General features: G+C 43.8%; 1 protein-coding gene across 1 annotated transcript; it reads left to right on the top strand.

The window, feature by feature from the left end:
• The first annotated feature begins 1,436 nt into the window (after positions 1-1,436).
• On the top strand, positions 1,437-63,186 carry LOC118788492 (CD276 antigen-like). The gene is made up of 8 exons (XM_036544509.1): positions 1,437-1,709; positions 8,412-8,491; positions 16,569-16,919; positions 18,284-18,580; positions 37,154-37,303; positions 43,840-43,881; positions 48,450-48,482; positions 63,115-63,186. The coding sequence occupies exons 2-7, from the start codon at positions 8,443-8,445 to the stop codon at positions 48,470-48,472; spliced, it is 912 nt and encodes a 303-aa protein (XP_036400402.1). The 5' UTR covers positions 1,437-1,709; positions 8,412-8,442; the 3' UTR covers positions 48,473-48,482; positions 63,115-63,186.
• Positions 63,187-122,712: the final 59,526 nt, after the last annotated feature.

The raw sequence follows: 122,712 nt of genomic DNA, 5'->3' as shown, positions 1-122,712 counted from the left end.
TGTTCTTCACCAGTGCATTTATATCAAGTAAAATCAATCACTTGGATTGTAAAGAAATAAAGTTTTTTGAATTTTTTGAAAAAAAAAAAAAAAAAAAAATTGCACCAGAATTGATGTCACTACTTTGATTACATGATAAATTATGATTCTGTTGTCCTTTGCCAAAATGTTTAGAGCAGTTTTTCGTGTTCAACTAATACATCCCCTCTTGACGTAAAAATAAATGAAATACTGTACTAAAATACACTACCCACAGTTCCAAGCTTCAGTCAAAATAAAAACACTCCCTGTCCACAAAACCACTGGGTGCAGCAAACTGTTTTCCTTTTAGTTACCATCCCGCTTTAGCTGATGCAAAAGAAATATCTTTGAAAACCCCATCCTGTCTGAGAGATGTAAGGAAAAACGCCCACTAAAATGTTCATTGAATGAATTTTTCTTATAGCCCTCGTATTTATTACTGAGTTGTTTTATTAGTAAGTGTCGTTATTACCCACGCACGCGATGTCTTCTTAAAATATGGGATGTGGCAAAATAATAAAACTCTTCATATAAAACAGTTTGGTGTAATAAGTGTATTTTTATTTATTTATTTTTTTAGAAAACGCTTTGCTTAAGGTCAGTTCGTCTGAGTTGATAACACTTTGGAACTTAAGTTTGGAACAGCTAATCATACATTTAAAATAGTAAACTACAATATGTGTATCTTAAAAGAACAGATGCTGATACATTGGTCCACAGAGGTTTTTAAAGAATAGTGCTGTAGGCTGTTATGAACGGTATGACTTCTTACCATCTGAATTGTTCAGATCTGTTTATGAGTTTTTTCATTTCCTGCAGTATTGCGTGTTAGCCAGTTTGGGAGGGGCAGAAGAGGAAGACTGAAAGAAGAGGGAAGGAGGAATCATCACATCCCAAAATACCGACGCTGCCTTTCCTGCTGAATGCATTAGAGTTTAAAGATCGGTGTGCTTTTTCCACAACGCATGTCAGTCGCATAATAGTGCATAGGACACCTGATGCTGGAACAGATGCGCGCCCGTGTGTGTGTAATTTGTTAATTCGTTTAAGTATACACCCAGCAATTAAATAACGAAAACACTGGACAAAACGCTTATTTGATTCATAAGACACCGTGAAATATTTATAGATGCGTGCAGCAAGTTCATGTTACATTGTCTTACGACAGTGTACAGCTTGTACACTAGGCAACCTTTGGCAAAGTAGCTCAAGATTATCTAAATAGTGACACAGCAGATTGCATGTAAGTGTATACATACTGAGATAAACATGAAGGTAGAATATGTAAGTGAATCTGTGACTTGTTGCTGACGACGAAACACACGAAATGGTTAATTTTACTCGGGGAAATGGGGTGGGGGGAGACAGAGCTGAGATCCCTACCCCGATTTGTGACATCATGCCGGACAAAGCGCCGACGCCGAATGAACGAAGAGGCTTCTCTCGCAGCCCTTAGCGAACCCACCCGACCATCAGCAACAATAATACTTTCAAACTAGTAACTATTAATGCACCGACTATAAAAGAAAACATTGTGCACTACCCGCCTGACCAGGGGAACCAAAAGAGGAATGCATATCGCAACGTGAAGCGATCTTTTGTTAGCCTAGGTGTTTCCCAGTAAACAAATCAATACAGCTGGACGGTTGCTGGTTTGCGGATAGTGTAAATCGCCTTATCCTGTCTTGGTAAGTTTTCACACTAAGTTCGTCTTTCCACAAATCGCAGATATGATGGATAATTCTAGAAGAGATGAATGTTAGCTTCCAAGAGAAGTGGCTGGTAAACAGTGCTTTATGCTAAGCGCTTTCACAGTCGTAGTAGCAGATGCGGGCAACAGCTGGAGTGAAACAAATGCACAAGCCGCATGGGCAAACGAGCTCGACTACAACAAAATGGTAGTTAAGAGTGTCTGACACGTCCGTGTGCAGGTTAATATCAGTTAAACTTTAACACAGCCTACGCTGTCGTCATAAGCAAGGTATGCCAGTCAATGTTTACTTAAGCAAACAAAACACGGGACTTTCTTCTGTTTACAAAGACGGCCAGCCCCTCTAGGGGAATGTAAACCGGGTCGTATATGGTCAAGGCAGAGCCACAACCCAAAGTACGGAGAAATAGTTGTTCTTGTAGGCTTAATTAAATGGCCCCAATGAAATGCAAAATCTTTAGCCGTTTACTAATGCCCAGATTCAGTGGCAGACGTCACATACAATCAATATCACCTCAGCAATTCTCCCAGTATATTACCTTGTGCTACGAGTAGACAGTCTCAAGATTAAGTAGTGTTTGCTTTAACTAAGATTGGAAGCAGACGCTATTTCGCTTTCAGTAAATTTTCGCTCCTTTTAAATTCTGAAACGGTTACATATCCTGTTATTAAGTTTTTTTTTCAGATCCAGATGAAAAAATAACAGCCCATTTTAGACGAGTACAATTGCTCTGTAATTTCTAATGGTTAGTAAGTAGTCTTGGATGGGAAATCTGCCAAATAAAATAGGTAACTACATAGAAATGGTAATATTGTCTGTGTTTTATGATCCAGCTTAAACTAATGGTTAAGCTGTCTTTCTGCATTTCCAGCATGTAACTACCACTTTCATCCTGCACATTATACAACAGGGGGTGGATGGGAAGGGTTTACACACATAATTAAACTAGGCCTGATAAATAGTTCCATATGTTTAGGTGCAGTTTTAGATGTAAACTGCACAGTAAGATTTTTCTCTTCAACATTTTGCCAGTGCCTGATGTTAAAACTGTCCATTCTTGCAAGAAATAGGTCTGTCTTCATCTGGAGTGCTGTGTTTCCTTCCACCGCAAAGCTGGAGTTCTGACTTAATATCAAAGACTGGAGTATTCATCCAGGAAGTCCTATCCGCCAAGGAGCACAGCAGCTGTGGATTGTCACATGACTCTGAGGCAGAGCAGGCATCATCTAGAGCTCGTTTTCCAATATTCCCAATGCAGAGAAGAGCCCAGAGCCTTTAGTCCCAATATCTCATACTTGGCAATAAGATTAAAGGACCCAATTTCAAGTTTCAAAATATAAAATCTGAGGGCAAAGAGACATAATTTTCCAGCTCTAATTGAGTAGGAGCCACTTTTTAATGCTTAAAAACAATGCTTTCCCCTCAAAACAGTGACAAAAACTGCCACAGTCATTACCGCTTGATCAAACTTGCTTTGGACCCTCAGAATTCTCTAAGCAGCCAGTGTTCTGTTACCATTTTTGTTTGATTCATGATGATTTTGGATTGTTTCAGTGCTATGTTCAGAATGTGCCACTGTTCCTTCAACATCGTTTAAGTATTTAAGTATACAATAAGGTATAAACTATATAATGACTGAAAGTACTGCTTTGGTCTGGTTATTTGTACATTTTGACAAACGAGTTAAGGTAAATTAATTTTTTGTAGTCAAAATAGTTTGACAGTTGGGTATGTGTGCCTCTCAGCTGTGCTGATACTGGCTGCAAATCTCCCTAGGACAGTGTGAGTAAGTGTTTGGCAACATGGTACATGTGGTCGCAAAGTCATATAGTGCAGGTGTTCTCATTCTGTTCTTGGATGCTACATTGGTGTTAGAGATGGAAGGAGGTCTGGTTCTGGCTGTCTTCGGAAGCATGAAGTATACAGGCATAATCTCAAATGGTTTGACCTATGCTATTATGGGCCGTCTGTTCATTATTATTGTGGGCCATGAGTAGTACATTATCAAGCTGGCGTGATTGTTTTTTAACGCCATTTAACAACAGTGTAGAAAACAAAGGTTCTGTTCACTACTCTTCTATAGCACACAACTATTTGGAGTGCTGATCACATGAAATTACACTTCTGCTATTAGGAAATGGAAATGCACACCTTAGATGTGTGCCCCATGAAAGAATGCTGACAAATGTATTATTTTTGGCCATGAGAAAACTTGTTACATTATGTAGATCAAGGGCTATCTAACTTTGTCAAAGGTTAATAGAAAGAGGGCTACATTTCATGCAAGGAAACTCCTGTATGCAAACATTGTGGAACAGATAGCTAAACACTTGTTTGCCTCTTTCCTATGCAAATGAATCAGGCACCACCTGTGGCTCACCTTTATGGTTAGGTTTTCACACCTGTGTTGGCGCACATCACAGAGGCAGTCTGAGGTATCAAACTGGGCCTGCTCTGCTATGCCAGACCAAGTCCTGCGTTCAGAATATTGATCTGGACGCACAAATCAGAGTAGACGATACACTCCTAACCTTAGCTGTCTGTCACAGATGTCACTGTGAGCTATATCTGCTTTGCTAGACAGCAATTTATGAAATGGACTGGGCTTTCAGCTGGGTTCAAACCTTTCCGCAGGCCGATTCTGAAAACAGTGAAAGTGTGTTTGTGATAGGAGCAACTGGAGAGCACCGGGGGGAAATTCGAATTTCAATAGGAATCCCGTAAACGCTGGTTTATGCACAGGTCATGTATTCTTGGTCAGTATTTGACTTTTTTGAATGGCTAGATCCATATTTTTTTTTTCCAGTAAGGAATAGAGGAGTCAAAGCACAAAGTTGAGTATTAGCAGCCGTGGCTGGCTACGATACTCAAGAAGGAGAACTTGCTGTCAGTTTGATGAAGGAAGATTTCAGGAAACTTAAGGAAAAAAAAAAAGTTTGAGGAAAAAAGTTTTTTTGGAATTTACATTAAAATGAGCGAGACCTTAAAAATACAAGCAGTAGCAACTTGAACTAAATTTGTCCTTCCTCTCTTGTCAGCGCTCTGTAACAACTGCCTACAGAAAAAAGGGGATTCTCAACAGGCCTATTATAAAGGGTTGTGGGGTAGTTGAGATTCAGACCACATCCTTGCTGCTGAATTCAGACCTAGACTTCTGGAAATAGCTTTATAAAAGCCAGGACATTAAGCTTTACACAACTTTTTATGGTAATGTTGAAATGTTGCGCTCAGCAACACATTCAGCAGAATTGCTGAGAACTGTTGCTGATTAATTTATAGTAGTCCCTTGCTTCAGAGCTCCTAAACCCGGACTTAGAAATGCAGCTTTTAGTTCTAATGGTGTGCTTGGATTGTGGCAACGCTTCTTTGTGCCCGCTCAATTTGAGATAATTGAATGTCTTTGTGGCTCTGAATGCGCAGAGGTGCTTGTGGAAAACGGAGGGCTGGGAGTGTGTTCGGTGGCATTGCCTTTTGAATGGGCGTGTAATTAGGGAGGAGTTCAGACCTCCAGACTTGCTAAGTCTTTGTGTGTGTGTGTGTGTGTGTGTTTAGCAGCCCCCTCGGAGAATGCCATTTCCTGTGGGGAATCCCCCACAGCCACGCCTGTCTGACCGCTGCATTGTCTGACTGCCCTTGGAGCCTAGCGACGGGAGGGGCGTGGCAAGGGGAGAAAAGGAGGAGAGAGAGAGAGAGAGAGAGAGAGAGAGAGAGAGAGAGAGAGAGAGAGAGAAAGAAGCTGATGCAGTGAGAATAAGGGAGAGGGCAGGGAAGGATAAGTGTGTAGATGTAGGAGAGCAGAGAATGGGGCTTCTTTTTTCTGTTCTTTTAAGAGAGTGGAAGATAAGACACACAGTTAGTGTGCACGTGTACTGCATCACAGAAAAACTTTACCACACTGATTTTTTACCTTCGATGAATTTGCTCACATCAGGCAGTTGCGACTGCACAGCAAACCATTGCTAGTGATAAAAAGTATAGTTCTGCAAGCTGATGCGTAAAAATACTGTTTTGTAGTGCACTTTGTATATAGGTCAGAGCTTTGGGAAACCTTGGTATTCTTAGAGCCATTAATATTTATCCAGCCATCCATGCCATCAAGAAGAAACATCCGTAAGATTAGAAGGAGAGTGAAGTGTTTTGGATGTGAAGGACTGTTTTACACAGCGTGTCAGTCACGGTCAGGGCTTCCTCTTCCTTCCTCTCAGAGGAATCTTGTGCAGTGTTTCACAGAAAAGGGAGCTCAGGTGGAAGAGAGGGCCTCCTCCCTCATCCCCAAAGAGGCTGTTCCCTTCCGGGCCGCTGCAGCCAGGGGACCCGGTGCTCCCTGTACATGTCCACAATCGTGTCGGGACCGGAAAACATCAGGGCCCCCTGCAGCCAGCACTGTCGAGCCAGGAAGAACTCCAGGTGTAAGCTGTAACTGAAGTGTGTGTTGTTAGCGCAGTTGTAACCCGGCGGGAGGCCTCCCCCCTGAAGTGCAGTCCCTGCTGTGACTGCACTCTATGAACCAATCAGCTCTCAGCGTCGCCAGCTGCTGATGGAGACACGCCCTATGTGCTATCTGGCCTCCCTTGTCAGCCCTCAGATGCAAATAGGGCAACAGGAAGTTGAACACTGTCAGAGTTGAAAGGGCGGTTTTATCTGTCGTTGGAGGGTGTTGCATTCGGTGTTATCCCTGCTGTGGGAGTACTCGGCCCTGCCAGAGAGAGGCTGTGCTGTTTTTAATAATGACTTGCACCTTGGACATGAGTTGGACACGTTTTGGGAATGGCCTGGCTTGTACAGGCATTGTCACACTCATCAGCTCGAACACACACACACACACAGGCACAGAAATCATTTCATGTGGCTTTTGGAAGGTTAGTGAATATTTTCATGCACCCACACTGCAGCCATAATCTGTCGTACAAAACTAATTACATAAACTACTCGCACTTCTGTAACTTGTTAAGTTGTGCATGTTTGACCGATACGCTTGGGAATCTGCTCTTTAGCCAGAAAATAAACTAGCAACATTTCCTTGACGTGGGATTAGTGCACGGGTTTCATTGTTAAATGTTTGATACAGGGAATTTGCAAGCATGGCTAATCTCATAGAAGTTGGTAGATTCAACTTTTTGTGTCCATAGTTCATGTAAGGTGACATAGTGACAGGCATGTTTTTGTATAGAGTAAGAGCATTTATTTCCTAGGCATCTCAGTATTGGAATGAGACTGTTTGATTTCATTGTTTGTTTGTCTTAAGTGCACAAAATAAAGGCAAGGTAAGGATAAACCATTTAAGCTTATGCATTTTTTAGCTCATTTCTTTTGATTATACTGATTGACTGTACTTTATGCAAGACTTCTTTCCATTGCACTTCACCATTTCTTCCTTTGGCCTCTCTTCTCATGTTTAATAGTGGTTTCACGTCAGAGAATGTGCTTTAGCGCCACCTGCAGTACTGGAACATTATATTCCCCACAAATTTAGTATGCTTTCTTAGCTTTACCCTTTTTAGTAAACCCAGCGAGTCCTTTGGTGAGTGAGTGGCCACTGCCGGGAATGTCTGTCACAATGTTTAGTATTCACACCACTCTGCCGAATGCAAACTGCAAATTGAAACTGGCTGCCACTTTGTATCCAAATCTAACAGTCGCAAAACACATTAGTTGTGACAGGACTCAGAGGCTGTTAAAACTGTGTTGGTACCACTTTCAAAATATAAAGATATGTAAAGATGATCTTTACAGGTCATGTGATGCCTGCTTCTCAGTGCCAATTGATACATAGTTCCGTATAACACATAGTTCAGTGTTCCGTGAAAATTGAAATGAACATCAATATCCACTTTTCACTGGTAAATATGTCACTTGTTGATTTCTTTTAGGTGATTATAGGTTGATTCCTTAATAGATGTCGCACAGTGCACAGCACATTTCTTTCAAAAAGGAAGACCTTAAATGACTGTTTAAAAAACACACAGTTTGCTTTACAATTAAAAAATGAAGTCTTCTCTTGCCAGTTATTACTTTAGTTGGATGATTGTTCCACTGTACCACTGACATGCTGAGACACTGAGGGCATGTTGGAGAACCCCAGGCTCCCTAGGCCCACACACACGCAGGTTCTTCTCATGTGCGTCGAGCTGAGGTTGAAGCTGGCCTGCTTTCGCTCGTATCCCTCCTCCTGTCCTGTGATCGCTCCGGCCTACTGATCTCAGAAAGCACAGTGTGTGGGGGGCTAAATTAGAAGCAGCTGAGCAGCTTTTATATGCAAACTGGCAAATCAGCACATTTGCTTGGTGAAGGCACAGGGATTTTTCTTACAAATCAAAAAAAACACTACAAGAGCACAACGGAATGTACAGGTCATGAGTTTGGCTTTTACTTGCTTTTACAGTGCACTGCTGTGTGTTATTACCACGTGGCATCTCCCTCTGACAGCAGTAAGTGGCAGACCACATCAGGAATCTTTTATCTGGGTCTCTGTGCGGGCAAGCTTCCTGTCTGTGGTGTCCTTCAGCAGACAAGTGTGTTCATTCTCCTCTTAGAGAATATGTGTGAGTGATGAAGAGTGTTGAAGCTAGTTCTTCTTTGTTTTGCTTGTGTTGGCTTTTTTAAAGCACTGCGAGCTCCACCTTTGCCCATTGTCTGTGGGTTAAATTACAAGTCATATGTCTGTCTCTGTCCCTGCAGGGCAGTGTCTGACGCAGGACATTCCAGGGCGATGATGCTGGCACTTCTGCTCCTCACCCTGACGGCCCTCGGTGCCCGCGGTGAGCACACCATCTACGTCTCTCTCTCTCTCTCTCCCTTTCTGAGAGTTTCTGTTCCTCTCTCACCTTGTTTCTTCCCTCCTTTCCTTCCTTTCCTTCACTTTATCAACCTTTCTCTGTCCCTCTTTCACCTTGTCTCTCCCCTCTCCTCTTCTCTCTCTCCTCTTCTCTCTTTCTCTCTCTCTCTCTCACCCTCTCTTTCCTGGCCCCATTCATGCCAGGATCAGAATACTAAAGACAGACAGCTCAAGCACCTATAATGCTATTGCCAGAGTGGCTCTGCCCCCCTGAGTCACTTAAGCGCAGTAACGTACAGTGGCAGACGCCCAGACGTCACCCACCTGGAGAGCTGCGTCTCTGCGGCCGTGGCGCGTTTTGACTGAAGTCGCTCTGACTCAGTGAGTCAGATGGCGTGGGTGAGCTCGCGTCTCATGTTCCCCTCATTAGGGATCCGCAGGCCAGCCAGGGCTGGAGAGCTCGCCGCGAAACCCTTTGAGGCGCCTGTGTCTTGCGGGACGGACACAAGCGATCGGCCTCAGAGCTGGGTTTGCCAGGCTTAATGTGCCATTTGTGCTGTTCATTACTGCCTAGATGGCCACAGCTTGATTTCTCTCAGGAGGGACCAATTCTTTGGAAATCTTTAAAATCTTTTTTTCTTGCAGGTGTGCACCCAGCAGTACGCTGCCTTCGTACCTTTAGTATTAGCTGCTCGAGCACAGCTGTATGTGCACAGCGTACAATACGATTTTGATCAGTTTTGGCACAGCCGTCTGCGTTCTTTCTTTATTTACACTGTACGCTGGCGCAGTTACGGATTGGCCGCCGGTTACCGCCACGCGGTGGACTTCAGCACACAGGCCGAGCCGTGGCCTTGTTAGCACCGAACGCACGCGCGTGAAAAGGAGCTTTCTCTGATCCGCCGGATCTGATGATTGTTTTGCGAGAGTTCCTCGGGCGCGGTGGCACTTCGCGGTGCGGCGGACGGGGTGACCTTGGGTACACGCCACGGCGGGGCCCGGCCAAGGATTACAGGCCCTAATCCCCCCGGCTCTCGATAGCTTCACACCTCCACTACATGATTAATAGCCATATCTCCTGGAGGGATTGCCGGCTCTTTCTTGGTGAACAATTTTCCCTTCTTGAATATCATTAACGGGGCCAAAAGGGGTCACGGGGGGAGGAGAGGAGAGGAGAGGAGAGGAGAGAAGAGGAGCTGCCTGGTGACGTCATCCCCTGCGCTCTCCAACCTGCTCTGACAGACTGAGCGTGGCACGCCTTCTGTAGTGCAGTTTTTGACACAGCACCCGTGTCGCACGCTCTGTAACATTATTTTTGACATAATATGATTGTCACCTTTTTTGTGGTAGAGTTTTTAACACAGCGGGTGTGTTTTTGAACACAGTAGGATGATTGTCATTGGAGGTGAATGCCAAGAGAAAAACCTTTTTATCTGCTGTTTAGTCCATGTTTACCGAATAATATAGGCTATAGTTTTATCACTTCCAGAGCTATGATAAAGGATTGACCATTGTATCGTTCCACTGATAAGGTTGACAGATAAACAGCCTTTTAAGGCTTGGAATTGGTCCTCGTGGGACTGATAAGCAAGTTTTACTGATGACTGGCCTGATGTTTGTTTTGCTTATCCTGTTAACAGTGTCAGTCATCACTGGGAATATTGTGATCATTATTCACAGTCTCGTCCTGATATATTCATGTATTCTGTACTTTGTTCCTTGACTTAAATTGAATTTGTTTCTTATTTATGTGTTGTAAATTGTGCTTGTTCCGTTAACCTCTGTTAGAGAACACAGTGACAATGGTCAGACCTCTAACCTCCATGTCAGTAAGGGCCTGATGATAATTATAATAATACTTTTTTAGTCCTTTCACATAATTTGGAAGCCACTGATTCGGAGGAGGTTTTATGTTATCATTTGAATGTTAGTATTATGACTTGGACTGGATTACTTCAAACCATTGCTTTCTTTAATCTGAGTTGTTTCCAAGTATCAAAAAAATTAATTTATTTGGTTAATTTCTAAATTCTGTTCTCTATAATGTGCCTATGTCAGTGGTGATTCGTAGATGTCATTTTATTCTGTTGCCAAAATATCTGAATGCAGGTTTGCAAGTATCCGTTGTTTGATGCTGGTTTAAGTGAATGAATGATTGAATCGTCTATCTATCGTTTCTCTTACCTCTAGAGATTAGGGCCTGTGCTGCTGTTTCCATTACTCCAGTGCCCTAGCCAGTCAGTGAAAGTGTCGGTTTGTGCCAAATGCTCCCAGATAGGCGTTTAGGTTTTTAATCATGCTTCGAGAGGGGAATTATGCTGAAGCTATGCAGCTACAGAAACTGCAAAGTACAAGTGTGTTCAGTGTCCAGGTCTGCAGGGAAACCCTAATGAATTACGGCGACTTTGTAAATCACAGTGGCTGCGCTGGCCAGCAGGCCAGGATCTATCATGGGAGTGCGGAGCCGTTGAAATGGCCCTGTCGCACCCGCGGGCCTCTCGTGGCCGACAGAGGTCCACTGGTGATGAACGCCGTCCCCAAGTTGTTTCCTCCTTGTCTGTGATGATTGGTCCTGCAGTGAGGGGGCAAGGTTTCCTCCTCACAGAGTTTTGTTCAATTCTTTGGTAATTACCCAGGTATCAGTGATGTTCTGGCTAATTTGATTGCAGGCCGGTGGAGTATCTTGTTTAAATAGCAGCGGAGAGCGGGGCTGGATGGAGATCCCTTTCAGTGCACCACATGCATAATGCCCATACTCCAGCGCCACCGGCCCCAACCCCCGCACCCCAGTCACTGTACCTATCGCTGTACCGTTACTGACCAAGAGCTTCATGATTATTTTAGCCCCTCCCAAAAAAAACCCACGCCCCGCAGATTGCTTTGAGAATCATAGCTGTAATGCACAAGGCACTCCGCTGGAGGTTCCCTTTATTTCCGAGGGGTTAGTGGGCCGTGGTTAAAGCGATGACTCGTCCCGGGCTCGCTCCTGGAAAGGTACGCTTTCGAGGGTGCGGAGTCTCTGTCGGGGAACCCCCTTCACTGGTTTGACTCAGTCTTACGGGGGCTGCAGGCAGCTTGAAAGATGAGCGAAGTCAGAGCCAGAGCCTTGTGCCTCAGCGTTATTCAAACCACACGCTGTCATTCTGCTGATTCCTAACATGACGTGTACCCTTTCTTGAAGTGTTGTCGCAGTGCAAGCCTGTATTCTCCAAACATGCCGGTACCTGCTGTACACAGGGAAGGGAGTGCACCATTATTCAGTAGAATTGTTTTTTTTTTATTCCTGTCATCTGCTCAGTTTTTTAGACACAGTGTCAAAAATGAGTGAAAAGCTCTTTGCAAAACAGTCCTGTACTCTCTTTCCTTTGCAAATTTCACCCAGTTCCCAGCTCCCGGTCGGTGCGTTTCGCCCAGAGTCTTCCTGCCATCCTCTCCCTCTCTCTCCCCTCTCCCTGCAGCTCGCTCCGAGTCGTTCCTCCGGTTTTGGAGTTGCCGTTGTCTTATCTGCCAGCCCCCTCAGCTCTTCGCTCCTTATCTGTCCGCTGGAGTCCATTAACGGGTTATTGACAGGATATGAGTGAGGCCTCGCTGATACGGCTCCAAAGCAGGCCTCAGACTCCTGGACAGAGAGAGGGAGAGAGAGAGAGAGAGAGAGAGAGAGAGAGAGAGAGAGAAGGGCGATAGAGGAGAGGCACATAATCTTCATTCGTCATGATAGCAAAATGAAACAACTGTCACAGCTACCAGTAGCCTCTTCCTCATTTGTGTCCTCAGTAATATGTGACTTATGGTAATGAAAGGCTGTGTCATTAGTTCTGTATATGTTATACCACTGGTCTTTTGAATGGTGTGGAGAAGGAAGTCGTTGTTGCCTTGTATTTTGGCTGCAGTATTGTGTTAGAGCCAGAAGGGGGCAGTGTTGTCACAGTGATTTCTCACTGCCTAATGCTGTGTCAGATAGAACACTAACCGTGTGCCTGTGTGTTTTGTGATTGTTTATTTTGTTAAGTCAACACTGCCATCCAGCAATATGCCCTCTAGTGTGTTTGTGCTTGAGAGCGCTTGAGTGCGTGTGCGTGCATGTATGTGTGTGTGTGCGTGCGCATGCGTGCATGTGCATGTTTATGATCCAGCATCACCCTCGGCTCAGAGTCATATCTGTATGTGTAACAGTGTGCTGCCGTGATGTGTGTGTGTGTGTGTGTGTGTGTGTTTGTGTGTGTTCCAGCTGAGGAGTGTGACTGTGTCTGGGTAGATACGCTCCAGTGCTACAGCACCTCAGGGATTTGTGAACCAGTGTGTCCTCTGTGTCATTAAGCAGGAAGGTGTCAGCGTGTGTACGCTCTGAGTCCTATTGAAGAGCGTGCGGAGAGAGGCTGTGCTCTGAGTGCTGTCGAAGGCAGCGAGAATCGCGTTCCGTGTGTTATCGATCAGGGTGGTGGGAGCGTGTGCGTTCCGTGGGTTATCGATCAGGTCCCGCGAGCGCCTGAGCGCGGCAGCACACACGCGTGTGTTCCGCGTCTCTTCGATCGGCGCGGCGCGTGTGACATTGAGCTGGGGGATGTGACCTTGCGCAGCGTGGGCGTTACGGAGAGAGCCCGCGCGAACCTGTGCGCCGTACGGCGCGCGTCTCTGAGGCAGGGCACGGAGACCCCGCACATCACACGGGGTGACATCAAAGAACTCGTCCTTCCTGTTTCCCTCCCACTGGTGGGCATGGCGCTGTGGAAGCAGCGGGACCCGGGTCCACGACACATAATAACGGCGAGCTGTTTGCACCGAGTCCGCACAGCGGCGGGGTGCCCTAACCAGATCGCCTGAGATGCCGTCAGAGGAGTTTGCTCCATGTATGGCAACCTGGCCCAGTGTCCCTCTACCCTCCACCCCACCAGATCACATAAACGATGCCCCGCCCTCCTCCAGCTCTTCCATCCAATTTGGAATGAGAATGCTAGGAGAGGACGCTAGGGTTCGAGGACTGCTGGTCTTCACGGACAGCCCTCGGGCATTGAAGAATGGGAGGTGCTTGAGGAGGGAGGGGTGAAGTGAGGGGGTGGATCGGCACGAACGTAAGTAATCGGGTCATCTTGGCAGCACGGCACAGGAGAAGGGGGCTGGCTTTCATGGGCTTCGGGGAGTTTACATTGTGTCTGACGCTCAACTCTCTAAAAAGCCGCGTTCCATATTAACACACTGCTGCAGATGCACGCTGCACTGCGTTTAAATGCCTGGAAACGGCCTTTATCCAGGGCAGCTGGCATGTCTTATAGTGCCATGTTGTCCGGTCACACAGCTGACCGTCTGCTGAAGGGTGGGTGCAGCAGCGTTTCCCTGAGCTGGGAGCGGAACCTGCAGCTTTCCAGCTCCCTGTTTCTCCACCACCTCACAGCTCCGGCTGTGTCCGCGCAGGTCTGAGATCAGCTGGAGATCAGCGGATGGCGCGGGTCCGGTTTGAGCGGCTCAGCGCGGCCAAGCCCCAGATCAGAGTAAGCCCATAAAGGGCTCAGCGGGGCTCTGCTCATTCCCCGGTGGGTTCAGCTGTGTGCTCTGTGTGATAGCCCCTCACTCTCCCATCTCACCCCCCCCCTCTGCGCTCTCGTCCCGGGGGGAGCCGACCACTGCGGCCCTGGGTGTGAAATCACCGCCCTCCTCTCCAGATTTTGAGCATCATTGCCACCTCCACAGTATAAACAAAAGCAGCGAAATGCCTGTTGTTTACAGACCAAGTCCAGCCACTTTCAAAACAGAAATGTAGAATGCGGAAGGGGTTAACGATGGGAGAAATAAAGTCTCTGAAGATGTTAGCTCTGCCCGTCCAATGAGAAGCGGGTGCACTGAAGGCTAATGCTACGTGAAGGCTATGCCTTGCTCCCTTGCTGTGCTTTGATGTTGTAGCGGGAGAGAGTCGTAGCTGTGCTCTGTGGCAGTGACAGATTATAATTCCCATCTTTTTTTTACATCAGAAATTTGGAGATCATGCCTCCCTTAAGTAGCGCCCAGACAGAGCCATTCTTAGCAGGACAGGGAGAGGGACGAGTCGACTATTTTTATTTCTCTAAGTCACCAAGCATTGTGGTCTGATTGAATTGCTCTCCTATGATTGCGTGCTGTTCCCTTCAATACTCAATGCTGTTGAACAAGAAATGACTTGCAAGTCCCATTGAAGGGACTCTTCTACTCTTGTTGACCTTGTTTTTATACAGGAAGCATCTGGGGTTTTTAAATTCTAGAACCGTCTCAGTTCAAGATGAGCTACATCGTCGCTCTACAGAGGAAATTGACAAATTGGGACCACTTGCGAAATGAATTCCCTTGTACAGAATACAGTTGGTACTGGTTACTCTGTGGAGTGGACTTTGTTACCCAGGTAGAGATGCCCTTGTGTATCACGGGCTGTGGCAGGCAGCTAATGGGTAACTGAATACTGGCTCACTGGGAAAACATTCTTTTTGAACACTATAAGATTCTCGTTGAGGAGGAGATTTTCCCGGCTTCTTTCTCGCCTGCGGTTTTCTGATCTGAAATCAGTAGGTTGATGTCTGTACGCAGCTGAACCAAACTCAGCTGAAGGCAGTGGAGAAGTAGATGGGGACACAGTCCCTGGTGAGGTTGGGCAGTGCTGTATCTGTATGTCTGTGGAAGCTGTGGAATGTGTTGCTGATGATGGAGGGAAAAAAAATGAGCTTTAGAAAGACTGATATAGACAGTTCAAACTTTGGTCTTTTTGATGTGTATTTTTTTTTTTCTTCACCAGCAGACAGGATGCAGCAGAAACCCCCCAATCAGTAAGCCCCGCTGGCAATACATTTTTAATGGTAACACTTTTTAATCAAATCCAGAGGCCTGTTTCCTCCCTAGTATACGAGGCAGGGCCGGAGCCGTGCGGAAAGTGGGGTCAAACGAGAGAACTGCCACGTTAGAGGAGGCGTGATCGGAGGCGGCCCTTGGAGGATTTGCGTGCTAAACGGGAGGCTAAAATTAAACGCCGGTGCGCTTCCACGCGGAGAGGGAACGTGAGCGGCGCCGAGCGTCAGGGATTTCACCGGCTCTCCCCCGGGGTCCCCTGTCAATGAAATCAAACGGCGCCGAGTGATCCGAAGTCCAAACACGGGCGGAGGCAATGTCACTCTGGACGTTTGCACAGCTTGAGTGGCGCCTCCGCTAAGGCTCTACACGGCTGGCTCCTCTCCGATGCGCTCCGCTCCTCCTCGCCATGCTCGGCTCCCTCCTCTACCTCACTTTTGCAAAAAAACCACCGACTGCGAAATTCCCCCACCTGAAGCGCCACCTGAAGCCCCTCCCCCATCCCTTCGACCCGCCATCGCCCCCTCGTGGGAGGGGTCACGTCACTGCCCCGCCCCTTTCCCTTTGCTCCCAGCCGTCAGGGCGGATTGCCCGTGCTTCAGAGCGCATTACCCGGGCCCCCCTCCCTCCCTCATTGGCCGAGACAGACGGAGGGGCCTGTCCATCTCCTCCGCGTTGCCAATCACGGTGGATCCTCCCAGGCTTTGGGGAGTGACAGCCCGGGGAAGCATGAAGAGACGCGCTCTCAACAGGGAGCCGCGAGCAGTCAAGGCTGCCTTCACAACTGCCGGGGAGCAGCGGAGTGACGTACAAAGCAGGCTGGTTGTAGCAGTCATGTGCAGGCCTGCACCCAGCAGCCAGTGTGTCTGTTCGGGAGCTGATAAAAAGATTTTTTTTTCCCCCCCTGTCTTGGTTTTTTGCCTCCCCCTTTCCCCATTCTGACTTCTGAGTTAAGAGCAGCCATTGGCATCATGGCATGTTCCTGTGTTTGGGCAAGTTCTGTGCCATCCCATCGACGAAGACACTGCATGTAGGTTTCAGTTATATTACACCTCGTATTAGACTAAATAATTGTGTCCTGCCTAGTCTCTCACAAGCTGTCATGAATGTGTACACTGTCCTTTGCCGCTGCAGCACATGAAAGCGCTCTGTGATCTGAAGGCAGTCCCCATCATCCTTTGCAGTCTAAGGAGCGATCCCGCTAAACCTTTGCCCTTCTCCCCACCCCCCCACCCCCCCTGTTCTCCCTCCCCCAGCTGTCTTCGAGGTGCAGGTCCCGGAGCTGCCGGTGGTGGCCCTCTACGGGCAGGACGTGGTGCTCAACTGCTCCTTCTCCCCGGCCACGCCCTTCAACCTGTCCGACCTCAGCATCTTCTGGCAGCTGACCGACACCAAGAGGAGCGTGCACAGCTTCTGGGACGGGCGCGACCAGCTGACCGACCAGGGCGAGGGCTTCGCCAACCGCACCAGCCTGTTCCCCGCCGAGCTGCGCTCGGGCAACGCCTCGCTCCTGCTGCGCCGGGTGCGCGTCGCCGACGACGGCAGCTTCACCTGCTTCGTGCGCATCGAGGGCTACAGCAGCGCCGCCCTGCTGGTGCAGGTGGCCGGTGAGTCTGCGGGGAGGGCGGGGGGGGTGCGTGGAGGGGGCACGGATCCTCGTAAAGGTCCTGGTAAGATCCTGGAAATTAGAAATCGTTCCTACCTGACTGTTAAAGGCACTGCAGTCTTGCGAAGCGTATCTGCCTCTATTTAGTAAGTTTCCAGCAAGCCTCGGTTCCCTAGTTCGTAATCGCACACTCATGAATACTTAGATTGCAGACACAACACCCCCCACACACACACACATACTGGTCTCACACATATGCAAGTCCCACCTGGATAATTGCGCAGGTGTTACCCGTGATCAATGCTTAACACAACAGAGAGATGGGTCATAAAGCACCTATTTCCATCAGGAGTGGTCAATAAAGTGTTTGGTCAATAAACCCTGATTGGAGTGTCCGTCCACAGCGGTTCTCCACAGGTCTGATGATTGGTCATTAGTGTGACTGATTGACCATTACAGACGGCTCCGAACAGACACTTTCCCGGGACTCCTCTCTCTGCACGGCCGAGTGCATTTGGCTAACTTTTATATGCAGTTACGCATATTTTAACGGTCACAAAGTATCGATCAAAGCCTTCTAGCACATCCTGTGCTGTATATGTTGTCGGACGGCTGGCTTAGACCTTTGTGACACAGAGGTGGCAGTGCGATAGAGCTTTTGAATTCCCGGGATAAGCGGATTGTCCTGTCCCCTTGATTCGATTTATACATTTATCATATCTGACTGTCATTTGCAATTAATGTCACAGACTGGCTCTGTGCTGTTCAGAGGGAAATTAAAGCCGGTTGCATCGGAAGGCATTCTTTCAGTCATACTGCTCGCAGCTTGTCCGCCAAGGGGGCGTCGGCCTTCAGCTGCAATCGCCAGCATTTCAAAACAGGCTTAAATGAACTCGTTTCACCCCGCTCTCCACCCCCCAACAGCCCTGTTTGCTGCAATGTGATTGGATGGGGAATAGGCTGGCCTTGTCCGCCGTCTCTCCGGTTACAGTGCGCGCTCGGGGGACCGGGGAGCCGTGAATCCACCCAAGGCGGACGCGCCCGGCGCCCTCACCTCAGCCAAACCTGAGCCGGCGCCGGGAGGGGCCCGCGGGGCGGGGGGGTGGGGGGGGTTGAAGCAGATTTCCCACAGGTACCAGGACTGTGTGCTCACTTCAAGCCCCATCTGGGCTGGAACACTTTATTACTTCCATCATTGGGGAGGGGAGGAGGGGTGGAGGGGTGGAGATGCTCTCCTACCTTCTGGATCCTTTTTGCATTATGCTAGGGTCCCACATTATGCTGAACTCGAATAATAATTCATTGTAAAAACCCAGATTGTGTGCATTCACCAGCCTCTTACCCCTCCGTCCCGCACCTCCCCAGCCCCTTACTCGAAGCCTCAGGTGACGTCGGAGCCGGACTCGAACCTGCGGCCGGGCGATGAGGTGTCCCTGAGCTGCGTGGCGTATGGAGGCTACCCACAGGCTCAGGTGCTGTGGCAGGACGGGGCCGGCCGCAACCTGACGGACAACGTCACCGTCTCCCAGGTGGCCAACGAGGAGGGGCTGTTCAATGTGCACAGCGTCCTGAGGGTGGTGGCCGAGCCCAACAGCATCTACAACTGCAGGCTGACCAATCCTCTGCTGGGAGATGAGGGCCACGCCTCTGCCACCATCACAGGTACCTCCCTCTCTCGGAGCACTGTCTGATCTCAATGACACCTTTAAATGTTCAGAATTGATTAGCGCATCCTGAGTATTACGTGTGTGCAATGTAGTGCAGTCATATATATATTGTAAACCACACAGTTGACAGCCCACAGTCATTTTACATTCTGTGTTGCTGTGGATGCATGTGGTAAATATTCATATTCATAATTCTGTCTGTTTCAAGGTATGAATGTATACAAATGCTTTGTAATCACTGAAAAATTATGAACATAATGGCACATCTAGCTGAACTCGTATTTGCATTTATGTTATACATTTCTTGCATCATAAAATTAGAAGAGTAGATGATTTCTGTTGGTCTGCAAAGTCTGTGCAAGATAGATTTTGTAATACTAGGAGTTCTAGATTGTGCAAGGCTGGGCATTTGACAAAAAGAACACAAAGACACACTAATGTTGTTGAACGTATTGCTGGAAACACCACTTGTCACAGGGTTATCAGGAGTGAGTCTACACTTTAACCCTCTCTCTACACGTTGGCCCTCTCACAGCAGACACACTCTCTGCATCCTCTGTCATCTGCATAGGCTGCTGCTGGCAGCGATAAGTAGGATTGCTAATGCACACATTGAAGTAAATGGCTATTTTCTCCAGAGGCCAGGTTAACAGCAGCTCTGCTGTAGCCAAGAGGCCAGCTCCGGCCTTCTCCCGGCCTCTCTGATTGGAGAGTGCCCTGGCAGCAGCCTCTAACGGGCGCAGCGCTCTGTGAAATGGCTAATAAATAAAAAAAGCAGGGGTGGCCGGGCCTGCTCACCGTGGCGGAGTGGTACATGGGGGGTCACGGGGGCCAAACTGCCCCCCCCCTCCCCCCGCCACCACCCCCTCCGTCCACGTGCTGCTCCGTTGGTCTGGGAAATGACGGCCCTTCCTGCGAGTGAGTCGCCGGGCTGTGATGTCCAGGCCTGGGCCGGAGAGGTAGTTTATCCCCTGATCTCCTGCCCTTCCCATGCATCTGAACAGCAGACCCCATGTGACTATGTGTCAGAAGGAGTCATTTGCAAACTCCTCCTACGGAAGCGCTCTGCAGTACAAGGGAGCACCTTGTGTGCATGCGAGGCTTGTTTTGGCGCGTACGCAAATGCTCCAAACAGGGGTCCGGTTCGTGAACCTTTGCGGAGTTGACCGGGGCCATTAAAACAAGAAGGCTTTGTGCAGCAGGAGAGAGTGGACAGGGAGCAAACCCGAAATACTGTATAAAAGTAATTTCCGCCGGAGAACGTTTGGACCTCCCACAACAAATGTGTTACAGAGTCCTCGCGGAGCATCAAAAACCCCTTTGTTCTCCGCAGATGGGAGTTTTTGGCCGGGTGCGAAACCCCCGCTCGGATGAAAGGTGGTCCGCCTGGCGCGTCGCGAAACAGAAGACAAGCCCGTGCTCTCTGAAGTCATCCCAGAGAAGCGCACAAAGAATAAGATGTACCCCCCCCCCATCCCCCCCGCCCAATACCCCCCTCAAAAATAAGAAACCATCCAGCGAAAAAGGGATGGAGCGAAATGAAAGCCTTAGCGGAAAAGCCATTGATTACCGCCGGAGTGGCCCTGATCTCAGCGCCCAGGGGTGGCGGCGTTAGATTTTAATATCCTCCTCCAGGCTGATGCAACGTGCTGAGGCCCCACATGTTAATAAACAAGCCCCTGTCTCGCTCCCCTCCGCTATGGGACAAGAGGGGCTTATTTGATATGGAAAAAAGCATTTACATTTGTTTACAGCATCTGCCGTACGCTTAACAACTTTTGTAATTAATTTTGACCTCGTGGAACACTTTCACTGGAATTACCGAGTGCGTGCGGCGCTGGGGTAGGTCCTGTAAATATGCTTTATAATTAAAGTGTCGCATGTCCTGGAGTGACCTCTTCAAAATCTTGTAATTGAAATGGGTGAAATCTGCTTAAGATGCCAGACGTATCCTTTCCCGAAGAGGGACAGACAGAAAAAGGCCCTTTTATATTTAACACTTTTTCCCTTTTTTTTTTTTTACTTGGATTGAAAAATGACAGAAAGGACTAGTGCGAACGTGTCGGAATGAAAATTGTTTGGCAAAGTTCCATTGGCGGTCAAAGTGGGAATCGGCGACCGAGAGAGGCTTTAACCCATAATCCACTTGTCTGGAGATGTGTGTTCCTTCCGCAGGACACCAAGGTGTCCCAAAAACCTGCGTCCAGTCCCAATGACACTGCTCCTTGATTACTCACAGACGGACCGAGAAGAGGACTGGAGGCACGTGATGCTTTGGTTGTCCCTGTGTCTGGAAAGTCCCACTCCGAGCGGCCAGACTACCGCGAAAGAGGCCACACCAGAGGCCCTGCGTGGGAGGATGTCGTGTTCGGGGAATGCATAGACACGGGGTTCGCTCTGTCGGCTGTCTGTGAAACACTGCTATCCGCACACTAACGCCTGCCGCCACGCCTGTCCCTCAGTGATCCGGCACAAACTCTCTCCGAGCTAATGAGGGCCGGCCAGAGCTTGCTGTGCAGAATGAGTTCCCGCTGCCTTTTCTCCTCCTCTGTTATGTTGTATTTATTTGGCTATTTGGCAGACACCTTTATCCAGAGCGATTTCCACAGCGTAAGAACTTACAGATGAAAAATGTATTAGGAATAACAATGGGCAAGCACAAGTACACTGTAGCTTCTGTTTTCATTGTGCTACTGCATATCCTAAAGTGACCCTACAGCCATAGTGGATATATGGAGGACGGAAACAAGGGTTCAAACATTAGATTTATCAAATAAGGCAACACCAGTTATATGATTAGCTGACCTCAGTGCCAGTTGGTTCATTCAGGTAGACGGTTCCTGTTGACCGAAGCCCCTGCGCTCCCCTGAGTTTGTGGATTCAGTGTCTGTGTGATGTGATTGTGTTGAATCAGACTGCAGGAGCTGTGTGATTGCTCTGTGCCCAGGGCTTAGGCCCAGTCCTGCCTGCTGTAGAGAGTGCTGGTGGCTTCCTGGCAACAGTGCTGGCGCAGCAGCCCTGGCCTGGAAATCAGAGAGAGGGAGAGAGAAATAGGTAGATGGATAAATAGAGATAGAGAGGGAGAGAGAGGTAGATAGAGAGAAAGAAAGAGATCTAGAGAGAGAGAGAGAGAGAGAAAGAGAGAGAGAGAGGCAAGACTGATGACAGACACAGAGATTGGGACTAGAGAAGAGAGTGTTTGCTGAGCTGAGAGAGTCTTGGAGCAGCGGTCTGGCTGCCAGGGTCTGACGGCAGAGAGATGAGGTGCTGAGAAAAAGAGAGAGAGAGAGGAAGAGAGACGGAGACAGGGGCTGAAACACAGGCTGATCAGTGAAGCTTTGCTGAGCCCAGGCAGTCTTTACCCCACATGGCTTACTGAAGGATCTCCTGACAACATCATGGGAGGCCCTGCTCGAAACATCTCATTTTAGAGCATGTACACGCAGACACACACTCACACAGAGGTGCGCGCGCGCACACACACACAGGCGTACACATACTGACAAACATGTATAAGGGGACAGGCACATACAGACACACCCCCACACACATACTGACACATACACACACACACTCACACACACAGACGTACACTCACACAGGGACATGCATAGACAAAGGCATGCGCATACAGACACATACACACATGTATGTACTGTAGAAATGGAGGTGTGCGCACACATACACATAATGACGGTACACACTGTACTACATACACACACGTCACCTGGATTCAGACTGGCAGTCCTTGGATGGCTCCCGGGCTTTGCTGTGTTTTTCTTTCCTTCGTTGCACACCCTCCATCCCGTCTCCACAGTCTTGCGAGTTAGTCTGTTTCAGCGCCCTGTCTTGTCATGTGTAATGGCCGAAATCAATACCTGTCAATGCTCACTGAGCTTCACGCCAGGAGCTGGAAGGAGGACGCCAGCAAATATGGCCGACACGGAAACCCCGCATCGCTTCATGCCCCGCGGACAACCTCCCTACGGACCTAATTTAAACACAATTAACGAATGGTGCGGGGGAGCAGAAAACCGTGCCGTAAATGAATCTGTTGTCAGTAAAGTGACCCCGGATGACACTGTGTATTAATTAGTGTCCCGGGCGCCAGCAGCCTGTCTACGGTGAATGAGCGGCACCCTTGAGTTGCCTTGCGTTTCGCATCCAGTAGTGCGTCTCGCCGCTGTATGGCACCGGCTCGTCGTCTGTGCTGCACCGCCTCTGCTTGTGGGGGCTTGCTTTTGCGCGTGCCTCTTTCATTGCGTTGCCTAGTGGAGTGCGTTTTGCACGTGGAGGCTTTTGCTCTTGTCTTTGTGGGCAGCAGTGTTGTGCAGTGGTAGGGAGCAGGACTTGTAACTGAAAGGTTGCTGGTTCTATTCCCTGCTGAGTCTCTGCTGTAATTACCTCAGTAAGTTTTCAGCTGTATAAATGGATAACATTGCAACCTATGTGAGTCGCTCTGGATCAGAGAGTCTGTGAAATGATACTAATGTAAATTTTCTCATGGTTGTAGCACTTTCAAAGCCTCTGTAGTACAGCACTGTGGTATGAGAATGTGTATGAGAACACCATTGTATGTTGTAGCTATTTCTGTTGTAAAGATTGCTGTCTAACTACAGTCTAACAGTCTGTGTCGCTGACTTCGTGAATCTGTGCTGTTGTTCATGTGGCTTTATTATATGCACTTTTGCACTTTACATTGTAAGCTGCTCTGGACAAAATATGTCTTTATAAATGTCAACACATTAGAGGTCAATGACAAGGTCTGGCCATAGAAAAGAGCATAAAGCCATAGAAGAGGATCTAACTATGGTAAACCCTCAGGTGGGATGCAAGGCCTTGTCGGTATTAATTTCACCGATTCCATGCCGTAACTACTTCTGAGCTGCACGCAAGCCTCCCCCGGAACTTTCCGGATATCTGTATGGACGCTAACCCCCGGAGCGGGAGCTCAGTGCAGTTATTCTTCATTTTCGCCGTCATGAGAGCTGAGTGGATGAGGCTGCGGAATCCGAGCGCGGAGCAGATGGAACTAAGTAATCTGAGCACTACAGTCCATGAAGCTAAGCAGTCAGAGCACATAATTACTGATACTAAGCAGCGGGTACAGAGTAGATGGAGCTAAGTAAGTGAGAACGGGGTGAACGCTGCTAAGCATTTTAAGTACACGGACGATGAAAGTAAGCAAAGAGAGCGGGGCTAGATCAAGCTAAGCAGCGTGATTAGAGCACTTAAAGGGACAAGGCCCGTCGCTCGAGGAAGCAATTAGGGATTCCTTTGAAACTGCACCGCGGGAGTGTTGCAGCAGCCGGCCCTGACCGCCCCGAATCCGAGCGATGGTGCACTGCCCCATCCCCCCCCCCGGCGCGCGTGCTTTTCAAATGTGATGTCTCTTATAAGTGACCAAACACGGTTACTGACTTCTGATCTCGCTTGCTCCAAAGCCGCTTATTTGCTGCAGCGTTCCTGGGACGCGCTTTCGGCTGACGGCTGAAGGAGCGGGGCCCGCCTCTCGAGCGGTTCGCCCTCCCAGCCCCCTGCTGAAGAGGGCGACACGTTTTATTGTGCTCCATGTGGCGTGCAGTTACTGTGAACCCATCTTTTTATGTCCCGGGCGCCATCATTACATTTCGGGAAGACGGCGTTTGCAGCGGCAGTAAAAAAAGAAATGGCCCTCTCTCGCAGTGGAACAGTTTTGTTTTTATATCCTCCCCTTCCTGCGGACTATCATGAGGCATCGAGGCCTGGAAAGCGTGAATTTGCACGAGTCACTCTTAAATCCTTCAAGAGGGATCGGTGCGAGAAGGCCCACTGTGAGCGCCCAGTGTTTGGCTCTGCAAAGTAAAATCATATTAGTGTCACCATCTGAGAAACATCAGGCGGAAAAAGAAGGATTGAGAATATTGATCGGGCACCTTCAAAGGGCGGCCGTTTAATTATTTATATTCATTTGTGTTATCCTTAAACCGTACCGAGATGGGACCCTGAATTATAGCTCCACAAAGGTTGTTTGTAACCTCTGTAAACGGCTTTTGTTCTGGCCACTAAAACTGTTGAAAGCGATGCCTGCCTGTACACAAAGGGGCATTGTCCTGCCCTGTAATGTATTTTCAATTAGAAGGCGTTCTGAGATTTGGCCTTTTCCCGGGATAGGCTGCTCGGGAGACCAGTAATTGATTGCAAAGTGTGAAATGAAAGTTAAGCGTGGACAAGCGCGCACCATCTCCCAGAGGAGACAAGTTGAACGCAGATCCAGGACTTCATTTCGGAAGAGTTATTGTATTTTTATTCCACGTTCGGCATCCCGGCACAAAGGTGTCCACGAAATCCAAAAATCCAATTTATTAAACACTTGGATTTATTGTGCGACCATTAATGCTCTTGTTCCCCCACTGCCCCTTGAGATCACTTTTTGAGTTCAACATTTTTTGGTTTTATGGGTTTAAACTCATATTTATTAGGAGTTTGTGAAATACAGCCTAGTAGCAATGCTCTCTCAAATGGTCTTTATAGGGCTGTGCTGAGAAGGCATAACTCATACAAACTGTGTACCCAGTGAGGGCTGTATGAGCACTCATACTCATACCAAACAAAATAGAAAATGGTTGGGAAAAATTATAAGTGCGTTTAAAACAAATTCAGTGTATTGGACAAGCAAAACAAAATCAATACATTGGCCAAATACTGTTGGCTCAGCTGATAGTTAACGATAGCAAAAGATGGTGGATACCAACACATGTAGAGAAACGTTTTTTAACCCAAGGGTGATTACAGTTAGAAGCGGATTTAGATTAGATACGGCATTAGAATATTAGAATATTCATGAGGCATTCGTGACCTCATTTCCTTTGCCAGATGCATACGCAAGCTTAATGCACAGCAACATGGCTACAGAAGTGATCATAATTCTATCTGAAGAACATAGTGGTGAAAACACGGTAAGCCAGTTTGGAATTGATTAAGTTTAGCAACTTTGGTAGTTAGCTGGGTTGCTAACTGGCTATTTAATAACAACGTGTTAGGCTAATTGAATGTGCAACTGCCTCCAGCTGTATAACAACAATCTGCCAGCTATACAAGGGCTAGCAGCTAGGGAGATGTTTCCACGCTAACATGAATATTCATAACCTATTCATAAGGAAGAACCCGAGATGCCGAAGCACTTATGTGCAGATGAGGTGTAAACATTCTGAAGTTTGGTCACTTTTTACATCTGTCAAGTTAATCAGCTTAAACTCCGTTTCACACTCATTCAAAAATAAGTTCCACATTTTTTTGCCGGGAGAACATAGAGGTAATTTGGGCAATGGATAACTGGCCTAATTGCATATTTAGGAGTTATGCTCTGAGAAGTCACCATATCCATAACAGGTACTTATTTTGTCATATATGCTGTCAGCCCATAGTTTGTGAAACACAATTCATTCACTTTAAGTAAGATTGCAGTGTCTTAACTGAAGTTAAGCCATAGGTGGAGTTTTAACTGAGGTCAGTACACAGTCCAACTATTGCGTGGCATGTTACACATATACGTACAATAACAGAAGACAATAGTGCCAAGCTTGCCATAAAGCCAAACAACACAGTGCATCAAATCAGTTTCTGACCAGTTTGTACTATATCACGCATAGGCTTACGTAGGGTATTTGGCTTTCACACATGTTCACACACAACTGAAGCACACAAACCATAAAGTTAAAGTCTGTTAAAAGTGAAATATCAATTTGTTTATATTATACTGTTAGGCTTTCATTTTTCCATGTACCCTTTTAAAACATTTAGTGTACACATGAACTGATTTCCTGTTAAATTGAAAACTATGAAATATGCGTACTCACTCATATCCAACGTACAGCACGCACACATGCACACAATTAGAAAAGGCTCAGCAACAGTGTCACCTGTTGTTACAGTAGGCTTGTAAAACATATATATTAAATAACCAGTTTCCTACCTAGTTTTTGCGTCCCGTGTATATGTCCACTATCTTCTCAGGTGATAGGTTTGCTGTTATGTCGTCCTTATTGTTTATTAATTTATTATAGAAAAAATAACACGTCAAAAAAATTAACACAGATTAATCGCACTCTATGATGCCCCTTGACCCCATACGTCACTGTGTATGTAGGCAATATCACATGAGAGGGAGTGCTGTTACACTAAATATCAGGACAGCTGTGATTCGGTCATAGGTACGAAGATATTCAGTATAACAGCACGATCTTGAGTATGATATTGCTTTTATACAACAGCTCTACAAACAAGGCTGTTTACCAAGTAACAATAATTTGAGACAACAAATTATGTTTTTTTGTCATTTATTGGGCTCCGCCGACAAAAATATTTCCTTCAGGATTACATTTACACGTGTTGTCAAGCAACACATAAAGTTTCTTGACTGCAGGTTAGTTAGTTAGCTAGCTACCTGCTTTTTATCATACATGAAAAGGCTAGCTATATGGTAGTGAAGCAAACCACCTTTAATCATAGCCCACTACAGGCTAGTGAGCTACTTTTTAGCGTACATGGACGGGCTAGGTATACGGTATGCTTGCTAGCTAGCTATTGTTTATCAAACCAAACTAGCTTGGAATATTTTAAAATATTTTTAAATGCTTCTCATGGCAAATATTGATATATGTGACTAATTTAGATTAATTAATCACAAAGCTTGTAATTAATTAGATTAATTTTGGACCTATCTTAGACTCAATGTAGTGACATATTTCAGCCGCTGGGGGGGGGGGGGGCATTGCCCCTCCTGCCTCCCCTCCAACTCCGCCTATGAGTTAAGATGTGATAAACATCATTGTACAGTGCATGGGAGGACATGGTGAAGACGCTGTCTGGGTTGTGAACCTGTTTTTTGAGGTCTTTTGAGGTCGAAACCTGAATATGTAAAATTCAATATGACACGTGTTTAAATCTCCTTCAGGTCAAATGAAAGTCTTCCCTATACATCTATATAATAAAATAACAATTTTTGTTTAGCTCATTATTGCCAATTTGTCAGAAGGGAAATAAACTGCCTTCCCCTTACATTATTAATTTTGTCAGCTAGGTTTAATTTCAGCCAGTCTCCTTGTAGATGTTTCCGTATAATGTGTAACTCAATCTCTAATGCAAGAAGACTCACAGGTCTATAAACACACAGGAATATTGATATTCTAAATATATGACTTACCTCAGGAGAGGGGAATCTCTTTCACCCTGCAGGGTTTGTTTATAGGTAGCCCTCGCTACCAAAAAGCAAACTCTTTGCCCTCAGGCAGTTAACAGCATCATGAAAATGATACTCCAGCATATTAACAAAACAAAGTGGAAACAACACAATGTCAAATATAAAGTGGAAATAAACCGAGCATTGATAATGAGTTTTATATGAAATTACTAAAGCATAAAGAGAATTACAAGTGGGTTTTAAATTTCAATTAAAAGTCCATTTATAGCATAACTGATACCTGATTCAAATCTCCTGAGCCAGTCCTTTGTTAAAAAAAAAACAGATTGAGGAAATTCCCTTTAAAAAGTTGAGGATCTCATAATGAGAGCTTTAGAAAAGGGCTTAGAAAGAGCCTCTTCAAGGGTTTATGGGTCCTGGGGCTGAAAACTCAAAAATGATAAGGAAATAATCATATATAACCGGGTCACAGGATTAAAACAATGGGAAAATAGGAACAAATGTGCCCAGTACATGCCTTTCCATGTGTGTGAGTCTAGTCACGTATAAGGCAGTGTCCAGTGTGGATTTGAGGGTCCCTCTGTCAACATGTATGGTGAAGTCTCCTATAGAAAAGGATACAAAGGATATTCAGGAGCCTCTTTCAAAAGACAGGCTGTTATCCAGGTGGCCTGCAAACATTTGCAGTAAAAGTGAATGGCATCTAATTGGTCGGCAGTTTACATTACAATGAAACACTAACTGAACGCTGTTCGGCATTTGTGGCTCGGCACTGAAGCCCATGTGGTGATCCTACATCAGTTTGTTCCCTGAGCAAGCCAGTTTAAAATAAGCCACTCTCGCAGTTCTCTTTGAATCTGCGCCTTTTTGCAGCACGAAAATTACTACATTTCAGTCTGTGTGGTATAATTCTGCCAGAGAGGGCATTGCTGTATTGTGTAGGGGTGAAGAGAGCAGAATGTGAATCTATTTATAAAAAGAGTGTTACAAAGCATGAGATTCCAGGGTGGTAGTTTAAACCTGCCCGCTAAAATACTGCTAGATTTACAAAAAAGAGCTCATCATTATCTTTAATGCAAGGGCTAGGCAAAGTGACAAATATCGCATTCTGAGTGGAAGTGGAGGATGACACCCCAGAGGCTGTCTACTTAAGACTGCCACAAGAGCGGCCAGGAGCACCCAGTCATATTGTCAAAGCACATGTGAATCGGCACGCAGTTACACTCGAGTGTCCTTGGGAATTTAATGTTTTTAGCCCCAGCGATGTCACAATCACCTACAATTCTACATTACTACTTCTGCGGGTTCTTAAATTTGAGGTTTGTGTCTGTTTTTGTGAAAGACGAGGATGGGGCGAATCATCCAGAAAATATTGAGCTGGTTGGGTAAAACAAGGGCCCCGCTTGTGAGGCAAGCTCCTTGAACCAAACCAGAGCGAGGCCCTCCAAAAGCTGCAACAGAAGAAAATGAGATTTATTTTTATAAAATGAGCCCCAGGCAGAGATGTTTTTTTTAAATATTCTGTCATTATGTAATCCTTAGATAGTGCCGTGCATGAGGCATTTTCAGGGCAGAACTTCTGCTGTCAACTGGAACTTTGGAGAAATCTTTTTTCTTTCAGGATATGAATATATATTTTTGATTTCCCTTTCATAAAGAGTTGAAATGTGGCTGTCAGAATCAATTGAAGAAAAGGAACCATCAAAACAGGAGCTAGTGACAAAATCATCATTTTCGCGTTTGCATTTTCTTTGCCAATACGCTCCTTGGCACTTCCTGTTGTATTCTGTGTGGCTGTGCCATTGCCTGAGCCTTTAGGGGCTTTAAAATGAATGTTGATGGTTGTTCTAAGAGTAAAATAAACCCTGAATAAAATGTTGGTTGGGCATACCAATCATGTATGAAGTCTATAAGCTCACAGCCTCGTAAGGGACATTGTTTAGGCTGTGTTCCAAACTGTCCTCTCAACCTCAGCCTCTCATTGACAGTGGACCTCGTTTTGACATGTCAGCGACATTGCACAGGGGGGTTTAGGGGCAGGGAGTTAATTAAAGTCCCAAGTTTTGGGCACACATTTACATCTTAAACCTTTCTATGGCCAGGCTTGCCTCCGCTTACAGGACACTCATAGGATAGTCCCTCGAAGCATGCAAAGTTGCTGGCTCAGTTGAAGGGGCCATTTGAGGATATAATAAGCTCCTTCCCTTTGCTGAAATTTGCGCCTAAAGGTTTGGCACACCTTCCTGGCAGATTTGTCCTGGCCCATGCAAAACTGAGGGATAGGGGCGAGGATTAGAGAGGGCTGGGAATGGCCCTTAGTGTGCGATTGGTACACAGGAATAAGCACTTCTATTTGGGTTCACATTCACATACTCAAAGACATGCACAATTAAGTTCATCCCCCATGCACGGTTGCTTTTGCCGTAGTGACATGTTTGACTCCCTTGAGAATGGCTTGGTCTACCTTTAAGACACAGACTCCTTTATTCCCCCACCCCCCACCCTCCCGCACTCTGGCTCGACACAGGACATGAACAGCCCGCCGAATTGTCGACAGGCTCCCTGATAGCTGTCACTAGCGATTGCCTCCTACACATCTTCAGTCTCTTGTAGTCCGCTCTTGTTGTAAAGCTAATTAAAAATTTAGAGAACAAGACTTTTGAACTGATTATTGCACCCAAAGTTTGCTTCGCGGCTATCACTGCCAGTATGGGGAGGGAAAAAAAAAAGGAGGGGAATGGAGGGAAAATCAATAGTCCACTCTGCCTCGGTCATCTCATGCCTGCCTCTCTGGAGAGGCGGGCGTGAAAGTGATGGAGTCTCTGTCAGCCGGGAGGCTTCGGATGAGCTTTTAATGTAGGCTCCTGCGGAATTGGCTGGAGCCGAGCAGGCCTGGGCGATGTGGTCGGGGTGGGGCAGACTGGAGCCTCCTGCCCAGCCTCCCACTCTCCATTAAATCCTCCAGCCTGCATTCCCTCTCCTGCTCCAGAGATTCGCAGCAAACGTTTAGGACAAGGCTACTAATGGCAACAGACGCCTTCGCCACCTTTGCTTTAAATAGTGTCTTTTGTTTTCTTTCCTTTTGTCTGCCCGAGAAATGAAAGCCATGTCAGCTTGGTAGATTACACTAAAATGGTTCGTAAGCGGTTATGACGGCCCCATAAATTCACTGGATAGCCAGCAACCCCCCCCCCACTCACACCCCAATGCACAACAGTACTGATTTATGCTTAGTTTTTCACGTAGGAAACCTAGTTACACGGGCAGCATTGCTGAATTGCATCCAGGCACTCCTGCTGACAAGCCCAATTTGAGTTGCATCTTTACTCGGCGGTGGGTCAGACGAGGTTACATCAGGTTGTTATTGCTCCATGGGAATTTTTCTTTTTTGTTTGAAAGTTAATTATGGCATAGCTGAACAGATCCTAGCGCTCTGACTTACGTAAGAGGGGTTTGTTTGACATCTAATTGCAGCCAGGGTGGGCCGCGCCCCGCTGCCTCTGCATTGGGAGCTTGTCCTGACCACCTCAGGGGGCTCCGTCGCTTTGGTTTTTAGTCGGACAGTGCGGAGCGCACGGCCAATCCCGGGTGGCGGGCGGTATCGGTGGCAGCAGCCGGGGGGCCCGTCTCATGCCGAGCGTCGGCGGTTGGATGCAGGCCGTGCAGCGCGCAGCGGGGCTGTTAGCGGCGCGCTCGGCCCCCTGCTGCCGCCCGGCCCCGCCCAGTCCCAGCGGACGTGAGGCACTGGGGAGAGTGGTCTCCCGCTGCAGCGCCGCAGGCGGCATCTGCTGACAGATTAATTAGCCCGGTGTCCTGAGACGAGGCGGTTGAGGAGGAAAGCAGGGGTGCAGAGTGCAGTCATCTGCATCGTTTGGGAAAGCAAGACAAAGGCTCAGCTTGCAGCCCCACGCTAACGGCGACAGCGCGCTCTGTCCAGAGAGGACCCCAGAGCCACAGGGGGGAATCCTGCAGCATGGGGTTTATTGTTTGGGATCACAGAGCAGACCGCGTGGCTGTTTCATCCTCACCGCCAGACTGCTCTTAACAGGCCGAGATTTTGTCCTCTGAGAAAAGTGACTTTTGACACTTTTAAACATTGTTTCAGGTTCTTTCATTACTTGCACACTCATTGCTCTGTGTGTGTGTATGTGTGTGTGTGTGTGTCTGAGTTTGTATATGTGCATGTGTGCATCTGTGATTGTACATTGGTGTGTGTGTGCATGTGAGTGTGCACCTGTACATGTGCGCATCTATGTATGTGCATAGGTGTGCGTGTGCATGTGTGTACGTGTGTGTGCATGTGTGCATTTATGCATGTGCACACGTGTATATGTGTGTGTGCATGTATGTGTGTATGTGCATGCACACTTTTGTGTGTGTGTGTGTGTGTGTGTGTGTGCACGTGAATGCATGCATATGTGTGTGCATGTATGTGCTGTTGTTGCTGTTTCCTACAGCCATCGAAGGAGAGTGCTAATTCCATTTTTGAAGAGACAGGATATAAATAGATGTATAAGGAAGCGTCCAGGAGAGTGGGATGGTTTCCCTCTCTGCACACCAATAAGACTCCTCTCCTGAAACTGGCTCACTAGCTATTCATTGAAAAGCAAAAAAAAGGGGGAAAAAATCTCTGCTGCACAAAAATGCTGACAGGCCCAAAAGCCTCGCCCCTCCATCTCTGTACGCCAAGTTTTTCATCTCCCAGCATGCTCCTGGGCCAGTGATGTTCAAGAAGAGACAGACTCGTGAGAGCAGACGGCAACTTCCCCGGTGCTGTGAGGAAGGAAGACGTCTTCAACACGCATTTTCGATCACCTCTTTGACCGTGATAAAAACGGGGTTAAGTCTGAAATGAATCCAAGGCAATTTACTCAATCCAAATCCTCCAAACAAAAATAATTGCTTATCCCGTCTTGTGTGTGTTTTTTTTTTTTCCTCCTGTCCCGATAATCTGTCCTCTGACATTTCTTGTCGGCAGTTTCTATTATTATTCTTACTATTTAAATACCCTCTGAGATCTCCCCGCTGGTACGCAGAGGAAACAAATAATGAGGTTTATATAATCTGGCAAATGTCAAAATGCAGCGGTGGGCATGGGAAGCAAGTTGGAAGGCTGCGTTGCTCTTTCCTAACAAGCTGTTATATGGGCCGAGGCCGTGCTCACACGCCATAGGAGAATGCTGAGTGTAGAGTGTAATGTACGTCATGGGAGACTGGCTAAGAGTGGGTACACACATCAAAGCAGGATTCTAAGAGCGTGTGCGTGTGTGCACGCTATTTGAGAAAGCTAAGAGTATGCACACATCATATGAGGATCCTAAAAGTTTATACACAGATAGAAGGAGAGCTGATAATCATGTATACACACATCAAAGGAAGATGTTTAGAGTGTGTACTCATAGGAAAAAGAGTGTGTACACACAACATGAGAATGCTGAGAGTACTCGCACACATCCTGGCAGAATGCTGTTGGAGGATGCTAAGAGAATGCATGCACAGTCATCCGAGTATTCCGATCTGACAGCATTAATATTCCAGATGAACGTTAATATCCAGCCCCACTCCTCCTCATACTTTTGAGTCTGTTGCATTTGCATTCAGTGATATTTCTTGGATGCTTTAACCCTGAGTAATGCATCTGAGCATTGAATTTTTGAATTTATTCAATTCTTACGTAATATTTTGCATTCATTTCAGCGATGGCTGAGCTCCAGAAGATGCATAAGCAAGTTAGGAAAAAAAAAAACAAAAAACATAGTGCTTGTTTAAATTAGTGTCTCAGAGTTAAGTACGAAGTGCCTCATTTTAGGTGCTCCTGTATAGATTTTCTTTGTTTCTACAGTTGAGATCCAGATTATCTGAATGTGTTCTACCAAGAGGAATAGCTGAAACATGCTAGTTGTCAGTGGCCATTTGTGGTCTAGAGCAGCGTTTCTCAATCCTATTCCTGGAGGCTGCCTGTCCTGTATATCTTCTGTCTATCCTTGCTGCTTTTGATTAAATCAGTTGTGCTCAGCTAATCAAAAAGTGCCACTGATGAGTTCAGTCAGGTAGGTAGAGCAGGGAAAGATGGAAAACGTGCAGAGCAGGGGGCTTCCAGGAGTAGGATTGAGAAACACTGGTCTACGGTCTTTAGAGTTTCTCCTGGCTTCCTATCAACCACCCTGACAGAATCACAAGCCCTCCAGCGTCTCTCTCCACTGTCAGACTGAACTAAACCACACCTCATCTCTGGCATGACTCCCGAATCAAAATTCCCCCCAGCAACAGTGTACTTATTATAGCTACAGTTGTGTTGTGTGTCCATACCAGAATTGTGCAGTGAACACCATTTTGGACGACTTGGGCTGATCCATGTGTGTGTTGTGTGTCCGTACCAGAATAATGTGGTGAGTGCAATTTTTGATCTAGCCCATGGGTCGGTCCACAATGCCAAGGCTGCTGATGGACTCCTACCCTGGCATGCAAGAGACAGCAAAGAAAGTCAAATCAAGCTGGGAGGACATGCAGCAGGGAAGAAGTCCCTCGGCACTGACTGCAGCAGTGTGGAGAACACCATTGGCTTTGAGGGAATGCAGCAGAGTTTATTTTTAAACCTGTCAGAAATCGCCTGTCGGTGTGGAAGACTCGCGCACACACAAACGCAGGACACCGCAGTCAGCCATCAACACCGTATTAACCTCAGCCTTTGAGGTCAGGTCTCTAGGATACTCGAGGAGGAGCGTTTTGATTCGGCGCCGTGATTAGTCAGGTTTTAACAATTCCAATGTGCATAATACCCCAGAGTCTAGACAGTTCCAAATGAAGTGTAATTTGCTGAAGAGACACTAATGCAGATCACGACGCACCAGCACACTGAGCACAGCAAACGGAGCAGGAAGAAATGTCACGTAGCGTGTTTATACTTCACTGGACTGACCCTCATGATCCTCACATAATGCACGCTCGCCGAGAGATTAATCGCCCCTCGGTCGCCGTCACCATAACAGTGACTGCTTTAATCTCTGTGCATCCAGGTGTGACTGGACCCCATTTGTCTGTAAATCGTATATACTTCAGAGACAGGTCGGATCCACTGCCTAGACCACCCAAGGAGAGGGGCAAACGACATGGTCAGCTTTGCGTGCCAGATGCCCCAGCTTGCTGAGAGCCCGGTAGGTTAGGCTGTTGTCGCGTGTGGGCCTCGGTTACGAAGGTTGGGTTTGCCTGAGCAAACCAGGCTGACCTGACGTGCGAGGGGAGGCTGCCTGTCGTCCACACGGTTTTGGGTCTGGGAGTCGAGACGGCAGTTTGGGAGATCACCTGCGCACCCCGGTTCCCATTTATTCTTGCTCCCTCTGAGGGGGTTCAGAGTTAGCCGTTGCTTATTTGGATTCAGCTTGGCCTGGCCTGAGCAGAATAGCGCAGGGGAATAGCGCAGGGGGATGAAAGGTGAGACTTCCTCTCGGCTTTGTGCTGGCGTAGTACAGCGCTGAGCGCATGGCGTGGCTGCGCGGACTGCAGGCCAGGGAAGCCTGTGCACCTGGCAGTCTCCCTCCGTACCTCCACTTCTGCAGAGCAAAGAGAGAGGATGGGGGGACAAGGAGAGAGAGCGAGACAAACAGACAGAGGGAGGGAAAGAACAGAGACAGAGGAAGGTAGGGGAGAGAGAGATAGTGATCGGGAGAGGATGAAAAAAGGAGCTGGGGGGGGTGAAAGAGGAAGAGAGAGATGGAGAGTGAGACAAAGGCGAGAGGCGGCGAGGAGGAGAGAGACAGAAAGGGAGGGAAAGACTGGTGGGGGTGGGGTGGGGGGGCTGAGAAAAGAAGAGGGTTGGAAAACAGCCATTAGAGACAAATCTGTTTCTGAAGAAAACAAAATCACATCATCAAACAACGGAGAAAGAAAAAATACCATCCTGCAGCCCTTGGGGGCCTCAGTGCTGAAATGAGAGCTGGAGATGGCATTTGTCTTTATCAGCCTGCCCTGAGGGAACCGCGCGAGCGAGAGAGAGCCATCTTTACTCCTTCCCAAAGTGCCTGACACATTTATTAGTTCCTCCTCTTGTTATTATTACTTGTTAAAACTTTTTTTTCTCCTTGCATTTTAACACCTCTGAATTAAAGCAGATCTTGGTCTATAATTTGGTGTTACCTGTTTTTAATTAATTACTGAGTTAATCTGTGCTTTTTTTGTGGTATTATTCACTTGAAGGCTTTGAAGAGATTTAGAACGTCAGGGAGAAAGACCACCAGCTCCTACAAATTCAGTTTGAGGAGTAAGAGACTTGTCAACAGCATGGAAGAAAAAATAGACGCCTTAACTTAGGTAGGAGAAAGCTGTTAGACACAAGCTGGCAGATAGCTGGACCTTACATCCTGTCTCTTCCGGTGTTTTGGGGGATTATGGGAGCTGTGAGCGCTCCCTTGTGTGGAGGAATGACGGCTCCTGTTAAATTCCATGTGTACTGCCCCTCTGAATGCAGTCTGTATGAATTACCAAGTCCCGCTCTCGCGTCTGCTTCCCTCCCGCATCAAATGATGTGGACGTCTTGTTCGTTTTAGGTAAGACCTGCCATTCTCCACCGAAGGAGGTAGTTGATATTGACCCCGCATGGCTCATTCTTCTAGTTTCATTTTCCTTCCTGCTTGTGTCAAGCTGTAATAGAAGCCATGTCATTTTTTCACCAGAGCCGGTCCATTTTTAGACCTTTTTTTCCTGTTGTCTTCTGAGAACCGGCTATGCAGCAGAGGCATGTTTGTATTACAGTCAGTCTTACAGCTATTTAGAGGGTCTGCTGTATGCTCTTGCTTGTTTTGTTTCTCTGCAATGCCCTGGGGAAATTTGGGGCAGTCGACAATATCCTTATGTCTCACTGACCAGTTTGTTTTGCCGGTTTCATTTTGCCGAGCCGTTGTCACCCTTGAGGTTTAATTGTCTCTGGAGTGAAACAGCCTGATAGAGCGTTATCCTCTTCGCCGTCTTTGAAAATGCTGCTGTTTCCCTCTTTTCCACTCTCAAATTAAATGAAGTGAAGCTACAAAATGTGTGCAACGAGCAGTGGGTGTAAGGAAAGTACGAAAAGAAAGAAGGAAACAAGGAAATGTGTGCAGTGGCAAACATAGAGAAATGTGGTGGTGTGATATGTGTGATATGTGTCTCCAGAAAACATTTAGAGCACAGCACAGAGAAACTGCAGGAACACAGTGGAAAGACCATGATGGTGTGGTAAGATGATAATGATAATGACAATAATGACAAACAGGATGATAAAATCATGAAAAATGATGATGATGATGATGATGATGATAACCGTTGTGGTGATGATGAAGGATGATGATGGATGGTGATGATGGTGAAGAGGGTACCTCCCCGGACCCCAGCGACTAACACTGCTGTCCCTCTCAGCTCCCTCGGTGACAGGCCTGAGCATGGTGTTCCCTCCAGTGGCACTCTGGGTGACCGTGGGCCTGGCCGTGTGTCTGCTGGGTCTGCTCATCGCCCTGGCCGTCATCTGCCGCAGGAAGATCAAGGAGAGCTGCGAGGAGGCAGACAAAGGTGAGGCCTCAGCATTTCAGACCCCTCCAGAAGTGTCTGTATGATGTCGGTGCCCTAATTTACTGTGTTGTGATGGGCAGGTAGGCCACAGATCCACAGGGAGTTCCTGTGTCCATTACAAGAGACCATTAAAGCTTGATCGATAACCCAGGTGCTCTGAATTCCAGGGCAGTTGTAATAAGTAAAGCCCAACAGAAAGGTACCGTAGTTGGAGTAGATTGTGTCTCTGAACCTCTGAAGTGCAAGATCCAGTGGGTTATAAGAGAAGGCTATCATTCGGTGAGGCTGACTGCAGACATGGCATTAACCACACTGTCAGCACTGCTCTGGGTAGCTTCGCCCCAAATTAACCTTCCAGGGGCTGACCAAAATGACTCCCGGCGAGGCCAGGCTTCTCGGGATCGTCATTAGAGCGGTGCTAAATGGAGCATTCTATCGCTTCTGATTCGTCATTAAATCGCACCCCGGGGGGAGGGGCGCCGGATCCCGCGGTGGGCGCAGCCTCCGTGATAATGATGTGCGACTCCCTCTGCGGCAAGCGCGAGGGCCCGGCGTCCCCGCGGTGCACGCGCCGAGCCGCCGCAGCTCTGTCCCCGCGGCCGGAGGCGGAGGAGGCCCTCATTAATGCTCCCCTGCAGAAAACACCCTCCTGCAAAGTTCCCCATCCCTGTCCCCAGCTCGCCCTCCCCTGCTCTCCTGGCCCCAGTGAGCCGTAGCGAGGGACCGCATTAAGGAGCGAAAACCTTGATGGGAGACTTATTAACCAGGAAGGGAAGCTACATTCAAAGTGTGATCTGTAACGCCGTCGGTTTTTATGTCCCTTCCGAATACGAGTTTAGACGAGAGCCCCACCCCCTCCCCCCCCCCCCCCGCCTCACAGCCCTGCGGCGGTCAGCAGCTGAAATGCAGGGTCACCATTACCTCCTTGCCGTGGACAGAGCGGGGTCGAGATGAAACTCGCATCCCTGATTCTGTAGCGTAGATCACGCAAGGTTCTCGGTAGGAGGCATCTCGTTGCTGCCGACGGGCTCCACAGAGCACTGGGGGTGACTCGAACGTCTGGGCGGAATTCGAAAAGCCAGACAGTCTAAATTTGAGGCGCCGGGGCCGGTTTTGCTGCAGGAAGTTCATTAAGCGAGGTTCGATAATTAGCTCGCGCCGAATAGCTGGGGACGGCGGAATGGGAGAGAGGAAACTTTTTGAAAATAGATGGATTGTAGGAAGTCACCAGCCCAGCTGTAATGAGATCTGCCCAGAGTGGAAGAGACATTTAAATAAAGGTCACAAGCTGGCTGCCGAAGGGCCCAAGGGGTTTAAAAATAAATGTGGAACTGAGAGGAACTCAGAGTAAAGTGTAAATAGATACATCTAATGTATAAAATGAAATATGAAAAAAACCTAATAAAAACCTAATAATAATAACGAACATACTCCTCCTCCTCACTGACTTGCCATTATGTGTGGGTCCTTACACCTCCTGAGCATGTAATTGCCACCCCCACCCCCCACCACCTCCTCACCCCTGCCCGGAGCCGGGCACCGGTGAGTAAGTTGTCTCACGTCAGCCCGACATCCCACCGCGGGAATGAGTTTTACTTAACGGGTCACCCGCTGCTTGATTAATGGCAGACAGTGACTCAATCACTTCCTGTCTTAAACTTGAAATGTTTTCGACAGCACTCATTTTTTTCTCCCCAGTAGCCTTTAGCTGTCCTTTTCCCTGTGTGCATGCAAAAGTACAGGAACAGGTATGGCACACTCTCTCTCTGCATCTCACAGAGACACACATACACACACACACACAAACATGCCCGTAAACGCTCACACGAGTGCCCCGCATACACAGATTGATATAAATATAGATAGTGTAAATGGGTTTGCAGAGTGCGCCGTGCGTGGTCGGGACTGTGAGAAGCCGAGGAGTGCAGCCTAATTGAGGCTGTCTTATCTTTTAATGGTGTTTATGGTTATGGCCAAATTGAAGTTGACTCTCGCCTCTCAGACACCGGGTAGTGAGGGTATAGAGGTCAGAAATAGTCTAAAGTGAAGTAACCCCCCCCCCATTCTGTCATAATCTGTGTGGCATAGTGGATGTGTATCTTAACAGGACAGAGCAGCATATAAGATTGTGCTTTGAGCTGAAAGAGATTCTGGAGAATCTAGTGACAGTGTACCTGTTGGCTCAGCTCCTGGCAGGGAACTGTGACTGCCTCAGTTCCGCCACAGGTTTGGCAGCAGCCGGACGAAAATGTTCTCTCTCTCCCTCCCTCTCTCTTGCCCTCTGCCTCCCTGATACCGTTTGCATAGCGCAAATGGCAGGGTATAGTTAGGCCAGAGCGGATAAGTGATTGCACAGTGCCGTTGTTGGGAGACCATCTCCTCAGCCACAGGCCTTGTCAGAGAATCTCATCAGCCTGAACAAAGCACTTCCCTCAAAGGTCCCCCAGTATTATTAATATCAGGAAACGTACAAGTGCAAGGAGTTTACATAACTACCCACCTAATTACATTAGTCAGCTTTGATCCTGTTCTGTCAGCCCCTGTACCAGTTTTCTCATACTCCTGTGTAAAGGTTATTAAGGTTATACATAAAATAGTGATGTCACATAGATGGCCACTCATTATAGAGCACAGTCAATTCAGTGCCTCTTGACCTTTGTCGTATTCTTGGACTGCTGGACTTAAACTGTAGGCCTGAGGGCTGTATCGAATGCCATTTTTTTTTGCCAACCTTTTTCGAACAAAACTTTGAGTGTCTGTGACGTGATGTCATCATTTTGGCCTGTTGTTTCAGCATTTTGTAAGTGACCAAATGAATGTAACAAACAGTTCTGTCTACAAAAGTTCAACCAGCATTTGCTTTAGTGTACGGAATTATTCCTGTGCGATTTTATGACACATAATTCATCCCGTAAACTGCTGACTCACGGAATGTATTGGACCAAAGCCCTTTCGCGCACATCATACCTTCAGAAATACAGCCTATGAACATAATTAATTTTGTACTTAAGCAAAACACTGATGTCTACGAAAGTTCAAGCAGCCTTTGCTTTCGTGGACGGAATGCCTTTTGTAACTGCGGAGTCACGGAATATATTGTGCTAAATCCCTTTCGTGCACATCATACTCTCAGTAATATAGCAAAACAGTTAAGTGGACAAAATGAATATTCAATGGCACGGAATAATGATAGTATAGCGCATTCTGAATTTCGTACCACAAAAGCATAAATGCTGGCCTAGGACATCTATTATGTGGACAGAATTACTTTTGTCTACAAAATGAGTTTCTTTTGTCCACAAAATGAAAAGCACAACGGTTAATTCAGTGCACGACAGGAATCATCCGTTTTGTTTTCTGTGCACGAAAGTATTGTGCTCTCTTCAATATGCCAACACGTTTGTGTTTTTCATGGACAAAGCGCGTTACGGTGTTACATGGTTACGTAATGAATTTATATGCATTTTGTAGCACAGAAGGCATTCTATCTATGAAAAAGGTCTTGGCGCCCCACAGTTTATTGACAAATTGTTTATGTTAAACGATAATAAAAAGCAGGCCACTTTAACATCTAAATTTCTTGTATTACAGTAGCAATAACCTTAAAACTGCAACTGAGCACCCATCCTATTAATCGAATGCTTAATTTCACAATCGAATGCCAATTCAATGAACGAAGCTTCAAAGCTTCGAATTTTGCAGTACAGCCCTAGTAAGCCTACTGTCGTTTGTATCCGTAGAAGCTGCTGAACTGAAGTGGTGTTTTGTACAGTGAGCAGTGTCAGTGACGCGAGAGCAAAGTAGGCCAGTTGTCATGCTCGCAGTTGAATGCTCTCCTCTCAAATTTGCCAGGCTCTTCAAACAGGCTACAGTAGGATGTCGAAGTCACAGGAGCCTATCCAGCTGTCTCTTTTACACAATGATTATGAGTTTACGTTTGGTTCACTGCACCATTATCACCTCATGATTGTTAGTTAAATTTGGATCATCATACCAAATTCCCTACCGTACACATTTGCTCATGGGTATTTTTCACAACTTTAGTGGCCGTCTTCATTTTTCACTATTAAACAGTGATTTCTGACCTCATTCAGATCATTCCCTAACCGCACCATTTCAGTAAAATGTGCACTAAATGTCACTGAGGGTGATTATATCATAACGTAAAACCCTACTAAAGTGTTAGGTCTGCCATTTCTAACACTAATAAACCAACCCATTGGCATTAAGTGTGTCTAATAAGTGAACATTTTCAGGTGAGCTTATATTTGAACATTCGTTGTCTTTTTGCAGAAGGTTTTAAATTAATTTCAAGGTGTCAGACATGGTTAATACAATAAATGTACCTAATACTGATGTAATAAAGTGACAAGTGGGGCACAGATTATTTAATTGTTATTTTCCAGAGAGTTCACTGTAAGATAACCTGTCAGAAGGATTTGTGTGTGTGTGTGTGTATGCGTGCGTGCGTATGTGCGAGCATGTGTACTGTATATGCATGTGTTGGTGTGTTCATGTGAGCGTGCATGTGTGTGTTTGTGTGTGCGTGTGTGTGGAGGGTATCTGTGCGTGTGCTAGTGTCTCTATGAGTAAATCTATATCAGTGTCCACAAGTACATTTCTGTGAAGTACTACCCCCTCAAAGCGCCCAACAAAATGTCTTGAAAGTTTACCGAAAACAGCTATAGTACAAAAGAACATTGCACTGACCCAGTCCTGTTGGACCTGTCTTAAAGGGGAAGGGTCAGGAGGGAAATCACCCTCAGTTTGCCTTTTGAACTGTTCCCTCCATAATCCAATCAGCTCTCACCTACCCTTTGCAGACACCCCTGTTTTGACATTGGAACACTGGTGTCCTCAAAAAAACTAAAAAAAAAAAAAAACATAATAAAATATATAAATAAATAAAAACTTGTGTTACTGTAGTTCTTGCTGCTCCAATGCTCTTGCCCGAGGCTCTTGCTTGCAGTGCCAGAGGCTGTTCCATCAGAATGTGAAACTCTGTGAAGGGGGGAGTGGGGGGGTGAAGAGAAACACAATGGCAGTCTACAGAGCCATTTCTCAAGGTCTTTCCCTCATCAAACGCCAGGGCGTCAGACTGCGGCACAGGTACATGCCTCCCGCGGTGCCGAGCTGTTCTTCTGAAAGGCACGGGCTCGGACGGAATCCGCGCTCCTCTGGCTTCTCTTTTTCTTTTTTCCTGTCCAAACAGTCACAACACATATTTGTTACATAAGCTTTTCAAGTTCCGTCCATTTAGCCCCATTTGATGTTTAAAAGAACGGCATTTCGAGTGACCCGGTGGCAGAAATTGAGGAAGAGCTTAAGCTTCGACCCTGTCACCTGCCGTGGAAATTCTTTGTCTGGCATACTGGTTTTGGTTTGAGCGCACTTTCCTTTGACCAGGTGTTGTCCTCGGAGTCTTTGAATAGAGAGAAAGAGGGCGTTCGCGGAGATTGCCTAAATCCAGTTTTCCTCGTTTTATTTTTTTTTATTTGTTCAAAGTTCAGTAGCTGTTCAGAATTACCACAAGAGGTGAGGAGGGGAGTCGGGCTCCGAAACGATGGCAACGGGTCCCCGCTCTTCCTGCTACCTGCTGTCCTCGAGCACCAGATGCCCTCGTTAGGCGAGAGGCAGAGCAGGGCCTGTTTTTCAGTGAAAGCTCTTCCCAGCGTCAGGTTTCAGAAGAGGGCTCTGATTAAATCTGCGACCTTTTGAAAGTGTTCCACAGAAAATCTTGCCGATGATGATTCTTTGGAGGTAGAGAAAAGCAGCAAAATGCATTATGAAAAGATTGGGGGGGGGGGCATAGCCCTCTTGAAAAGCTCAAAATTTGAATGGAACGCAATGGAAAATTATAACCTGTGGGCATATGCCATATGAGCCCGCGTTTGTAAAATGTGAATGTAAAATAGATTGGAGGGTGATTGGAAATTGAAGAGTGGGAGGTATGAATAAATGTAGACCTATATGCATATGTGCTTGAAAAGTGTACTTCAAACACGCATACATTTGTACAGCTAGTTTTGTGGAGGTTTTGCATTGTGTAATTCTCTTGTTTATGCCGGTAGAATTTTCAAGCACATGGACAAGAAATGCAATTTATTATAAGCGAGCGATGCCTAGATTGCACAGGAGCAACAAGCTGTCCAGGAATTGTTGTAAGTTCACTCAGAAATGCAATGAAGGAGCAAGCACTGACAGTGACACCATGTACATCGTGTTACTCATTAGGTCCTTTTCTCATGCTTTCGGCCTGCTTGTGGAGCGGGGGGCGTGGTCATAGTCTAGACACTGAAATTGACAGCCGTGGTGCAGCTTACTGTTTTTCATACTGTGTCGGGGTGGGGGGGCTGAGGGGGTATGAGGTACAAGCGCACACTCCCCTAACACTAAGCCATGAGGGATGAGCCTAGAGCATACAGCATCCTTTAACAAACCGCCCTCTAAAAAGACGAGGCTGTCCTACAGTCATTATTGGACATGGTGCTTATGGCTACTGTTCTCATTGTTTTCTCGTTTCCTCCTTTTCACAGCGGAAGAAGGCAAGGAGCTGGAAGAGGATGAATCTAAGACAGGTCAGTAACTGCACACCTGTAATAGTTTTTGTCAGAAGCGCGGTGTCAAGGCTGTGCCTCCACGACTGAGCGTAATCAAAACATCGCCCTGCCCTTCGCTCGCAATGTTCGGGCTCTGAACCGGACTCGCGGGGTCCTCTCTGTCAGCACCTCTGCGGCGTTTCTCATAATATATGTGCCGCTGAGCTCTGAATTAATTTTGCAATTAGCAAGCGGAGAGAGTCTCCACTTCAGTCAAGGCTGGCGTGAGCACACGCGGAATTCCAAACAGTTCTCCCCAAAGTGTTAATGTCATTAAAGTTATTCATTTGACTTCTTCTTCTTTTTTTTCGCGTCCGATTTAATTATCGAGCCTTTCCGCGAATGGCAAAGCTAATTCTGTGAGATTTTAATAAGCTGAAAAGGTGAGCGCGGGGGTCGCTCGGAGGTGAGGGAGACGATGGCTTTTTATAGCGAGCACCCCATAAATAATGCAGGCCTGGCCCCGCAGTCAGAAAGATAGGGTCAAGCGTCCGGGGCAGCGCGGCAGCCACCAGGAGCCAAACGGTTAGTATGCTCCCTGGGTTGGCTTGTCCCCCAGGGGTCTCGTGCTCGGGGCTCCGCCCCCTGTGCCGGTCACACCTGCGCAAGCGACTGCTACAGAGGGATGCTCTGCTATTCGCCGCCGTCAGCCGCGCCTCTTCAGCTCGGCAGACAGCGGCTTTGTTGCGCCATCTGGCTCAGATTGTACTTACAATGGAGGAGGCTCCTGCGCCGAACAAAGGAGGCGAAATGAACCCCACTTTAATAAATTTAGGATGATGGGGGAGACATATTTCTGTGTTATCTTAATGAGCTGGCTGGGGGAGCGCGGGCCTCCCTGTTGAAAGCCGGGCTGATTGGAACAATGCGTGGTGATTACTTGGGGACCGGGCGCGTGAATTTGGACGGGATGCTGTTTTTCTCCAGCAGCCAATTCATCAGGGAGCCAGCAGCGCTAAAGGCCTGGGTTTATAAACCAGGCGCCAAGGATCAGTTTTCGTCACAGCTGACAGTACCTACGCCCCACCCGCTCCCAAACCCTCACTACCAGGACACTACCCCCGACCACGTCAAACCCCAGGCCTCCACACCCAATCCCTGATCTTCCCTGTAATCAGTGTGAGCTGCTCTGTTCACAGCTGGAGCCACATTTTGCACTCCGGCTCTCACACACACACACGCAGATTCCAGGGCTCCAAGGAGACACGTTCTCGTGGTGCAAAGTACCCTGAATGTACATCATGACCCAGTTCTTGCACTGACAAAAACTGTGTCAGAATGAGTCCTCTGCCCATAGGAAGAGTGAATATAAACCCTTTATGTCCTCGGCGAGCTCCTCTAAGGTGTGATGCATGAGCCATTGCTATGCTTTATGGTACTCATGGAGTACATTACTTACTTTGATTTGCCAAGGCTAGTGTAGGGGTTGGATAACAATTGCTAGAATGTTATATAAGAACTTAAACAGTATACATTACGACTGTAAAATCTTCATCGAGGGCAAAGGGGCGTACTATGTTCAGGGATTGCGAAGGCATGTAATGCATGCAGAAACTGGCCAATACAAATGTAACATTATTTGCAGGTAGGATCTTTCATGGTGTACCTTCATAAAAAGTGTAATCACCTTCTGGAAAAAGGCATAGACTTTAAATACAGCAGAGGTGAAGGGAATGTAATGAAAGGAACCTCTTTGGTGGTCACTGTGTCATATTTCGGGCAGAGGGTTTTATGAACACTGTTGCTAGGCCCAGCTTGGCCCGCTCTAGCTCTCTCAGCAAAGGCACTTGAACTTGAGAGTGTTCCTCTGCTTTTATTTTTAATCACCCTGCTCTCTGAGGCTCAGATGAGGCCTTCTGTCGATGTGCCGTTCTTATTGGCCGACCACAGTGGTTAATAGGTATGCGGCGGACCATGGCCCTCTACTCACCGAAGAGGACGGGAAGAGGAGATTAAGCCCCAGCGACTACATGTTAGTGAGCGCTAATGAAATTTCCCTGTTCCCATCCCTGCGTGATTGCGCACGGCCCCGCGCATGTTCTTTGTTAATTAGGTCAGCGGAGTTCAAGACAATGTTTATGGTTGCGCTGTCAAATGATGTCCTGGGAGCCCATTCTTTTGGAGAGTGTACTTCCTGCCTGTCCTTTCCACGGCACTTGTGCTTTATGCTCTCATGCCTCCCACTTCCCCTTAAACATTAGAGTACCTTTCTTATTGATGTTATCTCCTCACATAGTAATATTAAAGACAGTTTATCAGGGAGGAGCACTGCACATATTATGCTTTCCTTCTAGAACAGTTCCTGTCACTAATTTAAAACAGTGAAATCTTTGTCGCTGTTTGCTTGAGGCTCAGGCCAGGCAGGGATGGACAGTTTTGTGTGAAGCATTAGGAGCTTTACTGTCAACTCTGTAGATTTGGTAGCAGTTTTTGTATGAGCTTCACAGAGTGCAGCTTAATCGAAATGGCTCTAGTGAGGGAAAGGTTACCAGTATCTCATTCTGTTGTTGTTTGGCTCTTAAACATACGGCAGCTACCTTAGTGGCTCAGTGTTGACCCATTAATGTTACATTTGTGTTGCATAAACTCAGTGCTTCGCTGAAGTGCTCCTAAGAAAGGTCATCAGCCAGCCCTCAAAGAGGTGAACGCCAAACCATGAAAAAGGCTTTGAGAGAGAGAAGTTTTAGAGAAAATGAGGGGTTCGCAGCACATCCTCAAGAGCAGTGAAAGCTGTGAGTGCAAGAGAAAACAGTGAAAAGGGCTCTCCACTCCATTACAAATACATCACGCTCTTTTAAGAAGTGCAGGATAGAGGTTTGAGTTCCCATTAAGAGGACTGACCAAAAGGCAGACCGCCATGTCTGTAGTGTAAAGGAGTGGTTTGAGCTTCGTTGACAGAGCAGCCTTTCGAGCTGTTGCCTTTGTACTGGAGGGTTCCTGGCTGAAAATTGTGGCGTACTTCTATAGATCCCTTGACCGATTAACCTTAACCCCTCCAGTGGCAGTGGTGGAGTGTAACAAAGTGCTGTACTGAATGCATCTGCTAAGTAAAAGAACAATCAAAATTTTGGAGCTTTGTAAACAGCAAAAACTAAAACTTCTCTGAATGTTTACATGTCTCAGTCCTCTCAATTCAATGAGCCAAAACGCTGCTGTTCAGGCATAACAAATCGAACGATCGCGCTGCGCTGCCTTGGAGCTGAAAAGAAAGGACACGTACAAGAGAGCGGAGCACTGCATCGACCTGCCGCCGTGTCGGCATTGACGTCACCGGTGCTCCTCGGCCGCCTCGGCGGCACACCGTCTCGTGTGATCCTGGGACCAGGAGCTAGGTGTCCCCATGGGGTACGGTGTCCTGTCTCCCTCCCCTGATTGGCCGCCCTCTTTGTTTTCTGGAGCGCAGCTCCACATGAGCACTCAGCCACTCTCTGTAATTACATAAACCGCTGTGCCCTCCACTCCACGTTAGCCTTGGCAAGGTTGGTGTGCAAAGACAGGGTAAACGACAGCAAGAGACAGGCGGGCTGAGGAGAGAATGTGTGTGCGTGTGTGTGGTGGGGGTACCTGCGCATTAGGCTATAATTGAAATTGTTATTCATTAAGCCCCAGGAACATTAAGCTGAATGAATAATTCAACCTGGGGTTGCTGGGAGTGCTCCGAGGTGTTGCACTTGGCCACTTCCCTGAAAACAAGGAATGTGATTTAGCGAGTTACCAGAGGATTTTAATGATGTTCTTCAGTCAGGAGCCCCCTGAAGACATACATCGGTGAGCCCACTGTGCTCAATGCTTCCTTTCAAATGTGGTTGCTGGGCTGGACAAGCAGTCAGTAATTTTCAGTTTTTGCCTAAATGGGTGCCGTGATATAAAACTATAATATCTGAATATACAACAAGTGTATTTCCTAAATTTTTCCAGAGAGAAAGTTCAGCTGTTATTTTATTGTCCTTTTTTGTTACAGTATACGAAGGTCCAATTTTTGGGTTCTTATTTTTGGGCTACTAACAGTTAAGCTATAAAATACTTAACTGGATAATATTATTTTATTATTTTAAAGCTTAACTAATCCAGAAGATAATTGGAAGCCTGTAGATTCCTCTCTGTTAGTTCAGATCTCTTCTTTATAATACAAAGAAAGGTCACAAGATGCCAATTGCCTATAATATTAAGAAAAGAATGTTGTGCAAAGCAGTGTCTCAGCACTTTGCTAATGTAATAGATTTGATACAGTAAGATATATAAAAAATAAATAAAATTTGTCACTGGCAAAGGCTTTTTTAGGTTGATAACAAGGCTGTGTACAGTAAGCTTGTCAGTGGAGCAGAGTCTCAACAAAGTGGGTAATATGGTTGCCCTGGGCAACTGGCCAGCGGTTAATGTGGTGACCTCGCTCAGCTGCGTCTGTGTTTGTCCATTACTGAGGCAAGCAAGTCCTGCCACTGTTTAGTGCCACTGGTCTCTCCCTGTTTCGTGTCCTTGTTGAGATTATTGAAGTTTACTGTAACAGTAACGTGGCATTGCTAACAACCCCTCTCCGTTTGTTTTAGCCATGACACCGCTGAAAAGCTGAGGAAGTCCAGGTAAGGATGCATTCAGATTTTTTATATATAGTGCTTATAATTCAGTTTATATTTTTTCTACAACAGGTTCTACCTCTGTGTCAAAGTTTGCAGTCATTGCATCTGTCCAACATGTATATCATGTTATATACTGATGTAATAGCACTTTCATCCTGAAGCTGAATCACAGCCAGTAGCTCCTGGCTTGGGCTTCCAACAGTGACTTCTTGGATGACATGGGGCTGCGTTAGTTCTGTAAAGGACAATCAAGTAGTTTTGGAAGTCTTGACATTTTAATTTTGGAAATGGGGATTTCACGCCTGTCTTTAAATTTCATTTTGAAAGTCACCAGTGTTGCACTGAATAACTTTTAATCATCGTTAAGTTGCCAAGACCAGGTGTTAAAATGTAAACCTGAAACAAGAAGAAAGGAAGAGAAAAACAGTCCAGTTCCTTGGTGCAAAGCTTTGGGAGAGGTGCAAGACCTCCCTTCCATGCAGAGCCAGATGTTGACTCTGTCATTTTGGTAGAGTCTTCATATCTGGTTTGTTTCCATTTTAGTGTAAAAAGGAGAATCTCTACATACCCTCTCTGTCCTCGTAGTCACAGGTGCACTGAGAACACTTTGGTGGCATCTGACAAATCTTTCAGAGATTCCCTAGACCTCCCATCGCCCCTGAACAGACAGTGTTATACATTAGCACTTTGTCTCAGTGTCAGTTTCACTGTCTTTTAATTGACTCGGCCAGAGGCGCTAGTTAGAGGAGAAGAGTATCGTCTAGAGATAGTGGGTACTATAAAGAACAGCAGATTACCATTACATGGAGAAAAAGTAGTTTCTTCTCGTAGGTAATATTAGAACAATGTATCAAGAAAGAAAAACCCCAGAGGCCTTGCAGGTTGAATTGCTTAGGAATTCTAACTATGGTCAAGAGGGTATTTAAGGAAATGTGACTTGCGTGCATTGAATGTCACATCACACTATGTGTATGCAGGGGGTGAAATGAACAAGTGCCCTTCTGCCAATGGAATATAGCCCTGGACAATACCAAATTGGAGCCTTGTCAGATAGTACTGTGAAAATGTAAACAAAAATGTGACCATATTGACCATGACTGGGCATGGCAAGAAATTACCTGCTGACAAGAAGTGCTCTTGTCTCCATAGAGCATACCTGATAAGTGAACTAAATGTGATAACTAAGTGAATGCTATTGAAACTGTGATGTGATAACAAGTGAATGCTTTTGAAACTCGGGAAACCATGTTTGGCAGCCATAGTGTCAGTGACTCATGTCCCAATGTGACAGAATGTATTTTACACACATCCAGACACCATGGAACATGAGGCGACTCTATGGGAGCCAAAGCCCTCATTTTCCATTATATCTGTCAGAATGAGAAATGCCAGAAATAACTCCACAGTCTTTGAATGGTAGACACAGTGCATCCACTGAAACAAAGAAGGTCTTGCCGTTTAAGCTGAATTGACTGAGTAACATATTTGAAAGCCCTATAACAATGTCCAGGTAAAGGTGCTAGAATGTCCAATTTTTGCAAAAGCAGTGTGCAGCATCAGCCATTATCTTGAGAGTGAACAGCAATCAGGTCACTGTTTACTTTATTTGGTATAATTTTCATATATTGTTTCAAATGACTTACTATCTTGAAACTGCAGTCTGTAACGAGTCATATCTGTTTGAATTATATTATCAATATTTCTCTTTCTGGTGAAGACCACCAAGTGTTGCTGAATGGTACATTATTGTTCACACTGGTAATATATTCATTCCACCATGCTGTGTCTGTAAAATTCCGTTGTGCTTGGGGTTCCTTTGTTTAGCCTGAGCCATTCAGCAGCCATATGATCAGCCCACATTGGCTCGGAGTCCACAGCGGCAGAATAGATTGGCTTTACTCCACTGGTGCTGGGGTGGGTATGTCAGCAGGGCCTCCTCATCTCACTGCTCTCAGGCACCTACCACTTGCTCAGATGGCATCAGTGGGGATTTACCCACTCTGCAATCACCCTCTGATCCGTTGTGGTGCATTGTGGAAAAAACAGCCATTGACTACTTGCGGGTGCACTGGTGGATCACATTTGCCTCACTTCAGAAGTTCTCGCGGTGAGACAAGGGAAAAAGCAGAGAATCTTTTATGCCATTCTTACTGTAAAATATTATGCAGTTTCATACTTCATACTTCATACAGAACAAAAACAATGGCTTTCAGCCATTCAGGTACAGTTAGGTTTCATCAGTATTATTTGTTCAGCTGGATGTTCATGTTAGAGGTGTGATGCAACACTACAGAGTAAACAGCCCGAGTCCTTGAGTACCTTTAGATTTGCATGCATGAAAGAGAAATCCAAGGTACCAGTCTTGGAAAATAAGTCAGGTGGCAGACTGCAGTGACTGGCAGAGAGACGTGGGGTGCTTATTAAGTGCTGGACAGCATATGTTTTTAGCGAGTTGGAAGTGCATCAAAGTCCGCTTAAAGTACACTCGCCAAACAGGAAGGGGGGGGGGGGCACATTAGGGAGGAGCCAGCGTGTGACCAGGAGCAGGTGACCTGTGGAGGAAAGAGAGAAGTTACCTCACAGCTTAATGATACAAAATCTGATGCCTCCTTTTTTATCCCCCCCTGCCCCCAGCACTCTGCAGTACAGCTTTAATGGGGAATCTACCTTAATACCACACTGCCAACATGCCTCTGTCTCATTGTGTGTGTCCCGTTGTTATATTTTATCTTACCTATCCTTAAACTGTGCGCTACAAAGAATGAAATTAACATTATGTAGGATGTGATTCCCAGAAATACAAAGCAATTAGCAGTAAAGACAGCAGTATGTCAGTAACTATATGATGATTTTTTTGATTTTTTGCTGTAAGATTCTGACCTTCAGTTAAAGTGCAAACATTTGCAAAATATGCTGTATACCTGACTGTATACCTGACTCCTCTGCTGAATCATGGAGGATCGATGCTTTGGGTATTTGTATGGCAGTTTATTGATCGATTACTGACTCTTTGCAGTGTGGAGCACATTACCTTTCATAGTGAAAGTTTTTTTTTTCTCAGTTATTGGCCATATTTGTTTTCTCCAGCCTTGTTTTTTTTAATATTTGCCTTCTGCCTATTGAAATGCATCTTGGATTGTTCTGTGGCAAAACCAAGGAGAGTTTGGCTAGATAGATTGGGCACATAAAGTGAGGGCTGTTTACTGGGTGTTCTGTTCATACACCTAGCTAAACAACTTTTCAAGCACCAGTGGCTTCTTAGAGAAAGTTATATTTCATTATAAGTTCCTTTCAAATATGTGTTCAATGATGAAATGATAAATCTTTGTTTTTTAAAGAATAGCAGAAGTTATTTAAATGATTTTTCTGCTGTCCTCAGTATGTCAGCTGTGGTATTTTATATACAGCATTGGATTTCCCCTTTTCTTAAATCTGAAGCTTAATTACAAGCTTTAGCATAACACTATTTACAAATCTCTTTGGAATTATGTAGTCATATTGGCTAGTCTGTTCTGTTGCCTTTAACACGTAAACAAACACAAGTATGATAAAATGAAAAGACTAGTACACGTCTCTCATGAGAAAGCATTTTAGTTAGGATGATCCTGTGGAGGAAAAAAAAAACAACCAATTAGACCCTAGGCTATCCTGGGAGGTATTAATGACGGTTTTATGTCTCATAAGCCCAAAGTGCCCACTGTGGTGCTTTAATTACCTTGCATTGAAGGAGAATACAGGAAATAAGTCTATGCGCTGTATTAAATCATATTAGAATAACAAAGCAAATTGAGATATGATTGTAAGGAATACCTGGCACGACCTTGGCGGAGCCCAAAGCAACTGGTGCGGTGAGTAATTACCCTGCTGCCCCTCCTGAAAAACTGAAAGGAGGGTGATCCACCCCCCGCCCTGTTCCATAATTTTCTGTCAGATAACAGTAAACGAAAGGTTGCTGGTTCAGTTCCCTGCTGGAGCCCTGCTATTGTACCCTTGGGCAGGGTACTTTGCCCACAATTGCCTCAGCATATACTCAGCTGCATAAATGGATAAAATTGTAAGTCGCTCTGGATAAGAACATCTGATAAATGACAATATTATAATGTAATGTAATGTAATGTAAGTGTGTGGGGAATGAACTGCCCTCCTCGGGGGTAGAGGGAAAAGCAGAGATCAGACACACTGGCTCATGTTGTAGATTCCAGACGTCATTCCCAAGTTCTGGCACTCTCATTGTCCTGACCCTCACCTGGAGATATGTTAGACTATGAATGGTGGCACGACAGATACATGCATAACAATACCAAACAAATTCCAGGTTAATTGTGGTGTTATAACATACTGCCACAATAATACTACAGTACATTATAATAGTGTAATTGAATTGTGTAACCCTTACTGAAAGGGTTGTGAGAGTTACTGTATATCCAAATACAGAGTAATTTACATGCCACTTTAATTGATCAGTGACAAATTTCAGTCATGAAAGCTCTGGTACTTAATCAGATTACTTCAAGGACATTTTTTTGGCAATATGTATGGCTTCATATGCTTGAGCGAATACCTACTGTATGTTCAAATGCCACAATGATATATAAGTTGATAATGCGGGAAGTGTAAGATGAAGAGGCCATTACATTTTATCCAGCACAGTATAGCTCTGTATAGATGCTGCAAACCTGCTAGGTGTCAGGCTGTTAACCTCACACAGTTGTAGTCCTCCTCACTCTCTCATTTCCTTGTAAGCATCATCCATTTCGGCAAATAGTCTTACTAGATTAATTTCTTCTGATCTTAATCATGAGTTATTATAAGACTTGCAAACAGAATATATCAGTTTCTTTATCTCAGGATTTTTATCAGATAAACTATTCATTTAAGAAAAATATGTAGTTGTCCAGAAATCCGCTTGGATCCTGCCTTAACGGGTAACCATGGAAGCTGAAAATACGCTCTGCACTGATACACAACAACAGAATGCAGCTGGTTTGGTTGGCAGTGTGGAAGTCAACAAGCTTATGACCATTAACAGGAAGTCTGCAGGCTCTCACCATGCAGTGAACCAGAAATGTAATTTACAGCACCTGTGTGCTAAACATCCACTGTTCAATGCACAATGTGTCAACAGGCTCATGGCTATCAAAGCTGCAAATCCAATAGGAAGCTGGCGAACCTGAAATGCTTTGCAACGTGTCATTCACTACTTGAACAAGGGAGCCATTTCTGCACAGTCAATCTGATGAAGTAAAGTTCAAAACCTATTGCTCATTAAATCCAGATATACAAAACAGGATATTCATTTAAAATCTCCAGCCAATAAATCTTTTTGCTGATTCCATTTTAATGCAGTATCTTTGCATATGATACAGAGGGCTTTGTACACGATAACCAGCTGATACCATTTTGCTGCCTGTCTTGTGGTAACTCCTGTCAGCAGGTAGTAGGACTTCTGTCACCGGGTAGATTCCAGGGTGGGCTTCTGCTGTGTTCTGCCTTATAAAAGGGGTAAGGTGTTCAGTAAAGATTTCAGGGCAGCACTGTTGCGTGGTGAGGAGCAGCACTCGTAACTGAAAGGTTGCTGGTTTGATTCCCTGCTAGGGCACTGCTACCGCACCCTTGGGCAAAGTGCCTAACCCAGAACTGCCTCAGTAAATATCAAGCTGTATTAATGGATAACATGTAAAATTGTAACATATGCAAGTTGCTCTAGATAAGGGCGTCTGCTGAATGACATTAATGTAATGTAATTACAGATTAGCTAGCTAGCAGCTGGATCCAGCTAAGTTTACAAGTAGGTTTTTAACACGAGTCAGGTGAAAGGTTACGGGGCATAATAACCTGAATGCAGCAAGAATGAATGCTGGGCATTTTAAAAGTCTAGCCTGTTAAGGGGGTGGGGTACTTAAACCTGAAATACTAATGCATGTAAAAGGAGATTTTCATTCATACATTGTCTATTTTCCCAATTACTTAGCAGTAAAAACAAAACAAAGCTCTGTAAAAGTTAGTAATCTGACTACTCATGTTACACATTTAAATACAACAGAATACAGTTACTGTATGAATACATGAAACTCCATTACATGTGTTTTTCTACTTCCCAGCCCTAATGTCTGAATAGCCTGGAATTAAACTTTTTGTCTTTCCTCACAAAGACAGTCTCTCGCCCACTTCCCTCTTAAATGTAAATGTCTGAAACACACAGCGAAAAGAACGAAAGAAACCCTCAACAACGACCAAAAAGTAGCAGTGGAGTCTAGAAGTGAGCTTCTAGGTTAATTTCTTTTCCATTGAGAGTGTGCGCATTAATACGGCTCAACAGACAGGCCCTGTAGGTACAATTAGTGGCAGATGACACCCCCCCTCCATTTCTCCTGAACAGAGCCCTCAAATATTTATTTAATCTCTCTCCTCCCACTCGTAGCATAACTCGGCGCTGTCACGCTCGCCGTATGGCTCCCTCCTCGCTGATTCATTTGCTTCTTTATTTTGGCTGAGGGCCCCGTGTTGTTGTTTGCGAGGGAATGGAGATAACGGGTCACTTAGGAGACATCGGAACGATGGAAGGGGAAGAAAAGGAGGCAGGAGAGGCAGCGGAAGCCAAGGCAGGGAAGCCAAGGCCGGATCGAGACGAGCGTCTCTCCTGGAGGAATCCGTGGTGGAAACGCCGCGTCTCCTCCGCGGGGGTTTGACCTTTGGTTCCAGGGGACACAAGGCTGATGCAGGATCGCGGCCGTGCAGGAAGTATCCCAGCAGACCGCTCGGATGGCGTTCTGTCCGGTGGGTTAGGCAACGGGGCCGACCTGCCTGACACTGATGCGGGCCGACAGAACGATAATGGCAGCACACCGCCCCAGGGGAAGGAGTTGGGCTCGCTCTCCTCTCGCTCTCTCTCTCTTTCTCTGCTTTCCTGTATTGCTTTATTTATTCATTTTCATATGCTTAGCCCAGGCAGTGCTGATTTCAGAAAGTGGAAAATAACTGACTGATGACTCCCAGAAGCGAAACTGGCTAACTGTTAGCACAACATAGTGAGATACAGGACAGATGGTTAAATCCAGACCTAAAATTTACCTGATGAAGAACCATGTGGATTTTACAATAAAAGATGAGGAGGCACAATGGTACAACAAGCTTTCTACATCATGGAACTCATTATCAGAGATTTCTGCCCTGGTAGCAGGCGTAAGGGGACACAGTCACAGATCCGATGTGATCCGCTGCTGATGAGCATATGGTTATCCCTCGCCATTAGCGTTTTAGCATAGAAGGTCCTCTCCATGGAATAGTCCACATGCCAAGTGTGCATAGATTTCCTGTCTTCTGTGTGCTTTTTTTCTTAAAAGAAGGATACTCTAAACCGTATAGAAACTGACCGCCTCAGGACTCAATTATCCAGCGTGAATTAGTCAGACCGCAGATGAGCGCGTATCAGCGCAGTCCACAGCGCGAGTTCCTCCCAGCCCCGTGGCTCTGGCAGTGCTTCGCATCTCAGGTGACGCACGAGTCCCAGAGGCTGTTTTATCGGCCTCTCGTTTCGATAGGGGGCTCCGTCCGCATGCGGCCGCCGGCGCACCCCGTCAACACTGCTTAACGCTCACCTCCCGGGGTCCCAGCGCGGGCGTCCTCGCGTCCCCGCGCCCCTCAATCACACAGGCGGAGGCCCGATCTTCCCACAGATTACTTTCCCCATTACCTCGGGCCGCGCGGGACGCTCGGCCGGCCCTCTTATCAGCCGCGTAACGCCTGACTCTCCCAGCGGGAGCCAGCGCGTCGGCATCGCTCCTGAAGGCACCGAACCCCGGATTGGAAGCACAAACACGGTTTAAGAGTTGCATCTTGGTAGAGGAATCCACGGCTTTTGCGAATATTTACCCGACCTCGTAAATACAGAGCTGCATCGATGCCACTCTAATCCAAAGCAGTGCTAATTCGCTCTGCGTTGCCAAGGTGTTTTCAACATAGGAAGCTAATCAAAGGACTATGTCGGGAACATCAAGGGGTTTATAGAATTCAGGCGTGTAAACACAGGGTTTGGCTTTTCTCAAATGGGAATATTACACTATTCCAGCAACATACGGTGTGAGGCTCTTTAATGTGTACCTTTCAGAAGTGTGTTTGCTTCTACTACAGATGTTAGAACATACGCCGTGTGAGAACATACGCCACTGAAATGAAAGGAAGAAAGGGCTTTAAGATGTTCATGTTTGTACACTGACAGACTGGGCCAAGAGATAAACTGCACATTGCAGGGAAACAAGATTCCATAAGTGATAAGAAAACTCAACAGAGCTTTATATAAAAAAAAAAAGTCACGAGGTTATTGCTTGTGAACTCTTCCGATGCAATATTGTGAGTATTAGAGTAAAGGAGGTGAAGGGGAGAAGAGTGGACAATGATGTTTCTTCCCCAAAGACCCACAGACCAGTAAGAGAGTCCTGTAGTTTTTTTTTTTTTTTTACCCACAATGCATCACTTTTAATTTCAACGGAACATGGTATTGTCAAGGTCAACACTGCTACCTTTCATTTTATCCTTACTGTAGCAGTGGGGGGCTTTCACAGGGAGGCAACGAGCTTAACCACCAGAGTGGAGAACCAGACCAAGTCTCCCTCTCCACAACACAGTGACATTAACACATTCCCTGTCTACGCTGTTATTATTGTAGTTGTTGTTGTGAAGCGAAAAAATGCATTACTTCGTTTATACGAAAAGACGTTGCTCACATTGCTTATTCCTTTGAAAATTTTCATCATAACGGACCACACCTTTCTTTTGTGAATTAGCAATTCATCCGATAATGAGTGTCCTTCAGGGTAGAGAGATGGGTTTGTGTGTGTGTGTGTGTGTGTGTGAGTGTGTGTGTGTGTGTGTGCGCGCATGCGTGTGCACAGATAGAGTGCTGATTGGATCCAGGGCCTTCATGTAAGCTGTTCCTTCCAGACACTTGTCAGCCTGCAGAAAAGCATGTACCGAAAGTGCACACTGACATGCCCGTTGTCGGAGCTATGCTTACGTACCTGTAACCAACGGCCTTCCATCCCCTGCCACTCTGTCATCATAACCCGAAGCCTTTTTATTTTTCCATGTAGTTGCCCACATCGCAACAGCTTTAAAAGGAGCTTATCTTGGTGTCCTTTAAAGCTCTAGTCTGTGCCATTTTCCCTCCCGGTTTTTCACTCTGTCTTTATTGGAAATACGGTAAGCCGTGTTTGTGGGGTGGGAGTGGAGGTTGTCGCCCACTCAGGAAATGAAAATTCATATTTGCACATCTACTGCAGTGGGCAGCTAATTATTTTCTGGCCAAGGTGAAGGGACTGACAACCGTTGAACTCCCCTCCGGCATAACCACTTCAGAGAACCGTGCATATTACAAATGTCAAATTAGTATTTTTATTATTTTATGAGTATTAGTAGTAGTGAAGAAACTTTTTTCATCTTAATGGATTTTTCAGTGTCCTTTTTGCATTTTTTTACACATAATTCTGGAACGGCCAGCTGTACGCTAGGCTCAACTCTTTGCGCTCCCACAACGTTTGCACAAGATCACTGAAGCAGGACAAGCGCAATCCTCCAGTGCACTTGGATGCAAGCCAATGGCGATGTTTTCACACTGCCAGTCCTACTGCACCACAACAGGGCACATGGAGTAGGGGTGGGTCCTCACTGACTTCACTGAGAGACTTTGTAGGTGCCTCACGAACCAGCAGAGGGCGCTGCAGCAGAGAGGCGAGGGACCCCTGCTGACATACCCACCCCCACCCCAAGAGGAACGAAGGCGATTTGTTCTGCTGCCATGGGCTCCGGGTCATTGTCAGCTGATTACATGCCTGGGATCGAACCAGCCTGTGCCCACATTAGCTGGCTGAGCCACTCGGGAGACCCCATCCGAATGGATTTTTAACATCAATTTCACTCATGAATGAAGGTAAAAACAAAGGCGCTGCCCTTCTAGGTATGTGTAGAAGGGCAGTACTATATGCAAAGAAAATGTTTATTTAAAAAACATTTTAACAATTAAGACATTACATTTTAAATTTTGAAGTTAAAAAAGTTTAGTAAATAACCCCAACCCCCACTACCTGGAAGACCCACAGGCATCTCTGGTGAAAATTGACATGTCAGGTTTCCTGCATGCTATGGCAGGGAAGCTTTTCTGCTACCTTGCACATACTCATGTAAAGAAATGGAAATCTCTACTTCAACCTCCGCCTCATACCCATGTGACGGGGGGCAGAAGTGATCGTAAGGTAACCTTTTCAAGTAAACTCTTGTCAAAAGTAAACACGCTATACCTGGCTTGTTTTACAATCTCATTCTTTCCATTTTATTTACTTTGCAATGACGAACCAAGGACGCCGCCGAGCGGCTGTCCCTGCCTGTTTTGTGGTGTCTCTCTCTCCCTCTCCGCACAAACAGTGCGGGATTTTGTTTGAGCTCTGTTCGATTGAGGTAGACTATTCACATGAATCCTGTTCTTTGACCTCGAAATGCGCTTGCGAGCGCGCGCACTCAAGTTGTCTTCCATGAGGCCTTATGAGAGTTGCTGCAACAACCGAGTGATCACAAACACAACAAGCAAGAACAATGGAAATCCTTCAGGGCGCAGCAAGGCAAAGACAAACTTTCAGCTGAGAACACGGCAGCCACGGCCATCTGTCAGCCAGGTTTTGGGCTTGTGTATCTGTGACCTTTAACCTCCGACAAGATCAAATAAATAAACACACTGAACAAAGGAGGCAGCCAGTGTAAGCTCCTATTGTTGTCATATTGCATCTGGAAAATGAATCGGGCGGACAGACGAAATTGTTGACGTGGACAAATGAATCGGATGCCATCTGAGGTGCCCGGGCTCCCAGAGAAAATGGAGTGATCGCAGTCTGCACTGGACTTTTGGGCCTTTTTTATTTTCTTTTTTTTTCTCCCCTTCCCGCTCTTCTTCCTCTTTTCTGCCGATGAATCACTCCACCTTTGGGGTTTGCCACGAGAGTCTCTTCAAACACGGCTTTGTGCCAGAGCCGAGAATCAAGATTAATGCACTTTCACAGTTCACTCCTGCTCCGGGGAAGGAGTAGCCGTAATTAACACCGCGGGGCCTTGAGGTGGGGTGGGAATGATGCAAAATAAAGAAACGCGATTGCACATGAGAACCTTTGTGGTGTGTTGCAGCGGGGTCGTATGCAAGAGCAGCTTGTGACATTTGTGTGAAGGCATGACAGAGCAGCTTCGCACAGATGTGTGGCATCAGCCTCCCACTTTGTAATTTTAAAGGTCTTAGTTATTCCGTTGTATTACATATATACATATACATATATATTTGTATGTAATTACATTATATGTACATGTATGTACTTTATATGTATGTACACTGAAACTGTTCACCTCCTTTAAGGCACCCAGGCATATGGGCATATATTAACACAAAAAAAGTTAAAATGTAAACTTGCAGATGATCAGCAGCAGAGGTCTTGTCAGCATATATTGTGCATAAATCTTCTCACTGACAGGTTAACTTAAACTAAATAAGCCTTCTGCTTTCTACATATTTTCATCTCCCAGGTTCAGGTGTTTCTGAAGCTCATTCATTACTGAGGTTGTTTGTGTCAGTTTGCAATGGTGAAGTGCTACGTTGTGTAATATGTAACTTGTATCGATTACAGAATTCCCCGAAAAGTTTTTCTTTTAATGCGAGTGTCATCAAAATGTCTGACTAGTAGCTAGCTTTTTGTACAGTGCAGTGCAGGTATTAAAAAAGAGAAGCTAATCAAATGAAATATGGCACTTCAATTTCAATGCAAATGAGGGGAAAAAATGAATGCAGTGTGCATTTATTCATTACAGTAAGCTTGCTCTGCAGCTGCTTTTTAGGCGCACAATCTCCTGTAGCCCGTGTAAATTAGTGCAGTGTCTCCTGCATTCTACATAAATGAAGCTGTCCGTCAGTTTCCTGCCTCACTGCTAATGTTGTCTTCTGTGTTGTTGCCGCATTTCTTGAATGGAGGAAAGTTGTTTGGGAGAGGGAAGCAAACTGGGATTGCACATATGCTCCATGGCAGGGTGTACCCTAGATTTATGCAGCAACCTACATACAGTACATAACCACAGTAACCCTGAGTTCCCGTGCCTTCTGTGACACATGCCCTCATTTAAATGTACAAAATTTGGGTAGTCTCATATGGCCGCGCAAAAAAAAAACACCCAAACTTGGATCGTTTTGGTTTTATTCCTTATTTGCTACTTCTCCATCTTAATTTTCCCACCACATTACATCACTGAAAATGTTTGAGTACCCCATATTATTTTATCTCAGAATTGGTCTCTGCTCATATTCAACAAATTCCCATGTCTGTTATAGCCATTTGTGGACATTCTTTGGTGTTATCAGAAAACAGATGACAGCAATCTTGGTTGTACTGTATATGAATGCTAGCTAGCTAAATAAAATCCTAACGAAATATTAATACAAAAGCTAATACAGCAATATAACTGCTACAGACCACAGAGCAATGAAATTCCTATCATTTCCAGTGTAAGTCCATTCAGTTCTAGCAAAATTCACCCTTCGGTAAGTTGGCATGTCATGTGAAATCTAGCTGTTAGACCACTGTCTAAGCTCCTACCTGACAGATTTCTTCTTCTTACCCACACTGCACCCTCAAAAAGAGCTCTGCAAGCAGAAAAAGAAAAGAAAAAATTAACAGAAACTTTTGGGAGGTTGAAGATGATGCAAAATATGTGTTCATTTGAGTGATGCATCACTCAAGACTCTCTCCAAATCTCAGAGAATGCGAGAAGGATCTACACTCTGTCTCTAAATGGAGTGCTGCTCTTTCAGTTGTGCCAACAAATTTGGCTGATTCACACATCTTTCTGGGAAACTGTTGGGTGTGTTTTCTTCTGGCTAAGACGTAACTGAAGCCTGGATCTGATTTAGCAGTTAGGCTGACTTCATCTGGTCCCTGATGGACACATGGTTACAAAATATATATATGTATGTGTGTGTGTGTGTGTGTGTGTGTGTGTGTATATATATATATATATATATATATATATATATATATATATATGACACACATGCACAGACACACACACCCCTCTGTTTCTTTTCAAATTTTGTTTCGATAAATTGAATCAGAGAAATAGCATTAATAGCATTAAGTTATGAAAAGCTTTTGAGGATAACAAAAGCCAGCAGAATCCATTGAGATTTGCCTCATAAGAGCTCTGGAGACTCTTCATGGCCCCTTAGCTATCGCATGAAAGGATTTATGGAGTGGTTAGAACTCTCTCCTCCAGGCAGAAAAGGGGATTGCATATTAGTATTTATCCCAAAATCTTATGGCCACTTTCCATTTTTATGTGCATTTTTTAAAGTACATTCACGCTGAAGCCATAGAATAAAAGGTAGCTGGAGTTAAAAGATCAGCACAAGCAAGTGAAATTGGGAGGAAGCCACATCAATATTCATAGAATGGCAAAAAAATAATGAGACAAGTGAAGAATGACACCAACACTTTTCATCTTATGCAGCCGAGTATAACATCTGCACAGTGTCTGCAACTCCAGCCATTTAAATCACATCAGACTCCAAATGAGCTTTATTGGTTTGACAGGTTAAAACAAGCATTGCCAAAATATTTACAGCACTATGTCTAAAACAAAGAGGAAAACAATCTTCCCCTCGTATTACAGCACATTTATACACATGTGCAGTCATACCTACGCATGCATACATGCTCTCTCTGCAATAAAAAGAGTGGGGAAAAAAACCCTTCAAATTAAATACAATTTGAGTATTTTTGTCATTTTATTGCCAGTCTAGACTAATTCCCAGGTGTATAGGATTAACCCATACTCAGCAATATCAGGGATGTCAAATATTAAACAGTCTCGGCTTCCATGGCAGTATAAGTTCTCTAACAATGAGGATAAGTTAGAGTGAGTCTAACGCAATAGTCTCTTTCACATTGCACTGAAAAGCAGTCTTTCTGCTGTTGGAAGTCACATGGGAATACTCTGGGGACCTGAAGGTTATGTAGAGACAGTTACCTGTGGTAATGGAGAGAGCAAAATGGAAAGGAATTGGAATGGAGAGGCTTAATTGATGGCTTCTTAACAGCGGTCCGTGACTGCATTTTTAAAACAGCGACAGAGCGGAGTGCACTTAGTACAATGGAGCGACCGCTGCAAATAGGCTAGCCTGACCCCTGCGCCTTCGTCTGAGGCTTGGTTGCGAATGCAGGCCCACGCTTTCAGGTCTCATCGTACCAATTAGCGCTGCAATAACCCGGAGCGGTTGGAGATGTAGCTGGCATCGGTGCCCGGTCCCTCGGTTCTCTCTCAGGAGCGCCTGGGGGCGAGAGTGTGACACCAGCCGCAGAGGGAGTACAGGAGCAGCAGCGATGTCCACTCCAGCCGGAGCGGCGTTTAAATCAGACCGCGTAATATCTGCTCAACAAAGGAAGACGGGGGCTAATATCAGCAAATATCTTCCACCTTCCCCCTCAGTGTCAGCTTGCAACTGCAAACATGGTGGAGGATTGTCTGTTTATAATCATGTGCCATGGTAAGGCGAGTCTTCTGGCTTGTATCATTATTGTTCTGTATGCCTCATATTTCTGTTCTGTTTCCCCTCCAGGTGTGAGGAGTGAGTGGTGAACACTGTGGACAGTGAGGAGAAACACCCTGGCTTTCATTTCAGTATCACCACAGTGTGCTGAGCTGGGACTACAGAAGAAAATCTGGCAGTGTCTGCTTCATGCCAGCTTCAGTCCCCACTCAGAGCAAAAGGACTGTACTGGACTCATTTTAATGTTTTTAGCATTGAATTTTCCTTCTGTAGATGTAGATAATACTTTCACCTTTTCATTTGTTTTAAAGAAAAGGCCTTGTCACATCTCTTGATTTCTGCCGCCATGTTCCATTGAGTGGCTATCTAGCATATTTAGGAATGAGACCAAAGGGATCAGCAAAAGTGCAAACCGTTTATAATTTCTGCCGCCTGTGAACGAACAGGCTTAATACACCAAAGAGGCAACTTTGACCCCCGCTGTTCTGAATCTGGAAAAAGACTGGCCAACTGGGTTTCACAACCCTGTGGTTCATTCAGCTCAATAAATACATTAGGATCACTATGCTAATAAACGCCAAGGTAAAAAGGACCCAAAAAAAAAGAGGTCCGAATCGGTGCCTGCAAACAGAATGGGTCTCCAGCACCCTCATCACCTGTGGATTTGCTAATTAGCAGTCATTTGTGAAGAAGCATGTTCTTGTCTCTATCTGTCTGCACTGCTATATTCAGTAACTTTGGGGGGAGTTTGGATCTGAATGTCAGCTAAGCTTGAACAAAGTTCAGATTGTGCATGGGATAAACCCCAGGCTGCTTGCTGCTTTGACAACCTCAACGTTAAGAAAAAATGATGTTTTGCAGCAACACTGCAAGAGGGATAGTTAGCTCTTACAGTTGTAGTGTTTTCCATGTGTTTTATACTGCCACCTCATTATATGTTCTGGTCACTTTTTGTACGGATGCATAGGAGAAAAATACGGTTCCCTGTCAGGTCCTGTTTGAATGTGTCTAGTCTGAAAATTCCTTGTGCCAAAATGTCAGTGCCATGCCCTTCATGGGAAAAAAATCTGCTAGTTATTTACATTAAATGTCATTCAGAAACCCTCTGGCTAACTGTGATTGTCCTGCTCATTCCCACAGCTCTCCTATGTGTCCATGCATAACTGAGCAGAATTGTTTTATCTGTCTTCTTACCCAGAGTGTGAGCAATGTTCAGATTCATAATTCATGCGCAGACGCCTCCATTTGGATTTATCTACAAGCCAGGCTTACTGTAATATGTGATAAACATAAATAACGATAATAGTAATACAAAAAAACACATGAAGGTTTTGTTTTTGAGAGGCTCACATCTGCTGATTACATTTTAAATTAAAGTGTTTGCATTTTTTTTTTTTTTTTTGTCTCCAGTCCTCGGGTGTTTGAAAAATGAATCATCGTTCAGAACTTGCTGGATAACTGTGTTATTGTTGTGGGAGAAAGCTGCGTGATTTCTGGCAGGCATTTTTCAAAGAGAGAGACGCGGCCCAAGCCGTCCTTGGCCGTTCTCCATTCGGTTTGGTCAGATGCAAGTTTGCACTTACGGTATGAACGTGTGTCTCTGCAGCGGCCCCTGCTGCCCTGTCATGAGGCACACGCACTGGCTGGAGACGGCCTACTAATTACCCCAGGGTATATTTAAGGGCACCAGGTAAAGTTCTGTGAGAAAATAAAATCAGGGGAGAGCAATCGGTTGCATGTACTGAGTGTTTGCACGTCTGTGTTGTTAAAGCCATGAAATGACATTTGGTTTTTCCTCTAAGGGTTGGATATTGAGTATGTGTGTGTGTGTGTGTGTGTGCGTGTGTGTGTATGTGTGTGTATGTGTGTGTGTGTGTGTGTGAGAGAGACTGCGTGTGACATATACATAAGTCATGTATATATATGTAAATTATTCATGGATATTCTTCCTTCATCAATTAGAGGGCCAACAAGTCATGTACTCATTGGAGGAAAGAATATTGCCATGGGTTCGCAAAATCAAAAGTCCATCTTTGGCAGTCAGCCACTGGTTATACAGTAAATTGTCTTAGAGGATTTTCTCAAAAGAGCTGCCTAATCAATTTAAATGAGCCACAGAGGGCTGAGATGGAGCCGTAGCCCACAGACCCCACGGCTCCTCTCGTTCTCCGCTGTGTAGCAGACACTGTTGCCTGAGACAGCGCCCGAAAATTGAAAAATCAATCTACCAAGACAAGAGGATCAAATAGTGAACCCCCTTTAATTGGGAGAGCTGTCAGATATAGTGCTGTCATTTCAAATCTTTCTCTGTCCTGGAGTGCAGATACAATGATTTGCAGCAATCCAAATGTCTTGTTAACCTTATAACAGATCAGTGGTCAATTCGCACCTTAAGAATTACATATGTTCAGCCAGTATGTTACACAGACGGGTCTCAGCCCCCCTTCACTGTGTGGAATTTCATGACAAAATGCACCTAGAGAGATTCAATAGGGAAATAAAACCAAGGGAAAGTTTTTGGTTGGACATACCAAGCATTTATACACTGATGAGCCAAAACATTATGACCACTCACAGGTGAACCGAATAACGTTGATCATCTCCAAACAAGGGCACATGATCAAGGTCTGGGCAGATGAGATGGTAATTGAACAATCAGTTCTCGTAGTCAACGTGTTGGATGCAGGAGAAATGGGCAGTAAAGCCCTGAGCCACTTTGACAAGGGACAAGTTGTTATGGCCCGATGACTGAGTCAGAGAATCTCTGAAACGGCAAGGCTTGTGGGGTGCTCCCAGTCAGCAGTGGTGGGTACCTACCGACAGTGGTCTGAGGAGGGACAAACCGACAGGGTGTTGGGCACCCAAGGCTCATCGATGTATGAGGGCAACGAAAGCTTTCCCATCTGGTCCGAACCAACAGAAGGTCTATTGTGGCACAAGTCACAGAAAATTTTAATGATGGTTACGGGAGGAATGAGTCACAATACACACAGTGCATTGCACCCTGCTGCATATGGGGCTGCGTAGCCACAGACCGGTCAGAGTGCCAACGATGACCCCTGTCCACCGTTGAAAGTGCCTATAAAGGGCACGTGAGCGTCGGAACTGGACCTTGGAGCAGTGGAAGAAGGTCGCCTGGTCCAATGACTCCTGTTTTCTTTTAGATCACGTGGATGGCAGTGTACATGTGCACCATTTACCTGGGGAATTGATGGCACCAGGATGCACTGTGGGAAGACGACAAGCCGGTGGAGGGAGTGTGATGCTCTGGGCAATGTTCTGCTGGGAAACCCTGGGTCCGGCCATTCATGCGAACATCAGTTTGAGATGTGCCACTTAACTAAACATCGTTGCAGACCAGGTACACCCCTTCATGGCAATGGTATTCCCTGATGGCAGTGGCCTCTTTCAGCAGGATACTGTGCTAAGTCCGATCCACACCGGCTCCACCTTGCAATTTACAGGACTTGAAGGATCTGCTGCTAATGTTTTGGTGCCAGATACCACAGGACACCTTCATGGGTTTTGTATAGTCCATGCCTTGGCAGATTGGCACTGTTTTAGCTGCACATGGAGGACCAACAGCATATTAGGCAGGTAGTCATAATGTTTCGGCTCATCAGTGTAAGTCTTCCATACATGGGCCATTACCTTGGTGTACAGTCCATACAAATAAACAACCACAGAGTCCATTCCCAGACACCAGTTGGCCTCAGACCATTAAAGTGAATTTCACGCTCTAAAGAGATACATGTTACTTGATAATTGTTGGATAAACCTCTGAAATTTGTTTGAAATTTGAAAGTCAAAAGGTGCCAACAGACATTCTTTAGGCATCTTTTAACATCCAACAATGACTTTGAATAGGTTTTAGAATAAATTTCTTTGAGCCAGTAAGAACATAATTCTTGTGATAGCCCAGGCTCGATATGTGGTACAAATTATGCAATGCATATTTTGCAATGCATATTTTCTAATACAAATGCAATATTATAAAATACAAATGTTAGAATATACTTAACAAAATGTAAATGCTAAAAGAGTAAATACAAGTGATGGATTTCAATCCAAAAGACATCAGGGTCATATTTATTCGCATTTTTGAAGTACACTTTTAGTACTCTGAAGTACTTCAGGTAATTGGTTATTGACCTCCTCAAGTTGGAAGATGGCTACAAAGGAATGCACTTTTCACTTCCACTTTCCACTGTAGTGTCTGTTGTTCAGGCATTTCTGTTGTTCAGGCATTTGCTGCTGAAGTGGATTACCCTGCCAGGAAGTGGACACATATCATACTTTGCCGTCATCAACGGTGAAGCGCATAATTCGGGAGACGACCATAAATCCAAAGGTAGCACTTGGAGATACCCTGAGCAAACTGGCATCTCGGTGTTACAAAGTCAAAAATAATCACTCAAAGTTAATTGCATGAATGTTGCATTCATGGTGGAGTTTCAGGGAGGAAGCCTTTTTTGATGGCAGGCCACAAAAAGAGTCAGCTTAAATTTGCCAAACTATGTAAGACCAACACTTGCAAGCACGTTTCTTGGTCAAGGGGTTTTAGCTTGTTATGGGGGTTGTTTTGCATCTATGGGTCCTTGTTTAGAGTTTAGAGTGATAGAGTTCATAACTTTCTATCAGGACATTATTGCCAAAAACATGATTTTCTCTGTCCAGAAGCTGGCTGAAAATCGACATCTTCATATGACAGTAAAAACATCATAACTTATAAAGAAATGGTAATCTGAGCACAAAATAAATGTCCTGAACTGCTCGTCTACAATCTCCAGTCCTTAATCCAGTGGAGCATTTACATTTACATTTATATATCTAGCAGATGCTTTTATCCAAAGCGATGTACAAAAGTGCATACAGTAAGTATAGCGACAGTACGGGGAGAGGATGTATACAGTTCCACAATGAGACAGTTCTCAGCTGAGAGCAAGGTCTGTTTGAGGACACAGTACTATCTGATTTGTACAACTACTGGGTATAGGGCAACTAACAAGATCCAAATTCAAAAATAGTGCAATGAGTGCCAAAGTAAAGACAATAACAAGAAACAAAAAACACAAAAAGCACACAGCATTTGTGGTTCAAATGCAAGAAGGTCACAAAAGAAAATCAAAAGCTTGGAAGAATACAGAGCAATTCTGCCAAGGGGAGTGGTTAAAAATGCCACTCCAAAGTACCAGAACTTGATAAAAAAAAAAAAAAAAAAAAACACAAAAAAACACACACACACACACAACAAGAGCAATCTAGTCAGTGTAATCCATAACAGAAGAGGATTTACAAAATATTAATTACAGGATGTGAATAAATGTGACCTTTGTGTTCTTTGGGATAACATCCATTTTCGTGATCTGAATATGACTTTCCTCTGTGTGACACTATTAAAATTAAAGTATAGAATGTTTTTAAATTATCCAATATCTACATTTTATCTTTAAAAGCATACTTTTGCTCTTATTTAGTCATGAATAAATATAGAAGGCACTGTAGACCATGGTTTAGATGCCTAACCTGTGTCCTGTTGAAATAATATGGACAGAGTTTTCAGTAGCATCACTTTCAGGAACACTTTCTTCTCCCATGGGGCTGAAATGTGTGTTTTGTATGAAGAGAGCAAGCCATCAATAGAGCAAGCAATCAATAAAACAAGGCTCCATCACCAAAGGAAGAAGGATGTGTCTATAAAAATATATCGCATGGTTTTAAAAAAGTGATTCATTCAATGAAAGATAGGGAATTGCTGGCTGTAGATTTGCAATGGTGTTTACCCAGCTATCAGGGGGAAAAAAGAAACCTCAAGAAAGTAACAGCGTTGTGGAAAAGGCGTGGCTAGACTGGAGGATACATTTTGTCAAATATATGAAATGCATTTCATTTTCTGTAATGCATGTAATGATGTGATGTAATGGTCCACCATTCTGACTAATTTGATTGGTTTACCATTGCAAAAACATAGAAGAGCAGAGGTAGCATCTCTCTTGATACGCAGCATTAGTTTCTGTGTCCTGCAATGGGTGAGGAGAGATATATGGTGGTGAGAGACCTGGTACAGCAGATCACATGCTGTGAGGTTGGTGACATTAGTACATCAAGAGCTCAGTCCAGGAGGCGTGTCATAGAGAACTCTGGGCACTGAGTCTACGTCATTGTGATATTGAATGTCCAGAGTGCTTCAGCAACAACAGCAATAAAAACAACAATTCACTAATTGGTGTGCAATTCCGAAGAAAACAAAACATGAATAGTATTACTTCTCATTTCTGATTACAGGATGCTGGATAATTCCCCTTTCTTTCCCCTGAGAGAAGCAATAACAGGTATTAGATGGCCAGTTTTAGGGTGCAAACATATTGTTTTAGATTCCTCAAATCTGATTAAATATACTGGACCATTCATCAAACATTAACATTGTTTGGAAGTGGGCCTAAAATTCAAAGAAGCTTCAGATTCTTCTCATCTTGTAATATTGAGTGTACTAGCTTACTTTAGATGTATTTTTTTGATTGGTAAAAAGCTGTCAGTTCATGCAAAAAGGAAATTCTTTCCACAGCTTTTTATTAAATACTGTCAATTCTGAGTCTCCAATTTCTCTCTTAAAGTGCATTACTCCTGAGCAGGGGTGTCCGAATGGACAAAACTGTTTCGGTAGATTCCGACAGCCTTTGAGAATATTAAATCATGTTTAAAAATGTAACCAAACCCTCACCCCCCCCCAAATAAATAAATAAATAAATAAACCAGCACATTTCATTCCTTTTTTTGGTCCCTTTGTTCACGTAGAGTGTTTCACTGTTCGTATGAACATAGCAGTTTAGAATTTACGCACATGCTCACACTTCTTAGAGAAGGGGGCAGCGGGGGATGTGTGGACCATTATTGACTCTGTTCCTAATTTGAAAGTGAGAGCAGATAAACTCACCCTTCAACTCTTCAGGGGAGTGCTGACAAAGAACGGCAGGACATCAACAACGTGAGCAGAGCTATGAAGACAAATGGAGGTCATTGAAATGGTAGCAATTAACACCTGGTCTTAAATGAGAAGAGGAGGGAATTGATGAGGTAATGGAGAATAGTGAACAGCTTGCTTGCTGGAGTATCCCCCTGGTGGAGCTGAGGCAGATACTGCCTGCTAAGCACTGATTGGCCGTTGCCAGGTGAACCTTCCTCAGAGGCCTGTCGTTCTAGTGCAGTGATGTGAATGGTGGGGTCTGTGAAGACCTTGTCAGAGCCCTGCCCTCTCCTCAATGCCTCGAAGCATCGCACAGGTCTCTTAGCAACCGAGGTGAGTCAGAGCTCCAGGGCTTCTGGAATTAAATTAAAACTGACCTGTCTCATTATTGCAAACTGCAAACTTGATTTATATATTTTTTTCCCACACACAGAAAAAATGTACACATATCCCAGCATAAACTCAGCATAGTCCCACTTGAGCCAAAAATATGCAGGATTGATGTTCTAAGTGTTACAAAGAGTTGAAAATGAATAAAATAATCCAAAAGGACATGTCAGTAATGATTCCCTTCCTTTAGGGCAATATATGTAAAATGTGAAAGGATGTCAGGAAATGTCAAAGGATAATGAAGGAAGTTAACGCCTGTGGCTTCAAACACTTCTAAAGTAGTTCGCTCAGTGCTTCTTGGTCGCACAGTGGAAGCAGGTGCAGTCTGGCCTAGTGAATAGGGACTTGTAACCAGGGGGTTTGATTCCTGTTCTTCCTCTATGAGAAGTATCCAAGAGAGCCTGAAATGCTTGCCTAAACTTCCTGCTGCATAAATGGAGAATATTAAACATTGCTGCACTGTACATCAGTTCTCTGATGGATGTCTTTGCTCTGAAGTACTGACTGGGGATTTGTAGGGAGGCTAGAGTGGAAAAAAACCATGCTCATTCATTATAAGTCATGACACTCTCATTCCAACTGGTGTTGTATATTTTGGGAGGCCAAATGTTAATTGTAGCCTATTTTTAACTTAATTATCAATAGCAGGAGGAGGCAAGATTTGAATCTAGCCCTAAGTTTGCTGTTATAGCAGTCAAGGACATGAAAGACTGCAGCCATTGCAACTCAAGCATTAAACCAGACAAGGGTGGGTTTTGTGCTTCAAATATATATTACGTTTTGTTAAATGGCAATTTTCTTAGATTCATGTGTGTTCAAGAACAATTCATTTTTACAGGGGCTGGGGGCTCGCTAGTGTGAAAATTGAACAATGAGTGTAATTTGATGTGCTTTAATGTAGGCAAAAACCAGAACGTCCATTTGATGAAGAATGCACACCATGGAGTTGCTTATCCACCAAATTATGCCCACGACGGAGCCCTTACAGAAAAGTGAGGAATTCTAATGTGTGGCCATTGTCATTTATTTGCAGCTGCATTTGTGGTTTAATGGGATTGCTTTGTCGCGCACTCCTCTGAGTATTCGGCTGAACTCATTCCATATGTCAAGCATGTTGCTTTGCTGTGCAGGCACCTCTCACGCCCTTAAAAGCATTCCATCATTCTGCACGTCTCCAAGTGGCTTAAACGAAATGTCCTACACACAGAACGAACCACGGAAGGTACTTTCTCATGTATGACTGATTTTTTTTTTTTTTTCTGCGTCTCGCAACCTTTGCATTAATTTTGGATTTTTTATTTAATTAACGTACGTGAACTGGAAAGTACGTGCATATCTAGCACATGAGAAAAATAAGAGCTTATTTGTGTTTAACTTATTCATCACCCCCAATAGCTATATGACAATGTCAACCTAGGGCACGTACAATACAAGCATCCTACGTATTTTAACTTTCTTATTTTTATTGTGGGCGCATAAAGGTCGCCCTCAGCATCGTGCATCCTGTTTTGGCACGTAAAGGTCAGCATCAAGCTTCGCATCAGGCAAGGGACCACATTTTAAGCCACGTCCGTGCCAATGGTCGCCCTCGTCCACCTTACTCTTGGACATCTTAAAAACTGAAATGCTTTTGCATCTGGGGAAGACTGCATGCTCATAAAAGCGCTGTTAAATTCATCATGCCATGCTCAGAGCTGCCATCTGATGAAATTCCGCGGTACTTTTGTGCGCAAGAAGGGATAATTACCATTTGCCGTCCGCGTCCTGGGGCAATGCTGTTCAAACAGAGGGATGATTTTACGTGGTGCTTTCCACAGCTTCGCTCAGTCCACAAGACTGGCAAGATCAAAAGCGGAGCGGGAAGTTTTTTGTTTGGCTGCCTTTATTTCCCTGTCACTGTGTAACTATAGCTTCATCAGTCTCCCTGCGCCCCAGATCAGACATGGCATACGTGCATGCTTAAGTTGTCAGGGAGATGTTGAAGTGTGTTTTTCTTGAAAAAAAAAAAAAAACATGGTTACAATGCTGTTTATGAGGCTCTGTTAGCCGCCTACTTTCAAAGACAGTCCCTGCAATGTAATAGAATCAAGGACTACACAAGGCTGTGGGCATTGAACTGCCATTGGCTTTACCTGTGCTCAGTTGCATGTATATGTGTGTGTGTGTGTGTGTGTATATCTTTACTATATTTGGACCTTAAATAGCATCATGTATAAATCTGAAAATATATCAGTCATTGAATTGTCACTTTTATATATATATGTATATATAAAGGTTTATGAATGTACGTATATGTATATACCCTGCATGTAGAGCTAAGTTTCCAATGACTAACTGAAGAGAAGTAATATCAGCATCTGATAGTGCCAAGTTTCAAGTATGCAAAATGACCATGTTCAGTTAATGACACCTTATACATGTAGGCCTCTTCTGCAATGGGAGTCTTATTACCTGGCAGCAGTAGACAAAAGGATCATCAATTTCACCCATAAAAGATTTATGGGAATGGTGAGGCTGCCTTCAACAAAATAATGAAGAAATGTCAGTTTAGCAAGTCTAATTTAAGACAATAGACAGCTATTTTTATTATTTATTTATTAAGAAATTATTATTTATATAAAATTTGCTTTTATTTCTTGTCTCCTTCAGAAGTTGTTGTACAGTCTTCCCCTAATTAAACTGTTCCACTCCACAGCACCCCAGACTGGTCCATAGGAAGCTGAAACTGTCTCATTTTCCACCATCTGACACACACACATGCACGCACACACACACACACACACACACACACACACACACACACATACGCACACACAGACACACATCTACTGTAATTGCTTTTGTTTACAGTGCAAGAAGCTGCACAAGTCTGATTAAAACTTATTGAGGAGATAACTCATGCCTAATTTGGAAGGGCTCCTCACTCTCTCCCCCAAATGCAGATGAATTGTTTCTTATACACCAAGCAGGGGGATGGGAGGGGGGGAAGTGTATGGAAAATGACACAGACAAATTGCCTCAGTGCCGTCAAACCTCAGGACCGCTTGCTTCAAGAGCCGTCTGCATCTTTCTCGCCCATTTCAGGTTTGTTTTTCAGCAAGCAGTAACACAGTCTTTCATGTCCAGAGGGGGGAAGGCAAAGCCAGTCTTCTAAACAGCGCAATTAGTGCGTCTCTCTCTCTCTCGCTCGCTCTCTCTCTCATTCTTTTCTCTCTTTTTTTTACGTGTTTTTTATGGATTGGACACTGGCACAATAAAACCCACCAAGGCTCAATCCTCAATCTTTGGGCATCCTCATTATTGCCATACATAAATCGCAGTCAGGACTGCAGTCACGGTTCCGTTTCAGTGGCCGCTCCTTAGATCATGATGTGGTTTCTGATGCACTGAAGAGAGATGGGCGATGTGCCATTGAGACGTGCTTTGTGGGAATCTGTGAGGCAACCGTGCACTTCCTGTTCTCCATATGAATCACCACCGGTTTTAGAACTGTAGCGCATTGTCAGAGTCTGCAAGTCAATATCCGACACGGATTATGCATGAAAGCCTGGGATGGTGCTAAAATGTAGGATGGTATTGTGGCCCAGAATTAAATCTTTTTGACCTTCTCCGAATCAACATGGGAACATTGTATTTTCTTAAAGAATGTCAGCCTCTATGACAGTACTTGCTGTGGCTTTTGGATGAAGGCCAAATTTTCATAGTGTAACTATCCATATGAACAAGACCCTTTAAAGGCAATGTACCAGAAAATATGCTGTATATCTCTGTGCCTTATGTAGAAATGAATGCCAATAAATGAACTGAAATCACTGCAGTATGAAACCACACAATAACATGGTGACAATATTAACTAACTGAAAAGACGATTCAAACATATCGATAAGTGAACATAGACTTGAACCAAGGGTAACACATGACAGCATCATGTAGAGCGTGTTGGGGTTGCAACATCAGTAGCAGCAGTATGAGGGGCTAATGAGATTGTTTCGTCTGTATTTCAGCAGTGAGAAAATGTCTGAATCCTATAAATCATTCCTCAGTTTTGGGGCTCAGAGACAAAATGCTCTGGCACCTGCTTTGCTCAAAGCAATTTTCAGAAGCACAAGATAGCCAGCTCCACATGCTGAGAGTACAGAGATATTGGGGATTATGAGCTCTTTTAGGTATGCTGGAGCAAGCCTCTTTAACACCTTGTAAATTGAGAGTAATACCTTGAAACCTGCCTGGTACTTTATGGATAACCAGTGAAATGATGCTGGCACAGATATATACGGGCACATCTTTTTGTTTGGTTGTGAATGTTGCTGTGAGCCCATGTTGCACTAGTTTAAGGGCGATGAATTTTCGATCCCCAGGAAACCAATTAACAAGACGGAAAACAAAGTTCAACGACTGAGGCGGTTTATTTATTTGCAGTTTATCACAAAGTTAGACACCAGACCAGCTGGGCAGTTGGGGTGCAGTCTGGACGACCTGTTCATGTGGCTTTGCAGTGCACTAATAATGAGACACATCGTTTTTTTCTGAGTCTTTCAGAGACAGCACTTATGTGAGCTTGTGTTGAGATGGGAAGAGATCACCTTGAAAATATTTTTTGTGCATCAAAGGAAAGACAAATATCAATTGTCAGTCCAAAATCTTTGACTTCTGCTATTTTATCTGTTACTTTAGAAGTTATGTCAGGGGGAGAGTGGGGGGATGGGGGCTGTCTGCATTTAGGAGAAAGTGGTTTTTATTTGTCCTTCAGGTTTCTATGTTCACACATAGAGCTGCAATTTTCCTGAATGTTATTAAACAATATTTCTCTGTGGTGCTGTAGCATGTATGGCAGGAAGCATTAGGCCCAAGAAGCTGAATCTTGTGAGACTGTATTTCACTCTTAAAAGGTCTGATGGGTCCTCTTTAATTTGTAAGAAATGGTATCTGACTGATAAAAAGGACCTAAGGCACCATAAAGCACTTCCAGCTTGCCTAACAACAAGTCATTGTGCCTAGTTATTTATATTTGATAATCAATTTATGTCAGCTATAGCCCTGAATTTGAGAGGAATGAGGGTAGAAACAGTCTAATTCAGAAAGAAGAAGGATCGCTAATCTTGCAATCTGACTTCTCTCCTGATATCATCAGCTTTGCAACTGAACCAAAAATGTGTGAAATCCTTTATTTTCCCGAGTCGTAATTTCATAGATCAGAAACACCAATAAACACATTCCTCTGCCTTCACCCACTCCACTGATTATCCATATTATTGAAAGTTGTTTGTTTTAATACGCCATGCACATTTCAGTGAGCGGAATAATTAAGTGGAACAGAAAGTATTTCTAGAACTGAAAATGTTTGAAAACAAGAACATATTCATTGCTGTCATGGCTATTTTGTATTGGGTCTGCAGAACAGACTGTTTTGTAGACAATCACCATTACATCCATGGAAAATAAAGAGACACACCCCTGGATGTTTCTCTCTGTAAAGCTCAATTTTGCCTTGAAGGATAAGTACCCTCTACACTACTGCAAAATCTCCAGCTCAGAAACCAAAATCACTGGGTGTGTATTTAGTCTTTGTCCTGTTTTACAACTCACCATAACACCATGTAATGCTGACTATGGGGTTTGAGTGAGGCAGCAGCCAGCCCTAGGCTCTCTGTGATGTGCATTTAGGTGCTAAACATTGACATTCCAGCTGTCCTGCTAGAACATCCTGCTGCTTTAAAGCAAGTATAGGTGCTTTGAGCAAGATATGCTATATTGATCACCTTTCTGATGTTCAAGGTTTGATGTAGCATTTGTATTCCTGTGAAGCAACCGCCTTGCAGGCTATGAGATGCACTGTGCTGTATACCAACTTTCTGTTTATTGATGTTTTACTTTTGCATAACATTGTCCGTGGGGAAAAAGTGAGATGTATAGTTTATAGTATTGTGATTTAGGAACTTGTTGTGCCAACAGTTCCTCTCAAATTGAGTGGCCGTGGTGAGGGTTTAGAGTTGGGTCTTTAAAAGTTGATGACAGAATAAAGCTATTTCACTGCGTAAGGCAGCATGCCGAAAGGTCTCAGGCTTAGCATCAACCTTACAACCTTTACAGTGAATCTTTTATGAACATAGTTAAAAAACAGTTACGATGCCAATGCACTGCATTCTGTTCATTTTCCTTTATCTTCTGTAAAAGGTTTGTGTAGAAGAATCTCTTAAAACACCTTTAAATGAATATGAGCACAGATCCCTCCTTGGCAACGCTTTTTTGATCAGCCTTTGGCCCCAATCCCCTTTGGCCCTGGGATTTTTTTTTAACAGTCGGACTGGCTCTCAGAGGGTCAAGTCAAAGAATGGCAGCACACCAAAATCATCACTATCGATCTGAGCCGGCAGTGTTCTGCTCTAGCAAGAACACCAAAACAGCCTCTCACATACTTGGGATATGGGAAAGCTGGAGAAATTTAGACTTACAAACATCAGTGGGACCACCTTGTTGGTGTATCTGGTACCGTCTGAGACGAGGGCGTGAGTTGGTAAAATTTGACAGCTGTTAAAGTTTTGGGCCTGGTGTACACAATGTGTCTTGGCCACATGTGAGACCTTTTTCTCATTTCAATTTCACTGCAAATGAGCCTTGGCATGCTGCTTGCACGTGGCCGCAGAATGATGGCATGTCTGTCTGTCCCAGGTGCTTTGGCATGATGAGAAGCCACTATTCCGCTACCGATCAAACCCGTGCGTAAACGGGGGATCATCGTAACCAGACCAGGACCCTTAGCCACGCCAGATATTTGTTTCAAAATGACAAGCGTGGGGCCCGAGGAGCATGGTGGACATGTATTTGCTGTGTCATTGTTCTGAAAACCGTGACTAAAAGCCACAGGTCTCCTGTCTTGCCGAAACATGGTCCTCCGAATGATGGTAACAAGCACCACTGTGGGTGGAGTGCTTGAGAGAACAACATGCTCTCTGAGAGCAAAGTTTTAATGAAAGAGCATTCATTATGGCTTTCTGTTTGATTGCCTTCTCAAATATTTATGTCTTCTTTCTAGCTGAGGGGCATCAGTCTCCTGCTCTTGCCTGGTACATTTCTCTCAGCCACCCCCTGGCTGGTTTGGTCACTTTTTTGTGGTTTCATTTTTTGTTAATCACAGGCTACCTAGCTATTTCCTCATAGAAACCTGTAGTTAAAACACCTTTTATGCTGTAGCACTTGCTATGCTATCTCTTGTTAATTTTATTTAAAGTTAATTAAAATATCATCAGTGTTAATTTATTTTCAGAATACTATTATTATGATCTATAAATTACCTGCCCTAATCTGAGAAATGTAACTATGTGAATATGTAATTAAGGTACATTGAAGTAATGTTTGTTTAATGGTGCAATCCAGCGTTTCCGAAAACAGGAAGCTAATTAGCCTGAATAGCTACATTCCTGTGCAGTAAATAATAATCCATAAAGGTACTGAATCCATAAAATCAAGTAAAAGTAGGTTTGAGTCTGACATGATTCCGAAAAACATTGCTTTACATATTTGTTCGTTATTTTACCCAGCACAGGAAATGCAAATTCACAGTGGACCACTGCCTTTGACTTAGTTTGGACTTGACAAATTGTGACTGGTGACTTTTCTCCTGAAAAAATAAATTATGACAAACAAGTCTGATTTGGTAGGAAATAGCAGAGTCTCTCCCCCACCCTCACTAATTTCTGAGCTGTGAAAACAGAAAGGAATTTAGGAGTTTTTTTCTGCACCATTAGACCTGGTTCCCTGCTACAGGGTTCTTCATGCTCTCATTCATCCCCATCAGCATCATCTATTAAGATTTCAGGAGGTAGATGTTTTTTTGTTTCACTTTGAGATTAACTTTCGACTCCTGCTGCTGTCTTTAAATATTTGATGAGCATTCCAACGCTTCTTGAGGGGCAAGCCTATATACATGCTGGTGGTTTTTTGTTCTCTACAGTAGTTTTGGCCTGTCAGAAAAATGTTTTGAGTAAAGTGCAAGTTGTGTGGCATTTACTTCCTGCTGAGATTATTATGAAATTTTAAAGATATTTATATACTGGCCATTCTAAGAGAAAGTTGAATTGGAAGTCATGCAATATGTTCTTGTGTATGGAGAGCTGTATTGTAGCCTTACCTCCATTAAAGATATATTAGTTACAGCTTTTGTGGCTTAAGAGCTTATGTGACAGATAATTGAGTCATGAACAATGTCATATCTTTAAGTCTAACAGAGTCAGCCCTGTGAAGTATACAGCTGGGGGCATATTTTAGAGAACAGTACTTACACATGTCATTTCAGTGAGTGCCAGTTGCTGTCCTGTTCTATCAATGTCGCTAATTTCCTGTCCTTCTCAGACATGAATTTGGCTTCCCTTTCCAAACTATTTTCTGTGCCTGAGGAAACAAATGTGAACAAAATTATAAGATAAGGACAATTTCTTTTCTTTTTTTTTTTCTTGACGAGAGATTCGGTTTTGTTGGTCCAGTCGATTAGTCCATTTAGTTCCAAATTGGTGGGGTGCTGCAAAGGGGCAATCTGATGTAGCACAGAGTAGCCATACCTTTAACAAGGGTGAAATTTAACAAGATGTCACTTTCTCCTTGTTTCAGCTTCATGGACAGTAAGATTACCTCATTATTTTGTACTCTGTGCTCCAAAGTAAGGGTTAATTCGGGAAATTTTTGAATGCTTTAAACTTTTGCTGCAGTGACAAGCAGCCTTCACTCCCCATGTTTCAGGCAGATCAATGACCGATCGGAACAAAGCGAGTCCATCTGTCGCCATGGCTGCAGATCAGCCGGGCCCTGCATATGCGGGTTGGACTTCTAAACCACCGAGCTCGGGTGTTTTTGATCAACAAGTCATCTGAATGTAGCCTGAATGCACATATACAATGATAAACTAATCAAGGTTTATGGTCATGAATCTTTCAATGGGCTAAAGCTTGATTTCCCCTTTATGCACATATCTTTTTTAAATGTACTGGTTGTGAGGTGCAACAGGAAACATTTCAAACATTCTCACAGACTCTTGGCTTGAAATTAACTCCACATAAATTGACTGGGAAAAACAACCAGGTGGAAAAGAACTTGCTCTAGAAAGACACAGATGGTGAAGGGGCAGGAATGTTACATCATAGGTACCAAAAAAAAAACACCCTGTACTAAAGCAGAGGGGTAGCTTGCAAATAAGACTTGCAAAAGTTAATTTACTGTTCATTAGCTCAGCAACCTCCTACCAGTAAGAAATCAATGCATGTTATGTTGTGTCATGCATTTATTCAAATTCTCATTTTTGAGGTCTTGGATTTTCAAGCTAGCAAACTACCAAGCAGTTAGTCAAATGTTAGTTAGCTTCTCCACTTTTTAAATGTACATTTACATTTATTCATTTAGCAGACACTTTTATCCAAAGCGACTTACGTAGGTTACAGTTCTTTACAATGTTATCCATTTATACAGCTGGATATTTACTGAGGCAATTGTAGGTTAAGTACCTTGCCCAAGGGTACAGCAGCAGTGTCCCAGCAGGGATCAAACCGGCAACCTTTCGGTTACGAGTCTTGCTCCTTAACCACTATGCTACACTGCCGCCATGTACGAATTCCATAGCTAGTATGCGTACATTACATTTATAAAATAATCAGAAATCTCTTGCTGACATTTTGTCAACATATTTGGGAGATAGCAGATTTGGGATTTTAATCAAATTCACTTCAGGAAATTTAAAAAGGTAGAAATTTTGGGTTATGTGGTTTTCAGTCATTTTCCACCATTTCTTTATTCCATGTGGGGACAATGAATCTAAACATTAAATTAATTTAAAAGACAGTATAATTTTTTTTTTTTTTTTACCATATAGCTTGACTGGTACCCTTATTTTAATTTTATCCATGAAGATCCCTGCTTATTTCAAGCATATTTTCCAAAATTAATTTATGTTAAGCAACACACAGTACTTTGCAGTAGTAATATTGTCACAATTACTGTATTAGATAACAATGTGATTAACTGTATTCAACCGACAGACTTCATGGTGAAGTAAGTTCACAGTTCTATTCCTGTATTGTGCCTCTTTGAACAACAAGGGTACATTTCATGATTTAGAATCTGACTGAAAAACCATGTCCTGCAACAGAACATGCGGTATTGCCTACTGTGGCATTTAAAAATATCACTTCATGTTTATTTATGTTCACTATATTTAAACAATTAGAACAAGACAGCTCTGACCCTATAACAGGGAGCATAATGAACCAAGCCCATTGTCGCTTAGATTTGTTTAGGGGCGAGACAAAAACATGTAATATATTAGTGAAATGAAATTTAAAATCTATATAAAACAGGCACAGAAAATAAGGCTATGCATACTTTTAGTATTCAATATTGTGTTCTGTTATTGGTTTGCATATAATGAACAGGTCTTTCAACCTGTAATTTAATAATGCTCTGGTGTCCCTATATGACTGCTGGCACTTCCATGAATTCATCATTCAGCATTTGTTCATATAATAACGTGACTTAAAGGAGTTGGCATTAACTTGTTTGTGCAACTCCCCTCCTACTATCAATCTCTCACTTTGCCATTGTATAAGATTAATTACCTTCTGATAATGGGCCCCAATATCTGGGAGTAGTAATTAAAAGATAATAATTGGTCCCTTTGAGTGTAACGAACAAAGGAGTGCAAACTCATTTGTGGTATTCAGGTTGTTCAAAAAAAAAGACGTGCGAGGCCCTCGGTGCTAACGGGTGGACGCACAGACTCAGAGGTCACTGCAGTATCAGTGCTAATGGCTAATCTGGTCCTCTGTGGAACAGGTACTGTATGTGAGCGCTTACAGCTCTGTTCGTTGTGCAGAACTTGCATCGTGTCCTGTGATGCTATGAATTAAAAAAAAAAAAAAACACACAGTTGTCAATTAGTATTTTTTGCTGTGACCTATTTCTCCGCGGTGCTGAAAACAATAGGATGAGACTTAACAAAAATAGGAAGTGGGAATCAGGTCATGTTTTTTACGTCCTGTTCAGTGCTTTTCTCCTGACTCCGACAGCTGTGGTGCAGGCTTAAATGAGTTCACTCTCCTTCCTCAAGGGACCAGCGGGGCCCCTCGCTCTGCTCTGCATTTCCCAAAATATTGACCTGGTGAAAGTAAAAAAAAAAAGAAAGACCAAACACAGGAAAGAGAAAACAGAGCCCTGAACAATCACAGCGAATGACTCAATCGTTAAGCGGGGGCAAGGATGGTGTCACCTCCTGCTTTTTTGTGTGTTCTGTTTTTATTTTTTTACAGCAGACGAATTAACCTTGGCAGGTAATCAGTGCGACCATATGAAATGATGCAAGGGCTTGAAATGTGTTTCAAGTTTCCACAGTCATAAATTCATGCCAAAGTGTTCAGTTGCTTTTGCTGCTTGTATCAAAGTAATTTTTTGCCTGTAATGACCTAGAGGGGAATTTTTAGGAGCAATACTAAAGCTGGAAACTGGTTACATTCCCTTACATAAAAGTGCATATCCCTATATTTAGCGTCTAGGTAGATTACTCAAGGTTTGTTGTAGCGTGCACCAGGGGGATCGGGCAGCCATTTGAAATGACATGATCATAATGTATAATTCAGCCCCATGTGAAAGGAAATTGTGCGGTTATTTCCCCCCAAATCAAGCGGAACGGAACGGATAGCGCCAAAAATGGCATTCGAGTGGCTGCTCGGAGTCAGGGGCCCGCTGTCGGGATGCTGAGGTCTTTCCCAGGTGGAAATGCATTAAGCGCCGCTCAGATCTGGATCTCCCAGCATGCCTCCCGTCCCCGCGTGAACGCCGTCCCTCAGGATAGGCCCTCTGGTGTCCTCAGGGGGGCCAGTGCTACTATTGCATCGTCACAAGAACTCTTGAGTGCTCCAAGCAATTTGACAATTTCCCCCAAATTAACGTCAGTTTTCCCCCCCATTTGAGATATAAATCTCTTCCGCGAATCAGCTATGGTAACGCTGGGATGGTGACGGTTAAGGGCTTTGTCTCTTTCTGAAGTTTATGTGTCCTGATGTGTTTTTTTTTTAGTTAGATTGCAATCAATCTGCTATTGTCCTGTTCTCAGGCTTTTATACTAATGATGATGGTGGGAGCTATATTTAGAGGGGATGTTTTTATTTTGCCCCACTGATGCAGATTAAACCGTTAGATCGCAGGGATGATTATAATGTCATTGTCGTACTCAGTCACTGTGAATCACTGCCATCGTGGAGCAGGAAATGGAACGCCAAAGTCCATGTCGTCCCAGATAAACCCGAGGACTGCATCAAGGACTCAAAAGCCGCTCCTGACAAAGCAGAGAGAATCAGCTTCAGTTGCCTCCAGATGCACACGTGTCCATAAATTAACTCATACGTTTCATACATTCTGATCATGCCCCTCAGCCCACGTGAAGCGATTACGCTTTTGTTATGAATTTTGTCATTATTAATCTGCGTCATGGGCCTCCCGAGTGCTGGGCCCATCAACAGTGGAAATCATAATCTTAACAAAACGCATGCATTTGACACCATCGCGTAATGTAAAATGTGGTGTGTCTGCAAATTGCAAATAATGCCCTTTTTACCTCCCCGTCCCAGCGACATCCTGGGGTTGCCAGCGATGAATGAATGTGCAGAGTTGAAAAAGGCTTGATTTACTGTACTGCCATGGGCACGGAGAGTGCTTGTGAACATTCCCAATGTCAGGCATTGTCCCTACTGCACAGAGGACTGCGCTGGTGCATCCGCCCCAGAATTAATGGCGGTGCCTTAACTGGATCGTCTGTCTAGCTGTGGGACATCCTGTTCAATGCAGCACCCTTCGGTGGCGACACATCTGACCCCAGGTCAGCAGGGTTGCGTCGCCGGGTGTGGTCCGTGCGTCACCACCCGCCCTGCCGGCCGTTCGCCATGTCCTCACAGCATTACCTCAGATGATGTCACTGGGTGCGGGGGATCATGTGAGCCGAGCGCCTTGAGTAATCAATGGCTGAAGGAGAGGGAATGTGCCCCTCGTTTCCGATGAGGCAGATTCATCATGTAGAGAAAGAGGCACAGAATGCTCGAATTCCTTACAGACACCTAATTAACGGCTGCTGCATAATGTATCCATGCAACGCACAACACCTACCACAGCACGAGAGGTCATCCTTTTCCTTTCATTTACAAATGCTCTGCACAAGAGCACAGTGTCTTTACACTGCCCCCAGTGTGAGCCCAACATCAGACAAGAACATTCTCACCCTAATGTATGTTGATGAAGGCTCCGCCAATCTGGGCTTCAAAAGTGCTAATGGAAATTTAAAAATGGCAATAGAGCAAACGAAAAGCACATTTTATTATTATAAATAATAGCGATAATAACAGCCACCATAATGTTAATAGACACAGTGAGACACATTAATTAATTATTCTCTTGCTAGATTTTTTTGTGTGAAGCCAATCAGTATTCCACATCCATCACAAATGTTCATTGGATATCCCTCAAGGGGGTTTAATATTAATTAATGTTTATCAGTTTTTTTGTGAATAGATGTTGTTTGCAAGGAATTTTGATTTGTCATTTGTAGTTAATAATGGAGTGAAAATGTGTTGATTTTCACTGATGTATCAGCAGCAGAGAACCATTTTGTTACAAGGCCCCCCAGCAAAACTGAAAGAGTTTTTCTGGAGTTTTAAAAGTGGAAACTTAAACACAAATATATCTTTAACCATCAGTTTAAGCTTGAAAACAAATTTACAGTGTTATTTCCAGGTGCTAAGTGTCCATGTTTGTCAATTGCATGGCGATTTTGTATCTTGCATACAGTCACAGCTCATTTGTGTTACAGTGGGTGGCAGCACTGTAGCAGAGAGAAAAAAAAACGCAGAGGAAATTCCAGAATGACTGAAATTTGAAGTTTGAAGGTAGTCGTTATTATGAAAGTGACACGGGTCTGCTGGAATCATTGGAGAGAGGAGGGGCAGGGTTCGCACACAGCTGATGCAACAGGAAAGAGAGGTTAGTAAACAGTGCAGATACACCATTTTCCAGTTTGGGGAGAGTAGACGTGGATATAAGTATTTCCTGTCCTTCTGAGCCTCAGCTGTTCAACTTTCATGTCCTGTACATGACCTGTACATGAACGAGTTATATATGTACAATGACAACCTGAGAAAATGATCCTGGCAGCTGCACTAGAAGGTAAATAGAAAAATACTGTACCTGCAAAGAATGACATTTGCAGTAATTTGCAATTTGGTGCATTAGAGCAAGGGATTATGAACTGCTACAATTATCAAAGTGCAGTCTGAAAGCAGGTAAAGCAGGTAAATGGTGTGGGGTGAAAGGAAGGGAAAAAAACAGCTGAGATGGTAGCTATTTAAGGAGAGGGGGAGAGAAACCTTGGTGACGATCGGCACAGGAAGGCCACACAATTTGGGTGAGGATAATGAACAGATAAGTATTCTCCCATTCTGAGCTCAGTAGATTAACACTGCTTGGCACGAAGCACAAAAGCTGGAAGGAGACAGGCCTCACAGCTTGATGAAAAGGAAGTCCAAATGTAATACTTGTAGCTTCGTGTTGCAGTAGGGGGGCTTGTTTGTAAGAGTGTACCAGGCTTTGTGTGTTTGATGTAGAACAAAAGAAAAGCAATAAAAATGAATGTCTCACTGAAGTAAATTAGAACTGAATGGAACGCCTGTGTTTAAACCAGCAGACATCAGATGTTCGTACATCATAATGGAGTTGCACAATGTAAGGGAAACTTAAAAAAAGGTTTAGAATTCTCCAAGAAATGAAAAGTCAAAAGCACTTTAACTGCAATAACAGCCATGGGGAAAAGACTCTGTGGCGGGTGTGCTTGCGGCCTGGGGTCTTTCATGGATGTGCTGGCCTACCAACAGCAAGGTGCCACTCCCCAGCATAGACTGGTGCTGACCATCGCTGAACTGCACCTCCTCACTGGATTACTGAGCTGAACTGCATTATGTGATTGAAGGCAGACACATTAAAGGGGCATAAAGACACCAGACTGTGACAAGAGCTTGGGCAGGCCAGCCACATCCTGCTTGCTACTATTTCTTTAATTCTCTTCCCCTGCAGTGCCCTCCACAGCCAGCCGCTTGCCTCTCCTTGCTACCCCGTGTCTTTTAGCACTTGCCTTTATCATAGAGTGCCCTTACACTGCAGAATGGACCTTATGTGGGGGACCTTACATCTTTATAATTATATTCTTTTGATACTTTGCATGTCCCTGCAGACTTTGTTATTGCATATTGCTTTCCAATGCACGTTTCTCTCCATTCCATTCCATTACTTCAGCAGACGCTCTGATCCAGAGCAACTTACATAGCTTACCAATTGTACATGTTACCCATTTATACAGCTGGATATATGCTGAGGGTGAAAAGTAGCATGCCCAAGGGTACAGCAGTGACCCACCTGCACAATTAATCTTACCCCTAAATATCCCATCTAGCTGCACCTCCAGGTACCTGTGTCTACTGGTCACAGCTCTGCTTACTTTGTGCTACCTCCCAATACCTTGGTGGAGAGACAAAATCTGCCCATTTGATAAATCAAGAGAAGGCACATAATTGTAAATGAATTTTTAAAGAGCCTGATAAAAGCGAATGGATACCGCTGCCTTTAATTGCATACCTGGTCACCGAGAGATCTAGCAAGTGGCAGGAAAGCATTGAGCCAAATGGGGTATGTTAATTAATAGGACTCTTTACTACACAAGGTGAAATTTCAACCTGCTGACTCATGTGGGATAAATATTTAAGCATTCATTAGGCTAACAATGCTAAAACAAAACGACAGCTGCAGGGCCACACTCACAAATGCTCCGTACTGACTCCATAACAGCACTCCACTTACCAACCTCCCACTGGTCTTGTCATTAAAAATGGCGGGAGACACTATTTCCATTGTGTCTTTGCATGATATCCATCTTTCAGTTATCCCCAGTTCAGGGTGCTGTTTGTCCCTCACACTGGCTTTTAGCCACTGGCATTGATTACTGATCTCTTTTAAAAAAGAGCACAGACAAATGAGAATGGCACATATAATCCTTTTACTGACTGCCTAAGCCTTTTAATGGGTTATGACAAAGCAAGATAACCACCCAGAGATAGCCAACAGAAGGCAAGAGCTTTAGTCAGAGGGACATTGTATGAAAAAAAGAAAAAAAGAAAAACATGTTGTTTTTAAAAGATTTCCCCCCGGCCCGCATCATCCACACGCAACAAATGCACGTACACGCACACACATGCACACATGCACACACACACACACACACACACACGCACACTGCTGGAAATCCCAGTTCAATTTCCGTCCTCACTGCTTTAACCCACACAGACACCAGAGGGAGTGATGATCAATAGGCACACTCCACAATCATTATGAAGACTTATTTCCCATTCAGCTCAGGGGCCATTAAATCAAAGAGCTGTGTTCTTCCTTTCCCAGAGTCTCCGAAAGAGTGTGGAGTCACATTAGGGACTGATTTAGTGTCATTTAATGCCGTCCCTCCTTAATTAGCTGACGTTGCCATAGTGTTGAGCCCGGCAATGTGGGTGTCCATCTCAGAAGGGAGCATTTGCTCCAGGCTAGCTTCCCTAAATCACCCATATCAAGCAGCACTCCATCACAAGCCTGGTTTACAGTAGCAGTAGATCACCCGTTGTTATGCCAAAGGCAAGCATGAATTTAGTTTAAATACTTGCCTTTGCAATGCTTTGGGTATAACCTACTGCTGGAAGCTTCCTAGCTGCTATGTGTTAAGTGGCAGGCGTCTACTCTGTGAGGATCCAAGCACAGATAGTTCTGATGCACTAAGATATTTGCCCATAACTGAGCTCCAACAAACTTTTCCTCCCTTTTTCTGCCTCAATCCATCACCCCCCCATGGAAATGCCATTTATATCAGTGGCCAATACAATTTGGTTGAGTCTAATGGAGTGAATTAGGCTAACAAGTTGTCGCAACAAGAATACCCTGAAGTGACTTGAAATGTATTACAGTACCACGAGCTGCTCATCAGCTCCTCGCATAGTTATTGCAGTCAGGCATATGAAATCCACATAATGTCTGTTCAGAGCAGTAAAATTTCGACAGTTAATAAATTGCATAATAACCAGATTAACAATATGTCACACTAAGCCTTCAGCGAAAAAAAAAAAAGCAAGGGAATCAGAAAGATTCTTGCATCCTTCAGAAATTACTAGGATATTAGTGGGGAACTTGAAGCTGGATTTATCATATTATGAGAATAGTCGTTTGAGTTGTTTGTTTTGCCACACACAGTCAAATGATCCCAAGAATCCTGTCTCTTGCTTTTCTGCCTATTCCTGTTCACCAAGTAATGGAAATGGCAAAGCATTGCATCAGCTGCAACTGCACATCAACAAATGGCATTAGTACCATTGCAGCTGCATGCCGTGGCTGTAACTGTGGAAATACACCTGATTTACCGGCTTTGGTATGTGGATTTTCTTAAATGGTGTTATGTGATTGCCTCCTGGCTACTGCATGTGCTCTTCAGGACAAGAGTGCTTCGACTTTCCTTCCCTTTGTAACCGAGGCTTACGATAAATGTACTTTCCAGCCCACATTACCTCTTTCTCGGGAAAGGCCAAAGACCTTCCTTCCGCTGCAGGGGATATTTTTGAAGAATGGTTGAAGCCCAGCGATGATGCAAACCACAGAGAAGAAAACCTAGAGCACCTCATGAATACAGAATTTGAAGTTGGCTGGGGGGAACCATTGGAAAGTAATTACATCAAAGGCTATAACGGTGATACGTGCCACAAGAAAATCACTGGCGACCATAAACAGACCCCCACAAGGTAGTAATCAAGGAATCCTGCTTTTGGCTGCCAGGTTCTGACTGAGCCTCTTTCACACTTTAAATAATTCTTATTACATTTCTGTCAAAGCTGTATTTTATTCGTGGAAGAGTTTATAAACCTGCAGCTGTGCGAGGATTAAACACTGAGGGCTGTACACATATATTTTTTTCCACACTTCATGGACAGATGAGATATGAAATGAAATTCTCCAAGCACTCGCTGCAGTGCATTAATTCTGCATGATTTTGGTGATGCATTGCAGCTCCTGATGTTGGTGTGTACCTGGGAAAAAAAAAATCAATGAGATACATTCGGAGGTTTTCTGGTGATGAGGGTGCCTTTTGGTAGGTTTACGAAAATGCTGAATTGAGCAGGAGTTTACATTCCTTTCCATGCTGCCAGAAATGGAGTGGTCTCGCAGTTCCAGCTTTAATCCTCTCAAAAGGAGGGTCTGCACACTGGGTTCATCGTCTTTCAAGGAGACTTTCAAACGCCGTAATCACACAAGGAGGCAATTAAAGCGAGATGAGAAAAAGAGGCAATTCAGCGCAAAATCAGCGTAATTTCCCACGTGATCCTCTTCGATTTTCTAAAAAGTGGGTACAAATGAGAACAATGTGTCATTTCACTCCACAGTTCATCACCCATAATAATTATTCAATGACTTTCAAGTGGTTTGATTAAACGTTACCTGAATTCTTTATTGCCTGCTGCATTTAATTGCTTTACTTTTCCCCATCTCCTTACCTGTCTCCAGTAAATGACTAGCCCTGTTCAGAAATGCTTTCTGACCAGAGGCTCCCGAAGGGTGGGGTCAATGCCATACAGTTGTGTGCAGTCTGTGTGTCAAATGAAAAATGGTAGCATATTTACAGAAATGTATTGACTGAAATCACATCAAACCACTGCTCGGGTCATATGTCAGAATTGTATTTCTGAATCTTGTCATGGTATTCTTGTTAGGAGTGTTTTGTTTGTTTTTAATCTTATGATGGTTTTTTCCTACCCATGCTACATTGAGACTTTGTACCTTTTCATCCACATGACAATTTTGTCTTTAATTTTTAATTTGAAAGTGTGAATGTTTAAAAATACAAAAGGTAAAGGATAAATCTGAAGCTTACGTATCAAAAGCATTCAACCAGTGAAAGCCTGTTCTGACTAAAATACCAAACCTGAATGTCTTCAAAGGTTAAAATGCACTTAATAGTATACACTGCCTGATTATTTTGACAAGGCTTGGCTGCTGGTTTGTGGTAGACAAAGCAATTTACCTTTCTGGGGTATTCTTCAAAGACAGCCAGCTAGCTACAACCGTTAGCATAAATCTGTTCCATACAGTGAATTATAACACAATATACTGCAGAGAGAAAGAGATATTATACAGTGAACAGGCTAGCTGCCAGTCTTTGAACTTTTTGATGCTGACTGCTGAAATTGTGACTGTGCATATTGCCTTCCTGGGACAGCAACACTAGGTGGTAGACAAACTAGTTAGCCCTTTAACCACTTGATACACCATCCAACAGGTAAAGATGACAGACACTTCATTTGCTTTGAGTTGCAAACACTATTTCCCTGCTCACAGGTATCAGTGTAAAGCAGCTGGTGTATGGAACCACTGATTTTTATATCATCTGGATGTGCTTATAGCAGAAACTGATGATTAGACACATCCAGATAATAATTTGATTTGTATGATCTGCAAAGCTCCTGCTTTAAACTGTTGCCTGTGAAGAAGCTATTTCTTTAGGACTAACCACTTGGTCACCAGCCAACCTTACTTGTTAGCTAATGTTCTGAGTTGCTGCATTGTGGTGATTTCATGTAAATTAAAGAAATACATACAACTAACTCCAACTCCACCTCCACTATGCACAAACATATTAAAAATATATTTTCCTTCCTGATTTTAATCAGTGTATATAAAGATACAAGGCCTTTTATAATTCACTTTAAAGTTACAATGTGCAATACGTAAGCTTTCTTCGGTTTCATCTCTGTGAGGTTTTCATGTGCATGAGAATGTGTGTTCAGGCAGACATTAGGTAATTGGTTGATTGATTGATTGATTGGCCACACCTCAACTGGGAAGAACAGTTGTTAACGGATGGAGGTTCCAAGAAGACAGAAAACAAGGGAAGAGGAGGGAGTGTTTGTCTGAAGGGTTTTACTCCGTGTTTTAAACAAGCTTTGTCCTTGGATCTTTCATCCCTTTTATTTGTGCCCGATTTACCTGGTTTTTAACAATCATATTTATTTAATCATATTCATGTTTATATCAGTTCAACAGTTTTTGCTATCTCATTTCCTGTGTTTTTCAAGAAAACCTTTTAATGTGAGAAGCATTCTGCACAAAATGTTGTACAAATATTTTAGAAATGAAAATCCTATGTTTGCCAATATCAACAGAGGAATAAAATTTCACTTTGGAGTATTAATGAAGGTAAGGGCTAGGAGTTAAGCCTTGCTTATGGCCTTACTAAAAAAGATGGTGGAAAAAAGCCTGTAGGCCATCAGTTCTAGTCCCAATGCATTCCAGTTCCAATAATGTGAAAAGGGCTTGAGAGGACAGGGAAAAAGATTTCATTGGATGCTCAAAATTAGCTTAGCACCTGAATTGGAAAAAAAAGACCCTTGAGAGGTGGTTCATGGGAACTTCTGTGCATTACAGAATCTATGAATAAGGTATAACCATGTTGCGACCATATAATTCCACTGACTGGCACTTATATGGTGTGTTTAAATGCACATTAGCCATACTTAGTTTTTTCTTTCTTTTCAGTTTTTAGAAAACTTAAGGTCATCACGAATAAGGCCCCTGGCGTGCTTTTTCATGAGTGTCTTTGTTTTGGGATAAGAAAGTACATTAAACTTCTTGTTACTTTAGAACAATTATAAAAGTAATCAACGTTCATTCGCCTTATTAATTTGCAAAACAGCTGGGGGGGGGCAGTTCTGAGTGATGTGTGTTTTGCATTGATAGTATTTGAAATCGCATTGAATAGATTAGCTAAGAGCTCAGGGTGATCCATTGCAATGAAGTGCAGCTCTGACAAGCACTATAATATCTTTAGTGGTACTCAGTGTGAACTGTCGGCCTGTGTATATCAAGACAGCAAGGCCAAACATATGCCTTCAGAGAGAATTTACTGTAGCTTGAGTAAATTCAGTTCTGGCCTGGGCTTATTTGTTTGATGAAAATAATTGATAGATTGCATGTCTTGATGCTCCTTAACCTCTGTAAAGTCTCAGTTCTATAAAAAAAATGTTATTTGCACTTATAACTGACAGTTTGCACATAGTTCTGTAGTATTATATAATGAGGATATTTTCAGTCCAAATAGATATGTACATCACAATCCATTTAGAAGACTGCAATCCCAAATAAAAGCTGCAATTCTTGGCAGCTTTGTATTTTTAAATTGGTAGCTGAAGTCTAGTCCTGTCCTCAGTCTTAGTGGCCTTTCTGTAGCAGTGTCTCAAGAGTACACCTTGAAGGAGGCACTCTTCCTCGCCACAGCAGATGTTTCCTCACGGGGGAGGGGTGAGAACTCTCTGGCGCTTCGTGGAAACGCGGCGCTCTCGCTGTAATTGGTGCATGTGTCAGAGCCATTCCCCACTGACGTCCCTTCTGCGTCTTTGTCTGCCACCGTCCCCTCGCGTCCCCGCTGGAAGAGTATCGAGCCCGCCTCGCCGCTCTCATTATCTTGCTTTTCCAGATGCGCCGGCCGCGAGTCCACAATGCGTCTGCGGTTCCGGAGAGCGCTCTCAAAGACAGCAAATACGAAAGACGGGGAACCGGCGCTGTTTAAGCGACATGTCCTTTAAATCCCGCTTTTCTCTTTCGCTGCGTGCAATTACAGTAGCTCAGCCCCACAATTCCATGTAGTCTCAGAGACCCATGCACTGTACCTTTGCCTACTGAGTGGGGCAGAGTCTGTCTTTATTTCCGGCAAGCTTGCATTTCAAAGTCTGTTAATGCAAAACAAACAGGCTTCACACAGAGTAATGTGAAATGGTTGAACAGGCCTGCAGGTCCTCTTAAGTACGACTCTGAGTTTGATGCAAGATGTGTTTCACATGCCATTTGTAGAATTTGGTCGATCTGATTGATTGTGAGCAGGACACACTTTGTCAAGCCATCCTAAATTCAACAACTTAACAACCCTTGATTAAAACCTGAAGGAATTATTAATTAGCCTCACATATTACTTGAACTACCATTATGTTGTTACATAATACATAAAAGTCAACACATCAAGAAATTTTCTGGGAATTTCCTGTTTAAAGAGTGAGCTGGTAAAAGTTGCCTACAAGGTATCAATGTTCAAAAGAGTCCCAATACATTCAAATAGAGGTATATTGCTGAGATAGACCACGCAAAAAAATAATCACAGAGTGAAGTAAGATGGAAATTTAAAAAAAAAGATTGCATTGTGGGAAGGGTGGGAGGATGAAGCCAGCAGTAACTCGCCAGTTGCTATGATTTTAAAATTCTAATTTGTACTATTTCTTCCAGGGACAGAGCACTGTGATCATTGCAGAAACGCACCATACTTTTTTCCTCAGACATTCAGCTTGAGATCTGCAAATGAGACGCAAATCAATTACTCTGTTTCTAGTTTCCACTTCAAAGGAAAAAATTATTCCACTCTTGAGAAGATGAGGAATGCGCTGCAGAAATTCAAAGTTGCTTTTTCATATTTTCTTTCTTTCTTTTTTTTTCTTCCTCCTTTTCGGCCCCTCCTGACTCCCCTGTCCCGCCGATCTCCCTTGTGGGTTCCCCTTAAAATAAGGAGCATGAGACACTCCGCTGGAAAAAACCATCCGCACATTCATTTACAGATCAATGCTTTTCCGCTACATCACCATTATTGAATAATGTGCTGGATGGTGACTCAAAATGGTATCCCAAATGAGGGGGTTTGCTTGGCGTGCTACTGTGAGAATTAATTAAATAAGCACACAAACAAATTAAATGGAAATAAAAGCAGTCAAATATATGAATAAGTAAGCACACATTTTTATAAGCCTTGGCAGGCAGATAAAAGAAACGCATACCGTGCAGCAGAGTACAGCAAAGGAAATGTTTATTTCTGTTATTCACAGACACGCGAAATGAAGCAGCAGTGTCGGCGTCTTGATGGGCACAGAGCAAGCCGTGCATGAGCTGTATCTATAACTCAGAGGCGGTGCTGATGGGAGACGCGTACCTGTGGCACCGTCCTGTAGGCTCAATTACCCCCCAGCAAACGAGGCTCGTCTGAATTTGCAAAGGGCTGTGTGTTGCGGGCGAGGTGAGCGCGCCGCTAATAACCGCACCCCGCGCTTCACGGCTGGGCGATACGTACATTGATCATAGCATGTTGAGTTTACAGTGTGGGATACAGTTAAGTATGGTATCACAGGTAAATTATCTGGCCTCCAGTATTTGGAGCTTACCAGCCACCATTGTCCATTGTTTGACAATCATTGATGATACCGCTAATGACCTTTCTTTTCCCTTGGCACAGCCAATGAAAAAGTAGTCTAGAAACTAATCTAAACTAATGGGAAATGTTGGAATCCTTAAGCTCTGAGCCTTGAACTTAAAGGTGTATTTTAAGATGTATACATTGCCTGGCAAATGTTCAGTAAACAAAAACCTGTTGTTCAAACCTATTGTACACAAAATAATGGATCAAAGAATAAAATAAAAAATGGATGAATAAATAAATGGTTTGGTCAAATAACAGAATGAGGAACCTTCATCCCCAGCACATCATCATGCATACCCCAACTAATATCATAATATCTTAAAAAGGAGCCACAAGATATGATAAACACAGGTCATGGTGATCTCTGAGAGGTTATATTAGATTAGGAGATAAAAAGGATGAATATGGGATTTGCAAATGTGAAAATGGATTTCAGTCAGTAACACAAAGCAATGTTTAGCTGCCTTGCGTAAAGCCCAAAGGATCATTTTTTGAGGCGATGTTAGCTGTCCAGGTTGCCTGCTACTGTACACAAGTGGAATTTTACTTTCGTATTCATGGCAACACAGACACACACAAAATACAAGAAAAATCCATCTGAACTGACATCAGATTAGTCACAGTGTAGATTAAATGCCAAAGCATTCCACTGCAGAATATTGAATGTATTATTTTGCAGGACTTGGGGTCAAGTGGTCACCCCTCATGACAATCTGTCTCCCCGGCTCCCCTGCCGTGAGACAGCTGGAATTGTGGGACCTCTTGCTCCCGAGCGAAATCCAAGATGGAATTAAGAGGCCGCCGGACTGCTGCTACGGGTTACACCTTGTTGTCTGGCTCATGGGTACGTGTGATGAGGGGTAGTTTATTACATTAGAAACCTTTAGATGATTTTCTGTGATTGTGCTGCATGACTGTGAGAAGGGCGAAAGTAAGAGGGGGAAAAATTGGGGATTTGGCTCTATCCTGTATTACCATATAAAAGACTGTCAATGGACTTTGTAGACAGCATTACAGCTGTTCATTGGGATGGTGGGTTTTGAATAATAACGAGAGGGGGAGAGCAGGAGGCACGTGAAGGAGCATCTGAAATGAGCTCCCCTCTGAAAATCTCGGTAATAAACTGAATATTCCAATTATGGGACCCGGTCCACCAGGCCCTCCTCAAGGATGTCTTTTACCTCTTTGGAAGGTGAGCCATTTTTTTTTCATGACGGCGGATTTCAGCTGGTTTGTAGCGCTCTGGCTGTTAGATCACAGGCAGCTCGGGCCTCTCTGTAACAGGGAGTCTATTTTTAGACCGCTAATAAGGATTCACTGGAGTGAGCGCTTTTGGGGAAACGACGTAAACAGATCACAAGGCACAAAGACAATTACGGGGGGGAAAAAAAAGAAGATAAACAAAATGATTATTACTTCAAAGTCCTGGCTGTGCATAAATAATACATCTCGAGTTCACGAGTTGAATAATTATTTGTTAAAAAAATACAGCAATTAAAGGTGTGCATGGGAAAAATGCACAGATATGCACTGGCATGCCAATAGTGGGGTTCTGTTGTCTCAAGCATTTCAGACTGTGTTTGAGAAAGGTGTTGTTTCTGTGCCCACCCCCTCCCCCCCACAGCCTCACCCCTGTCCAGATAAATAAATAAAGAAATCATGAAATCATGTGCACAAACATGATGCTCGTCTTTCCATATTCAGGTCACACAGCTTGTGGCCGCACAGCTCCTCTTGCCTTTTCAAGTTTTACGAGATGCAGTGCGCTCACGTACAAATTGATTCAATAGGCCATGCAATATTAATCTAACCCACTGTCTACAAATGCACTCACAATAAGGTAACAATCATGCAATATCCAAAAGCCATCGGTAGCTCGCATCCTTGAAAGGCTGGGGTTATTGAACCCTACCGGAGCTGAAACCGCAGAGAAGGCTGTTTTATTCCATCCCTGTGAGCTCAGACTTGAACCGAGTTCAGGATGAAACTGATCTGTGGCTCAGAGGTAAACCGCTTCATTCGGGGCTTCGGGTGATCCCCGGGTAGTCCCCCATCTTCAGTGTACTCCAGATTCCTGTACACTCGACCCAGGTACTTCTGCCATTTCTCATGTCTCAGAGTGGAGATTCGTTTCGTTTCCTCTGACAAAATTCAGGATCTTGTTGAATGCTGGACAAAATACCTTGCTGCATTTTGTTGACTTTAAACAGCATGCTCAATTTCAACATACACAGTATTTGAATTTTTTGGCTCTTCATTCACACAACATCAGTCGTGATTTAAGTAATATTTCGAAGGTTCAATCGTAGTTCATGTTAATAGGTATTTGAATATATCTTCATTTGGTTTTGAAATGTACATACAGTAGATACACTTATAACTCCACCCAGCAGTTTCTTCCATACCTTATTACATTTATCTCTACATGCACCAATGCCTGAAATTAATTTCCAGTCTGGGTATATTAATGTACTAAACGGCTGATTTGTGCTTCTGTGTGCTAGTAAAGGCATTTCAGTTATTTTCTCGCATTGATTTTGCTGAGATGATAATGAACTGCTTTCACTGATCAATTCTTTCTGGCCAAAGATTACAATAAGGAAAACTGCTTGTCTCAAAGCATTTCATTTATTTTATTTTACAGCTCTATGTGAAATTTACCCATAAAAACCGGACTTAAATCACCATTTGTGTGGACCTGCTACTCATGCAATTCAGACTGGTTTATGTGGCTTGTCAATAGAGCATAGAGGGAGTGGGTGAGTCAGAATGTTCATTTAATCTGCTCTGTACACTTGCTATCTTCCTGGCAAGATATTGGTTCTATGTAAAAATCCCCACTTGCATGCACCAGGGCTGTCATTTTGGTAGTGTAGGAACAGGCATAAACTGGGGTTTAATCCAGCCTTCCGAACTTCCAAAATTTCATCTGGTCCTAGTTGCCCGGGCTGGCAGTCCTTGGAGACCGAGCATGCTTTGGGATAGAGCCTGCTGGCATTGCCGCAAGCTCATAATAACACGGATGCGGCTGGGTGAGCCAATCATGCGACTCGCACTAAACACTAAGTGGAGGACCCCTTTCCCTCCAACACCACTTGATTCCGAAAAAGGAAGACGACGCGCTTCGTGGGCCTTTATTAAGGAGACGAGAGAGACTCGCCCGGATGCTGAGGCGAGTTAGGATCCTGCCTGAGATGAAAAGCTTCAAAAAAAAAAAAAAAAGAGAGAGAGAGAAAGAGAGAGAAAGATCCTAATGAAAACATAATGAGCACTCTGGTCTTTTTTAACAGCTTGACAGTTCAGATCATTCTGAACCCAAATTTCTCTTTTTTCTGCCCGTCTTCTCTCCTTTCTCCTGTCACCTCGCGCGTGGCTCTGGAAACCTCTGACAGGTACCGCTCGTCAAAGGAAGATGACGGGGCCCGGAGACATTTGTTATTTCAGGGCCGCTTTTCAAACACTGCAATTTTGCTCGTCAGACAATAGGTGTTCTGCTTTGTTTAATTCGGAAGCGGGCTGCACGTGCCCCAGTGGAACAAGCACAGAGATGGCAAAAGAATAACTCCCAACACTCACACGCAAAAAAGAAAAAACCTCTCACATTTGGAAAAAAAAAAGAAATGAAAATGAAATTCAGCATGATGTGATTGGTTTCAGTCTCAGGCCTTCATTGTTATTATAATGACTTAATCCAGAAAGGGGTTTTAGCATAGGATGCTGATGCAAATTGGAATACCTCATAAATAAACAAGCAGCCAAGCAAAACAAGTGGCCTGGATACAATGGATTAGCTATCTCTAAAAAAGAAATCCATGCATTATGGTAATTCACTAACAAGATCAGTTTCAAAATGCAAGCAGAGCAGCTGTGCAGATTGTTAGCCAGGCCGGCTGGCAATCCGCCGGCAATTCAAGACAACTTCACTAGGAGATTGTAATAACATGAGCTTGCATACTTAGATAGACTTGTCATCACCCCCCTCACGCCGGTCATTTGGAAAAGGTCGAATCCCCGGGAAGAGATGCAGAGGTAACCTGAGCGACAGCGAGTTGCCATGACGATGAGGCGGGCACACCTGGAGGATTGACTCCTGGTGCAGGTGGAGGGAAAGACATGGGGGGAGGGGCGGGAGTGCGGCTGTAATCGGCGCTGTGAGGTGCGTTAATGAGGGAGTAAAGCTCACGCATGGGCTGACGCGGGGAGGGGGAATGGGGGAGGTTTGGGTGTCCACGGACTTGCCAAGGAGAGAACAGGATAAAGGAGCGCCCCCACCTCGTCTCCACCTTGTCCCTCTTCTGGCCAGGCCACAACCGCGAAAGGCGCGGATCGCGCACACAGTCCGCCCCTTCATATGCAGATGAGCGTGTTTTAATTGTTGCAGCTCTAATTCCTAATGCATGAGAGGGAGAGGGGAAATGCATGCTGGGACGTGTATCCGATGAAATATTCAGGCCACCTAATGAAAAATTCTGTCAGTTAGGAGCCTCTCCGAAGCGCCTCTCCCAGACAGCGGAGCTTTTAAGGCGAGGAGCGGCGGGCTGTCTTTAATGAGCCCGCGGGCGGCCTGAACTCCCCACTCCAAGCCTCTGATTTGCGTTTGTGTTTTGTGGCACTGCTCTCCTCTGTTTTGGTGTCCCTCAAAATGGGGTGTGGGGGGGGGATGTGCACAAGGACCCGCTTTGATGGTTTGCTGAAATCACCGTAACTGTCCCGCTGCCATCTTGGTAATGCGGGATGAAAGGACACTAGTTTTTGTACTAAGCCCCTTCATCTGGCCCTCTCTGATGCGCGCTGCTAGTGGGAGAGAGAGGCAGGGCCTGTGCGAAGTCCTCTCCGTGGCATCAAAGTGAACTATTTAAAACAAGGACCGGCTCTCGGTGTAATTGTGCTGGCGCGGCAAATCCCGGGGTCTTACGCACTAACTGCATCTCCAAAAAACTGCAGAGTTTTGTGCCCATTCTAATTCCTGCTTCCGTATCACCTGCCTCATATGTCATGTGTCACTTTATCAATCTCTACCATGTAGAGCTCCCTGGTCACACTAAATGGCCCTGTGAATTGTATCTGTGTATTCACTCCACATATATATGTATACACAGTATTTAGCAGTAGTTTATTATTAGTTATTATGAACTAAAGGAACAGGTAAAATAAAAACAAGGAGGCTGATAGTAATGGTTACTTGAGTTCTTTTCAAATGAACAAAGAGATGGAAATTGATACCCCATCAATTTGGGTTAAATTATTATTTAAGTGTTCTTGTGATCATTATTAATGAGCAAATCCAGCTCTCTTAATTAAAACATTAATAAAAATGTCAATTGTACAGACAGAGAAAGAGCTGGAGTGTTAAATTGCTTTGCCAATACAGCGGTGTACTTAAAAAGAACAACATTTCAGATTCCAGGGTGGTTGATAATTGTAGCTTCTAATATAGTACTCAGTTAATTTATACATGGAGGCACAGATTGTGGTTACCACTTTTCAGCTGGACCTGTGCTATTCTATACCTATTGCTTAACCACCAAATGACGCATAGCATTTAAATAAACTGGGTAGTATAACTTTAGAAAATGACAGAAAGCAGTTCCATCAAGATATAGAATGAATCCATGAGGAGAGATCAGAAATATTATTATTATTATTATTATTAGTATATTACTATTATTAAAGTAGCCAGCAAATTATGATTTCTGCTTTGCAGGATGGGGATACAGCCATTATATACTAGGAGGAACAGGAGAGCCTGATGGCTGATGGTATGTCTTTCCAGGATTTTTCAAATTGATGATTTCTTTAAAAAGTTTATCAAATTATAATATCGCTTGGCTGCTCAGGGCTTTTCTTATTCCAGTTCCCTAATGGGATCTGGCCATTCCTTCACCCTGTACTAAACCATGCCATTACTATTTATTATGATTATTACACTGCAGGGTGACTTAAAGAGTATTTTAATTATCATGCAATATTTATATATACATGCACTTGAGCTCATATGCCTTTCTAGTAAATGGGCTCTAGGCCTTTACTGCGTGTGACAACTGTGAGGTTTTGCACGTATTACACCGCCTGGAAATGTATTATAAACCTGCCCCTCAGAAATCCCCACCAATTGTAACACAGTAGCAAAAGTAACACAGGATTTACTAAGTATACAAGGAGGTGGGGGTGGCACCCTGTGACTGCACCTTTTGTATGGAGGATGGTACTCTATATGGATGGGTGCTATTTTCGGCATAGTCTTCTTTTAAGCATGAGCAAATCTGTTTTGTGTTGCAGCATTGGTGCCATTCAGAAAGTTGTATTTTTGCTACTGCTTTCCTTAAACAGGCTTGGAAGCTGATGAGGATGCTTGCAACGTCGAGTTCTCTACAGTCTTGATTGTTAATTAAATAAAACCTAATCAATCATTTACACTAAAGCAGGACTAATCTCTTGCATTATATAATTACACAAGTCGAATAAACAACGCACATTTCATTCAATTTATTTGCATTAGGGTGCTAAGTGATAAAAGCGATTATGTACTTAGGTTTTTATGTAGAATTTTTTCATGCATTATTTGTAACTCTGCTTTTGCAATTTTCTGAGCCTGAATAAAGATGATTTTGCCTCAGTACCAGGCAATGAAGTTTGTGGAAGAGCTATAGATGTAATATTCATTTCAAAGTGTTCTTGAGCATGAAGCTAAACAACAGTCACAATTTGTTACAATCTAATTAAAGGCATATATGCTAATTAGTTTGATATTTAAGAAAAAACAGCGATATGTACAATAAATTAGACTTTAATGTGAGTGAAACTGTTTTTGTTTTTTTCATTATTAGTAATCAGATATCGACACCATTTGATATTTACTGTAATTAGAATCTCACATTCCCTGTCTCTCAAGACAAATCAGGGTATTATAATGCAACACAAGGCCAGAATGGGGCTGCGGAGAAAGACAGAGAATGGCAGCATGAGAAGCAAGCCATTTTGCTCTGTGTTGGCTGCCTGTTTTGAGAAAGATAAAAAGGAATAAAAAAAATGGATTTGCAAGGTCTGTGCATGTAAAAAGACGTGCACTTTAGTGTGGTTGAGCGCACACAATCTGATACCTGAATGCAGTTTATGAGGTGCAGGCTTTCTGGATTATCCTTTTCCCCCCATGCCTTTCCATATTCAAATGGCTGCTGATTTTGTGACCCCCAAAACGTGAGAAGGTCTGAGACAAGAGTTTTCCAATGCAATGCCAGTATGAAAGGCTAATCCTCTTATGGTATGTTGCACAAGGGTTTTATAAGTCAACAAATATTTAATGAATCCTTCTGGGAGGGAAAAATATTCATTATGCATATATCACAACTACTGTGTGCTGCAGGTTGGGTGGAGTCAGTTAGTAAATACAGCATTTTATCTTCCCAAAATCTGAGTCTTAATGCATTTTTTTGGTGATTAACACCACTTTGAGCAATATTTTGAAGCTAAAACCTGATTTTAATTAGATTCTTGCTATATTGATGTTTTATGGTTAGTTGAATTTGGGTGCCCTGATGAGCAACAGAGCCTGATGCAGAACAGCATTGGCCAAATAACATAGATTTTTCTCTCTAAATAGGGCCCCTCTCGAAAATTGTTGCCTATTACTGTTTCATACTGCTAGGTAATAGTCCAAAAGTGTGCAGTAACCATCAACTCTTGTGGCACCTAGGGGGTTCCAATCCCTGCTCCCCTTCAGTGGCCCTACTGTTCGTGGGAGAAACTGCAACCTCAACTAGGGAGTAAAGCTGGATTTCTTAAAAACCGTGCCTCACATGTTGGTTTTGTGATGCTCCTCTGTTTGGGCATCCCTCTGTGATTCATTGTTTTGGCAATGCGTAGCATTTTCTGTCTTTGCTGCCATTGAGTGCATGCCAGTCTACCATTGACAGCAAATTTTTCAAATGCAATGGCATGAAGAAGCCCACAGATGAATTTGGAGGATGTGCCTGCTTGTTGTCTCCCGTGCAGCGATTCTTCAGACCTGGCCTTCCCTCGGCCGGCGTCTCCTCCAGGGTGTGGCGATGCTGGCCAGTCTCTCTCCCACTTGTTTACGGGGACATATAATGGAGAGCTCTCCTCTCCTCCCCTTCAAGCCTATCCCTCTGGACCTGAGCAGCAGCACGAAACCTCATCATGCCAAAGCCAGCATTCGAGAGACAGCGCAGGCCAGCAAGGGCACTCCCACCTCCACTTGGCATTGAGGCACCTTTGTATTATCTTTTACAAATTGACCAGGAGGATGAGGAAAGGAACTGTTTGATGTGCAAATTATAGTTTTAAGTTACGGGGAAAGAGAGAGAGATTGAGAGAGAGAGAGCGAGAGAGAGGGAGAGAGAGTGTGCGCCACCCCTTTGCCATTAATTGCCTTCCCAGTGGAGGGGAGAAACTTTATTAGAAAGGCAAGAAGCGCGAACACAGAGAGGAGCGGAGTTCAGATGCACAGGTCTGTGAAGGAACAAGCAAAGCACTGCGGACATCACCATTAGCCATTTTTTTTCTGACACACTTTCCATGTTACGTAATGTTGTTTCGCTGTGCAGTCAGAGGCACCCTGCAGGAAACGTGTGTCGCCTACCTCCGCTAATGGGGCTCCTCTGACCATTTGGGAGTTCCTGGGAAGTGCCAGGAATAAGCCGGCTAATTAAAACTAGACTAATCGATGTGCTACACCCTTGATAAACAGTGTGTGAGGATTATGGGTGCTACTCTGATGGAAGGGCTCCACAGTGCAATGCAGATCTTAAGACATGAGGAAAAGTGAAATGACATCATTTGTTCAATCCAATGCACCCCAGAGGGGCTGGAATATGATTCAAACTTATTAAATCTAATGTCCTCTCCTCACTCACTGTTGCACTGTATGTGCCATTTTAGCCATAATATAATTCCTCTGAGGGACTGTTTTGGCACAACTTACTTCCATTCTCAGTGATGGATGGAACTGATGTGTTCAATGGAAAGCTTTCCAGCTGAGTCCTGCCGAGGGGACTTCATGTTTAATTGAGACATATAGTTTCTGACATAAAATATGTCCAATAACGTCATGATTGTTGTTGTTTCATGACCAGTTTTATAAAGTGGAACATAAAGATAACATAATAAGGTTAGCTAGTAAAATACCACTTTTTAAATTTCAGTAATTTTTATGGAAATAACCTTTCATTGGTGTTCTTTTGTGTGATGTTAGTTAGTTGCCTTGAACTATGATGAGATAAAATTGAAAAATATTACAAACATTTTGACTAATCTCAATAGCAGGTTTAGGTTTGCTGGTAAATGGCTCTGAATTCATATTTGATTGAGAAGTGAGAATAATGAATATAAATATGTAATGCTTGGCCAAGTAAGCCAAGAGATCATTATGGCTTTGGGTGCCCACAGACCACCTGCAGATAAATTGCCCTGCAGGTATAATTTTACTGCTTACTGCTTTCCTGGGGGTAGAAAGGACCACCTGGTTGCTAGGTGATGCACTGAAGGTAGCAAAGCCTGTCTGTTGCTAAATGCTGCCCAGGAAGCAGAACAGGCTGTTGCCAAGTACAACAGTGGGTCTATTATACCTCCAGCAGAGCATCTAGCAACAGACCCCATGGTAGAATAGACCATCTGAAGAGCCATTAAGCTCTCAGCTAGAATGTAGCCTCAGGGACTAATTAGCTATTAGTATCTGGGGTTCAGGGCAGGTCTTCAACAAGGTTGTGCTACCTTGAAGGTGTAACTGTGAACAAAAACTATAGTCAGGTATCAATGCATAAAGCATTTATTATTCATGAGGTATAACTGTAACAAAATTACAGACTGATACATTTAGATATACAAACAAAATACTTTATGTAATGGTACTGCCAAATGTACATTAATATTGACTGCTGTAGTGGTTAAACATTATTTTGCCTTTTGGACACTGTTTTGATGTTATGTTCATGTGGACATTGTCTTCTCCTCATAAAGCAATGTGTATTGTAAAAGCCCCATGGGAAAAATAGACATCTGTCAACTGTGCTGGACCCTTTTTTAGAGGTTTTTGCATTTGGTATTGGGGTACAGCACATAAAATTCTGACAGCCATGCCAAAAGAACCCATCAGAGTCCTCTGTGCTATTTAAATCCTTCCGGGTCAGCTGAACAAACCTGCTCTGTGAAATCGCTTCCTGAAAAAAAAAAAAAAAAGATCTCTCAAGTAATTCTGAATAATTGAAATGTCCAGTGTTTCATCTGTGGAATTTCCATTTGAAATGCTGTCTTGTACGGCACTGGAACAACTTAAAATCAGACCATGTAAGCCTATCCTTCAGTCAGACATAGCTTCCCTCACCCATTCTTCCTGTTCCCATTTTAACCCCAGAAGCACACTGATGAGCTAACCAGAACAGTTTGTCTGTTCTAAAGTGAATTTTCCAGGTGACCTAATCCTAAAATATTAAATTATAAATATTAGTAACATTTTCTTTAATGAGTTATACGCATGACAACTGCATAAGTAATACACACCTGTTAGGAAACCCAACCCTAATGTGTGTTATGCCATTGACCAATAGTTTAAGTGACTTTGCCGCAGCATGCCAAATGAGAATTTCATGTCATTCACAATAGAGGTGGTGACATCGCACAATCTGTGACATTCTAGGAAGCTAGCGTAAGATTATAAGAATGTTTATGTACTGATAATGAAAGTGGTATGACATGTTGTGAAAAGCTTCATGTAGCTCTCATGCAGGATTTTGTAGAAAGCATTACCAAAATTGTCATGTAAGTTCATCTCTGCACATGTTTAAGTATGAATGCTTAATATTTAATTGCAGAATGGCATAATTTACTGCAGAAACTCAACACAAACGGAAGTAGGGCAAAAAGAGTTTGTGTCTGGTCTTTTCTGAATGGTTTTGTCATGTGGACTGTGAAGGACTGGTTTAAAGTCCCTCTGCCTGCCCGACCCAGCAAGTGCCTCAAAGGGACATGTGAGACTAATGAATTCTCACTCACTGGCAGTGCCCAAGCATAATGTTCCGCTCCGGTCCTCATTTGAACCTCCGCCGCTCTCGGCTGAGAGCCTGGGTCCCCACCACTGCTGGGGGGTATTTTTTTGGCTCCAGCAGAGTTTGATCCAGAAGCCCCGGCGACAAGTGGGCCGCTTCAACTTTTCGCAACCGTCACTGTGCACTACAAACCGAGACATGCAGCACTGGATACGAGAATCACCTCCTTTGTCTGCTCCACCAGACCGGTGCCTTGTGTCAGTGCGTCAGAACACATCTGACAACCAGGTCCTTATCCTTTCTTTCTTTCTTTCTTTCTTTCTTTCTTTATTAATGGGGATTATTTACACTTATACTTTTTCCAGATGACTGAAGAATATGCTATGATGGGAAGTAATATGGTTTATGACTTAAAGGCGTCTAGTATCTCATGAGATATAGATGTGTGAAAATGCTGTGCTGAATCCTAGAGTACATTGATTTACAACATAAGACACCTTCACTAGTATTCATCTATAGAATATATATATATATATATATATATATATATATATATATATATATATATATATTCTATAGATGAATACTATATATATATATATATATATACAAAATAGCAGTGCTCACTTGTAATAATGTAAGGCTAGTATGTGTATTGTTGAACAGTGTGAACATTCTAATCACCACCTTAAACTTGAGATGTTGATTAATATGCTGTTTCTGAAAAGTGAATTATGAGCAGTGAATGAGCCATTGTTTTGCAGCACCCTCATCAACTCACAGTGATAACTCATTGTTTAGTTTTACTTTATTTTGGAAAAAAAAACTTAGTTATGTAAGGAGATAAGTTACACAAATATAGATCCTCGGTCCATGTGTTAAGCGAGCTGTGGATGAAATCCAGTGAAACTACCAAGGTTGGTTGAGGACAGATAAGAGATACAAATGTATTATAATTAAGGAAGCTGTAGATACGACAAAAGTGCTCAAGCTGGTCTTTATCTGCTCTCATTCGGAATAAAAATGAGTCTTCGGAATGGAGCTCGGAGGAATACAGTTACGTTTCTTGCATTAAAGAGTGAGTGGGAGCAAAGAAAAAGAGGAAATAATAAATAAATATGAATTATTAAATAACTCAATGCTGATTCAAAGGATGTAAAGGGATTCAGGACTCGGTGGGGCTAATCTCACCAACTGCAGTCTGTACATAATAATGACCCAAATAGCAATGTAATAGAAATATGAAATTAATCATGAGAACAGTCCGGGAAATTGTCTGCTGCATTTTTAAAATCTAACTGATCGGATATGGCAGGAGGTGACAAATTTTCCTCCCTGCCCTGACTCGTGAGGACAACCCAACTTCATGACTGAAAAATGAAGATCCTGCCTGTAGGTTGCATAAACACATGCAGGTGCTGTGCTGACTTGCATTAACACATACAGACGCTGCGCCGGATTCCATTAACACATACAGGCTGAGTTGAAGTGATGAACAAAACAAAGATCGGGAGGAAATATTTAAAGATTGCTGCATTCCAGGATCAACAGTAACACTGTTGTACGTCTGTGGACATCCCTGTATTCCTTGATCTTGATTGGACAATCCTCATTTTCTTTGCTGTCCTCACACCACACTGTCATATTGAATCCTGTGGCGAATCCAGGGCCGATCTCCCCTTCTTCCCTCTCCTCCACTTGTGTGCTGGCTGGTGACCTTTAGCTTGGAATTAAATATTTCATATTCCAGAGGGCTAGACTCAATCTAGTCAGCCACAAATCCCCAGTGTTTGGGTGACGTGAACATGTGTTAAGACTGGCGGAGGAAGTGCAAATATAGAAATTTGAGTGATTCACAAGTAACCTGTCCCCGTTACTGTGATATGAGCAGGGAGAAGGGGACCAAATGCCGTCCCTGTGCTTTTGATTAACTTGGAAGGCTGTCGGGCATGCATGCCGGTCCATTTGCATCTTCAGTGGTGGTTATGACACCGGCCGCATATAATCACTTGGAAAACAGCAAATTTGCATTAACTATAATACAGGGATTGGATGAGCACTGGTGTTCTGCCAGACAACAGGAAATTCCCCATTCTGCAACATGAGTGATGTCCCCCTGATGTCTCTTTTCTCTCCCCCTCGTTAATATCCAATCCCTGTCATATCACACAGCTCGAAGCAACAAAAATCTCAGTGAGTTTGGCGCATTATTAAAACAACTACAAGAGAAGAGGTCTCCTAAGACGTCTTACATAAAATGATCAGCGCCTCTAGAGGTGTTTGTCGTCCGACATAATAAAGCAGTTCGAAATGCAGGGCAATAGCTAGTGAGGCAACGCAGATGGTAGGTCTTTTCAGTGACCGCTGGTTTCATGAAGTCCATTAAAAAGGTTTTCCCATGAGGAGCGGTTGAGCTGGGGTATCACACATCAGCTCTTTGTGTTCTCACAGACAGATGAGAGTGCGGTGTGTTTCTGAAACAAAAAAAAAAGAAAAAAAACTGCAACTGGCTAAAGGTTGGTCTTCACAAATCCTTGCCAGGGTAAAATCTATAAACTACATTGTCTTATCTTGCCCCCTTTCCTCCTTTGACAGTCTCACTTTACTGAAAAGCATTAAGGTGGAGAAAACACTCTTGCGTGTCTGTCAGTGTCTAAGAGGCTTTTCACATATGGCATCCAAACTTTTGTCTATCACCTCCTGATTTACAGCTTAGGTGTGAAAAAAATGTGTGAAGAATGTTTTATTTCATATTGGGTAAATCCTATCAGTTTGCTGCCCCTGTGACATGTAATGTTGCTTTCAAACTGAACAAGAGTTCCCAACATGCAAACATACTGCCCAGTATCATTTATCCCCGCAAGCTGTCAGCCTGTTAATTTTTTTGAAAAGCAGGATGGCCAATAGCCGAAAAATAGAGGAGTCACAACGAGACCATTCTTTGCGCACACTCTTTGATGTATGTGGACCACTGTAATGTTGGGAATTGTAAGATAGTTTATTCGTGTACATTACAAATGTCTATACAACTTTTATTAAAGATTAATTAAAGCCATGAAACATAATTTACATTCTACTAACAACTATTCTAGTAATTACCTATTTATCTGTAGAACTTCAGATTTCCATAGTAACACCCCAGTGTTGGGTAAAGTTGATCCGTGAGAGTGTGTCTTTTTTTTTTTGGACCTCAAATATAAATGGACACCAACCATGAGGCGCGCGGAATAGCGCTAACTGCCTTGACTCTCTGGGAAACAGCTAGAATTCGAATACCTCCAATTCCCTATGCATCCCACATTAGCCCCAGTATTCGCATTCTGAGCACAAATGACAGCTGGTTCTGATTCCGACGGTACACATGAAAGTACTCTTAATTCCATCTGTCTGAGGCCATGGTCACCTGGAGAGTGTGCAGTCTGATGCTGAGTTTCTGACACACCTCCCGACGCCGGCGGAGGCGGCATTGATCGTCCTCGCGGTTCGTGACCGGAGAGTGCGGCGAATGACAGACGCAGACGCAAATCGACATGGCACGTGGGCTGCCTCCGGGTGGCGGGCCGCCGTCTGCGTGGGCCACCGCCATGACACCGTCAGTGACAGACATGCCGGCTCCGCGCCCAGGCGTTAGCGTGAGCCCGACAAGAGCCGGCGGTCCCAGGGAGGGAGGCGCTTGGGACCCAGAGCACGGCAACCCGCGTGATGAATGGAGGGGGCCGTGCGATGGGTTTTAAACGTGATTAATTGGGCTCAGGACCTCATCTGCAATGTTTTGATGAAAATGAGCGGGGGAGGAAGGCAAGGATCTGAGGAGGTTGGGGGATGGGGGGGTACCAGGCGTCCTAATGAATCTGAGAGCTGACAGACTATGGGGGGTTTATTGTGTGCCTACCTGTGTGTGCCGTGCATGTGCTTGTACATGTGTGTGTGAATGCATGTGATTTCTGTACCTGTGCCAGTGCGCACGATTACATGCACGTGTGCATTCACATCTGTGTGGGCGTGTCTGTGTTTGTGCACATGCATATGTGTGCGTGCCACCAACATGTGGACAGTAAGTATGAGAGAAACAATAGAGCGTGGATAAGTTTAAGATTAAATCCTTTATATTGCAAGACCTTCAGAAAGCCTACTTTTAGGTTTACTCATAATTCTACCTCAGTTCCTGGAAAAAGGGAGACAATGCTGCGAAAAATCCACCACTTCTGCTGTGGCCCCTGAAATCATTTCACTGCAAAGGAAATAGCCATGTTTTTTTCACCCGTTTCTCATTGCTTGGAGAAGAGTTCCATTAACCCTTCTTAAAAAGTGACACCATTTTACTTTCACCATCAAATTACTTGTGCCAAGTTAGAGAGCGGAATGAGAACTCACCTGTGCGATGAGTGTAAAAAAATAGCTCTCCAAAAATAAGCAGCAATTATCTCCCCGTACGAGCAGCGGTGATGGACACTCAAGAACAAAGTGGTGGTGCGGCGTGCATGCGGTGAGCAGAGGACCATAAATCTACATTCATAAACACTTCATGTCCCCTGAATCCCCTCGCAGTTGCCTGCGCAATTAGATCAGAGGTGTTTAAGCTGTTCTGTCACGCAAATGGTGAATCTCAAAGGGATGGGTTGTTTTGCTTTTATCCAGAAATTGGACATGTTGTGAAGTGTTAGTCTGGAAGCAGATTCCTGATGATGGCAACCTGGTTTTCATTATCACTTCATTTATCATAATTATTTATCATTACAATTATTATCCCCGGAACATAATTCATGAACGTGTCTGGATTCGCTCCAGTATCAGCCTAATTGCTCGGTAACTATTCTTGGTATGTTGTTTTTCCTATTTTATCTGCATTTTCTTACTCCTCGTTGCTATGTGGTTTGACAGGTGTGTATGTTTGCCCATAGAGCAAATATGTAATTTAGTCCTGTCCTGGACAGGGGGCATCCCATCACTTGATGTAAACGCTGAGTTAACGTTGCATGTACAGTGGAAGTGTGTGCGAGTGTGTGTGCACTTCTCTATGCTTCTTGATGTCATCACTGCCGCTCTGTATCAGCTATGCACATAGTGTGCGGCATCGTCGTGGACAATGCAGCGTGAAAATAATTCTGTTCAAATACGTCCACTGAAATGCTGGTTACATGGAAGAGGAAAGACACCAGCAGGACAGCTTGGGGGAGAAACTCTGGCTTTATGTCTGGGCCAGGTTTTACATTTGAGCTTTTAAGGCAGCTCAGGGCTTTTCGAGGAATATTAAACCACACTTTTTTTAAAATCCTGCCAATACGGTTCATGTGTGGATCAAAGGGAGCGGTACTTTGCTGTGAAGCGAGAACCTGCCAAGCTTTCGGATACTGCGACTTTAATGGGCAGAAATCACTTTTTGACTCATGCGTTTTTTGTTTTAGATTAGAAAATCACTTTGTGGACTCCAGTGGTAATCCCATGAGGATTAAGGGAGGTGTTACGCAATGTGGACCTGCAGCGAACAGGTTATTCCCACAGTTTGCCCGTGTATCCGGGTGGATTAGGAAGGAGCTGTTAGAGGGTTTTTTATTAGAATATGGAGGATGATGCTTGGAGTTTTTCCTGTGTTGGAGGGGATATCTGACAATACAGGAGAAAAAAAAAACACAACAGGTCATAGAATACTCAGCCATCAGGCAGAAAGAATGCAAGGGTGACTCTGGCATGCACTGGAGTACTAAAGCTTCTAAAAAGAGATGATCTGGGTGTTACCCATGGGGTATTTAGGTGTAGAAAGAGAGGGCAACTATAACAAAACTGTTTGGAGAAATGTACTTGTGTATATTTTTTGGGTAAACTTGCAAAAAATATGGAAAATATTCACTCATATATGGGAGAGAAGAAATGCATAACATCCTAGATTCATTATGACTCCATGGTCTTTCTATTAGCCTAAACTAACAGTCCTGTTCCTGTACAGAGAGGAAGTAAGAAGCTAGAAATTTAATCAATCTATTTTGACTGATTTATTTCGTTGTTATCTTACAGCTCTCTGTACCTACAGAATTTTACCTAAAACCCTTCATCAAGTAATGGCTCTTAATTTGCCACAGCAGGTAACAGAGATGGACTATTGAAAAACAGCAGGATTCGTAGGCAGCTGTTTGAGACTGCATTTTACCTCACACTCAGACAGAAGAGATTTTGAGGCAGATTGCATTGTGGGAGACTGTGTATGACACCATTAATGAGGAATGCTCAGTTTTTTTTTTTTTTTTTTTTTGGCATGGTGTCATGTCTGCTCGGTGATTCCAATTATATGTGACAGGGCCTTTAACACTAAGAATGTTTTGTTGTTCTTTACATTGTGAAATCTACCACACACACAGGGCAAGTGGTAGTGAGGGCTGAGGCGTGGGATGTGGGTTAGATTGTTTTGGCTGCTCCATCTGAACATCACAGGCAAATGACCCTACTATATATCTTCAAGCCCCCAGTTATTTGGGAGATGAAGAAGGTGGAAATCAGTTCTGCCGTCTGTGTTTCAGAATGCTGGATTAAGGTTCAATGATGTTTAGAATCAGTGACTGGAGAGGCCACGGAAGGCGTTTGATTTTATCCGTATTTGGTCTGTCTGTGGGGGCGCTATTGAATTGGAATATTAGAACATCTTGAGGAAACAATGTTTGCACAATAGGATACACCTCATCAAATAAAATGGCTTTGTGTTCCTTTGCCATAATTATGTTAATTATACTGTTCAAAGTAATAACTGATATCAATGACTTCCATGAGATGGCTGCCCATACCATAACAGATCCACCACCATGTTTGGACAGGTGGGAGCAACAATGTGGGTTGAAGGCTTCCGTAGATTTTATCCAAAAATAAACCTGTCCAGAAGTAGGAAAAAGAGTAAAAGATCAGACCATGTTACTTTCTTCCACTGCTCAGAATTCCAGGTTTTGTGCTCATTACACCAAGTTATGAATCATTGTACATTGGCCTGGCTTACAAGTGATTTCCATACCATAAATATCAGTACTGTGAGGATCACGATGTAAAGATTTTGTTCAGACTGGATCATGGAGGTGTAGATTCAGTTATGTTGTCATTTTTGAGGTGTGTGTCCTTCCTTATGGATGACTTGCAACCACTGTTCCTATGTCCTGATGCAGTTTTTCCTTGCTTGGTATATGCCATCATGACTTTTGATACCGTTCTTCTTGACACATGAATTAATTGTGCTTCTTCTGTCAATTTCTGTCACTACCACTTGAAATTTTGAAACCTGACATGAAATTTGACATACATGTATTTGACTTCACACATACAACATCATTTAAATTGTATAACTTTGAACCCTAATTTTTCTGCAATGACACAGGGCTGCCATCTGCAAGCTGCCTCCCTTATGCTTCCACTGAAATGCCGAAATTGAAGTTGGGAATGGACACTCCGGTATTGCGGCCATCTTCCAACAGAGCTTTCTCCACAGTGTTCCAACAGTCTGTGCACTTCTTTGATTCAGTGAGGAATGTGCAAGGGCTGTGACGTCCGAGTGCTTTTTGCCCGACGTCTCATCTTCTGGACAAACGAGAATGTGAGAAGAACGCCCTCTTTTACATAACAGCATCTCTCAGTGTGAAGCAGCGGACTGCGGGTCAGAGCTTGACTTCAGCTGAGCTCCGACGTCCGACAGCCCTGACGCTGTGCGCCACGGACATAAAAACACGGGGGCGGAGCGCGTGCGTTCGCTGGAGTGCCGGAGTAATTAAAGCCTGACAAAGGGAGCGGCGGCGCGCGTGCAGCGCGACTGCGTGACCTCACCTGTTGTGAGCCCGAGCGGTTGTGACAGCTTTGCAGTCCTCCTCGCACTCCCTGCTTCTCCCTGGTGCAAGAGCCTAATGACTCATAAATGCTTTATGGCCGTGCATGATAGTATAATGACATCTGGCCATTATGTTTTTGCCTCTTCCTTTGCCTGCCTCAGAGGGGAAGTACACTGTATGTTTAATAGCCTCCTATTGTCTCCTGCATCGATATGCTTCTAAGCACTCTGATGTGCCTCAGAATTTAATAAGGGCGGGGAGTTGGTATGGTAAGTGCAATACATGCGGAGGGTATGTGCCGTATACACAAATAAAAGAAATATATAGTCATTCAATCTGGGTCACGTCTTCTATTCTGCAGACATCCACAGAATTCTCTTAGAGCTATAGTGACTATGCTGTCGCTGAATGTCACATTAAACATACATGGTCCCAATACATCGTTAGAACATAATTGCGCACAATAAGGGAGCCCTGCCCCCATTGTATGCCCCATTATGCTTAACACTGAATGTACAATAGAGTGACGTGGGTTTAATCTCTCATTGTGTGGATGAAAAGTGGAGGGAATGAATACACAGAGATGTACGGTCAGAACCTTTCAGGGCTGAAATTGGGGGCGGAGAAGAGATGCCGTTTTGCATAGTGGGAGAGTTTCATTTTGAAGGTATTGTCACGAAAACTTTTTTTGATAAGCAAGAATAGTTTTACATAGAAGAAGAAAACAGATTAAGGGAGGAAAAAAAACTATGAAATTGCAGCAGATAGCAGCAAATCTTCTGCCTTTGATCTTGGCAGCCATCAAAGGGATTTGGCCTCAAAAACGGAGGCGCCTAGCCACTCGTACTTCACTTAATATTCCATGAGAGAACGTCAAATAATATTCCCCCACAGCTCCCTTCCTGGACAGTAATCCTTCTCTTTAACACTACCGCGCAGCTGGCAGATTTGGGCCTGAAAACCATCCTCTTTTACACATAAATTACAGCTGATTACATTCACAATTTACCACATTATTAGTCTTACTGTTGTCTAGGGCTACTTTTTGAAATTAACAACACTATGGTCTCTGTTCTAAGTGCAATGTGCTTTCTCCTTAACTTTTAAAATACTGACATTTACATTTATTTATTTGACAGACGCTCTTATCCAGAGCGACTTACAAAAAGTGTATTCAATAGGGTTAGTCATGTAACTAATCATAGTCGTTAAATCACTGGTGGCATACCATGAAATATGGTGCCATTGTGGAAAACACTGCCACAAAGGGAGAAAGTGCTGTTCTGTACCTTAAACTTCCATCGCCAATGTCCAGACACTGGGCTTTTTCCATCACAAGCTTGTATTGCAGCAGTGTGTTTACCACCAAATATTTTGCTGCTGCAACCATCTTAAATTGCCATTTTTCTACAATGCTTAAACTGAAGAGGATTTTACAATGGAGCTATGGGGGTGATGTCCTGCTGTCATATTGACTAGTGTGTAATACAATATGTATACAATAGTTGTATACAATACAACTAGTGTTATATTGGCTAGTGTTATACAGTATATAATTATATACAATATAGCTGGTGTAATATTGAGTAGTGTTGCAGGGTATATAATTATATACAGTATAACTACAGTTTATTAATTATGTACTATAGTGTATAATTATATAATTATACACAAAATAAGAGTGTTATATTGGCAAGTCTATGTTAGCTCATATTTTCAGGATATGTCACATTTTGGATAAATTCTGATATACATTTATATATAGACTATCTTATGCCTAGCTGTACTTTTTTATATATTCATGATAATTTATTCATCTGAGGCATTGTACTGTAAACATATAAGTGAAGTAGAGAAGTGATTAAGGGAAATATGCCTTCCTCAAACAAAGACAAAACAACACTCTTTGTCTGAGATCATATCAGATAAAGAAGGGTTTGAACAGTACTCAGGCAAACCTAATGTATTGTGGACAGAATGATTCACATCTGATATATCAAGGCTTCAAAGCAATGAGATGTGTGCTAACAGTGGCTCTGGGTGGTCTGTAATTCTTGAGTCTGGTGACCTGTTTTTTATTGAGATTGTGTCCTTTGTTTCAAATGCTCTTATTTCCCATATATCTAAATCTTTCTACTTTTTTGCAAATAGCAGGGAGTATAAAAAGAGGAGCACTGGCCCCAAAAAGACTCCCTAAACTACAAACTATACGGCCTTGTGCCCAAAATGTACGGGCTCACATGCTGAATAGCACAATGTAAATATCAAGATTTTCCTATATTAAAACATTAAACTAGAGAAAATGGTGAATCCCTAATTTCCAACATAAAACACCATTTATAAAAGGTGTTCTGTAGACAACAGCATTCACTTTAACCATGGATATGCACAACGGTCTAAACTAAACAATCTCATTCAGCACCTGAGACAAATATACGGTCGCTGAGGGCCATGAAAGTGTGCTTTGCAGAATTAGTTCTCTTTTGCCAGGCGTGACCACTCATGTCAATCTTAATCTGGGAGAGAGGCAGCCATTTCTGCCAATCAATGAAATTTTAATGAGAAAAAGGGCAACTTGTCGAAACAGTGGGACGGCTCAGATTGTCATTTACCACCGTGAAGTTCAACATCAACAATACCATTTCGTAACAACGTCTTGCGGGATCGATCTGCCCCCTCATTTTTAAGATTTACTCCAAAGATCTCCAGCCTTCATTGCGGGGAATCGGTCACGGCCTGTCGGTAATCATATATGTAGACAGTAATTGCTTGTTTATGCCCTAATGGCAGCTGAATAGATGGAGTGAAGAGACTTTAAATTGATCCGGATGCTGAGCAATGGAAATCCAATGCTTTGCTGTTTGTTATGGATGGGTGGATTCTCAGAATGATGATGGCTGAATCTAATTGTTGCTTTTAATTCTCAATTCCACTCCAGCATGTTGCGCTGCGGTTAAGCAGCCTCCAATTACTGAAAAGCCATGCTGGCCCATGCCTTTCTTTCTAACTCTGACACAACCCCCCCCCCTTTTTTTAACTCCACATCCCCCTTTTCATCCGTGTTTACACTGCGTTTGCTTACAGGTATCCTAGGAATCTGTATCTTATAACATAGGTGGTAATGCAGCTGGGATCTCTATACTACTGCACATTTATTGTTTTACAGAGAAACATGCTCCACATCTCATTGGCCATGAATAGCAGTAGTAAGAGTAAAGCTGTAACAGCTTCCAGAGACATGCAGGGCAAATAATTCTTATCATAGCTACCTACAATGTAATACAATTACTGCAGAAGTGCATAGCTATAATTTTTTCCTTATCCCATTTTAAAATAAATCATGTCCCTGAATGGGTGATGATTTCCTGTTTTTTTGTTATTTCTTCCACTGATCCTATTAAGATTTTTTTGTCTTTGACACTTAGCTAGGTACAACACTTCATTTTTAAGGAGGCAACATTTGTTTGCTACCATGACAGCTATAGCTATACCCTGATCATTACTATGTTGTTAACCTGCATGTCAATACTTTGTATTTTGGTATGGTGCATATAATGTCCAAAAAGTAAATTTGGTGAGTCACTAACAATGTTAGCTCACTTGCTACATGGCTGTAACACTGGCAACTGAGCTACTGTTGCTGCTTAGCCTTAGCTACTGCATTGGTCCAAAACCTTTTTTATGTTCGCTGAGCAGCACAAAACCCTCTAGCATCTCCAGGGGCAGTGGGCACCATTCACCCGGACTATTGTTGAGGGCTTAATGTTGGTCTGATTTATTGGTATCGGATTATACAAATAGGTGCATAATTGTCGCTAACTACTCACACTTAATGTTTTGCTGAAGACAATGGACTTAAAGAGAGAGGAATGAGCTGAATGGCAGAGTTCAAGTCAGACTTTTACCTACTTTAAATGCTGCTTTTTACCACAATAAGAAAGCTGGCTTGTTTTGCACAGTCAGGTTAGTGGTGTGCAGCTCACAGGATACTAGATATTGTGGCAATTTTTTGTCTTTATGCACTGAATTCTGTATTTTTCCAGTTTGGGTATTTGGCACCAGAAATTTATAGTTCGGTTTGCATTTGTCTTGAAGTTGTTACATTTAGAGTGTATTTCCGTCTAATTGTTTCATTGTATTGCCATCTACATGCTTTGGGGTATCTCTGTTCATTACGTGTTTTAATGGCAACATATTGTCACAAAGATAAAGTGTAATTTTTATCATTTATGCATAAAAATCTTTTTATTCATAATGGATTCTTCAGCCATAAAACGACAAGCTGAAATAGAAAATATAAAGCTTGCTTTTAGAGTCTGTAAATTGAGAGTTTTATATAGTGACTTGGAGTTTGTAATGACTTTCCTCTCTTCCCTGAAATCAGACCTCAAGCCAGTTTAGTGCAACCTGCCTCATTTCTCAGTGGTTTCTTTTCCTGTTCTAACGCATTGTACTGCAGGTGCCTGGCTGCCCCCCCCCCCCAAAAAAAAATGTCTCTCCTTCTCTCTCCTCCACTCACTCCCTTAGCTAATGGACTACTGTTGAGCAGTGTACTGCTGAGCCCATTTCTGTTTAATTATCACCTGATTAAGAGGTGGCTGTGCTCTAATGATGCAAGGACCAGGTGCCTTGGAGGGGTGCTGTGGTCCTGAGGGTGAGGCACGAGCCGGACACCTCTCTGATCCTTCTCCTCCACCCCTCGAGTCGCCGCCACAGCGGATCGTCAGACCTGTCCTTCGGTGCGACCGCCATTCGTCTCTCTCAGCTTGCGAGTGACAGGTGCATTTCGCAAATAACCGAATCGCTTCATATTTAAGCCTCCCTTCTGGGTGACATTGTGACGGGCTCTGACCTTGCCTTTGAGTAATGCATTGATTAATTATGCCGCACACAATTAACTCATCAAATCAAGTGCCTTCCCATCTCCAGAAAAAGGTGATGTCAGAATTTGATGGGGCGTCAGGGGGACTGTTCATGCGTGAAACGCTCCCGGGCGCGAACCGTTTTAAAACCGGCCGTCACACGACTGGGCGCTCCAGTCCCGCGGCGAGATTGGGAGAGGAAGCAGGAGGCTAACTGGACCTCTCAGGTCTCACGTCAATACGGATTCCCGTCACTGCTCCAGAGCTACGGCAGGCACTTCGCTGCGTTTGTCACAGCACCCGATTCAAAAAAGAAAAAAGGAAAAGAAGTGACAGCGTATGTCGCAGGGACGCAAAACAAACCTCGCGGCTTGCGGTGTTTGAACACGGAGCACATCCCCCTTTCAAAGTTCTACGCGTCATTTAATTTCTGTATTTGCGCTCGGTAAATCAACACATGAGCATGAAACAATGTTGTTATAGACTCCTGCCTCATGGAGGATTAGTAAAGGAGCTGTTTACCCCTCTCTCTTCCATAAATAGTGCAGGACAATCTTGTCAAGGCTTTGATGAACACTATCGGCGCCTGGCTTTTGATAATACACATGGTAAATTTTCCCTCGGTGGCTTTATTTGAGATTCCTCTCTGTCTTTGACTCCTCTCCATTACATCTCCGTTCACCTCTTATTCAGTCATATATTCAAAACACAGCACCACCATGCCTCCACCTCATCTCTTCTCAGAATAAAGTAGCTAGGAAATTGTCATGTGCATCTTTCAGACTACTTGTATAAGCACCCCTTTAGGCAGTTGCTTTTGATTACGCCACAAGAGGCATTAGTTTTCTAGGTCTTTTTTTTTTTAAATGTGGTACATTTCTAACATGAAGAGACATGGTGATTACAGGACATGATAATTTATCTCTCTGGTCTTCACAGGTGATGTCAACCTGTGCTCTAACAATGTAGTTCATTTCAATATTTCCTCAAAAAAGACAACAGAATTACACTTACGGTCCCCTCTGGTTTTGGAATCCCTCATCTCCCTTTTCTTGCTTTGCCTCTCTCTCTTTCTTTCTCTCCCTCTCTCTCTTTGATGTGGTTGTTATGGCAATTCTGAGGGACACGGTTGGTTGGTATAGGCCATGGTTAGTGGAAGCATTTCCATGACAACGGTTTGCTGAAGGTTCTCGCTCGGAAATCGAGAGATAATTCTGAGATCTCCATACCCTGTTTCTGCATGAGAGAGAGGGAGGTCAGGGTCTTCAAGCACCCACAGCAATGACAAAAACACGTGCTCCAAATTCACAGACATGCAAGACAAGCAATCAATTATCTATTTTTAGCATAGCTATACTGAAAGGGTATTTTTTTTCTTTCAAGTGAAAAGAACAAAATCCTGCAGCTACAGTGCCTAGTCTATGGGATTTCATTATTTTGAAAGAACAGACTCCCAGACAAAAATGTTGTTAATTCCTCCAACCAGTTTTTAAGTATAAAGTTAAAAATATAACTAGTCACTCGGGGAAGACTAGTATCAAAGACTACGCAGTTGCTATGCAGAGGTTTCCCAAAAAACCCCATACACAAACAGAAGGCTACTATCAGAAGACACAGAGATAATAGCTGTCTGAAGTCAGAAGACTATTACTTAATCCCTCTTAAACCTACACAAGGTGCAATCATTAACACCCCCCACAATTCAACCCCCCTCCCCCCAACACAGACATGAACACACATGCATTTTTCTTTGCTAAAGATCACTTTAACCAGTGTCTCTCTAATACAGGACCATTCCTGGTCAGCCAACCTCAGCTAGCAGTAGGGAAGACACAGACCTGCAAAATGTGTTACAGTCCACAAGGAATCAAACCAGACAGTGTAACCCAATCAAAGCTATTCCCCAGCAAGCAATCTATAGTTCAGCACTACCTATGAGTATATAAAGACACACAGTGATGCAACATTATTTTGTCATTACATCCATAGATCATTATAAATCTTATTAATTAGTATAGAGTAATCTAGACTCGTTTATATTCAGATGCGACTAAGCACAGCAGCATTAACAATGATGCAAGTAACGCATTTCACTACACCCAACAGATGACTAAACCTAACATAGGTGTGAGCCAGCCAGGAAGCCAGCCAGTGGTACACAGACAGAGGTGCTGATTAAGGGGCACAGTGCCTTCATTCAATGCTGTACTCAAAGAGTAGCACTGCCCAGGAGGATGCAGGTGCAACCCGCAGAGGTGAGCCAATGGCAACAGGTGGTGGTTAATGGCTCTGCTGACATGGCTCACCTGACATGAATTGACGTTTGGAGTACTGTGGATGTGACAGTTATGCCAGAGTGGCCCACTGGTAGGTTTAGCCCTCAGCCAAGTCAACAAGAATCTGAATACTCTTGGGTTGATCAGAAAATGCACAATGGAAATCAGTTGTGGAAAACTCAAATGAGCACTCGAACGAAGAAATATATCTTGTTGGAATGCAAATAACACTACTCATTGTCGGCATTCATTTGGAATAGTGCCTTAGTGTATGTGAGGTAAAGGAGGTAAATTTGTCAGCTGTAAGTTGGTGTAATACTGTTATCAATTGTGGCAGAGCTGTTGTTGCAAATGTGTATTTACTGACACATGGAAAAATGTATAATTTGTTCTTGTGAGCAACTTGCAGTTTGTAAACTGGAAGTGTTTTGATAGAGACATCGGTGTGTGGCAGAGGGCTATAAATATGATCCAAGTGAGAAAATATGGCAAGATTCACAGCTTAGTTTAAACATGCAGTATTCTTTCTTTTTCCAATAAGTTCTGTATCTGCTAAGCTTTAGCTTGGTGTTGTTTGGTTTCTCATCATGGAACTTTACACAGAACCCCTCCGATCTTTACCCCACACACACCCACACACACACACACACACACACACACACACACACACAAACACACACATACACACATACGCATACCTTTATCAGACCTTAACCTGCAGAATTCAGGTTGATTTGCAAAGAATGGTTTCCTACGTGATCTCAAGCGCAATCAATATATGGCGACAGGTCCTTGGCTGGGAGGTGTTAATAATCCATGTTCTAATGCAGTCTACCTCTGTGTGAACTGGCGAACACGGATAATCTGCAATCCTAACGAGAATATTTCACCGTCTGCCCAAGTGAACATTGGATTTTATGGTTAAGTGTGCTTGGCTGTAGCAAGGGAGTAACCTCTGCAGAGCAGACTAATGAATGCCAGCTCGGTTCAGTGTGAAAGAGGGAGCCGACCTCACAGCTGCTCATAGCTTATTCGGCTCATATTCTCCTTCCGATTCTGTGGATGAAAAACGGCTTCCGTCTCTCGCTTGTTCTTAACTGCCAAATTATTCCATTCACCCAGGGGTAAGAGATTTTTGTGTGAGCGTGTGTGGTTCAGAATAGAATTTTTAACTTCCAACGTATGTTCCTACTCTCTCCTCATGAGTTCCTGGGCAGAATACCACAGGGATTGTCCTTAATGTACAGTACATACACTATGAATCTTTCTGATAATGTTTAATTAATTTCTCGAACTGAGCAGTCACGCAAGTTTCTCTTGGTGTTTTATTAATGTAGTAACCTTTTTCATTACTATATGCTCAGGAGAACAGTGATAATTTATGAGCCAGTAATCTTCTTATTTATTTATCTGTTTCCACAGGAGGGAGGCATGCAGTGTTGGAAAGCCCAATAAGTACAGTGAGTACTTACTGTACTAAGTTGCTGCACTGACTTCAGACTGAGGTAACAACCTCTTAACAATATGGACAGTTCAAATTAATGTGCAGCACATACCTTGAGAGCATTCATTTTTAATGCCAGGAGGCCTGTACCTATATCACATCTGCTGAGGGGAAAACTAGGAAGCTCTTCATTTCTGATTCTGTTTGACACATCTAAAGAGGAAAAAGAAATGAGAGTGATGATTGTTTCTCCAATATTCTGCAGCAAGAGCGGAAGTGCCGTTTTGAAAATCTGTGGAAATCAAGGAGAAAATGGAATGAATTACACTCCGCTCCAAATCGAATGTTACACAAAAAGGTCAGATCCCGAGTCTGCTGTTTTGCACGCGAGCACATGTCTGAACGTCTCCGGTGAATGGTTAAAACAGCTCATTTGTCATGGACAGTGTTTAATTCATACATTTTTAGTTTGCAGTTATCACAAACAGACAGAATAACTCATAACTCATAAGACAGCAGTTGAGGGAAAAAGAGGCCGTTTTTAAGCATGCTTCCTCAGTGAAGTGGAAAATGTACTTCTTGTTGGATTCCGTGCAGTGAAACAGATACCGTCCCATTTTTCACTCATTTCCCAGGGCACAGGATGATGTTTACTGAGCTCAGTTACAAAGCAGCTAAGGACAAATTGAGAGAATCCAAACACTTTATTTTTTAAGATAATAATAACAACAAACATGAAAACTCAACATAATTTTCACCCTAGGTGTGTATGCTTATACTTCATGTTACCTTGGAATGTTTCCCATTGACATATTGAACAACAAACACCAAATTACTTAGATAGTTCACATTTTCACATGAATGCACTGACATTCAACAGGATATTGCTCATTGGTTAAAGCTATGCACAAGGATATATACCCTTTACGACCTATACTCAATGGCTTTCAAAAACTTGTATGGGTGCCAGAAGTCAGCCAGTAGTTTTTCAATGACAGCCCCACGTTACAAAGTCAGAGCATTTGACACCTTAAAGTCAGCTCTTGATTTGCTTTGATATGTTGAAAATGGACATTGACTGTTTTTTTTTTTATTTTGTGCTCTCCCATTGTGCTTCACGCTCTAACACAAAGACATACAAACCAAAGAAATCCCTTCAAAAATGTAACACTTTTAAGTTTGGGGACATGACAGCAATATAAAGGCCATTCTCTAAGCTTCAACATTCAATACACTCTTGTGTTAGCTAAAACCAAAGTGTAGATGTAGCTAGCTGTAGAAATTATTCGCAAACCTTTTAGCACCTGTTGGGCTGGGTTTGATATTGACATAACTAGACTAGAGGTTTAGAGTGAATATGAACCCAAGTTTGACCAGACAGCCCTGAAACGCAAAACATAAATAAAGTCTAATTTTACAGAAAGAAGAATGAGGAGGTTTAATGGGAGATACAGCAACAGACACTTCAGCTGTGTTTTCCCTGGATAATTCATCAAAGGATCTGTCAGGTACTGCACATTAATATGCCTACTGTACTGTATATCCACAGCCTCCTTTCCAATACTTGCTAAAAATGTATTGGTCTGATGGGGTGGTGTTGCCTCGG

The sequence above is a fragment of the Megalops cyprinoides genome, chromosome 13 (genome assembly GCF_013368585.1).
Source record: "Megalops cyprinoides isolate fMegCyp1 chromosome 13, fMegCyp1.pri, whole genome shotgun sequence".
Lineage (NCBI taxonomy): Eukaryota > Metazoa > Chordata > Actinopteri > Elopiformes > Megalopidae > Megalops > Megalops cyprinoides.
This window is presented reverse-complemented; position numbering and strand designations above follow the sequence as displayed.

What these genes read in the sequence shown, in the direction of transcription:
- LOC118788492 (XM_036544509.1), top strand. Translation starts at nt 8,443, where the DNA reads ATGATGCTGGCACTTCTGCTCCTCACCCTGACGGCCCTCGGTGCCCGC. An exon ending in CTGCGAGGAGGCAGACAAAG is followed by an intron (nt 37,304 to 43,839) that starts GTGAGGCCTCAG and finishes TCCTTTTCACAG; the next exon opens with CGGAAGAAGGCAAGGAGCTG. An exon ending in AGAGGATGAATCTAAGACAG is followed by an intron (nt 43,882 to 48,449) that starts GTCAGTAACTGC and finishes CGTTTGTTTTAG; the next exon opens with CCATGACACCGCTGAAAAGC.